This window comes from Sphaeramia orbicularis, chromosome 22, assembly GCF_902148855.1.
Source record: "Sphaeramia orbicularis chromosome 22, fSphaOr1.1, whole genome shotgun sequence".
NCBI classification, from domain to species: Eukaryota; Metazoa; Chordata; class Actinopteri; order Kurtiformes; family Apogonidae; genus Sphaeramia; species Sphaeramia orbicularis.
Genome location: NC_043978.1, coordinates 5,294,802 through 5,438,980, shown reverse-complemented (window position 1 = coordinate 5,438,980; position 144,179 = coordinate 5,294,802). Strand labels below are relative to the sequence as shown.

Sequence of the window (144,179 nt, the reverse complement as noted above, 5' to 3'; positions counted from 1 at the left end):
CATGGCAATACACCATGATGGCAATCTGCTCCCTTTGTACATATGAACAGTTCATTCTAGGGTAAAGTAAACACATCTATAATTTTTGTTAGAACATATTAATGATATTGTTATATTATGTCATGTTATATTTCTACATTCATGTTTTTCATGAATACTAGACCTTTAAAAAAGGAAATTTTCTCATCAAATTAAATACTGAATTTTGTATATTAATTTGTTTAAGTTTAGCACTACTCATTAACTAAGGTCAATGAGCCAGACTTAACCAGCCACTAATTCTCATCTCTTTCTGGCCATATGCTATTAATCAGAAAAGCATACAAACTAAAATGAAAAAAAAAGCATAAAAATCCTGATAAAAACATTAAGAAAAAAGGCTCACGTTGAAGTTTGTTAAAGACTAATAGTTATGTGGTGACAGATTAGATATAAAATATCTAATTTCAGGCCACTGAGACACAGTTTCAACACATATACATATTAAACCATTCATGACATCATGAATGTAGTGTTTGTGCATTTGTTCATGCATGTTGATAGGGTTTCTACACAAGACGCAGAGTCTCCTGTTTTAGAGGCTGGTAAAGGCAAAGATTTTTTTCCATTCCTGCTGTGTTTGAGCTCATTATGAATTTTATACTCCACATTTATTAGGAGGATTTCTGATAAACAACCTTGAAAAACTCACTCTCAACTCATCAGCTTGTTGAACTTTTATATCCACATGTATATCTGTTTGAAGTCTGAATGTAGATTACTGTTCATAATTTTCTATTAGGCTCTAATTCTGAATTCTGTTTCATTTTTTTCAGATGACCCATCCCTGCAATCAATTCACATGTATGTTAATATTACTACAGTTACATAACAGATATTGTCCTTGAAACTCAATCCCAAAGAAAGTGACAGTGGATTCATGGAGTCACTTGAAACTACTCCAGGGGTGAAAAGCTCCACAGAGGGTCAGGACAAAAATGTTGCACAGAAAAAATCAACAGCAGAGGTTGCACAGACGAGGAGGAGTCCATGTGTTGAAGTGAAAGGGTGGCACCAACAACTGCAAGAAGGTCAGAGCAGAGAGGAAATGTCTGACTCAGGGAAACTGTCACAATTAGAAGATCAGCAAATCCTGTCCAAAAGCCATCAAGAATACGAGGTGTCTTCATATCCACCACCGGCCACAAAGCAGCTCCCCGTCGGCAGACAGAAAGTTGTAGGACATGTGGCTTCTGCTCAGTCCCATGGAGGATGTGGACCTATATCTCACAAGAAGTCCCCGAGTTCACCTGGTGAAGCCCAGCAGCAGTGTTCAGGAATGGATCAGCTCTCAGAGACTGTGTGTAAGGAACAGAAAGCACAGAAACCAGGGAAGTATGTTTGTGATTACTGTGGAAGGGCATGTGCCAAACCCAGCGTGCTTAAGAAACATATTCGCTCTCATACCGGGGAACGGCCCTATCCATGTGTCCCCTGCGGATTCTCCTTTAAAACCAAGAGCAATTTATACAAACACAGAAAGTCCCACGCTCACTCAGTCAAAGCTGGAACTGTGCCATTCTCAGAACTTGGTTCTTACAATGCCAATACAGACCAGGGGTCTTTTGAAGGGGAAGGAGAGTTATTCTCTGATGCTGAGCAAAGCACGGACACGGACGAGGACACTCTTAATGACCCGCTGCTGCTGTTGGACTCTCCAGTGGAGGGATCAGATAACACTGCTGTAAAGGTACTAAATCTCATTGCTCAGAAAAAGGGAGCCACGTCGATGTCAGCTCAGGATGGTTCATCCCAGCCTCAAGAAATCAATGCATCTTCTGCTGCTGCCGAGGCTAGCCGTGCAATCCAATCTTGCACAATCAAACAGAGGCTCGCACTTCGGCTGTCTGAAAAAAGAAGTAGCGACTCTGAACATAATTTGTCCCTCCCAAGTCAATCCAGCAAGGGCAGCACAGACTCTGGCTACTTTTCACGCTCAGAAAGTGCAGAGCACCAAACCGGACCCCCAAACACTAACGCAAAGTCATATCAAGAAATCATGTTCGGAAAGTGTTACAGGCCGAGCCCCAAACAGATGACAGCGTTTGTGGCCTGTAGCACCAGTGAATATACAGGCAAACGCTCTGACAAAGGAGTTTCTCGTGTTTTCACCCAAGAAAAAGACATCGTTGAGTCTATCAGAATAAACACAAAGTCATTCAGTAGGGAGGAGGTAAAAGAACCACAGTTAGAGAGCAGCTCGGATGTAGGGCCTCTGATCAGAAGCAACTCAATGCCAACATCCTCGGCCGTCTGTCTGACGATGCCCCAGGCCTTCAGAGGAAGCCACTCTTTTGATGAGAGGACAAGCACCGGGGGCATGAGGAGGCTCAGGCGGCAAGCTGCCTTCGAACTGTCTGCACATGATGGCCACACAGAAACCGACAGCCATGGAAAAATGAGTGAGAGTGGCATTTCACCCTCAGGATTGGAAATGGAAAATTACTCCTCTATGGCATCTAATATAAGTCATCAGAGGCATGCGATGGAGCTGGCAACACGCAAACGTAGGAAAGAGAAAAGGGAGGAGGAGGATTTACCCATTCAGTATGAAGCACATCATGATCAGTGTGAGGAAATGTTTGATGATTCTAAACAGGTCAGCCAAGGAAAAGGACATTCTTCTATTATGCAGATGGACAGGTGTGACATGGACATATCAAGTCCCGAAATGTCTGGTCGAAAAACCTTGGGGAATGTAATATCAGTTATCCAGCATACAAACTCCATAAACAGGCCTCACCCTGAGCAGTACAGTCAGAGACAGGAAAGCATTTCCACTTTTCAAGTTATGGAGTCAAGTGAGTCATATGAGTTGGAAAGGAGTGATAGTAGACTGAGGCAGTCTTTTCAAATGTGCCCCAAACTTGTGCGACAACCCAACATCCAAGTCCCAGAAATTCGGGTCACGGTAGAGCCTGACAGTCCCGAAAAAGCTCCAGAAGTCCAGGTAAAGGAGCCAGAGAAGCATGTGGAAGAGTTTCAATGGCCACAAAGGAGTGAAACTTTAGCACAATTCCCTCCAGAAAAGCTGCCTCCAAAGAAGAAAAGGCTACGCTTAGCTGATATTGAGCACTCCTCTGGGGAATCGAGTTTTGAGTCTGCTTGCACCAGTCTTTCTCGCAGTCCAAGCCAAGACAGCAACTTATCTTATAGCTCCACCTTCTCCTTTGACAGAGAGGAGAGCTTGAAGTCAGTCTCTCCAGCCAGGCAGGATGAATTTGGCAAACCTCTTGAGCTCTTAGCTGTGCCAGGAAGTGGGCACTCCCTCTCTGTGCTCAACCAGCGTCAACAACATGAAATGAGACGCTCCTCCTCAGAGCAGGCGCCTTGTAACTTGCGCAAGGAGTTCCCAGAGGTACGCAGCATATCATTTGACTATGGCAGCCTTTCTCCAACATCCAAAGTTAGACACGTGGACATTAGTGCTGTGAAGGAGAAAAGGAGGGGAAACTTGGTGAGGCAGGAGTCATTGAATATGGACACTGAAGTAACACAAATCTCATCACAAGTATTCCCGCAGTACCTCAGCGCCGCCTCCCCTCCATTCACAGCAGTTGCTGTTCCGCCACAGACTTTGCCAATATTTTCAGCTGGGAATACATTTCCCCAGCTGTCACATCCAAGTCTATTAGTTCCTGTCAGAATCCAGACTCATGTGCCATCTTACGGCAGCATCACATATACTTCAGTATCACAGATTTTTGACAATCAGTATGATAGCATTGGCTCTCCTTCGCCCCCCTCTCACCATACCTCTCGTTTATCTGGAAATCTCGACTCTCATCATGCTTATAACAGACCTTCATCAACACACACTCTCAGTGTCGAAGCCCTTGATTTGTCATCGACTAAGCTAAAGACAGGTATCCCTCTCTCTCTGACCTCTCGAACTATCTCCACCACTAACGCCTCCAGTGGTGGTGCAAACAAAAGGATGCTATCCCCTGCCAGCAGCCTGGACCTCTTCATGGAGGTCAAGCAGCAAAAACGTGTGAAAGAGGAAAGAATGTTTGGGCAGATTGTTGAGGAGCTGAGTGCTGTGGAGCTGGGAAAATGTAATCTGAGTGAAGAGAAGGGGCACAGGTCAGAGATGCAGGGTGCATCCACACCTCATGCTCAGGATGACTCACGGAGGAGTAAATTTATCACACTTCAGCAAGTGACAGAGGCCACCGACCACGGAGTTGAGTCAGCTATGGAAAGCAGCTCCTTGGAAACCAGCTCGCCACTGTACTCTGTGATATCAGTCAGCGAAGTAAAAGAGGCTAGAATAGAGAAACGAGTGCAGATGGATATGGTGGTGCAGCTGGTTTCCAGTCAAGACATCTTGATCTCAGATGCAGAGAATTCAAGACTGTTATCTCAGTTTCCAAGTCTTCGCACAACGACAGGTGTGAGCTGGTGTTATCTCAACTACACCAAGCCGAGCTGCTCTCCCGACAGTGCTCCTTTCTCCTCGGTGTACGCCACCTGGTGTGTGAGTTCCCACAACCCCAACCCTCCTGAACTGAGCACCGGCGCTGCTCTGGCACTGCTTCGGTCCAAACAGAGGGGAGACAAGGTGATTTACAGCGTGGCCGCCATGTGTCAGCCCGGCACTGGGAAACTGGTGTCATCCCTCATTCTGTGGAGGCAGACAATGGAACAAGTGAGAATATTCTCCCTTTTGTTCATAGTCTCTACAGTGTATTCCTGCCTGAAATATTCAAAAATACACTGATCCTTTATTTTAAATCTTAAGCCCTATTTATGACTAGAGCTCTCATAATAACAGCAACAAATATAGCAGAAAAGCTATTTATTGGCGTATAAACAACATTACATTTATTTTTGGCCTTTTTTTCAGGGCAGATTTAACATAAATAACTTAAATGTACGAAGCCACAAACTACAATATACAAAATAAATGATTGTTAATGACAGCTCCCACTAGCAGTGAAGCATATAAAGATGAAGGAGTGAGAGATGTCATCATTAAAAAAGAAAAAGAAATCCAAAACAGTGGGAAATGATGTGGAAACATTGATGAAATATGACATTTGTGTTAGATTGATCCAGCTGTGTTTATAGAACTGATTGGAGTCCATTGCAGTTATGCAAAAATAACTATGTTAGCTCGAATAATTGTGATTATTTAATAACTGTGACATCTATTCATTTGGTTTTGAGAGGCTTTTCAGTTAGGCTTGTAATTATAAACAGTGCATGTTGAAATAAGTCAAGTTTCACTTTGCTTCTTGGTAACCTTTAATGTAATAACTGATGAAATCTGTTTGAAATACACTTTGTTGGAGCTCATTACTCAGAATCTGGCAATCTGCACACTTCAGATCCTTTGGCAGATTGTTCAGTCACCATCAGCAAGAGTCTGGAAAGAGCATTTGCCTGCTGCTTCTTCTGACGTTATGAGCTTTGATTCATGTCTTGTTGTGCATTTACTGTTCTTAAAAAGAGAAGATCAGGTACCACCATTCATTTCAGCTTAATGTTCAGAATGGTGTCATTGCAGCCCTAATTATTAATAGTTATTAGTACTTATTATTAGTGTGGTTTGGTGTGGAGTTCGCATGTCCTCCCTCTGTCCAAACATAAACACTTTCATAGGTTAACTGGTGACTCTAGATTATCCCCATGTTTATATGGAAGATCAATGGTTCGCCATCCCAATGATGACATGCACATAATATTCATTTTTAATTAATCAAATTGCTGTGCATAACTTGATTACAAAGGAGGTTTTTTTCTAAGGGACCGTGTGCTGGAACCTGTAATAAAACCAGCAAATTAGACGCATATTCTGACTGTGTTTTATACTTTACATGTCCAAAGAATCCCTCCAGTCATCCTCTGACACATCCCACATGTCTTATTCAGTAAAAGGCCTATAACAGAATAAACGGTTTATTTCCTGTCAAATTGAGAATATGACAGTAGTCAGTAGAGATATGTGGGAAAGTGTGACATTATTGTGGTTTTCTGAGGGCATTTTGCCATGTAAACAGTGCATTCAGAGGATGCAACTCATTTGCAGGTTTTGCCTGCTGATTGTCCTTGATCTATGTTCTAGTCAGCTGGAGTAAAGATCCTCTCCAGTAGAGATGATGTTCCAAAGTCCACATCTCTGCTCAGACAGAGAAACACACCTATTGTTAAACATAATGAAAGAGGATATTTACAGGCTTATGGTTATGAACAAAAATTGAAAAGCTGATCTTTGCCACGAAGGTGTTCACACAGTGGAAGATCTGCCACCAGTTGATAACTTTGTCACTGTTTTTTGTGCATGTGCATGTAGTCATTGTGATCTTGGATAAGCTCCAGCCCTCCCATGGTGACACAAAGGATTAAGTGGTTATGGAAAATGAATAAATGCTTGAAAATATATACATTATGGTACTAAAATGGAAAAAAAGCAGAAACATGAAAACAAGCTAAAGTGGAGTTAATGGGCTTTTCCCTTAGAACAACAGAATAGGGCCTGTTTGCAAACCCTACTGTGTAGCTCCATGTGTGATACACAGTATCTGTGGCATCATTTTACATTGTCGATACAGAGTCCACTTAAAATGGATGTTAACAAAATGTTTGTTCATCTGATTCAGCTGCAGCGGAAACCGGAGCCCAAAGAGGTAGACATCACCTACGGGAAGAAGGTGAAAGACATGAGCTGCAGAGTGAAAACTGCCAAGGAGGAGTGGAAGGAGAGGGAGACGTCCACCACCCAAGCACTACCAACCCGGATCAAGATCTTTGAGGGAGGGTCAGTCAACACATTCATTCTCAAAATACTGCTCATTTCTACTGCTGCCAAATGCAAGAGCTCTTCGAATATAAATGTACGGCTGTATTTATGTTACAGTTACAAGTCCAATGAAGATTACGTGTACGTCCGAGGCCGAGGTCGGGGGAAATACATTTGTGAGGAGTGTGGTATCCGCTGTAAGAAGCCGAGCATGTTGAAAAAACACATCCGGACCCACACAGATGTGAGACCATACATCTGCAGAGTCTGCAACTTTGCATTTAAAACTAAAGGTGGGTTTGGGCTTATTTATTGAAATAAACTATCATTAGAAAAGAACCAAAACATACATCAGAAACAGTGAGTAAGAATATTAACAGAATAATAAATCTTAACTGTCCAAGTAAAAGTTAAATAGTGATGGAAGATGGAACATTGAACGAGTAGAAATTACACACAATATTTAAGTATTAAAAGGAAATATAATGACAGTATTGAGAAGACGCAACAGCTCGCGTGTATTAGAAGAGAAAAATCTGCCGACCCCTAATGGGAAAAGCCAAACAGTAAAGAAGAAGAAGATTGATAATAATAATGATTGGTATGATATTTTTGGACAGAAATGCAAGAAGTCGATACCTAGGACTTATACTACTATTTAAAGGTACTATTGTGCAAAACATTTGATTTCACTCATTTCTTTAATTTCTAATGCTGAGATCATTTACTGAGCTGGACTCTAGTAAGGGCCTGTTAGTCTGTGGTTCACAACCCTTCTGTCTGAAAAGATGAAAATGCTCATCTTCTTAAGACGTTAAAAACAAATAAAACCCAATACTCAGTTACTACTTAAACAGACCTAATGAACAGAGCTTGGTTGCATCAGTACTGTTGGTACTGTAGTAGTACTCTTAAGTAGAGTATTAGAGTAGTAGTAGTAGAGTGTTAACAAACGAAGCTCAGTAATCAATGAGCTCGGAGGATTAACTGTAAATGTAATATGTATGAAATGTGTCAGACAAACAACAGGTTATTATTGTTCAGAGTTTCTATGGTGTTATAACAGCATGACTTTTTATATGTTACATCCTAATTAATAAACTGAAATATGAACCATTTATAAATCAGAAAGCCATGTGGTGTCATAAGAAAACCAAAGCAAGAAAATATATTATCTAATAAGCAAGTTTTTGTGTAAAGATTGGTCTGTACAAACAACAAAACCAAAATACATTCTGTGGAATCATAAACAAAAAATACTTTGTCAAAGTGGGTTTTAAACGACTCTCAACATGCCGTTTCTTGTGACAGGAAATCTAACCAAACATATGAAGTCAAAGGCACACATGAAGAAATGCCTTGAGCTGGGAGTGTCAGTATCCATGGATGAGACAGAGATACAGGAACATGGTAACTTCATTAGATGATATGTGTATTGATCTTTCAAGTAATGAATTGCAGTGCAATTGCATCAAACTAAATGGATGCGTTTGTTTTTTTCAGTGGACGACGTTCAGCAAGAATCCAAGACAGAGGCTGTTGTCACAACTAAACACCAGTTCTCAGATGCGGACGACTCCGACGGCATGGACGAAGAAGCAGATGAGATTGATGAAGATGACGATGAGGATGATGAGTATGAGGGTGACTCAACTCCGAAGCTGCGTTCCAGGAGTACGAGTCCTCAGCTGTGTGGGGTCACGTCGGTGTCGGTCACGGCCACTGCCACCGTCCACGGCTGCTCTCTGACCTCTCTGCCCGGAGATCCCCGGCCACAGGCTCCGTGCCGGCGGATGGACCCCCGACCGGGCCCCCAAATGGACCAGAGGGACAAATCTATGGATGAGGACTCTCTGACCATGCTTTCTCCAGACCAGTCCAGCTTCCTCTTTGACCCGTACTCATCTTGTCTGCTGTCTCCGGGCTGGGAGTCACCCATCAGGGAGCCTTCGCCTTCACGTCTGCGATACCCATCCCCCCGGAGAGAACTCTCCCCCCGAGGTCGTTCCTCTCCCAGATGGGACACCTCTTCTCTGAGGCCTGGCTCTCCCAGCTTGATGCCTATCCAACACCTCTCCCCGATCTCTGTGGAGCGGTCTATGTCTCCTGGGATGGAGCTGGTGGGGAAGCGGGAGTCGTCAGTTAAAGGCCGGCAGAGGGTGGTGCTGAGGGCGGTGTCTCCACGGAGGGGCTCCCATCAACACAAAGGCAGCGGTGATAAAAGCAGACATCAAGCAAAGATTGACATGGGTCAACAACAAGGAGCCTTTGAAATGGAACTGGTACGTAGCATGATCTACTCTGTGACAATTGCAGCTGTTTTTTATGTTGGTTCTTTAACTAACTGTTAACACGTTTTATGACATTTATGACAAGATATTTAATCTATACTGAACTTCTCATGCACCATAACCTCCCGCTGTATAAAAATTAAACCAAATGTGGGTGTCATGGGGGCATTCTGGTGTGATGCCATTCAGAGCCAAAGTCTTCACAGTAGAAATGTGGTGTGATTCCTGGTTGTGTTTTATTGATTCAGGTCCGCAGTTGGTCATTACAGCTGCCACATGTTTCTATAACATCAGATAAGTTATTAGAGACAGACTGATCAGAAAGATGACAAAAACAAATAAGTATGATTCAAAGACCTAAATCACAGCTATGGGAAGGGTAGTTGGAGGGTCTTTAACGGGGCCCAGAGGGTGGGATATATGACCAATGATGCAGCCAAAGACAAGGGCCTCAAATGTGGACACACGTGGAAGTCTTTTTATACATCCTATGTGACAAAAGGCCTACATATGACTTACATAGCTGATATATATTAACAAACCAACAAATGTTCAGTTCCTTTGTTATCTTTAAAGAGATAAAGAGGGGTGGAGGTGGGCGACCGTCTGTAGTTCTGTAGTGGAACGTTTTCCCAGCAGATATTTGGACTTGTTGCTAACATTACACCTGTGTGTAATTGTGACCACTTGTACACAGGTGTAATTGGTGTAATTACAAATGGCTGTGTGCATTTAGGTGCATCGCTCTCAGGTCTTTGAGCTCTGCAAACTGCTTCAGTGGAATGGCCTCCAGGGGAAGTAAAATGGAGCAGAGCCATCACTAATGTCATCAGTAACACCTGTGCTCTGCCCTGCATTCACAACGCAAAACCTCTGCTGTTGTTGTTATTATTATTTTTATTATTATTTAGGTTGCCGTACATTAGTATCTTGTGGAGTGAAAAAAATCCTTGGCATTTCCACAGAAATTACCCGTTAAAAAACTTTCCTGCTACCCCAATAGTTCCTGTTAGGGGGTGGGACTTTTTAGAATCCCTGGAATTCTTGGGGGTGGGGCTGTGTGCTGAAGAATGCAGATTGGTTGAACACACCTGCAGCGTTCTACACTTACGTTCACCTGCTACAGCCAGTGTGTGGCTGAAAACTGGTTAATTTCATTTGTACAAGTATCACTTTGTATTATCACTTTGTATGGAAAATGGAGCAAAAGAAGAGAAGCTACGAGAAGTGGGCAACACTGACCCCCATTTGACCAATAATTCAGCTCAAACCCAACGTATCCGTCTTAGTGCGTTCCAATCATCAGTCTGTCCATCCAAACACATTAAAGAACGTATTTAGAAAATACGCTCAGAATAAATTCAGTGGGACTTGGAGCAGTTTGTGATTTGAAACAACCAAGCCTCATTTTAATCTTAATTTTCAGGAATTTTGGGGTGTGGTGGAAACACAGATTACCAGGAATTCTTTTACCAGGTGAAGCTCCTGGAATCTGATGGAAAGGGGGCTGTTAAAGTAAAAGTTCTTGTAGTGGAAAAGTGGTTTGTGTTGTTTGGGATAAAATGCAAACAGTATAGACAAAGGAATTAAAGGGAAAACAATGAAAGTTGTCCAAAATGGTGAAAAGCTTCTAGCAGCTCTCATGCAGTGAAACAATATATTAAGTTTCAGGTCTTTTCTGTTTAAATTCTTTAGTCTAAATGTTTCCCATTCATGTAAAAACAGCTGGATGAAAATTGCAGAATGATTAACCTGGATTTTCAGTGTCATCTCTAACTGGTATTTTAACGCAATGTTTGTCAAACCTACACAGCCTCAGATGCTCAAGAGTTTGTTTAATATTAACGCAGGTTTTTTTTAATTGTTTAGTTTGTACAGGTTTAAAAACACAGCTGCCTAATATTTAAGTATTTTTGCATGTTGGACCACCGTGAGTCACCCTGCTGTTGGTTCTGGGCTAAAACTTTCCCTCATTTTGTGTTTTGATGGTGGACGTGAAGGAGAGTCCTGTGTTAACACTTAGGACCAATCGTTCATTTGGAATGAAATCTAATGACTGTGAAGGCCAAAGCATAATTCACATCATTTTCAGACTCATGTTGAAATGTTAAAATGAAAAAATAGAATATAGCAGACTTAAGTTTCAGGTCCAAATGGTTGGTTTGCAGACTAATACATGTTTCTTATTATATACCTTACATCCTGTGACTCCCCATCAGGCTTTTCCTTTAATATGTCATCTCCTACCAGGACTAGATTTAATGTTATTGACTTAATTTACTTTAACCACTGACAGTTTTAGGTTTTTTGTGGTCTTTAACTGGCTGCACCTCTACATTATTCTGTTTGGATAGAGCATAGTCTGTGACAGATGAATTTTCTGATATATTTTCACTTGAGTGCTAGTCCTGGAAACGTGAGTACTGCTGCTAACGCTGCCAATGTGTTTGTCGTAGGATCAGCGGATGGGCGTGGCCTCATCTGTCCCCGCCTCCACCGGTTCCCATCAGCAGAATGTCCTCAGCCACCTCCCTCTGCACTCGCAGCAGCAGGCCCACTCTCTGCTCCCTGTTGTCCCCGTGGGGGGGGTGCAGATGCAACGCTCCCCGCCGTCCTCCTCAGCGCCGAGCCCTCTCAGCGGTGAGGGGTCCGTCCACAGTGTAAAGCCCAGAGGGGGAGGAGACGAGTCGGAAGACAAGAGCCCGGAGGCCGGTGTGGGCGGAGACACCGGACAGGAGGAGAACGTCCAAACCTGCATGAAAGCCATCGCCTCACTAAAGATAACCACAGAGGACCCCCATTAAAGAGTCCCCCCCACCCCCCACCCCCTGCTACAACCTAGTGTCCTCAGCCCTTTAGGCACATAAGCTCGTGTTTATCGCATTAGAGGCAATAGAACAACACCTCCTCTGGTCCTGCACATCCTTTAGATGGCTCCTTTTGGAATCCCAGTGGAGATAGAAGAACCCACCCTGTCTCATGTGCTCTTCTCTTCACAGAATTTTTAACAGTGACTGGACGAGCAGCAAGGTGGAAAATCATTATTGGGTGCAGGTGCAATATGGAAAGATATTAAGCTAATATGCCTTTGTTTGACATAGTAGTTTGCGTACAATTGCACATAAATTATATTTATGAATTCTGTACAAATGTCCTTAACCTATAATCCTTCTTAGATGCATACAAACAGTATATTTTACTGTACGTGTACTTTGAAAATAGACTGTTGTTTAATGTAATCATATCAAGGTGTGATACAGTAGTGCAGTAAATACTAAAGACTATTTATAAGGGGAAAAAGTATGTGTATTATGAAAGTCTGACCAAATTTTAAGTAGAAGCTTCTTGTGCAGTTTGGTGCTTCTGATCAAGCGGCAAGGGTCTGTGCCTTTATTTTGCTTTTCATCATTTTGTTTATCTCACAAGGTTGTTGTTGAATAAGGAAAAGAAAAAAAAAAAAGAACAAAAATCTGTGGAGGTACTCTTTATTCAGACAGTCGCAGTCAGAGGCGGAGGATTTGGATGCAAGGATTTATGCTGTCGGGTTTTGCTGACAGGCAGATGCAGCTTGATTTTTTTTCTTAAAAACGTCTAAAAATTTCTTTAAAGACGTTTCTTATGTTGCGTTTTTTTCTTAATGTTGTGGTTTTTATCTTGGTAAAAATGCATGGGATTTGCTATTGCACAAAAATAGAGGATGTTAACATGTAATTATGAAAACTGTAAGATGTATTTATATATTAGAACGTAAGCACTTATTGATACTGGTAAATATTTGACTACTATTTATATGGTATATCTGTACTTATGCAGCAGTGATGCAGTTATGCAGTGAGCCACGCTGGCATTGCTTTTTGCTTTGTTTAAACAGCTTTTTCCTCTATTATACAAGACGACCATAAGCGTTTTATGACGAGTTTTGACGATGCACTTTCATCCTTTTCATCTATTGATGTTTCTAACTGGCTCAGTCAGTGACGTGGGAAAGTAAAACAGATTTTGTTCTCTTGTAGTTTTGAAACATTCCAGTTCTTTTCTTTTTCTTACTGTGTGAAACACGTTGCACACAAATTCAAGGGGCTATGACGATCAGTCAATAGTGCATATTTTTTTCATGCATTTCAAGTGTAACTGGATGAATCATGATCACTTACTCTAAATATTACTAAAGTAACGATATGAGTTGGTTGACTATTACTGGGCTTCAGCTCAAAATGTAAGTAATCATTCACCAAATGCATTACTTCCTCTTCTTCTCTGTATATATATGTGTATTTTTATGATTTAAACTATTTTTGCAGTGTTGAATTCTGAAAACTTTTTATGTGGATTGTTTATATCTCTCTAAGAGGTAAAATGTGTGCAGTTGATGATGGAGGTTTTAGCGAAGGTGAAAAACAGCACAGTGTCGAATGAAACACAGCGTGTCTCATCTTTTTACAAATGTATTCACATCTTCAAGTGAATCTCAGTTTGAAAATGGAGGTAAAAATCAGAAAACACTTTGTTCACTCATGTTTACATAAAAAAATATTTTAAAGGTGCACTGCTTTAATTTTGTGGGTTTTTTCCCTTTCTAAAGATGTATGTAGCTATGATTTTATGGTTCCTGTAATTTTATTTGTCGTGATATCAGTGCAAGAATGCTCCTAAAATGTGAAGGGAAAGTGAAGCCTTTTTATTTTTTGTTTTTTGCTTTGGCATATGTACTCCGATTGTGTTTGTGTTTTTGTTTTTATTGTGTATTCATATTTACTGAACAGCATTGTGCCTCTCATGTCTATGAAATTCCCTGTAAAACAACACAGAGGACAAATCATTTACCTCTCAGCTAAAATTTTTTTGGGGAAAAACCCCTCAGTAGCCAATCCGTTGTTTAGCGATATTTGCATCAGATCTGGTTTGTCAGGATGGAGTGCCTCTTTTATGCTATGGGGAATTTATTGTTTGGTGCTCTACTTTTTCAAATTAAACTCAAAATTGTTTTAAAAGAATATACTTCTAACCCAAGGATGTGTGTGGCAGCTTATTTTGTATTTTGTTACTACTATTGTTACTGTTCAGACCAGCTCCCATTTCCTTCCCTCCTTGTTGAATCAGGAGCCTTTTCACATGAAATCATTCACACTTTACCTCCAGGGTGAAAAAATCTCACCAGTGACATCCTCTGGTGAAAAATGATTACTGCACTCATAACATGGAACAAGGAAATAAATGAATGCCTCCAAAAATAGTCATCACCTTGTGGATAATATTCGGCTGCAGCAGGTTTAATATAACTGCACTGTCTCCACTGGGTCAGAAAATAGCAGGCAGCACATACGATTTAAGAAAGTCAATATGAAGATGGGATTTTCATAGTGTGACCCCTGATTAATTTTCTTTAGGAGAAAAAATTGCACCACTTTATAATAAATTTAAGTACACTCATGAAGGATTAACTAGTTGTTTAGATTGCTTTGTCTTGTCCCTTTACCTTTCCTTTCAGTTCTGTTTGACCATTTACTGACATTTTCTGCAGTGTGTATAGCATCTGCAAGTGGGAAACTCACTTTAAAACACAGGTGTCAAACGTGCGGCCCGGGGGCCAAATCTGGCCCGCCAAAGGGTCCAGTCTGGCCCCTGGGATGAATGTGTAAAATGCAAAAATTACACTGAAGATATTAATCATTTTAGTTCAGGTTCCGCATTCAGACCAATTTAATCTCAAGTGGGTTGGACCAGTAAAATACTATCATAATAACCCATAAATACTCACAACTCCAAATTTTTCTCTTTGTAAATGTAAAAATTTTCATGTCATTTTACTGTATTTACACTAAAACAAACTAACATTTCACAAAAACACGAATAACCTCAACAAATGTAAACATTTTGAAATGTATAAAGTGTAATTTTAACAATATTCTGCCTGTTATTAAATGTTTTGTGTATTTGTGGATCTGCTGTGATTTGCAAGTCGTAATTTACATGTTTAGATGATAAACTGAGACATAATATTGTTAAAATTGCACTTAGTTTTCTTAAGAAATTTCAGTTTGTTCATGTTATTCATGTTGTTTTAAAGGATAGTTGGTAGATGTAAACATTTTTATCACATAATTTTACTTTTTTTGCTCTAAAACATAGAAAAAAGGTTGGAGTTGACATTATTTATATATTATTGTTAATATTTCACTGGTCCGGCCCACTTCAGATCAAATTTGGCTTAATGTGGCCCCTGAATGAAAATGAGTTTGACACCCGTGCTATAAAAGGACACATATCACCAGTTATTTATGAGTTAATATGTAAGATATCCATCAAGTTCTGGAATCCTCAGTGAGAACACCCACAAAATAGTCTTACTTTTAATCTTTCATTGTGTATTTCAGTATAATGTTGCTAGACATAGCCTTTTACCCTGTTACTACACTATTACCAATATACTTAATGAACGTCTATGTTTAACTCAGAGTTAGAAAACACAATTAACCTGGGTTAACAGAAGACAGCACTGGTAGGAAACTGCTCATGGATGCCACTTTACATCTATGAAATAAAACACTCTTACCTCTTGACATAAGTGTAATAGTGATGTCACGGTTGAAAATGTCCATTTCACACATGCTAACGGCTTTACAGTTTATCCACAGTTTACCAAAGAATTTAGATTATCGCTCCGTAACTGATAATTCTTCTCAACACTTTCAGTTCTTAAAGACAAAATAGAACATTTCCTGAAAAAAATCAATATAAATATCCATATTAATAGTAATAATCCCTCTGTCTGCCACTGACAGACCAACAGCCTTTTCCCAATGTGTTAGGAAAATAATTACACAACTGTGCACAAGTCTAAGGCTACCCGAGGGGTTGTTGCTTTACAAAGTCATAATGAACACACATGTATTTCCCAAAGTAAACACGAACTGTGAATTAAAAGAAAGGTTTGTTTAAAAAAAAAAAAAAGTCATAAATCCAGTTATTCAGTCCTATGTCCTGAACTGTTTGGTGTTGACATTTGTGTGTTGTTAATAATAATAATAATAATAATAATAATAATAATAATAATAATAATAATAATAATAATAATGATAATGATAATGATAATGAGACTTCTAGGTAAATGTGTATGTGATGCTATGTAAACTACAGGTGGTCTGCAGTTTTATACTTTCTTGCTTTTTTTGCCGTCACTGCTCATTTTCCTTATTCAGTGTACGGCTCACTTGACCCGCTCTCTACCTCTGTGTTTTAGTGAAGATGAGGGACTGAGTCAGAACCTTTGAGTTTCAAACAGAACTGTATCCACCTTTAATTTAATCTTCAAATACTAATGGTAATCACTGACAGTTTACTCATATTTCAGAGACCTTTAATGATCATGTCTGATAAAGAGGGGGAGGAAGAGGAGGAAAAGGAGGAAGATGAGGGACAGGAGGAGGATGTGCCCCCCCCACCATGTGGTTGACATGGACAGGGACATGCCCCCCACACACACACACCCACCCCCCCCCACCTGTGCTCCTGCAGTTTATTTTGAGCGGCTCTTATCTCAGCTGTCGTGTCTGTGGTGGCTGTCCCCCGTCCAAAGCCCCTCCACACTCAGAGTCCACTCTTCCTTTTCTCCCTCCTTGGTCCTGGTAAGACACATTCATGCTTGTTTCCCTGATTCTTCACACACATTTTCACTGATAATAAGCCTGATAATAACTAAAGCCTGTGATTTATGCTGGTAATTATACAGACTCTGTCTGCAGTTGGTGTTTGTCTGAGGTGTTTTGTTGGTAAAATTTGTGTTGAATTAACACAAGAGAGAAGATGATAGTGTTTTATAGAAAAGTTCAATAGTTTTGGTTATAATTTGTTCTTCTATTGTCCCACATATTTTAGCTAATCAATAACTCCATGTCCCGCAGTAATTTATTTATAGATGAATTTTCATTTATCGTCTTTAAAAACACTGAGTTTAGACAGGGTCGCTTCTGTAATATTGATGTGTTCTTTCGAGTATTAATAACTGAAAATGCAGCTTTTGTGCACACCACCACTGACACTGACATCAATAAGAGTGGATTAGAAATAAATAAATAACTTGCCCATATTAAGAAGTTCCTAAAAATATCCTGCGGGTCTGGAACAGGTGCCATGTGCTCTGCTTGTGAAGGCTGCACTAATTTTATTCACGTAAACAGGCTCTGGCTATGAGTGTGTCCAACACAAGAAAAGACACTAACAAGCGCTGAGACCCTGTTCCATGTGCCGATCACTGCGATAATGTGGATTTATAAGGAATGACTGGTGTTTACTTAGAAAATATACTGTTCAAGATGGGACAATTCATGTGTCATTGTGCCACAGAGCAGAAAAAAAATCAGCCTGTGGCTGTTATTCAGGGTAACTGTGAATGTGCTTGTCCATCTCCAAACACCGGGTCATGACCCACAGGTGGGTCACAGGAGATTTAGCATAAATATGTATTTCATGGATGCTCTGTCCATGTCCAATGTCCAGCTGTTACAGCTGGACATTGGTATGAGTCAGTATTGATAATGGTGTTGGTTTATAACATGTCCTTTCACTGATGATAGTGGATGTGAAAGGGATGGAGCAGTGATGATGTGGTCAAGGTTGAAAGACTGTTAATTCGTGACTATTTTTATATTCAAGATGAAGATTTTTTGTCAAAAGGTAATAAATAACAACAAAAACAAAATAATGAAACATGAAGTACCGTTGGTATCAACATCGGTCTGAATGTTGTTTTAAATATCAGTATTAGTATCAGTATCATCTCTAATGCATCTATAAACAGACTTCTTATGCTCCATATTATTCTCTGTTCTCATAACCTACATCTTAACCACGTCCACACTATCATGTGTTTAACTTTAATCGAGTATATACCAAGTATTTATATTTCATTGTTTGATCTCCCAAAAACCAAGACTTTTGGAAATGTTCTCATTTAAGTTTTTATTCCCCATCCCCCCAAATCATATATTGAAGAGTTCAGAGATCGATGTGTTGGAATAACCAGAGCTGTTGTGTGTGTTAGTATGATCTAAACCATTATTTCACATTTCTGTCATCTGCTTTATGTACAAACATAAGTTTTATTTCATGGCTTGTGTCCTTTTTACCATTAGTGCAATAATGCCCAGTAACCAAGGAGGTTATCTGAACTACACTCATCTGTCTGTACATCTGTACGTCTATACATCTGTAGTTCTGTATGTCTGTATGTACGTCTGTAGTTTTGTGCGTCTATACTTCTATACATCTGTATGTCTGTATGTCTGTAGTTCTGTATATTTTTAAGTCTGTATGTCTGTAGTTCTGTATATTTTTAAGTCTGTATGTCTGTCCTTCTGTAGGTCTGTATTTCTGTACATCTGATTTCCTGTATTTGTGTATGTTTGTACATATACATGTCTGTACTTCTGGACGTCTGTAGTTCTGTATGTCTGTACTTCTGTACATCTGTAGTTCTGTATGTCTGTACATCTGTATGTCTGTCCTTCTGTACATTTGTATGTCTGTACGTCTGTAGTTCTGCATGTCTGTACTTTTGTACCTCTGTGTGTCCATCCGTCTGTACGTGTGTACATCTGTTCTTCTAATTTTGTTTACTTTTGTACGACTGCACTTCTGCACGTCTGTAGGTTTATATGTCTGTACATCTGTAGGCCTGTACATCTGTATGTCTGTACTTTTGTATGTCTGTACTTTTGTACGTCTGTACGTCTCAAAAAGGTTGAGGTTAGAATAACTTTTGACTCCATTTAACAGTGAACATTCACAGAGAAATTCAGAATATGCTTCTAAATTTATCTGGTTGGGAAAACAAGTTGCAGGTTAATCCCTGAGCCACAGTATCCTTCTTATAAACTCATATTCCCATGAAATTGAACTGTTTTACCGGTTGTTAACATCTGCTGAGCTCACTCTTATATCATTGAGATATGTTCACCTTGAGAGAGAGGAGACGTGAATGAACAGGGTGATCTATTTATGTGAGTTCAGTGGAAATTCTGTTAAACACACAGATTTAAAAAGTGAGTTTTTCTGGATTTGAAAAGAAATGTCTGTGTTGATTTATTATGGTATCAGTTTGGGGTTCATAGTTCATATTCTGTCATTAGGAGTCATGTGATGTGAAAGAGGAGAAATGTGGCCAGAGATGGAGTAAATATGGTGAACTGGTTATGAACAGACAACAGTATTTGATTAAAGATGAATAATTCCAAAGACAGACAAGACTCAGGTCACTGAATAAACAACTATTTTTTATAGTTGTTTTATAGTTGTTTATTCAGTAATAAATAACTATTTAGTGAAAACTTTTGACCATCAGATGACCACTGTGATGATCTTTAACATGTCAACCATAGACACCATGACACTGTCTGAAGAGATCTAACATTAATAAAATGATCAAGAATAGAATGTCTTTATTGTCACTGTACAGGTACAATGAAATTTAAAAAAAAATAAAAAAATAAAAAATTGAGACAGTGACAGTTTGAGGTTCATTTATAACATCTCTACAGTTATGAAACTGAACCATCATCCAAACACACATGACCTTTTATGACCCTTGTCTTTTTTATGGTATCAAAACCAAAGTTAAAAGAAACCGAAACAGATACATCATTAATATCCCATCACATCTTAGTATTCCACTCTGCTGAATATACATTAACAGGATGTTTGGTGATGTCATAAACCTGGTCCCATCGGCTCATAGTGATACACATGATTAAAGCTTAAAGTTAAACTGATGACTTTTTAATTTTCAAATATCTTCCCCAAACTGACAAAGGGAGGAAATCATAGGTCATAGATTGTGGTTTAATAATATTGTAGTATGAGAAGACACTAGAACTACTGGCCTTGAGGTCTACACTCTGGATGGATTTCAGATCAAATATGCTATATATTACATTCCTTATATTACATTATTCTGGGTTCAACCCAATATACAGGATCTAAATGCCATTAGTCAGTATAGTTCAGTCAGTTTTTACATGGATGGATGAAGTAAAACTCTTTTCTTCTCCCGTCAGGACAGAAATTGTCATCCTCTGATAATAATGGAGTCCTGTGAGCAGAGCATCCCTGTACCCGGGGGTCCTGAGGTGTCGCCCACAGAGGGAGGAGGGCACTTGGACCTGACCGAGGACCTAGGCCAGCAGCTGGAGGACATCATTAGCACCTACCAGAGCATAGAGACGAGTCCCGCTGAGACAGAGGACGCAGAGGAGGTCACAGCCGTCAGAGAGGCAGACGCCCGCAAGGACCAGAAACTGGAGAAGAAGATGCTCAAAAACCTAGGTGTTTGGTTTGGTCTTTTTTCATAACGTCTTATTGATTTTAGCTGAGGCAGCTTTGATTCAGCTCCGTCAGCAAAAGTCCAAGTTGTGCTGAATGTGATAGGTGTGTAAGCAGAGCTGTAAAAAAGCCTTTTTTATAACTTTCTTTTCTTGACTTTTTTACAGTAAGGGTGTTTTTGGAATTTTTGCAATCCTGCATCATTCCTATAAAGATATTTATGTGAAACAGTGTGATTGTCTTTTAGTCACATGTTAAACACCACAAATAGATGCTCCCCCTCAGATGAGGCCTTATATTTAACTGTAATAGTCCCAACCCTACATTTAAAACAAAACAACAATTAATGTCTTCCTCTTTCTTTGTAATACCCTGAAGAAGGTGCATGTCAGCACATGTTGGTAAGTTTTTAATTCCAGCCTCAAAGACTTAATCTATAGGCCCTCATGAAATACAGAAAAAATTATTTGACCATCAAAAGTCATCAAAAACAATGGTTATGCAATCAAGTACTAACTCCTGTGTGTATCATGTGACTAAAACAGAAAACATGGAATGCCTAAAAGCACTGTTTTTGTCAGTACAATGCTATAGCTGTTGATGGAAGAACTGAAGTGATTTTGGTTATTATCAAGAAAACACGGAAAATGGAACGATATCAGCTCTGAAACTGAACTCTTATGAGCTATTTTTGTTGTTATCATTATATTTGTCCAGACAAATGTACCTTTAGTTGTACCCAGCATTTCCTATGTTTAAGAGCTTAAAAGTGGCCTTACTGATGTTTGGTGTTTAAAGGGAAGGAGGCCATGCAGCTGATGCAAAGTTTGAACAAACTGTCGAGTCCAGAGGCGAAACTTGAAGCCATCATCAAGAAGCATGCTGAGCTGGTGAGTACTGTCAGTGATGGAAGGAAAACTGCAAATACATGTGGGATGTAAAGCAACACGTCACTCCAAATACTGTATGTAAATTACAGACATGCAGACTTTACTTACTTATTTCCTTTTTATTGAGACTTTACCTGTTTTTCTACAGCTTTAGGTCCTTATCAGATTACAGTACACTTTTTCATCCCCTTCCTGTCCAGTGAAATCTTTTCAGTCAGACATTCCCAAAACTTTTTAGCTGGAGACCCTAAATACAAGTGTGGTGTCCACACTTCCACCATCAAAAGTACTGAATAAATGAACCTCTCTCTCTGATCCCTCATAAGGGCAGAACCACAGCTATGAGACATCTGCAACAGCCCTTATTTGATAACAGATATTTGGTCTTGACTCAACACATAACGTTCATTACTTTAATGTGAGATCAGTTCCTTTTGGGCTTGACCACTACTCCCACTTGGACCCTTTCTGTCACAGTGAGTCAGTGTCCACTGTAAAAACATCCATTATGGCATTTAACTTGCATTTTCAAGCATATGTTTCCTAATGTAAAAGGGTTTTTAATTAGGTAAATTAGTGAATGTGTAGTAGCAGTGCCATATATTGTTATATGTCAGTCAGTATTAAAACAGGTGACATAAGCAGCTGTTGACTTTGATAAGGGTAAAGCTGAATTACTGCAGATGTTGTTCGGGTGCTCCTGGTCTGAAGGGGTTAGTACCTACCCAAAACTGGCCGAATGAAGGACAGCCTGATCTCATTCCAAAGAAGCATCTGTGGGATAAACAAACCAGACCCCAGGTCAACATTTACAGCATTTTAAGGATCTGCTGCAAATGTCCAACCACATACAACAGCTGTTTGATGGTGTTGGCTTCAGCTCTGTTTTGGCAGCAAAAGGAAGATGTTTGTAAATGTAATTTTCTCACAGATGCTCAGTTGGGTCAGGATCCACTTGTATTTTTGGTCTGTAATGCAAACCAAGAACGGCCAACAAGGCCTGCAGTTTTAGAGACACTCAGACCAAGTCAAAGCTGCTCACATCCTGATGACTGCTCATTCATCTTAAAGGACTGAATATTCACTGAGTCTAACCCATCCACCGACTGGTGATATTGTGCATTATTACCACCTCACCTGTAAATGTCACACTCTTACAGCAGAGTGTTTAACGCTGTAAGGCCTGGAACATTAAATCATTGACAGAAAATTCCAGTTCTTTGAAGCTTGAGCCTTTATTGGGCCCTCTGAACAATCAAAAAAAAATTTTTTTTTTCAAGTATCAATTTCCAAGTATGAGTTTCAATTTTGTATCATATTTGATACATCAGGTCTCAATGCTCAAATATTCTTATTTTTGAACAAACAAAAACATAATGTAACACAAACATGTCTAACAAATTGGTAATTCATTTTCAAAATTGTCAAAGTTCTTCCTCCTTCCTCATTAATGACACTCTTGTAGTGTCACTGGAAAGGCCTCTGGTGAATGAATTCCTCCCCCCTGGTGGATTATCTGTGTATTGCATGTATCTAATTGTATACATCAGATTTTTCAAGGAAAAAAAATATCACACTGATCATGTTGAGGGCTTCAAAACTCGTGTATCAAATATGATACGTTTGGTGTTATAGGGTTAAATAAGCTGAACCTTAAACATGCATAGCAGTAAAATGTAAAGTACACATATAATAGTAAAACACTGACAGAGACCATTTTACTGCCCAATGAACAATTTAACTTTCTTCCTTCACTGAAAATGAACAATAATGGTGAGAATATGTGTTCATGGAAGCTGACTTCACCAACTTGGACTGCATTTCTGTGTGTGTTTTTCCAGTTGGAGGAGCATCGAAGCGATCAGAAGCAGCTGAAGGTTCTGCAGAAGAAGTTGCTCCAGGTGATGAAGGAGAAGGACCAGCTGCAGAGCGAACACAGCCGGGCGGTTCTTGCTCGTAGTAAACTGGAGGGGCTGTGCCGAGAGCTGCAGAGGCACAACAAGACCTTAAAGGTATCAGCTGTTCCACACCAACGTACAGGGTTTCATGATGAAACGTGTTACAATGTTATAGACTTCATTTGGTAAACAGTCCACATTTATATCAGCCAAAACCACACCAATGCCACATTCAGGTCTGACTATTCATTTCTTCATAATGTGTATCTTGTTTTCATCTTCTTAAACCTTTAAAGCTATACCTACCGATGTGACATTTCTCACAGCACTTAGTAAAAGTTTGAACATGAACAACCCGCCTCCCTCCAAAGCCCCGCCCACTTCCCCCTGCCTGAGCTCTGATGCTCGCCTTCTCTCACCTTATGCGCGCGGAGGAAACGGAGGTGCAGGTCCGGTCCACCTCGGTGTGTCCGCGGACCCCTCCCTCAGTAATCAGATGCATCATCCACCTGCCGCGGGCCCGCGGCCCCTGTTCCATCAGTAGACCCTGTATTTAAGGGTGTGGTCTGTGCGGTACTGGGTCAGTGTCTTCACTGCACCACGGAGATGAGGTGCGACGGGCGCGCGCACTGTGAACGCGCGGCCTCCGCGAACTTTCCGTGGACATATGAGGTTTCATAGTCCATACATTTATCATCCACATAATCCTACATTGTGTGACACCAAGTACATGTACGTGTATGAGTCCCATGGTCATAAAAGCTGAGCTTTATGCAGACCTGTTCAGTCCAGTACATCCGACTTCTGGACTTTTATCTCCATCCTTCATTCATCAGACTCCCGTTTGTTCCCCTTAGTTGTTGTTTCTGTTAATAAATCCGTTTTTTTTTCCCTTCCACAGTGTGCATTTGAGTTCTATCCATACACATCCTAGACAGTAGACTGTGGTCAGTGACAGGAGCAGCGTGAGTGAAGCGTCAGATTCAGAGGGACACATATTGGATGCGGAGACAGCGATAATGAATCGGATGCTGGACAGCCGTAATGGATGATTGACAGGAGGCTCAGCCAGGTTCGGCCAATTATTTTATTCGGACCGACTAAAATGATTGGTCAGACTTTTATCAGAAATATATGAGAATTAAACATTTTTGAGTTTCAATACCTGGTGGATTTCTTTTACATTTTAGTTTGACACAAGCTTATTAGGAGCATTTTAAGATGACAAAAGAAAAGTGTAAAAATGCCACATCATACGGTATAGCTTTAAGGTTATTACCTCCACCAGGAGGTATTGTGATCACTTTGCTTTGTGTGTTCGTTTGTTTGGGTGTTTGTTTGTTTGTTTGTTAGCAAGTTTATGGGAAAACTATTTCAACCATCTTTACCAAATTGTACCCACAGATAGGCCTAGGCCCTGGGACAAACACATTAAATTTTGGGCCAAGTAGGCCAAAGTTCAAGGTCACAGCAAGGTCACAAAATCTACAATTTTCCTATCTCTCATCACTGAGCAATTTTTGAAAACTCATAAAAAATTCAAAACGACTCCGATTAGCCTCCAATTTGATCCACCCGTAGCTTATAACAGTATCTTGTATCTGGCACAAAATTATCCACATCCACTGTGGAATGTGGACTCTGTGGACATTTACATTTAACATTGAAAATCCCATTTACCACACGTTTTTCATTAGAACTCAACAAATAATGATTGGAATTTAATATAATTTGACACACACATGACTGGTACCAAGATTCAACTTTTTCTGCTGTATGGAACAACCTGGAAACTGTTTAATTTAAAAAGAAATAGTCGATCCACACATGCACACAGTTCAGGGTGTTTGGTGAAGGTTTGCGTTCTCTGAACACTTGTTTTTATTTTGTCACATCTTTTAACTTGTTTTGTTTTGTTGAGTCTTTTATGTGGTTTTAGGCTTATTGCATCTTTTATGTTGTTTTCATCTCGTGATATCTTTTATTTCATTTTCAGCTTGTAAAATAAAAAGTAGGATTTACAAGCTTTACCTATTGATTTAATGTTTAGAAAGTCTGTGTATGTTGCACATGTACAGTAAAAGTACTAAATCACTCAGTCGGAGAGTAAAGATGGGTTTTATGTTTGTTATATCTTTAAAATTGTTTTTGTCTCTAATTTTGGTGTGCTATTTTTGTTGTTTCATCTTTTATGTTATTTTCATCTTGTTACAACTTTTACTTCAGAAGATCTCAGATCTTCTCTGTATTATTGTTGAAATCAATCTCGTTGTCATGAACATGTGGTGAAAGATGCAGAATGATGCAAAATACACATATTAGCTGATTCAAAAAACATTCAAACAAAAGTAACAAGTCTGTTTAGAACATGTAAGGAGTAGAAAGTTGATATTTGTGTAAAAATCTAATAACATGTATATATAATGATAGTAAAGTTGACAGAAAAATAAATACCTGAGTAAAGTACCTTAGTAAGTAAAGTACCTGAAAACGCTACGGAAGCACAGCAAGGAAGTAATTATACTTCTTGCCCCAATTATCTATGCAGTTGAAAGACTGGGATAAAAACAACCAAACAAATATATTGGACTCACACATTATTGTTATGACAACCTATCGTTCATCTTTTCTTCTATTAATTATTGGCTGTGACAGGACGGGATCAGTAGAAACAGTGGCGATTTCTCACAGACTGCAAGGGAAGCCCGGCTTCCCCTAAAATTACGAAAATTAAATGGTTAAATATGTGCGGTTGTGTTGACATTTTATTGACTATAAATGTGTTGGAACACGTTCATCTTAAAGATGAGTTTGTTCAAATCAGCTTTATCACAAATCAACGGACGCGATGTTGTTCACTTCTCCTCCATTCCCGTTGCGCTGTTTTCTCCTCCATCTCTGCTCAGTGCATTTGTCCGTAGACGCCGGGCGTCTCTGGGCTTCAATGGGACTAAGTGGAACAGTTTTTTCATTGCCTCAAAACTGGATGGTAATTGGATAAATGCCACGATGTTGTCCCGCCCCCGGACGCTGGGCGTCTCTGGGGGTGAATGGAGCTGTGGGCGGAGCTCGGCCGGGCTGGACGCCAGAATCCCACATGCTGATTGGAGGATCAGTCGAAAGGCTGAATCCCGTTTGATTGACAGCTATTTTCAGATCTGCTCCTTCACTGACACAGTTCAGTTTAATACCGTCACACATTCTGCTGTGAAATCAAGACAGAAACCACTACAAAATTACTCGTTCATCTCTTGCACTGTAATAAAACACACTCATTGTACTTCCTTGTTTCAATTTAACATAATTTCACTGTTTTCTTGTTTCAGTTACATAATTTAATAATTTCTTGTTCGAGTTTAATATCGTTTTGTAGATAGTTAAATCAAACTGTCGGCTAGGTCGGAGTGAAAGGAGCATCTGTTGTTTAAAAAGGCTGAAGTCTAACACCCACAACACACTGGGCCAAGGCAATCTAAGCAGAAGACACTGGTCCAGTCCCTGGAAAAGACGCCTACTTGGTACGATAAGGTCACTGACCATTTTCTTAAAAAGGAACGGAGGGCCGAATGTATGTTTAAATAACTTGACTTTTTTTTTTTTTTGTTTGTTTTCATGTAAGCCGACAATGAGCTTTCCTTGTCTGAAAGACGAGCAGCCGCCACTGAGTAGAAAACATCAACCTTTGTGTCCAAACCGAACCTCTGGACAGGACGTTCCCACTGTTCATACTGACAAACCCAGTGCTTGTCAAAGCTGAGGGAACGGGACAACAATCAGAGGGAATCAACTGAATTCAACTGATATTAAGGCTGGTTTAGGTTTTAGCTCCACTCACGTCTGTTCAGTTCACATTTATTAGTCATAGGTAAAGTTATCTCAGGTACAATGAAAGTTACTCATTAAAAAGATGATTCTATTGGTGAATATCACACAGAACATAAACAATGACAAAAATGACTTACACCACATAACCAGATGAAAACCCTATAAATGACATAAGAAGACTACTACAGAAGGTGACAGCTTAGCTTAGACTTAATGCTCTTTGATCTTTGGCATAGACATTGATACTTCTGCAGTTACAGACGACACACCTTATACCCTCAGACTATTGTTACTATAGTTGCTTTTATTACTCTGTGAGCTTCAGTTATGTGGCATGTAACTGTTACTGTTATAATTGATTTTTATTGTTTGTTTTTTTCAAATGTACTTTCCCCATTCTATTATTTTTTTTTTATCAACATTACCGTCAGTATTATAACTATCTTCTGGTATTTGTGTTTGCACATGTACACAGCTGCAAATGGATATGTTGGTACATGTGTGATCGTACATGTGTGCGTATATATGTCTACAACAGCATGCATAGGTATGTATGTATGTGTGTATACCTGTATACAAATAACCCCCCCCCTTTTTTTTTTTTTTGTTAATATAATTTACTTTTATTTTTTTATTTTACTCATCTCTCTTTGCCTGTTTGTTCACTGGTCTGTTTAATCTGGTGTATTTGCTTGTGAAACAGAGCTGTTTTGTATATTATGTTTGGAAGAAAACGGTGAAAAATAAAGTGTTAAAAAAAAGAAGATTACAACAGCGTGAAAAATGAAATGACAAAAATGATACAGGAGACAAAAATATAACAGGACAAAGACAATATGACAAAAATGAAATGACAAAATGTTGTAGAAGAGGAAGCAAAGTAAAAATAAACTAATGGCATAACAGATGTAATTATGTGAAAATTATGTAAAAGAGCTAACAAGATAAGAGGCAAAAAGACACGAGTAAAATGCTGTAAAAGATGAAAGAACTCAAAGAAGTAGCAAGACAAAAAATGACAGCACAAAAATAAAGTGAAAACAAAAAAACACGTATAATATCTGATGTTTACTTCTGCTATGTCTGAAATAACATCACCTTCTGCATCATGTTCATGCCTGTGTCTGATACTCAGCTCTTTTCCATGTGATGTAGGAGGAGACTCTGCAGAGGTGCAGAGAGGACGACCTAAAGAGGAAGGAGATCACTACCCATTTTCAGGGCACGCTCAGTGAGATCCAGGCCCAGATCGAAGAGCACAGTAGCCGCAACACCAAGCTGTGTCAGGAGAACAGCGCCCTGGCCGAGAAACTCAAAGGCCTCATTTCACAATATGACCAGCGAGAGGCGGTATGGACCCCCCCACACACACACATACACACACACACACACACACACACACACACACACACACACACGTCTGCAGGGGCAGGTTTCACACAGACACACTTTGACTCATGATCAAACCTCACCCCTTTTCCACCAGATTCAAAGGAACTTTAATTATCAGGAAGTTATTTACCTGGTAAATAAATTCCTGCTATTCTGTGTGTTCTGTGTTTCCACCTCAAAGTTCCTGAAAGTGTATTCAAATGAGGCCTGGTCATTTTGAGTCATCAACTCAAAGTCCCTGCTGAATTTGTTTTGAGCGTATTCGTCATATGTTCGACGAGGTACGGGCTGTTTTAAGTGTATTTGCTGAACACATTCTGTTATGTACTTGGATTAACAGAGACTATTGCACTCACAGGAGCCAAATACACTTGACTTGGCTTGTGCTAAATAATGTATTGGTCAAATGGACGTCGTCATCGTCCACTTCTAGTAGCTTCTCTTCTTTTGCTCTATTTTCCATTTGATCAAAACACAAATGAAGTGAGTCTTGTACGAATGGAATAAACCAGTTTTCAGCCACACACTAGCTGTAGCAGGTGAATGTAAGTGTGGAACGCTGCAAGTGTGTTCAACCAATCAGCATTCTTCAACACAAAGCCCTGCCCCCAAGAATTCCAGGGAATCTGACAAGTCCCACCCCCTACTAAGAACTTTTCCCAGGGAAAGTTTGGGGTCGAAGGAAAGGTTTTTACCAGGTAATTTCAGTGGTAATGCACCAAGGTTTTTCCAAGTTCCTGGTAAAGTATATGTTTGTGGCCTGCATAGGCCTAGTACCCACACAGATCCATCAATATACAAATTTATGGATCTGTTCCATAATGTTTATAGAGAAAATATGGAAAGATCTGATGTTTTACAGACACATTCAATTGCATGTTTCAGTGGGTGGGATACATTACAGAGAAATTCTGAAAATTATTCTCTTCGAACAAATGAGTGCATTCTGCTGTCTGTTCCATTTGCCCGCACAGAAATGGGTAAAAAGGCTTTTAGTTGTTCTGCACCTCATGTATGGAATCAGTTACAGAAAGACTGGAAACTAACTGAGTTGATTTCCTTGAGCACTTTTAAGTCCAAATTGAGAGTTCTTGAGGCCAATTCCATATCTTTCACCTGCTTTTCTTAATCTGCCTGTACATGCAATTTTTATCATCTGTTTTTGTCGAGTGTGTGTGTATGTTGTATGTATTCTTGTAACTATGTGTTGCATTGCTGCTGCCTATCTTGGCCAGGACACCCTTGTAAAAGAGGTTCTTAATCTCAATGGGACATTTCCTGGTAAATAAAGGTTAAATAAAAATTTAAAAAAATTAGGTCTAATGTCCATTAGACCAATTTAAGAGCAAAACTGAGACTGGTCTAATGCAATAGACAAGTGTAAGGTTACGTTCAGACTGCAAGCAAATGTGGCCCAAATTCGATTTTTTGCCCATATGTGACCTGTATCCGATCTGTTAGACAGTTTGAACAGCACAAATCTGATTTTTTCAAATCCGACCCAGGCCACTTTCATATGTGGTCCTAAATCTGATACGTATGTGATATTTTGCAATGCGACTTCAGTCTGAATGGCCAGGTCAGATATTTATCTGACCTTTACGCCGCTGAAATGCAACAAACTTCACAATTCTGCGTCCCAGGAGGAGGAGTGGAGGGAAAAACATATTTACTTCTGTAAACACAGTGTGTGCCTCCGTGATTATATATTCCGTCAGGACTTCTTTTGCTCATGTGGGTCACTTCAGGGTCACATTAAGTTCATACTCAAAACTGATAGAAGACGCATTTAATATATAATATGAATGAGCACACACAAAAAAAGGATCTCACCCAAAAATCGGAATTGTGCATTAAGACCTGCCGTCTGAACATAGCTGAATTCATCTATATCTAACCAGTCCATGAGTCGAACCTCAGACTGTGAGCTCAAACATACCAGAACTGCCTGAACCTCACACCTCTGCCTCTTTTCCAGTTTCAAACTCATGAATCATGCACAATGTTCACCCAAGTCTTACATGTATTACTTATAGTGTTTCAGGTTTATGAAGCCAAAGCACATTGAGCAACAAATGAAACAACTTTGTGTGTGAAAGTGTCTCGTAAATCCTCCTGAATGTCTTTCAGAACCTGGAAAAGGTCTTCAAACACAGAGACCTGAAAGAACAGCTGCTGGAAACCAAACTCCAACAGGCCAACATGATGCTGAAGGAGGCAGAGGAGAGGCACAAGCTGCAGAAGGAACACGTACGCATTCACAGTTCATTTATTTATTTCATTTTCATTTCCAGTTTTAATCCTGCTGATTCTCATCTTCACTGGATGTTTCCACAGCTGCTGAAACAGGCCGCTGAGAGCAAAGTACAAGTGAAGACCATGAAGGAACAAGAGACTGATATGAAGGCCCAGGTAGAGGAACAAGGGCATTATGGGTAAAAAGGGGCATCTTTTCCAACCTCCACAGACAAATGAATAATGATCTCCTCACTATTCCTCTTCAGCTCGATCTGTATTCCAAGAAGTTTGATGAGTTCCAGGGCACTGTATCAAAGAGTAACAGCGTCTACAGCAACTTCAAACAGGACATGGACAAAGTAGGACTGGTTTTACACAATATTCAAAGGCAGTCACATGCCGTCACTTACATTACTTAGTTATCTGCAAGAGAAAGTAACATCGTCAAAGAAAGACAAAAAATCCCATGAGAGTTATGATAAAACTTGACTAAATGGAAAGTCTGACATGTGTATAAACCTACATTGTGGTATTTTTAGTGGTGGCTTTGATTGTGTGAAGGCTAAAGAGATTTTTTTTGCTACAGATGGCAAAGAAGATGAAAAAGCTGGAGAAGGAGTGTCAGTCATGGAAGACTCGCTTTGATGGCTGCAACAAGAGTCTCATTGACATGGTGGCAGATGTAAGACTCATTTTTCTTTAATTATTATGTGAAAATAGGGACACCTTATAGTGACCGTAACCATGTTAGTTGGTGAATTAGGAATTTTTTGTGTTATTTTGCATCACTGTGAAGTTTAAGAAATCACACAAACATAATTGTGAAGTAATTTTTTGTAGTAGATGTTGCCTTTGTGTCCTTTTAAAAATAATCATGTCTTTAAAACACTTTGACATTGTTCGAATTTGACTTCCATATACGAACCAGTTTGTCCATGTGGTCCAGGTCACATGTTTAACCCTCGAACACCCTCAGTGACTCTCCTCTGTATATTATGTTATTACCTCCACCAAGGGCGTTATGGTTTCATTGGGGTTTGTCTGTTTGTTTGTTTGTTTGTTTGTTTGTTTGTTTGTTTGTTTGTTTGTTTGTCTTTTAGCAAGATAACTCAAAAATTTATGGAAGGATTTTGATGAAATTTTCAGGAAATGTTACTCAACAAGATACATAAAAGATAAATGGGAGAAAGAAGGAGGTCTAACAATAACAGACGAAGAATGGCAAAACATCTGCCAATTTCAATGGAAAAGTACAAAGTCTCATTTATGGAAAGAATTCTGTTGGAAAAACGTAACTCGTTTTTTTTTTATTACCCCTTGCCATAAGTCAAACTACACAAATGGGAATTCACAATGCTGGAGGAACTGTAGCTGCCACACTGCACATCATTTCCACGTATTCTGGGAATGCCCAAAAAGTAACCATTATTGGAAAGAAATACATAAAGCCATAGAAATCATTCTTAATATCTATTTACCTTTTGATTTCAAAACAATGTATTTGGGATGCATTTCTCCAGAGGTCAACAACATAAACAGATACCTTTTCAGTATATTACTTGCTGCAGGAAAAAAAGCAATAACTAAACAATGGATGACACAAGAAGAACCGACAATAAATAACTGGATAGACATAACCATGGGAATTTATAGAATGGAAAGAATAACCTTTACTGTAAATCTGAAGATGGATGTTTTTGTGCGACACTGGGAGGGATGGGTGAAATATGTGAAGCCTTTGAGATCTGATTTTGCTGAGATGAATGCATGAATATGAACCCAAAATCATCTGAAGGAAATATGATTTGTGTTTTTGTTTATCTTTATTTTTGCATTGATTCTTTATTTTGAGATCTTGTATGACAGGACCATAATGAGCTGCTGTAAATGTTTTTGTTTTGTTTTGTTTTTTACAACCACTTTCTTGATGTACATAGTTTGTGTTTTTGTTTGTTTTTTTCAATGTATGAATATGAATGTATGAATAAAAAAAAAAAAAGAAATTTTCAGGAAATGTTGATACTGGCAGAAGGAACAAATGATTAAATTTTGGTGGTGATGGGGAGGGGGGTATTGATCTGCCTTGGCGGAGGTCTTTCTAGTTTGTGACATGGTCTTGGTTTTGTTTTTCTCTTACATCATTTTTTTTTTTATCTTGATGTGTTTGTTGTTTGTGATAAACCAAAGCATTGTTTTTTGTGTGTTCATGTTACATCCATTTAGATTGAAATTAGTATTGATGTTTTATTCGAGTGCAATGTTACAAAATAAAAATAATGTACAATCCCCCATAGATGAATTAAAACTAATACTCTGCACATCACCTGGAAGATGATGACCAATGAAAAGGCATCTATGTACTGGGAAACACGAGAACAAAACTCTCTTTACTCAATATTTTTTTTTTCCATCTCTTTTAGAAAGCACTGAAGGAAAAGGAATTTGAGCTTGTCACCATCAAGAACCAGAAGCTTGAGAACCTGTGCAGGGCTTTGCAGGAGGAGAGGAAGGGTCTTTATGACAAGTTACAGAAAGGCGACACCCACCCAGACCAGGAGGAGGCTGAGGTGCAGGAGACCCCCACAGAGGCCCCCACACAGGCCACCTCCACTCCCTCCACTGCTGCTGCAGCTGCTCCCACCCCTGCCGTGGAAACTCCACTGACCAGGGAACTGGCCAAACTGAAGGCTGAGCAGGCCCGTCTCAAAGAGATCGCCTCTTCTTTCACGATCTCTCATGTGATGCCGAAAGACACGGAAACGAGCCAATCACAGGGACTGTCCACCACCGACGCCCAGGAAGCAGAGGAGATCAATGGGAAGACGAACGGTGAGGACATCCTATCAGTACAGGACGGAGTCCAACAACAGAGAGACCTGGAAATGGAGGCTGTCGATTAGGGCCGAAACTACTGTGGAAAATAAACCTGGTTTCTATGTGTTTCATTTGAATAAAATTAACAACCCTGGATGTGTGGTCGGTGTCCGTCCTCTAAACACCTCCATTTAGACAGAATGGGTTAGACAAAACCCAAAACCAAAAACAGATTTACATTCTTTAATACAAGGGGGAAAATGACTTTCTGGGGTTGTAAATATTATCAAATTATTTCTCATAATTTTTAAGCATTAGAATTAGTTTTTTTACAGTGACTTGATCTTATCTATACTTGCCTACATATTTACTCAATTCATTCATCAATTACACTGATATAAGTAAAAAGGTACAGTTTACATAAATTAACTGGATAGAGTTTTTTTTTTAAATATGTGACAAATAAGTTAATGGACAAATAGGGATACTTAAAATCCAGTAAATGTTCCAAATGTTGCACATGCACATGTGCACGTCCCACCTGTTTGACTGTGTCTGTGCAGTTCAACCCCTGGTGTTATGTGCTTAAGTAAAAATGTTTCTGTCTTCTTTTGAAGTGTTGTTATAAAGCGTTTAACTGACAGTCATGTATAATTTAAATTTTTATAGAGTTTAACAGTAATGATGCTAATTACAGACATATAGCTAAAGTTTATAGGATGACCATATTTTGTTTTCCAAAACAGAGGACACTCGGCTCAAGACACTTAAATGATCACAGGCCATGTGAGACCTGTAGTATTCTGTGCAAAGCACCTATAACCCTGAAAAAATATTTCAATGAAGCAGGTTGTTTGGAATTCTTCTATTATTCTAGCTGTAGAATTGTCATGAAAGCTGCTGTGTGTATGTGCTTGTGTCCTTTTCTTCAGGACTACTTCTACTTTCAAGATCTGGACAGATCAGGTTTTGCTTAAGCGTGTGTTTTAGGTGTCACAACAGCATGGAACAACAGGGAAATACAAAACATGGAATTGAATTTTACAGGTTTTTACTGAATAAGGCACTGTGTGGCCCAGTGATGCAGCCTCTGTGCTCCAGGACTGCTTTCAGTGCACAGACTGGCAGACATTCAGAGGAGCAGACACACAGGAGTTAGTGGACCTGGAGGAATATACTTCATCTGTCCTGGGCTTCATCTCAAAGTGTGCTGATGATGTCTCCACAACCAAGACAATAAATGCCTACCTGAACCAGAAGCCCTGGCTGAATGCAGAGGTAAGAACACTGCTGAAGGCTAGGGATGCTGCCTTCAGGGCAGGTGATGCATCAGCACTCAGGGCAGCAAGAAGAGAGCTAGCTGTGGGCAACAGGGGGCTAAAGCCTCCTGTGCACTAAAGATCCAGGGTCACTTCAGTTCCAGCGACCCTCGGAGCATGTGGAAAGGCACTAAGTGCATTACTAACTACAACACCAGGGATGCACATTGCCCAAAGGACCCCTCCCTGCCAGATGCCCTCAACTGATTCTATACCTGCATTGAGGACCCGCCCCCCCCCCCCTCAGTGCCAGACTCACTTCTGATGACACACCCCTCAGTGTGACCCCAGTGAATGTGAGGAAGAGCCTGCAAAGGATTAATCCCCACAAAGCCGCAGGTCCAGATAACATCCCAGGGCAGGTACTGAAGGACTGTGCTCACCCGCTGACTGAGGTGCTAACGGACATCTTTAACACCTCGCTCCAACTAGTATCGGTCCCAACCTGTTTGAAGACTACCTCCATCACCCCCGTACCAAAGAGCGGTCTGAATGACTATCAGCCAGTGACCCTCACTCCAATAGTTATGAAGTGCTTCGAGAAGCTGATCATGGCCCAGATTAAAAACTCCATCGATGTTACCATGGGCCCTCACCGGTACGCCAACAGGAAGAACCGCTCCACTGATGACGCCATGTCATCAGTGGTCCACACAGCCCTTACACACCTGGAGAGCAGAGACTCCCGCGTCCGCCTGCTCTTCCTGGATTTCACCTCTGCCTTCAATACCATAATCCCCCAGACCCTGGTGCAGAAGCTGAACATCCTAGGGCTGAGCCCCTCACTGGGGAACTGGTTCTGAACTTCCTGGCCAACAGACCACAGACTGTAAAGATCCACAACACTGTCTCCTCTTCCATCACCCTCAGCACTGGCTCCCCCCAGGGCTGTGTGCTGAGCCCCCTCCTGTTCACACTACTGACCTTTGATTGCTCTGCAAAGCACCCGACTTGTCATATAGTGAAGTTTGCAGATGACACAGTAGTAGTGGGACGCATCACAGACAATAACAAGTCCGAATACGGAGAGGAAGTGGAACATCTGATGGATTGGTGCAAAGACAACAACCTTTGCATCAATGTGAAGAAGACTAAGGAGATGGTGGTGGACTTCAGGAAGGACAGACACCCTGCTCCTCACCTGCACATCGGAGGAGCAGTTGTGGAAGTGGTTTCCAGTTTCAGGTACCTTGAGGTTCATCTATCCGCGGACCTCACCTGGAGCCACAACACATCCTGTCTGTTCAAGAAGGCACACCAACGCCTCTACTTCCAAAGGAAGCTGTGGTGTGCCGGACTAAGGAGCTCTGTCCCGAGGAGCTTCCACAGATGTGTGGTGGAGAGCATCCTCAGCACCAGCATCACGGTGTGGCACAGCAGCTGCTTGGCTGCAGAGAGGAAGATACTGCAGAGGGTGGTGAAAGCTGCTCTGAGGATTGTGGGGAGCAGCCTTCCTACCACCACAGACATTTGCAGCAGCAGATGCAGAAAGAGGGCTCTCTGCATCATCAAGGACTCCACCCATCCTGCACACCCTCTCTTTGAGTGCTCTTAGACTGTTGAACTCAGATGGTGCTCTTTAGCCCCTGACACCCCACCCACCACCACTATATACCCCTCATCCCTGCACAGTGATCACTTTACACTTTACACTTTTCTACCTCACAATATGAAGTGCACTTAGAGGCCAGTGGCCAATCAGACTTCCTGCTCTTGCATTTTGCACATGCACAAGTGTTTTTATACATACGTAGGTCTTTTATTTATTTTTTATTTTCATTCTTATACAAAAGTCTTTTTCTTGTACATATTGTTTATATGTTGTTGTTTTTTTATTATTGGGCTTAATCTGGGACCTCGAGTACCAAATTTCATGCCATCTCATGTGTAAATGTGTACTGGTATGGTAATAAAAATCCTTGAATCCTAGAATGTACATCAATAAAAGATTTAGGATGTTCAATAAGTATTTGAATTTTGGCCCAGTAGTTTTTTTTTAGGTCTTTTTGCTAGATCAGTCCACCCGTTTGTTAACACCCGATTGAACTCCATAAAGCAGTTCCTCTCCGGCTGTAGACTAAGGCCTCCATTGCACTGCAGACACTTCCAAGGAGTTCTACTCCTGCAGACAGTGCACTGTTGCCTTCCCATGCTGGAAAATAAGTAGTATCAAGAATAAACTATAATAGAATATAAAGTGTATGTATCAATATATTCACAATAGTAGGAATATAGTAATGGTTATGAGGTTATGAGGTAAATAATGGAACAAAACAGCAGCAGAAATGACAATAACAGCAACAATACCACATACTAATTATCATTACTAGTATTACTCATCAGAGTTGATTTGTTGATTTTACTTGGACTTAAAGCCCTGAGACAATATTTACATCTGACCTGGAGTGGATGAAGAATTAAGATGGAAAAATGACGAGCACAAGTGCTTAAGTGGATCATGAGAAGAAATGTATTTAATCATGGAGCCAAATCGGGAACAAAGGTTTGATAATGTGGAAAAAAGTAATTGAATTAAAACTCCAATTTGACACTTAAAGATGAGATCTGTAACAATATTCATCCTTAAAAATAAGTGTAGGAAAAGTGTTTCATTCCACCACTGCTAAAATAAAAAGATAACAGACAAATGGTTGGTGGTGTCGTCAGGGTTCATGTTTGCCCAGTTCACCTCATAAACCACGTGTGGTTGGTCGTGTCTAGGCCCAGGGTGCTTTTAAAGCTGTACTCTGATAAGAAGTGTCACCAGTGCAGATCGACTGTCAAACTCCAAATGGCAGAAGGAGCAGATCCTAGATCAGCCTGTTGGGTAAATGCTCTCAGAACTTTTATTGAAAATGGAAAAGCTCTGCTGGACCTCGCCGACAAGGAGAGCAGAGAAGGTAGGCAGCAGTTTGAGAGACCAGACAAGTACACGTAAAAATAGACATGTCGACATGGTGTTCTGCAGTTGGCAGCCGGTTTATGGCCGTATGGGGGGGTGGGGTGGGGGCAGTAGGCCTGCCAATGATTAGACATAAAGAATGAACTCAAACAGACTGAACTGGATGTACTTTGTCCCTCGCAGGCTCCCTTCAGGACTTCATCAGACAGAAGATCCACATAGAACAGAAAGAGTCGCTGCTGGGTCTGATTGAGGCTGCTGCACATTTATACAGAAGGTCCTGTCGACAACATTCACATGTATTTTCCAGTGTTGGTCAGAAGTCTTAGGGCCACTTTAGCTTTGTGTTGGTGCAGGGTTTCGCTCTCATGGTTTGGGTCCACTCTATTAAAACAGTCAAATCTGGCATAAATGTCTTCTACAGGCAAAGGTCAGTATCAGTCAGTGAGTGTGACATCTGCTCATGACAAAAAACAGCCCAAGATAAGAATAAACCTCAGACTGTCTAAACAAGAGAGTTTACAGCATGTTCAGTACGAAGGGGAGTCAATGCTTGACATTTTGGTCAGATTGTTTTCTGGACTTTTTTGGGTTTTTTTTTTAATCATCTTCTTTTTCATGGAAAGGGTCAGAGTTAGGATCATAACTGAACAAATATAAAGTCCATGTGTATGATTAGACTCTGTTTGACAGAGAGAATCCTCTACAGTTGGTTTTATTCTGTGTTTCTACTGATGTGCATGTACAGTATGTTACTATGTATGTATACCAAGGTTATTATCGTTAACGAAAACTAACGAAATGACAAAACTAGAATTGTAAAAACATTTTCATTAACTGAAATAAATAAAAACAATAATTAAAAGAACAAATGATAACTAACTGAAACTGTATTGTGTCCTTACAAAACTCACTAAAACGTATAAAAATTATGGATGAAATTCCCTTCGCTTTCATCTTTGTCAATGTCAGAGTGATATGAAATCGATTTATTTCCCTCAAGTAATTTTAGCGGCTGGCACCTTATGATATTTAACGGTCCGTCACTTGTGGTTGCCAGTTGTCTTCTGGTCCCCACTCTACCTGGAAACATGGAGACTAAAGTTGGGAGAAAGCAGCAGAGTCCTGTCTGGGATGTATTTGAATACGACGGTGAAGAAGAGAAAAGACACAAAAAAAACTAAAACTAAACTAAAACTAAGCATTTAGAAAATAACGAAAGCTAATAAAAACTGGCAAATCGGCTCTAACAACTAATTAAAACTAACTAAATTAGAGTAAAAAAAAAAAGGTCAAAACTAAATAAAACTAAACGATAATGAAAAATCCAAAACTATTATAACCTTGATATATACCTTACATACCAGTTACATACCAGTTTGTAACCTTGATAAAACAGTCAGTCTAAAGGTAACATTGTGTATTTATAGCTGTAGAGGATCACAGAGTTGTTTCTGTTTGTATCTTCACAGTTTGTCTGTTAAGAGGAAAAAGGAAGCTGAGGACCTGTGGAGACAAAACTCGAAGTAAGAGCAAAGTCACAACACTCTGAATGAATTGCTGTTCTCCTGATCCCTCCATGACATCATCACTGGCATCAGCATCAGCACGATAATGATACAACACTGTCGTCATCACTGCCATTTTCATTTAGTGATGAGGATGGTGATGATGATAATGACTGGTGACATCTGATGATGATGATTTCTCATCTTCGTCACTGTCACTGTCATCATCGCCGTCTACATCATTAATATCATGGTAAAAGTTGTCTCTGCAGCTGTATTTGTCTCCATGGTAACTGTAACAGCTAAAAACACTGTCATGGGTGTTATTCTACAATATGAAATCTGGTGATGATCATAACGGTGATGAGAATAATGATGATGATGAAGATGATTATGTAAAATGATACAATACAAACCTAATAACCGTGTTTCTTTCTTTCTCCAGCTGTGCTGCTTTACAGGATGTGCTGCAGGACTTTAAACTGCTACAAGTGAGTTAACAGATTACAAAACTATGCTCAGTGTTGACGTTTTCATATTTACGGACTGTGGACGATGTAATCCAGGTGCAGTGGGATGCCTTTCTGCAGCGTTTGGATGATGGTTTACAACTTAGTGCAAAAATATTGGATAGAGAACACCAGCCCACATGTATTTCACCTGATATCCCTCTCATCAATGCCCGGACAGGAGAGTATGTCTGGTTCATTTTCATTTAGTTGAGCATATCATGAAGAGAAGCATTGCACCTAACTAGAAAACAACAAACCTACATCATGTGTCACAATCAGTGTTCTTGTGCATTTTGCAGAAGAACTACAATGGGAAAATATCTGGTGAAAGATAAGAAGACGTTGTTGGTGTTGATCCGTCAGTTCTCGTGTTTGCTCTGTCGTCTTCACCTCAAAGACCTACAGAAGAATCAGGTGAGCAAATCCGGTAGTTAAAGGGTTAAAGAGGTAGTTTTAAGTTTTTTATTCACAGACATCGTTGCTATAGTCTAATGATGATGATGATCTGTCATTGTGTGATGATGACGACTTGTTTGTGTTTGTCATTGATGTCATCATCATCACCCTGGTCATTGTCCAGGTCTTCCTCGTCTGATGATGATGATGAATCATTATCACTGTAGTCATCATCACCAATATCATCATCATTGACATCACAGTCCGTGTTCAAATTCGGTGAATGCTCACCAAATATTAGATATTGCATTGTTTCGAGTTTAGATTCAGTTTTATTTTTTTTCTTTGCTGAGAGTCGTCTCCACTGAAGAAAACCAACAGTATTATGGAAATACAGTATAGTCTTGAAACCTGCCAAAAAAAAACCTAAAAAACTAATGGCTCTTATTCAAATTCATTGCAGCAATAAAATACTGTAGCATCCGACTAGATGTCGGAAGGAATAGTTGAGGGTTTATTCCACACTGGTGGCTTTATTGGAAGAGCAGTATTGGTTACTGTTGGCCGAAACCACAGCGACGTACCAAAGAAAAATGAATGGGAAACTAACTGCTGGCTCCGTCTCACTCATCCACACGCTCGCTTTTCCCTCTCTCACCTCTCTTACACACACAGAGGCTCACTGGCTCCGCCCCCATACCTTTCTCATTCACTCTCACCTTTCATAGCCTCATTCAAATTCAATGCATTACAGACAGTCATTAACTGCTGAACCTACAGTATCATTAACAGAACTATTACTGCAGGCCCATTTCAATACATTTAATATTTCATGTTTACAGGGTTTCAAGCTTAAATTTTCCGTTACTCATAAGTTAGTTGTGGAGACATCAGAAGGTTATTTTTGAATTAAATATGAATTATTTTCTGTCAGAGGTTAAACATGACAGATGTGCTGAAGAACATTATACAACCGTTTCAGATAAATAAAACAGGTCCAAATATTTAAAACTAAACTAAAAGTCTGACCAGCAGGAAAAAGCTTTCAGGTTTTAAAAGAGAACACAAACAAAACAGACCATCTTCACCAAACAGTACCGGGGGTATATATGTGGAGTAACTGGCATAAAACTGAGAGTGAAACTTAAGGAAAGGTGAGCGTTTGCGTTCTTCACATAGGCTACACGTACAGACCAATGCCACCTACGCTATCAATACTGGAAGTAAACAGATACGCTGCCATATTGGAAGGCAAGAGTGGAGGCAACAGAGTGACAGACTGTGTGTTTAGCAGCTGCTTTATCAGTGATGAGATATTTTAAATGGGTTATTGGTGACAGTTTATCATTTATGTACGGTAGACTATTTTCAAACTCTGAACCCTGCTGAGAAGCAACGGTATGAGAAACTGGCTGTGAATGATGGGTTTGACCCTTACAAAGACATGTGCTGAGTGGGAGCAGAAACACCTAAAATTTATAACATTTACATTTTTCAGATATACAGTATTACGTACCAAAACAATCATTATTTTAGACGCGTAAACACATCTTTTTTCTTTATTTTCTTTAACTTTTTTTCTTCCTACTGCTACCACTACACAAAGTAGACCTACAGTCACCTGTTGTGGCTCTTCAGTCATGGCTCAGGGCACGGCGTGGACGCAGAGGCCGGCCATCCTGTCGAGCCAGAACACTGGACGCCGGAGCCGTGCCCAGCAACCAGCCCCGTTTGAGCCCCGGGCACAGCACACTGCTTGGGCAGTGTGTCTGGCCCCAGCTGGCCCTCGCGCCCAAACCGTGACCCAAGAACCGCAACATGTACCAAACTTTGGATAACCTGCACCATTGCATCCCTGTTGTTCACCACTTTTAATGGATCTACGTAATATACAGCCGACAGGTGACCATAGGTCTACTACCATACTTGGTTCTCTGTCTCAGGGCGCTGAGTTCCTTATATTTTTCTCCCTGGTTGGTTCAAACAGAGGGGATCCTGTAGAAAGACTTCTTTTCACCATGTCCTGCTCTGTTGGAGCAGCCTATTACTGCACAAAAGTTAACCGTGACTACAGTTATTAAGTACAATTATCTGTCTAACAAGCCTGGCGCTGCTCTTTCTAGCTTGTGGGTTGCCTTTCAGTATGGCTGCGTAAACATTAATCACGTGACCCGAGACGCCATGTGGCATCAGTCTATTAGTTAGGTACACCTCCGCATTATATTGAAGGCCCCAAACTGAAACGGTTCGCACCCTACATTTCAGTAACCTTTTCAGTTCTCGTTTTCTCCTGAGGAACACTCATTACCTCCTGCTGCAGCCCAAACATTAGCGTGTGTGCTGCGGCTACTCTTACGCCTGTGCTGTGTGCGTGTCAACCTAACTTGACATGGCTCTAGCATGATTGGTTCAGTGCGGCACTATTTAATTATGATTGGCTGTTCTTATGTCTGTGAACACATGGACGTATGAATTCTATCAAAATTGTATTGAACATGTCTCATGTTTCTATCAAGGAAAAGTTCTTTTGCGATATATATCGATACTGTTTTCTCACCCAGCCCTAATAGACTAATTATTCACTCTGAGCTACTTTAACTGGCTACTGTGAAATGTTGTTTAGCATGGGACTGCATCCTGTGAGATGTACGATAACATCACAGACAACACTAAATTGGTCATTGACTGATTTTGCAGTTCACTATTTGTGGACTAGTCGTTGCAGCCCTGTACTGCAGTGAATCATGACAACAGTGACTGTGAAAAACTCTGCCATGATGGTGTTTCCTGTTGTGTTCACTACTTGTCCTTCCACATGGGTGAAAAGAGGTCAGAATTAAGTTAGTGACCTACTTCCTGTTTACTATGAGTCACACTGAGGTTCTGGGTTCAGACCTGCAGACTCAAGACTCCCCCTAGTGGTACTTAGTGGTATTACAGCAGAGACAGAACAGGCCTGGCTCATAGTTCAGTTCAAGACCATCCACCTTCAAGTGTATTAAAAAAACTGTGCTTTTAAACTAGAAACAACACAAATAACTAGTTTGTCTGGTTCAGTATACACATGGAGGGATAACGGGAAAACTTGCACTCAAGTTTTTCTTTTTCTTTTGCTTCCAGGAAACTTAGCAATAAAACAAATGAAAATGAACTTACTGCTAAGTCAGTTTTACTCTCAGGAGGATACACAACCAGAAAAGTGTATAATGGCCATAACAACCTCCTTCCTTTGAAATAATTAAAATTGTGCAAACTAGACTTGTGAATGTAACATATTTATATATGACTGTTACAAATGAGCCTCACATCTATGAGTCTAACCTGAACCATACTTATCAACATTGTTCTTATCTCAGTAGCACAAAGTACATATGGCATTTCCTGTGAGTATTATGTGTAATTTGCTGGTTCAGAGATCCCTGGATGCTCACTCAGTGGAGGTGGTGATTATTTCCTTTGGATGTCGGGAGGGAGCCTCACACTGGCTGGAGGAGACAGGTTTTCAGTACGACATGCTGTTGGACTCAGACAGAGAGGTTAGGCATCGACATTAACACAAAGACACAAACAAAACCCACGGCCAAAAGGATCCAGTTCTGCATCACTAATGCTTTAAACCAAATGTTGAAGCCTCTTAGTTTCTCACTGTTCTGAAAATTGTGTCATATACCTGCTATTGTTAAAGCAGAGTATGACTTTCATCACAAATTTTTAAAACCTCAGTGATATCCTAATTATCTCTAATCCATTAGTCTTTCTGTGCTTATGCACCTGAATCACTTCCCTCACGTTGAACAACTTCGAAAATGACTCCATCGTAAATACAGTCCTCTTGTTTACATAACAAACCAAAACGTCGCTTTTCACTGAAATGGCTTTTTCTGATATTTTGTCGTGAAGTGCATTGTGGGAATGGAAATTCCTTGCAGCAGCAATTTTGCTGTCTCCTCATGAGTGCTGAACCCAAATGTCACCTTTACCTCCATCCACCGGCCAGACTCATTCTTTAAAACAACCCTGGTGGACTGTATAATTTTACGTTTTTACGCTTGTTTTCTTGTCGAATCTGTGAGAAACTGCTTTTGCTCGGTCGCCATTCCCACATTGCACTTCTGCAAAAAAATGTCCAGAAAGGTCTGAGTGTTGTTTCGGTTTGTTATGTAAACAAGAGGACTGTGTTTATGATGGAGTCATTTTCGAAGTTGTTCACCATGAGGCAAGTGATTCAGGTGCATAAGCACGGAAAGGATTAGTGATAATTACGAAATCACTGGGGTTTGACAAACCCCCCAAAAAAATTGTTAAAGTCATACACTGCTTTTAATATTGTCAAGATATTCCCGATTAAAAAAATATTTAAACCTTCAACAAGTAAATGTAATTTAACCTGGTTTGAGGTGTTTAGTGAATCCTGGTGGTTGTAGTGTCAGTATTTTTCCTGACTGTGTAAACTGCTGTTGTGGGTCACAGTTATACACTGCCTTTGGCCTGGGAGCATCTGTGCGGAAAGTACTGAACTTCAGTAACATGCTGCTCTACGCTGAATATGTCATGGACCATATGGAGTTTCCACGAGGGCTTCCTTCAATTCAAGACGATATGTTTCAGGTAAAATGATGCACATGGAGTGGGGGGGTGGAGTAAGTAAATAAAGTTCTGACATGTGGACAATGAAGATGAGCACTAGTGTCAAGTCCCCATTCTGTTTAAGTCTGTATCATACACATAACAGAGTTTTTAGAAAAGAATATCCACATTTGTGTTCATTTCAGTTACTCTACAACTGGGTTTGATAATCTGCTTAGTTCAGTGTTTTGTACATTTCTTAGTGAACCTTCCTCAGTTTTTGTGACTTTGGGCTCTCTGTGGGTTTTTTCAGCTGGGAGGTGACTTTGTTCTGGATGAATATGGGACGGTGCTGTTTTCTCACCGCTGTCACAGTCCCATCGACCGACCCACAGTGGACCACATTTTATCAGCACAGTGAACATTCAAGGCCCTCATGCATATCACACATTCATTTAAGGAAAACACAAAGAGGTGACAAAGTTCTGAATACAAGCAGAAATACAACATATACATCTGGAATTGAAAATTGGAAATGTTCCTCTGATACTATTTTACTGCCACTGATCATACTAACTGTTTAGTTGGCGCAAAAAGTGGCAAATTGTGTTTTGCTGTTGTATGCTGTAAAAATATGAGGAAAAAATTAAAAACTACTTGGAAATGACTGTTTCCTGGACTCTGCGTTTATTTGAGGAGCTCTTTCAAAGGGATGCATGTAGACATAAAGATGCAGGAACAGAATTTAACAATACTCACCTTTGGTTTTCCAATGTCATTCATATCAGCTTCTGTCAATCAGACATTTAACCCCTACCTGTCTGAAAACACCGATGTGAAGCCAATTCTCTGTCATTTCTAAAGCCCACAAACAGTGGATTCAGAGAGGTGGCTGAATTGTTGTTTCCTCTCACACCATGGAAAAAACTGAAACAAACTAATACTTTCAGTGTCGGGAAGGTCAGAAAACAAAAAAGTGTTTCTTAAAGTCCAACATAATATCATAAAATGTCTCATATATTCAATTATTAGTAATTGCTCTAACCAATAATCAATCAAAAATAGTTAAAGAAGGAAATAACAAGTAACTGATTTAAAAGTTGAGTGTGTCATCAGCATCCATACAAATCTGATGTTAATGTTGTCATGTTGTAATGTAAGAATTCTGTGTCATAATAAAAACTAATGCATAAACTGTAACTTGGAAATATAGTTACAACGTGAAACATGTTGTTTTACAAGATTTTTTCACACTGGATGTTTGTCTGACTCGGCTCCAAAATGCTTCCATTATTTTCATGAGTAAAAAATGTGAAGCCTTCATCAGTGAAACTAGTATGATTCTAATGTCTGAAAATGAAACCTGAGCAGTTCTGAACACCTGTTATTTAATAAAACTCAGCAGCATCGCAGTAAAGAATCACCCCATTCTGATATATAACATATATAATATACACGTCCAATCCGATGAGGTTAAAGTCTTCACAGACAAACTCAGTTCATACAAATCTTGATCCATTTTCAATTTCTAAACCTTTTCTGTAAAGAAGATGGGATGCTGGGAGGAGTTTCTACTTTTTAAAAGCTGACAAACAATCATTGTTGATGTTTCGCATATTAAAAGGCGTCTTCTGCATTTTTTTCAAAGTCCAGACAAAAACACCCTTAATTGTTCTATTTATGATTATGAAATGCACATCTAATTGAGGGTTGTTGTTGTTCAGGCTTTTGTTCCAATGTAGGTTCCAACAAAAGCTGCCCCACATACGTAGTATGGTCTAAATAGGACTGAATGGGACTGAACAGAGACCTGTGGGTATAAACTGTACAGAAAATCACTGGTATGCATGAGGACAGAGATTCCCTCAAGCGTAAACATCCATGTCACTGTAGGGAAGGAGGGTGTCTGAGGTTTACATGATGACTTCTGCACACATATTTATGATATGTATGGAATGAAGGCGTTAGTGCAGTGCTACTCAAACCTTGTACGGTGGAGTACCCCCTGCAACATACTTTTTCAGCCAAGTACCCCCAACTCTCACTTCAGCATTTTTGATTGATAAAAATTAGACAAAATTTATTCCTGTGCTAAAGGTGTCTGTTTATAATTTCGAAACTTTGTAAACAAACAACATATATTTAACTGTAATATATAAAAAATAACACATTTTTAAAGTAAATTTTGCGTGCAAAATATAAAATGAAAAGTGCCCTCTTTCACTGATAATAAAAATAAATAAATTGATCTCATCTTATAACAGGTTAAGAGGGTCAAGACAAAATTGGACATATTGTCTGAAAATGTGATTTTTCTATAATATGCTTATTAGGTTATTTTTCTGTTGAGAAAACCTAACGTTCTTTTAATGTAAAACTGAAATATTCTTGGTGTGCTATATCGATGGGAATCTTTTCCTGTGAATGACATATGGAGAGGAAACTGTTTGTTTCACATAACAGGGCTCCTCTGACCCGTTAAATGAGGGCAGGGGAGGGTTTGGGGGGGGGGCATGTTGGAGATGAAGGAGACAGTTATATTAAAATACTCAGGACCAGTTGGAAACTATTCCAGAATACTTGAAGGGGTGGCGTCCTCAGACATAAACCACAGGATACAAGAACCTTCCTGATACGGGATTTTCATCTGTGTTTTCTACCAGAAAATCAGCAAGAGCCACCAGGTCAAGAAGAAAAAAAGATTTAATTAGAGAAAAATGCCCGAGGAGGAAAAAAGAGAGAAACTAGCCAAAGTTATCAGACAGTGGAACAACAACAGACTGGACCTGTTTGAAATCAGTCGACCTGATGAGGTGAGGAAACAAAAACACAAACAGAAAACACACTGATCCACAAAAAACACATAGGCAGGCATTTGGTGTGTTCCCATTTAAGTATTGATTTAGTATTTATGTTAGCATTTGCAATGTAACAAAAAGGAGAGTAGGAGTTAAATGTATGTCTATTGTTTGACCACACACTTTGAAAATGTACTAACACGTACATGTGTGATTAATATGTGAAATGAGAATATACAAAGAAAATATTAGTGTGTGACCATGACCGAACTGTTGACATTAACCTACTGTCATATAAAGTGAGCCGTGTTATTACTGTGTATTTATGTAAATGTATATAATTGAGAAATGGATTTGTCAGTCCAGACTCATAGAGCTGTTCAACTATTATTTTTGAAGTGGACATTAGGGTTTGGGTTCTAAAAACTTCCATCATGGTTTATTTATTTGTTTGTTTGTTATCTGACATATTTGAATTAAAAGGAGGAGCTGAGGAAAACCAAGAGGTGAAACTCATCAGACTAATGTTATCTACTGAAACCACAGACAACTACTCATCTACTCATTCATACTCATACCATTTGTAGAGTTTACAAGATGAATAAACACATTAACTGACTCTATGTGGAGTAACTAGCGAGTTAGACCACGTAATCTGATATAAATTAATGCTAAAATGAGCTAATGTAACTAAGTTAATAGGCTACTGATAAATGTCACGAGCGATTCCACACATGGTCTTATTAGTCTAAATTATTTGATAATGATAATGATAATGATGATGATGATGATGATGATGATGATGATGATAATGATAATGATAATGATAATGATGATGATGATGATGATGATAATGATGATGATGATGATGATGATGATGATGCTGATGAAATTCTTTATTCAGTCATCACATAATACAGCCACTGTCAACACTACAAACATTACCAACTGGTTAGTGACTGAAAAGGCACAGGCAAAAGCATAATGCTTATATTAATGCCTGCCCTGCATAACAAATTAAGCTACCCAGCCTTCAATATAGGAAAAATAAAAAATAAAAATGCAAACAACCAAACAAAGAAAGAAAGAAGCAAAAACGTAAAGAAGTGAAACTAAACCAAACAAACAGAAAACATAACCAACCAAATTAATGGTAATTTAACGTAGACTAGAAAATAAATTATTTACTAATTCATTATTAGATTTCTCACAGCTTCAGTAGTTCTGTCTGAAAAAGTATGTTTGATTCAATAAGAATGAATATTTTAAACAACCACACCCACAATCAGGACATGTAACTTCAAGCCTTTATATAATTTAATGTGTTCCATGAAAACTCATCCACCATCCTGTTGTACCAGGCTGGAAACATGTTTATTTCTGCCAGAATGTCAGAGGCAGCTCCAAGTGGACATGTGAGGAACTGCAGGTCTTGACACTAATGTGTTGACCTCACTTCTGTGTGTCGTACATATAGTTTTGGTTTATGTTGTGTTGCTGTTTGGAACCGGATGTAACAGTAGCAGAAGCAGAGGTGTATATTTGCTTTGTGTCTGGCACTATATAACAAAGCCTACACTAAAGCATCTTAAAAACCCAAAAATATATGTTTCATTTCATAAAGTCTGGCAATAACCACGTGTAATAAAATAAAATTTGTTTGCGTAATATTCCGTGCTTTCATTCATGTCTTTTTTCTATTTCTCATGTTGCATTTGTTTTATTTTGCATGTTTGTGTTGTTCTGTTTTGCTTTTTTCCTTTTTTCATCTTTTTTCATCATCTTTTACAGCACTAGGTCTGAAATTAGTTTTATTGGCTAATTAATCACGTGACGAAGGGATGACTGTTAAAAAGAATCAATTTGGTCAATGCTGATATATTCACTGTCATGTTGAATGTTGTTAACTGTCCCTTAAAAGTAAATGAAAACGCAACAAAGAAACTTAGTCAAAGATGTGTAGAGAACATGTTGTTATTGGCCCAACATACAGCTAAAGGGTATAGATATCAAATCCTCATGTGTGGCTCCTTTTCCTTTCAGAATCTTGAGTTTCATGGCGTGATGCGTTTCTACTTTGAGGATCTTACTGGAGGAAATGTTGCTACAAAATGCCTGCGTGTTTGCAGTAACTCTTCAACTCAAGAGGTTTTAGATACTCTCTCTGAGAAATTCAGGCCTGATATGAAAATGCTGACCACTTGTTATTCCCTGTATGAGATCCAAGGCAGGACGGGTAAGTATTCAACCTGGTTTAGACTAGACTGTAAAGTTAGATAAGAAGAAGTGTTTACAAGTCAATAGCCTCACTATAAATCATTTAGAAATCATTTACAAGGGTACATTTTTGCCTTATGATTATATTTTAAGTTAAAACAATCATGTTTTATGCTTAAGTGTCACCATATGTAGTGATAAAGAATACATACATGCGGTAACATAAGCTCAAACCACTTTTCTGTGTTTTATGTGAAAGAACGTAAACTGGATTTAGATGAGAAACCTTTGGTGGTTCAGTTAAACTGGAGTGTGGACGACAGAGAAGGACGGTTTGTGCTAAAGAAAGACCAGGAGAGTTTGGAGGTACCTTTAAAATATCTGAATAAGGCTTTAAATATGTGATTCTGTAGGTTTTTTTGACATCTTTTCTTATTCCTACTTTTTGCTGTGTGTGTTAAACGATAAAGAAAAACTGTCATGAAAAGGACAAAGGAAGCATGATCCAAAACTTCAAGAGGACGCTGTCTAAAAAAGACAAAAAACAGAGGAAGAAAAATGCCACAGGGGATGGGTAAGGCTTTGCTCTTTATCAGTTATGTTGTCATTTCATGGTCTCAGTATGAGCTAATAAATTAGTAAATCAACATCCAGGTCAACTGAAACACCACTGAAGAGCAGCGACATCTGCATGTCTGACCAGGAAATGAAAGATGAGAAGCAGCTCAGGCCGAGTGCTGCTGGTGAGTGATCTGAAAATCAGAAGACAAAGACAACCATGGTGTGATCTGAAAATCATAAAACAAACAGATCCATTACAAACAGAACACATACCTGTGGGTGCTTAAAGCATGTTCTCCATAGCTACAGTACAGAGTTTTGTTTCTTTGTCATCAGGGCTCATCAGGCACGTGCACAGAAATTTTGGGGGGCAGGTGCTCAAGACAAAAAAAAGGGCATAATAATCAAGAGTGACTAACAGAATCTCTATGAAGCTGACAACGCAGTACACACATTTTTAAAAAATGTTTTCTGACAGAGTTGAAGCATAAATATTACATTAGTAATGTACCACAATCTACCTCACCAGACTGTCATGTAGCTCGACTTAAGACCAACCTTCATTTCAATAGTTGCGATTTTAAATGAAACAAAACTAGTGAACTTGCCAGAAGTAAGGGACGTTGTCAAGCTGAAGAAGGAGTCTTATTAAGCCTTGTTGGCTCATGGGACTCCCAAGGCAGTTGACAGGTAGCAAGAGGCCAGGCGTGCCACAGCCCGAGTGGTTGTGGAAGCAAAAACTCAGGTCTGGGAGGACTTCAGGGAGGCGATGGAGGAGGACTATCGGTTGGCTTTGAAGAAACTCTGGTGAACCGTCCAGCACGTCAGGAGGGGAAAGCAGTGCACCACCAACACTGTTTACAGTGGAGGCGGGGAACAGCTGACCTCAACTGGGGATGTTGTCAGGTGGTGGAAGGAATACTTCAAGGGTCTCCTCGATCCCACTGCCACATCTTCTGTAGAGGAAGTAGAGGCTGAGGTCTCAGAGGTGGACTCGTCCATCACCCAAGCTGAAGTCATCAAGGTGGTTGGCAAGCTCCTTGGTGGCAGGGCACCGGGGATGGATGAGATTCACCCTGAGTACCTTAAGTCCATGGATGTGCAGGGACTGTCTTGGTTGGCATGTCTCTGTAACATCGCATGGAAGTCGGGGACAGTACCTCTGGATTAGCAGACTGGGGTGGTGGTCTCCCTTCTTGAAAAGGGGGACCAGAGGGTGTGCTCTGATCACTTTTCTCATCCAGGGCAAAAGGGCAGGTGCTTGAGCACCACTAGGGGTCTGTCTGTGCACGTGCCTGGGGATAATTGACAGGTTTTTGCTCTAGTTGGATGTAATTGTATTGTTTCTCATGTGACTTTTCTCTGTTAAAATGCAGGTGGTGTGTCTGGTCCTGGATTACCAGTTGGTTTAACATTCACTGATAACTGTGAGTAAGAGAATAGAAGAAATCAGTTGAGTTTCTCCAAAACAGAAACAGTTGAGACTGCACTGGACGCTGTACATGAATATTGACTACAATACTACACTGGTTACTACAAAAGTAGAGTCTCTTCTTTTCCTTTGGGCTGTTCCCTTCAGGAGTCACCACAGCAAAACATCTTCCTTCATCTAACCCTATCATCTACATTCCCTTCTGTCACACCAACTACCTTCATGTCCTCTTTCACTACATCCATAAATCTGGTCTTGGGTCTTCCTCTAGACCAGGGGTCACCAACCCTGGTTCTCAAGATCTACTATCCTGCATCTTTTAGATGTTTTCTTCTTCCTCTCCCTCCCTTTGACGGTTGTTATCAGGCTTCTGCAGAGCTTGATCATAGGCTTATCATTTGAATCAGGTGTGTTGGAAGAGGAATACATCTAAAACATACAGGATAGCAGATCTCAAGGACCAGGGTTGGTGACCCCTGCTGTAGACCTACTGCCTGGCAGTTCCAACCTCAGCATCCTTCTACCAATACATTCACTGTCCCTCCTCTGTACATGTCCAAACCATCTAAGTCTGACCTCTCCAACTTTTTCTCCAAAACATCTACCATGTGCTGTTCCTCTGATGTACTCATTCCTGATCCGATCCATCCTGGTCCCTCCCAAAGAGAACCTCCTCATCTTAACCTCTACTTCCTCCAGCCCTGCCTCCTGTCTTTTCCTCTGTGCCACTGTCTCTGACCCATACAACATGGCTGCTCTCACCACTGTTTTCTACACCTTTCCTTTCATTCTTGCTGAAACTCTTTTATCACACAGCACACCTGGCAGTTTTCTCTACCCATTCCAATCTGCTTGCACATGCTTCTTCACCTCTTTTCCATACTCACCATTGCTCTGGACTGTTGACCCTAGGTACCTAAAATCCTCCACCTTCTTTATCTCTGCTCCTTGTAACTTCACTGTTCCACTTTGGTCCCTCACACACATGTATTCTGTCTTGCTGCTACTGATCTTCCAGTGGTGTAGTCCAGGGTATACAGTGGTATACAGCGTATACCCACTCATTTTTCAGTCAGCATTGTGTATACCCACTTCTAAATCCCCCCGATGCGCACTATTCAGTAGCATCTGAGCCAAATTGCTTATTTTTTCTCCTAGAATGGTGAAGCTGTGACCCGCCCTGCTCTGCCTCTAATTGGCTAGTGCTCAGTGCCTTCACTGATTATATTAGTTAACTTTAGGCATGAGGACTGATGAGCCAATCAGAGGCAGAGTAGGGCAGGTCATGCCAAGGAAAATATTGCTAACTAGTGCCGGCCACCTCTGGAACCTGACTGGACATCTCAGGTGGCAGTGCCACCCCAGTTGACTGATAGGTCACTGCACGTCTCATTGAAAAATGCACGATTATTGGAAATGCAAAGAGAAAGGCAGAATAAATGTCTTTCAAGTGAGTGGCACATATCGAGAGAACCTACTTTCATGGAATACATAATTCTGAGGTAAGTTTGAAGGTGGTTTCCAAATGAGTCACTGTTAAACTACTAGTCATATGACTGCACATTTAGAGAAGAGATTTTGTCGCCAATAGTTAAACTGTGTGAGTAGGCTAACATTATGAAAGGCTAACACTATGAAAGGCTGTTACCTTATGTTTGGCTCATGTTGAGTGCATTTACATTCATTTACATTCATGCAGCTGCTTATGTGACCAGTAATACCAACAAACTGCTCCTGATCAAGTCATGATAATTTTACAATAGTGAGCAAATACTACTGACAGATTTTTGGGTAAACTAAATAGAGTAGTCTGACATCCCACTGTTTCTAAAATAGGGTGTTTTTTCTGGAGTACTTAAAAAATGTTTTTAAAAGGCAAAAATTGAGAGTATACCCACTTCTCCAGGGACCACTACACCACTGTGATCTTCATCCCTCTCCTTTCCAGAACAGACCTCCATCTCTCTAGGTTTTCCTCCACCTGTTCCCTGCTCCCATCACAGATCACAATGTCATCTGCAAACATCATAGTCCATGGATAATCCTGTCTAACTTCATCTGTCAGTCTGTCCATCACCACAGCAAATAAGAAAGGGTTCAAAAGCTGACCCCTGATGCACTCCCACCTCCACCTTCAACTCCTATATCACACCCACAGTCCACCTCACCACTGTCTTACAGCTCTGGTACATGTCCTGTACTACTCTAACATACATCTCTGCCACTCCAGACTTCCTCATACAAAATCACAGCTTTTCTTTGGACACCCTGTCATATGCTTTCATATGCAGATCTACAAAAACACAATTTTATCCTTCTGACCTTCTCTGTACGTCTCCATCAGCATCCTCAATTAAAATACTGCATCTGTTGTACTCTTTCTAGGCATGAAGCCATACTGTGACATACAGCAGGTTATGACGTATGTAATGAAATAGTCAAAATAAGTTCCCATGCTAAGTCTTATTTTACTGATGACAGTCTTAGTCCCTTGTATTTTCCATAAAACAGAGGAAACAGTCACACTTTAAGCTTTAATTACCAACAGTCACTTGTTGAGTTTAATTTTGAGCTGTAAAACCTCCCATGTGTTATCACTGTCAGGTCCGGCCCTGTTCATGTGGAGGCCTTAAACAAGACAAGTAAACCCCCCCCCACCATCCAATACATCCATAAACACAAAAAAAATTTCACTCCGAATTATGACTAATTCATGTCAAAAGCTCACCGGCTATACATACCAATGTGTTATATTTTAACACAGCAACAGTAAAACAATAAAGACTAGAATAAATACTGACTGACTTTGGTGCAGGAGGCTGGGGTTTGTATCCTGGTCAGGGTGTTCCCAGTTTCTGATGCACTCACCACCTGTCAGAAAGCCCATAAGGGGCTGGTGCACTGCAGCTGGAGAAGTGGCAGGATGTGGGCACGTCTAAGACGACTTGTCTTAAAAGGGTTAAAATCCCACTAGTTGTGTTGCTCTGGGGCGCTGTTAAGGGGGGGGGGAGTGAACTTGACAAATTCATGGACCCATACAGCAGTGGCATGGGCCTGGAGTTAGAGGAATAGTAAAGCGTCTTCAGTTTCAGTTTCACTTTGCGCACTACCCTCCCCCCAGCTCTGACAACCACGTGCTACTACCCCCACCCCCACCCCAGCTCGACAATCACGGACCGCTAACCCTGCTCCAACGATCATGGATTGCTAACACTCCTGTTCTAACATAACGTATGTATGACTGACAAAAACGCATTTGGCATAGAGCAGTGTTTATTGCATATAAACAGTTATAGTCATTTGGACATGGTGAAACCACTTGCTCCTACAAACTGACTAATCACTTTATCCTGGGTTGCCAGGTTTTCATTACAATCACTGTTTTCACTCAACAAATCAAATGACATGATACATAAGTTTGGAGCCCCCGGTGGCTACGGGGTCCTAAGCAGTGGCGTAGTTCTCTTATAGGGCTCCGATTACTGCTATTGGTTTTAGGTCTATTCACAGGTGTCCACAGGTATTTGCTCTGGACCAAAATCAAATCTTAACTGTGGATTCCCAGACTGCTTCGGTCTGAAATAGCTCCTCCCTTTTTAAAGAATGTGTTTCAGGACTGAGGAAGGAATCGATGGACTTCTACAGAAGCATCTGTCTGCTCTACTGTCTCTAAACATCTACCTGTCGATTGCACATTTTGATCTGTCTTCTATTTTTATGCACATTTTCCATCCTGCCCTTTTCATTATTTCAGGTTGTATTTCAGCAGCTTTCATCTGCCGTCTGCTCTTTTCCATTACAGTGGAGGATGCCTTCCTGTCTGCTGTCATTAACTACACCCACAGCTCCACGGTCCACTTCAGGCTGTCGCCGGCCTACATCCTGTACGCCGCGGGCCGCTTCGTTCTTCATTGCCAAAAAAGGCGTGGCTCCGCATCCCCAGCACAAACCCACAGAGTTACCTTGATCACAAGAAAAATGGTCGCCCTGACAGGAAAAGTCATCCAGGCAAGTCCAGGAAAACTTTAGTTAAAGTGACACTGAAAATGACAGTCACAACAAACCCCTGATGAGTTTCAGCTCTTATCATCATCAACACCATGACAGTATTCTCTGTCTGAGTACACAGGCAGCCCGGGTTCTAACATCCCAGTCACATGTTCCAGATGTTGTGTGGTTGTTGGTGACGGCGCTGTTGTATTTATGGTGCAGAGGCAGCGGGACATCACCGGCGCTCTCACCTTCTGGATGGCCAACTCCTCTGAGCTGCTTAACTTCCTCAAACATGACAAGGACCTCAGCCCACTGACACAGCAAAGCCAGGTGGATTTAGCCCACGTGGTCCACAAATCCTACAGGTACACACAACACAGCACAACACATTATGAAAACACACACTCACACTGCTACATCGGAAGGAAAACTGCATAATAACTTCAAAATGATGCAGCTGAAAATGTAGTAGTGATGTTATATGTTACATTTGATGAATTTTGAATAACTTTTCTTACAAATATTCCAACATGGGCTGTAAAATCAAAGCAGCAGGCTAAATATAGACTAGATATAGGCTAAATATAGAATAGATCCACATTTAGGGGATGTAAGAGGATGCAATTCCAGAAAGTGAATGTAATATTCACAATTATATTTTCATTAGTGTATAATGACACAAAAAATGACAATCATGATTTCATACCTTAGAATGATCCATTTACACAGTATGGCCACACCCTCACCTGGACTGAGCTCAGCAAATAGTTCAGATCCTTCCTTTGGATAATTACTGATATTTACAATGATTACTGATAATTACTGATATTTACTATGATTACTGATAATTACTAATGTTTACTTTGATTACTGATATTTACTGATAACTACTGATGATTACTGATATTTACTGATAATTACTGATGATTACTGATAATTACTGATATTTACTGATGATTACTGGTATTTACTGATGATTAGTGATAGTGACTCATGCAGTACCTTTTCATTCCTTAAACATTCTTCAGTTTAATAGAAGGATAAAGATTGGACTGTGTTTAATGGATAAAGTCAAACTCCACTGGCCTCCTTCATTGTCCAGTTCATTCCTCTGACTTGCAGCTTCTCTTCCTGTTTCGTCATATTGTGCATTTGTGACTTTTTATGATCTCTTTATTGTGGACCGTTAACCTTGGTTAACTGATCACAAATACAGTAACGTGAAGCTGTAATAGACGTAGACTAATAAGTATTTAGAAATCTCTTGCCTACATTTACTAACCAAAGTTTCATTCTTATGTGTGTTTTATTCCACCAAGTTATCTAACACAGTGTCTCCAGAAGGAACTGACAAAGCATCTGCCAATATTTCTGATTGATCCAGACCAACATGGAGCTTTGCCTGCTGGCATAGGTAAAGCTCTGCTTATTCAGTCCCTGTCATGTGCAGTAATGGTCATGTTGTGATTGGCTCCTTATTCATGAATGGTAGATGTGATCAGATGCTTCTCTTCATTAAAAGTGTTTGTACCACACTGCAAATATTCAACAAGTAAAAGTTCTGCATTTAAAAGCATGGGTAAGTAAAAGTGTTAACTATCAAAGGTATAAGTATCAAACACCAGAGTTACTGTACAGTAAAATGGTACCTATCACTGTTGATGATGAAATGAACCTGAGCTTCAGACCAAAGTAGTACAAGAGATAGATAATAGAAATGATCGAGTATGGTATTTATAGTCATGCACAATATTTTAACAGAGTTATTCAGGTGTCATTGCTGTTGCTCAGACTCTAATTAGCTGTTTTTCTGTCTTGCAGAGATGGTTCTGGATACACTGATGAACACCATGTCTGTCGTACGCCGCTGTCGGGTCAACGCTGCCCTCACCATTCAGCTGTTCTCCCAGCTCTTCCATTTCATCAGCGCTTGGCTCTTCAATCGGCTGATGAGGCCGGACACCGACACCCCAGGTCTGTGCTCACATTACTGGGGGGCTGCCATCCGCCAGAGGCTGACGGCCATCGAAGCCTGGGCTGAGAGGCAGGGCCTGGAGCTGGCTGCAGACTGCCACCTGGGTCACATCATCCAGGTAATGGACCAAACTGAACCAGGCCTGAGAATCAGTGAAAACCAACACTGCATTAAATAAAACCACTGTTCTATGATAACATCCACATTACTGCAGTGGTTAGTGCAAAATATGGGAATTACATTTTTACGATCTAGCACCCCTGGATTAATACTTAATTATTCTGCTGTTGATAATGCACCATTATTACATTTTCAGCTTTTAAAAGGTATGTTGTGCATTTTGTAGTAACCACAATAATATAGAGAGGGCCTTCTGCTGTAGCCCCATGGGACCTTATTTTGGGAAAAAAAAAAAAAAATTATGAATGGTAGTCAATAGCGTGAAACAAACCATTTTTGATCCTGTTTTTATTGTATCACCTTTTACACATATGATATTTGAGTCTTTATATAATATTTATTATGATAAAGGTAAGAATGTCACAGATGATGATAAAGATAATAAAGAAAAATCTAGTTTTGGGTTAAACAGTTTGGTGGACTGATAGAAAATATCAATCAATCAATCAAGAGAAAGATCTATCCATCTCTATCTATAACATATTCAAGCTGAATATTATTAAATACAACAGTTTATCACAAAATGTGGATGTTAATATATAAGAAGTGGAAAATTGGTTCAATTATTACACCACAATGGGGTGTTTTTACATAATGCTCTGCTTTTTTCAATCCTTTTGTTCAGTTTAACATCCAGTAAAAACAGGATGTCACTTTCCACAGTCACTAAATAAGTTCTGTATCGGAATCCATAATAATAATAATAATCCATTTCTTAACTGTTTTTGCTTTGCAGGTTTAGTCTCAGTGTTAATTGACAGTGTCAGTACATATTCCAGTGAGTACCAGCTCAAATAGTCTGACTGTTTCCAGGCAACCGCGCTCCTGACCATGAATAAGTACTCAATGCAAAACGTGAAGGACATCCAGAAAACCTGCTTCAAGTTGAACTCCCTGCAGCTGCAGACTCTGTTGACCAACTACCTGTATGCAGCCAATGAGCCTCATATCCCCCCCGTGAGTACCCCCTCCTCATGTTTTTTTCTGCTCATTTGTATCTACTGTATACAGATGCTTCCCATCACAAATCAGACAAATGATGAGATCCTGAAGAAATGGAATGAAACCCCAGTCAGTCAGCTCATGTACAACAGCCTTTATGTGAATGGAGACAGAGTCAAACTATCAGAATATTAGGATACAATAATGACTCTGCAAACAACACTATAAACTACGTATTTCATGTTTTGACAATGCATGAGAGAAGTACATATGTGTGTGTGTGTGTGTGTGTGTGTGTGTGTGTGCCAGGCCAGTTTTCTGATTGAAACAAAATATATGAAGAAAATTTTGCAGACAGGCAAAAAAAAAACAAAAAACACACAATTACCACAATAGACATGAGTTTTAATAAACCAGCCACAATATACAGAACCCATTTACAAAACAGTTAAGACATTTTGTACATTGTATTAAACATCAAATTTGTGATTTATTTATTCACTTGAGCCTATATCTAAAAACACACAGAGGGAATTTTCAGTGTTTTGATCAGATTTTGTTTGTGCGTGTTTTTGCAACACACTCAAATAGTTGGGAAATGGGTAACATCAGGCTAACAATTTGGATATTGAAGTAATACTGTAAGATTCAATAATCATGTGGGTCACTGATAATAAGTGAGAGGATCAGTATTGGACATAAAGCCTTTTGTGAGACACATATTTGGCAAAATGATCTATACGTCTTAAACAGCTTATATCTATGTAAAAAAAAAAAAAGTGAAAAGTGCGTGTCCTGCAGTAGATCACAGTCTGTACCCACATATTTGGGAAAGTGCCATATCCTACTGTAACCAGGAAAGTACAAGTTTCTGCTTTTTTGCATTAAAAATTCTTTTGAGTAAAAACAGCATGACACAACTTTTTTCAGATACATTTGAATCTTTTTTGATGAGTCTCCTTTACAGTGGACAGCTTCTTTATTTATTTATTTTTTAAATAAAGCTGTGAAACTCTTGTCCCTGAAATTGGACAAAAAGTCCAAGCTAAGTCTCAAGAGGTTATGTATGGGTAGTGAATCTATACTCTATAGAGCAAACACTTGGACCAGGACTTTCTTTAAAATGAAGGTCGTGCACAGATATATGTTGTTATTTTTTTAATGGAGGGAAAAAAAGCTATAAGAAAATGTTTGTATTAGTGTGGACTGGACTAGTCATGGATGGGTGATGGCCAAACTTTATCAAAGATGTCTGTTAGTTCCAAAACAATATTTGGCAATACAAAACTGCAGAGAATTTAAGTTTTTCCTTTTCAACTGTTGGTTGACGGACACTTATAGGACACTAGAGGACTGTTGTTGCAAAACTTAATTTGAGTCAGCAACAAGCAAAACCACAACTACGAGTGTGTGTTTTGCATAACTGCTTCCATATCTTATTTTTCATTTGTGTTAATTATTTACCCTTAATTTATCCAGGAAGGTCTGTGACGTCCATCATCCATCAGTTCAGTGAGTCCAGGTCAAAATAAAAACAACTGTTTAACATGGAAACAATTTCACATGGAAAACATGTTCAATACATAAAAGCACCTACTCTACCCTGATAGTGACAATATTCAACTTTTCACTGAGTAAATAAAGTTTTTAGAGTGCTTCTGCTGCTGTTACTATGGCTACTCCTAGTAGCAGTTGCCATGGTAACACTTCCACAGTTACATCTACTAAGATTTCCAGACTGATACTACGAGTCATATCAGTTTTATTTATGTAGGCTATAGTCACACAATACGAGCAAAAATGAAGCAGATCTGAAATGCCTTTCAAATACAGAGTCACTGTCATGTTCCCAGGGTTCTGGTTTGGGTTCAGACCTGGAACCAGAGGATCCTGGAATGTACCCTGCTAATGTAGGCCAGTTGTGACACTTACAAGCATCTTTACCCATTTCACCACATGGAAAAGGAAACAGCATCTGCATATTCACACAGATGGACCAATAAACCATCTGTTTAACTTCCCAGACAGAACATGCAGGTATAAACGTGTCCGTGCATGTATCTGTTGTGTATCTGTGTTAAATGTAGGCATTCTGCAAAATGAATAAAGTCACACATACTGTAGCTGAACGGTCATTTGATGACAGATGCACCAGAATCAAATCAGTCAAAACTTTCAGTTCATCAGTGATGATCTGTGGACTTTTCATACTAGCCTGGCAGGGAAGACACTGGGATCAAGACGTTGGTCCACCCGGGGCAAGGCTCAGCCGTTCATTCTTCTTGTGCAAACCCTGTGAATTCCCTAGATATGGGAATTTGCACTGCATCATTTCTGCTAGTGGGGGACTGCATTCACACTCTCCCCTGATTTCCCTATATTGTCAGTGATGTGCCCATGAGCATGGCACTTAACCCCCAGTTTGCTCCCCCAGCCGCCTGATATGGCCAAACCCAGCGTGGTGTTGCTGGTTCTAGTCAGGGGTTAAATGCATGTTCATATGTAAATTACACACCGACAAAAATAAAGATTCTTAAATCCTTATGAATTATGTAAGTCATAAACACAAAGACAGTCACACACTGACACACACAGAGACACACAGAACCACTAACCCTGTGGCCTGGCATTCACTGTAACAAGTTTTACAATCTGCTCAACATATGAGGCCTTTTCTCCTTCACTCAGACTTTCACTGTAGCATTAAAATACTATTCAAGTAGTACTAAAGCACAGCTCCTTCTTCTGCTTCCAGCGGTCTCCTATCAGCCTCAGGTAAGAGGTCAGAGGTCACATTCAGCTGCAGGGTTGGCATCTGTTTTTGCCTCATGAAATGCAGATTCTTTTTCCATGCTGTGGAATGTCAGTGTAGAATGATGATCACCATTTGCTGAGGTGAGTATTTGCCGGGGTCTCATGAATCTCGCTGCCCTCACTCCAGGATTTGATGGATGCTGTGGTGACAGTGGCGGCGGCTTCAGCAGATCACCTGATTGGAAGTGAGGGGCGGGACATCCATCTGGAGGAGAGCCTGGACCTCCACTTGCCCTTCCTGCTGCCGGATGGAGGATACTCCTGTGACACCGTCAGAGGAATCCCTCCAGGGTTTAGGGAATTTTTGGAGCCACTTTGCCGGAAAGGTAGAGGATCATGACAAATCATACCCCAAATGAGATAAAATTAAAATCATCCTTATATTTTTTTGTATATCCTTCTCTTTCAGGTCTCTGCTCTTTAATCTCTGAGCCAAACTCCAATGGGGATTGGACGATACACTTCACAGATCCCACCCCTTCTACAGAAACCACTTATCTGGTAAATCGTCAACACTGTGTTGTCAAGATTAAATCAATATTTTGTCCAATGATCATGTATATTAGTCATGATTTTCTTCAACAGACTGAACACAAAGAGCCAGAGATCGTGACAATCACATTGAATAAACCTGTGAACAGTGGAATGGGCGTTAGCATTGTGGCCGCAAAGGTGACTGTCCACTCAAAGACGTCTTATTCACTTACTGTCATTTGTAATAAATGCATTTAATAGCTCAATAACTAACATCCCTCAAATTTTGTTACAGGGAGCAGGACAAAATGATCTTGGGATTTATATCAAATCTATTGTTAAGGCAGGACCAGCTGACAGGGTGAGAGCCAGAATCCTTTCTCCACAAGTGTTAAATTTAAAGCTGGAGATAATATTCATAGTCTGTGTTTTATGTGCAGAATGGCAGGTTATCAGCTGGAGACCAGCTGCTCTGTGTGGATGGACAAAGCCTTATTGGACTGAGCCAAGAAAGGTACATCATAACAGATACTTCAATCCAATTTACTTATTTATAGGACAGAAAATCACGTGACAAAAGGTCTCAGACGGAAGGGCCTCACAATCAGTGGCTCTGAAGTCCTGAGACACATGGTTCAGATGAGAAAAACTGAATTTATATATACTGTCTTAACCAAAAGCCATGACTGTTCTGAGGGGTTTCCAAGTTTCATGTAGCCACCGTAGGGGTATTCAGGTGGTTGCAATATCCAACTTCACCACTAGATGTCAATAAATACATACACTGAGCCTTCACAGTCTGTGTTGAAGTTCACAGGCGGCATTCTGCTGCATGAAAAAACAACAGGAACCTCTGGGATGCAACTATATGCTGTAAAAGTCAGGTTATGACAAAGGCACACTTTTGGGCATTTTCTCTTGCAGTCATTTTTAAAACTATGGCTTGTATCTCCATATGTAAATGTTCCACCAAAACAACTTCTCCACAGACATTATTTTACATTATTTTGAGACACGGGGTCTGTCCAAAATCTCATACTATGTTCTACATATGCAATATCTATGCTAATACTAAACATGCTTTGTGTAAATAAACAGTAGAATTTATTTGTGTGGATGCACCACTCAGGGTGTGAAAACATGTCACTTCCTGGCTGGTTACCAAGGTTACAGGTCAGAGGATGGCGATACATAACCTTGGTAACCTGCCAGTCACAACTCTATCTACATGTGTGAAGTACTATGTACTATTACAGCATCTACGGGACTATTTGCTGTACTATCAGCTTTGTAATAGTACAGACTGGCCTGGTGTTTGTGTATGTACTACTACTGTTAACCAGCTGTTGGACTGTTCATGTTCTGTTGTGTGTTGTTGCCACAACTGTGTTGTGTATCCAAAGCTTGTATACAGTAGTATTTACCCAGTAATTGTATTCAGTTCAAATACTATGGTTTCTGACCTGCTATAAAATGTCATGTATTGTTTTATCCTACCAGGAGAATGTAGGTCCCAAAGGAAAATATGATTCATGTAAAGGAATCTAAAATAGTCAAACAGCCCCTGGAGATTTCACCTTTTATAACCTTTTGACAGTGGACGACACTGGGCTGATCTCCACAACCGGAACCACTGAGGAGTGGAGATGTGCGTTAGATGAAACTGTACTCTTTGTCTCTCCTGACCATATTGATGATGTTGATGTAGGGCGGCTGCTGTCCTGATGAGAACGGGCCCCGTTGTGACCTTAAAGGTCGCAAAGTTTGGAGCGAGTTTCCACGGTCTGGGGGCCTTACTGAATGAACTCCCCCCAGGTAAGAGCTCAGTGCAAATGAAGCTGTCTTTTCCTACTTTCCATTCTTCACTACCTACTCCAAACCTCCTCTTCCTTCAGCTGATACAACCCACAGCGTCACAAAGCCAAACAGCACTGGTGGGACTGTCTCCAAAGCTGTGGACCCTGGCTCCTCAGATCAGCTGCAATATAACAGCAAGAGAAAAAAAGGCCCGATAATGGAGAGGAACCGACAGCTCCATCAGTCCAATCCCAATGTGACAAGTGGGTGCACTTCTAATTTGACTACGGATTGCTGCTGGGCGCGTGCAGTAATACTTTAACATGGGTTATGTTGAACGCTTCAGGGCAGGTCACAAGAACAACTCTAGTATTTCTATTTTCTCTGTGTTTCAGCATACTTTTGGCCGCAGGATGGAAATGAACTCTTCGACCCTGTTGTGAGAGCGAACATCACTGCTGTTTCCACTATCAACCTTTGTAGTGACGTGAGGCTTTTCTAGTTTTCTGCATTTTATTTCTTATACATATTTGGAAATAGTTCAGTTTAGATCGCAAGCTGCATACGTCAAGTGGAATAAAAATACTAAATACTGTCTAATATTATTTTTTAATGATTTTACTGTACATTGTTTTTACTGCTCAGACGTTTCACAGGGAATACTTGACACTTCCAGCCCAGAAATTCCAGGACAAAAGCAGATCTGAGTCCTGTCAACAACAGCAAGCATTCAAGGTGTCTTTAAAACCATTAGACAACCAGAGCATCAATAAGAGAACCTATATGGTATGTGTTTATTAATGTACTGCTTATCATATGCACTATTTACCAGTAGAGGATAGAAGTCTTCAGAGCCTTTAGTTTTATAAAAAAAAAAAAAATCATTATAGAACACTGTGAAAATACTCCTCTATAAGCAGCAGTTCTGTATCGGATGGATGGATGGATGGATATTTTTCGGTTAAGGGAGATCAATAACAAAACTGGCATTGGCTATTGGTCAAACTATGTGCTATTGTAAATATTGGTAGAATACTTGTTATCTGTCATCCCCACTCATAACAGTGACAGACCTTTAGCTACTAAAACCATAACTGCTTGGCTAAACACAGAAAGGTTACTGGAAAAAAATACATCAAAGTATAGAGATTGAGTAAAAGTACTAAGTAAATTGCACCACTACTATTCAATCAACAAAAAACCCCAAAATAAAACAAAAAATACAAAACAGTAAAATAATGAGTGTGTGTGGTTTTAAGTGCCAAAATGTGCTTGTTTGTGCCTCCAGCGCCAAGCCCTGTCACAGGAGAACTTGTGTATGGAGAGTGGGCGCCCTCTGCTGGACAAAAGGCAGGACACGTGGCAGCTGCAGCACACAAAGCAAACCATCAGTCACTTCTCATCTTTCCCAATTCGACAGAGTATTTCCACTCATGATATTCTCTCTGACAGCGATTCTCCTACCAGAACACAGCAGGGTTCCAGAACAAGTAGCACCAAACTGTGGAAAAGCCCTTTTACACAACAGCCAACTCCTACACCATCTGTCCAGCCAATACGCATAGACATCCCTTTAACCAGAGCTGTGACCACACAGTCCAATCCTTCACTGACCACCTTTCAGCAAAGCTCCACTGCACTGAAGATGAGCCTAGCCTCCAACCTACATGGACATACAGCTCAAAACCAGGCAGCTCATATTTATGCACGTCCAGTTTCTGCACCTAAGATGGTCCCTCACATCCCATCACAGCCACTCAGGGCACATGGAGGTCCAACTGCGAAAGAACAGCTCAGCATTACTCCAACAAAACATGTCTCCTTCCAAGTGCCTCCCACAGAGCAGAAGACAAGCCCAGTGAGGGTCCAGGAGCTCCAGGAGGTGTCAGACCCCGGTAGGAGGGAGGATCTCGAGCAGCTGGAGAAGCAGAGAAGGCTGGAGGACGTGGAGGTCCTGGGGCAGGAGGTGCAGCAGCTTCAGGCTAAAACCAAGCGCACAGCGGAGGAGAACGAGCGACTTCAGAGGCTTAGCCTGGAGTGGAAGTTTCAGAAGAGGCTGGAGGAGATTCAGCAGAGAGGAGAAGAGGATGAGGAGGAGGTGGATGAAGATCTGGACATGATGATGACCATACAGGAGCTGGATACACGAGCACAGGTAAAACATGGGAACGAGAAAATGTATATATACTGTGTATACATCCAAGAATATAGACAGAGGCCTGTTGTGCATGCTCAGCTCTTTTGAGATCTACCCACATTTTTTTTTATACAACTGTTATATTAACAGTGCAAACCTAGAAAATACTGTGTAGTAAAAACCAAAATGACTTTGTGGTGGGTGTGGGATAGAGATACAAGAGGTTTTGTCTGGACCTGCTACATGGTTTGTTCACCAACTCCATTAACTCACTTTCTAGCAACAAATCTACATTTGAATCATATATTTTTCAAGAAAATACAAGCAATAATTTAGAAAGATAAAAGTTTCCCTGTTCTCCTTTGTTTTTCCCATATTACAGAGCTGGATAAAATAGAAATGCTGCATAAAGTGTAGAACTGAAATAACAATAGCTGATAACTCATTTCTGTCCAGTTGAAGTTTTAACAGTGAGTGAAAATTAAAGAGACCAGATTATGTGGTAGAACAATATCAGAAGTGTAGAAGTGGAACATTTAAAACATTTCTAAGTGATAAAAGTGTTTTATGTCAAAGCATGTATTAATAAAATGATGTAAAACCCTGAATTAAACCATAATAAATAGAGATATGAAATTTTATTGCGCTTTTTATATAATTTTAATCTCCAGGGGAAATGATCAAAAGTACCAATTTATGAAATCAGTTTAGTTATATTTGTTATAAAAATGATATAAGTACTTATCATTGTATGTTTCCTTCTATTTTTAGAACAAGAGAAGCAGTGGTGTCAACAATGATTCTAAAAACCTGCAAAATCAGACACAATCTCATTTCACCCAAAGAGGTGACCAAGCAGATCCAGGTAATCACTCAGAGTTCTAAAATGAATCCACAGGAGACTGTTGATCAGACTTTTATTTTTTACATGTGATGTGTTTGGCAGATCAGAGGCCCAGTGGACTTAGTCCAGACGTTCACAACACAACAGCAAAACAGTAAGAACACACATGTACACACAGAAGTACCACAACCAGGTCATTACAGGAATTAACCCCAGCCCTACAAACAATCACACACTCACATTTCCCTGAGGTAAACACATAACACTAAATTATGTTCATATTTGAGTCCCTTAAGAGCTTTCCCACTAGTTCAAGTATTCCTGTCAATATTTTTCAGTTCCTTCTTTTTTTTTTTTTTTGCAGAGACCAGAGACAGAAACTCCAGAGAACGTCTGCTCCTGAAAAGCTGACGTTCAAAGAGCGTCAGCGTCTGTTTGCCCTGACATCCAGTGCATGAGTGAGGAGGAAAGGCCTCGGACACAGAAACCCACTTAGGCCCAGTTTACACGACAATGCTCTTGGGTGAAAACGACAAAATATTTGATCAGATATGCCTTTCGTTTAGATGGCGACGGAGTTTTTGGGGGTTGAAAGCGCAAAAAAGTGAAACCACCTTCCAGAGTGGAAATCTTAAAAATGCTCAACTCTCGTGTCACTGTCTAAAGGGTTGAAAACGCAAAACTGCGTTTTCTCGTCGTGTAGAGTTTACATTACACGCATGCGCCAGTACAGGAAAACAACATGTCAGATTATTTCCCTGTGACGGATCCTTCAACTTGCCCTAGCCGCTCTAATTTACATCCAAGAGTCGTTTCAGCAATTATCATGAATCTTTATAGAGTAGAGAAAGAGCAGAGAAGGCACATTAACTACCTTCAGCAAATTATTGATGCACCAATACAGAAGAGGAAAAGCAGACAGTTGTGGATGAGACCTGGGAGGACTGTTCACTGGTGGGACAACTTTGTTAATGGAGTAGTTGATGACCGTGCATGGCATAAATAATAATAGAAGAATAATAATAGGAAATTTCACACACTTTTGTGTGTCCGTCTGCATGCAGATTTTCCCTCAAAATGCACGTCTAAACGCGGAATTAAAAGTGAGAACACAACACCACTTTTGCGTTTTTGGTTCAGATCATTACCGTCTAAACATAGCCTTTGGCCACATCCAGACGACAACGCTTGTGGTATTTTTGTTTTGTGGATTCTAAAAGTTTCATGTATCGTTTCAAGAAATATCTGCGTCAAGGTGGGAACAGGAACACTGGGTTAAAACGGTGTAATATATATGCTACACCCATATGTGGCGCTGTACACAAACGCTGACAGAGCCACAGAATACACTAAGATCACAGACGACTGGAGTAAGCATACGCGTGAGGTTACATCCGGGGTTTTCTTCTTCTGGTCACATGGTACTATGGCGTCATCGTTTCCAAAAAAAATGGTGTTTGCCTATCCATACGGCAACACGAGGGTGGTGTGAGCTTTTTGCGCTCTGGGACCCGTTCTCCAAATATACCGTTTCAGGGCACTGACAACGCCAGTGTCATGTGCATGAAACACCAAAACAATATTTAAGTTTTGCAGATTGACATAATTTCGTTGTCGTGTGTAGGGGGCGTTTGGACAGATACAGTAGGATATCAGACATGATAAATATTACATATCAGATAATGTGGTAGGACAGTGACAGGACTCAGTGCTGAGTGAAGACAACGTATATGCACTTACTGAGGACATGTTGGTCTGTTCGTCTTGTTTCTTAAATGTCCTAAGCAGGGATGCAAACGTCAAGGTGACACATACACACCCCCTTTAGGGAACTCTGGGGTCGTGCTCCACCAGAGGAAAATGTATTGTCAGTATGTAGATGAAGGAGGAACTAACCCTAGAATTAATAAATTAACAGATGTGATGTACAGTCGGTAATTTCACTGAAATGCTATTCTTTAAAACACATCTTTATGAATTTGTTTGGACTGAAATTTTACAGACTGAGACATTACTGATACAAATACTACTGATACTGATGCTGAAAAATGTCTTGAGTTTCCAATAATACATCAGAGGAGGGTATATCCTCTATATGGCCCCCTCTCACATTAAAGTTTGACCTGTTTTAACTTTTCCCATCTTTTCTTGATTCTAATATCCCACTGCCTTATATGCTGCTTTGATCATTATGCGCTAAATAATAAGGTCAGTACAGTTGTTGATATTCTGAATATGAGCAGAACGCACAGAATAGTTTTTATCATTTGACAAAAAAAACCCTAGAAAACCTTCCAAGTCCATCAGAGTCTACAACAGCTCAGTCTGATGATTTTCATGATCATTTTATGGTCTTCACCTGTTTAGCCTTCAGTCCAACACTGTCACTGACTGAAGGAGGAGAAATGTTTCATTCTTTCCCAGACCTACAATAACCTTTATATAAGGAACATCCATCCATCCAAAAACCACTTAAACCTCGTAAGGGCACTGGAGTCTGTCCTGGCCACCTATGTATATCCTATTTACATTTACTATTTTGAATTTATCTGCATTTTTTAAAAATTTAATTCCTTATAATGTTCTACTTATGTAATTATATTTGAATACTTCTTTTAATTGTCATTGACTGATTTAATTTATAGCTTGTTTTCATTGTTGTCATGATGTGAATTCTATTAGTTTTACAGCTGGACTCATAGATCTTACAGTGAGTGGAAACAGATCCAGGAGATAAAACAGCTTCTAAAGCAACTTCTAAAAACCACACAAACTGTGAAAGATTTCAACTTTAATACATACAACATTTTGACATCAGTATTGTAATTAAAGTAAAATGACAGTAATGTATCTCTACTCCAACCTGGACCTGAAGCTGCATTTCTTCAGTTCACTGCTAGTTTGCATCCCTGCTTAAGGTTTGACTGTATCACTGACTCAGTTTTGTTTGTTTAATCACTGTTTACATACTTGCTAATGTTTCCTAATTGTTCATATTAAACGTATTCATTCATATTTGAGGCACTTACATTTGTCTTCTGTTATATCCATGTCATTACCATTACTGTGCCTGTTGGGTTGTAAAACCTACTTAGTGCGCTGGTAAAACTGCACCACCGCCTTCTCCTGTTCATGAGTTTCGATGGAGCCTGGGCGTAGTCTGCGGATTTCACTGACGGCTTCGACCCCCGATATCTTCCTGGTCTTGACCAAGTAACAGGCCAGCATGGTCCCGGTCCTCCCATGGCCGTGCATGCAGTGAACTGCAATGCCCTGAATGATGACAACAACAGTTGTGTTTTAACATCCATTTGTAATGTTGCACTAACTAATTCAGTACATGTACTAATTCAGTACGTGAAGAAAATCTGACACTAAGGGAACAACCAATTGTAAAACTAAATTATTAAGTATGGGGAAAAATGAAAAGACCACTGTTTTTTACTATGTATTCCATAGGAAGGATTTTGCCTAAATATTTTATTTGAAAGGTACTGAATTCTAAGTATAAATGCCACAAGCAATGAATACTGATAATTAACTGTTACAAATGACAACATAAACATTTATACTTTTTCTCTTCACTTTATAAAACTATTAGGGTATAAACTTTATAAAAGTCTACTCTTGTAAAGAAGAGCCATTCTGACCATATAAATCTGTTACATTTCTGTTTGTCTTTTCAGTAAATTCATGATGTTAAAAGATGCTCAAAGATAAATTTATTTGAGTTTTAGTGGTTATGAGTTGAGGAAAACAAAGGAAATACAGTAATGGAAGTTTGAAGTTCATCCAGCTGGTTTTACACATGCAAATGGTAGAGAAATGCTAAATAACTGCAGTTTCTCAAATAATTAAAATAAGACAGTTATGAATACAAAACAGAATAATTCTCATCTAATAACAGAATGGTCAAAGTAATAAAACCCAGTGTAATTTTGGCCTCAAATAATACAAAGGAAACAGTACAGTATATTTTAAACAACAAATACAATATTTGGCAAAAAAAAAAAAAAAGCAAAAGAACTGGTAATAGTGAGACCCATAGGTTAGTGCAACACCCTTTAAAATACTGTCAAATACTGGAATTACACTGATTACACATTAGAGAAAAGATTCCCAGGTCATTAAAAACACCGCTGGGATAAGTTAGGTCTGTACAGTCTGAGGAGTTAAAAAAACAGCGGCTGTCACACATGTATGTGCGACGAACAAAATGTGGACTCGTCATTTTTCATATTCCTTCAAGCTTTTGTCAAAATATCCCAAAAACTATGCCTTTAGTCAAATTACAACACAAATGTGTCACATGCAATGTAAGTCCTTCAGAAACACGATGAAACAGATGAAAACTGGTCATAATTTGGTTGTGACTCACATTTTATATTTAGATCATGCATTGTGATTCTACCTCAGATACCTGCATGTGATCACCCAGTCCTGCACAACACTGGTGTTTAACTTGAAAAGAGTTCAGACATTGTTCATACAGCTTCCATATTCAGTTCACTCAATGTTCACTGCTGGTTTTGGCTGCTTTATGATGTTGTTAGTGCAAAAATACAAGCAGCTCATCTTTGTTCGGTGACATCAAGCTGTAGAATGTAATCTTGTCCACTTTATTCCTTCTCCATCTGATTTCCAGTGGATATAAAAAGTCTACACACCCCTGTTCAAATGCCAGGTTTTTGTGATATAAAATAATAAGACCAAGATAAATAATTTCAAAACTTTTTCCACCATTAATGAGACCTATAACCTGTACAAGTCAATTGAAAAACAAACATTTTAAATATTTTAAGGGGAAAAATAAAAAAACTTACAATAACCTGGTTGCACACATATTCACACCCTTAAACTAATACTTTGTTGCAGCCCCTTTGGTTTTTATTACTGCTCTCAGTCTTTTTGGGTAGAAGTCTATCAGTGTGGTACATCTTGATGTAGCCATATTTGCCCACTCTTCTTTGTAAAAATGCTCCATATCTGTCAGACTGTGAGGGCATGTCCTGTGCACAACCCTCTTCAGATCACCCCACAGATGTTCGATTGGACTCAGGTCTGGGCTTTGGTGGACCATTCCAAAACCTTCATCTTCTTCTGGTGAAGCCATTCTTTGTTGATTTGGATGTGGGCTTTGGATCACTTTCGTGCTAAGAGATGAAGTTCCTCTTCATCTTCATCTTTCTAGCAGCAGCCTGAAGGTTTTGGTCCAACACTGACTGGTATTTGGAACTGTTCAGAATTCCCTCCACCTTGTCTAAGTCCCCAGTTCGAGCTGAAGAAAAACAGCCCCAAAGCATGATGCTGCCGCCACCGTGCTTCACTGTAGATCTGGTGTTTTTTTGGTGATGAGCAGTGTTGTGTCTGTGCCAAACATACCTTCTGGAATTATGGCCAAAAAATTCCACCTTGGTTTCATCCAACCAGAACACATTCTCCCACATGTGTTGGGGAGATTTCAAATGTGTTTGGTTGGTGTGTCTTTATATCGGTTTTGGAGGCATGTCCAGTTCTTTGTCATGTCACTGTTGTGCCATATTTTCTTCACTTGATGATGACTGTCTTCACTGTGTTCCATGGTTTATTTCATGCCTTTTCCTGACTGATACCTTTGAACAATGAGATCCCACTGATGCTTTGGAAGCTCTCTGCGGACCATGGCTTGTACTGTAAGATGTGACTACAAAAATGTCAGGAAAAGCCTACTAGAACAGTCCAGTTTATTTGGGGTTAATCAGAGGGTCTTTAAATGATGGCAGCTGTATGCTGACTACCATTTAACACGAGTTTGAATGTGACTGGTTAATTCTGAACACAGCCACATCCCCGGTTATAAGACCATGTGCACACTTGTGCAACTACATTATCTCAGTTGTTTATTTTCACTTCCCCTCCCTAAAAGATTTCAATTTAGTTGTAGAGGTTATAGGTTACATTAATGGTGCAAAAGGCTTTGAAATGATTTATCTTGGTCTAATTTTTTTTACATCACAAAAACCTAGCATTTTAGCAAGGGTGTGCAGAATTTTTAGATCCACTGTATGTAGGACTCATATTCCAGTAAACTAGTTCAGTATCCAGTTAGGTGGATTTGTAGCCAGAAGACAAATCTAGATGGGATCTTGCAGAGTCTGGAAACTATTTTGAAGTCTAAGCCTTCTTTTCAGTTTTTGATGGATGTGAGTTCTTACCTCACCCTTCGCGTTTGCCTCCTCCACCAGGGACAGGAATCGGTCAATCTGACTTGGTGAGGGGGGGGTAAAGTCAGCGATCTTGATGTGATGCAGGTTTAGGTCTGGGCATGTGTCATAGTAAGGTGGTTTCCTCTCACACAGGCAGACCAGGTGTTTTATGCCGTTGTCCAGCAGATACTGGTATTCATACGTCATCCTGGGCATCGCCAGCCCGGCCACTTTACCTGGATCCACCCACGAGAAATTATGAGGAGCCATGGATGTCATGATACTCAACAACTGAGGGAGAGAATCAGGAAATGGGTCAGATTTGATTATGTGACAACATACAAGTGACTGACAGTGTCTCAACATTTACCCATTTAACTGATCTGATGTAGTTTTACCATCATTTCACCCTCAGGTCAATAAAAGACGTAGGTGGATCAGGTCACAACAAACCAAATGTTGGACGAAGTCTATATTAATCAAAGACAATATGGGACATGTTTTCAACGCTAAAACGTAAACCTACATTTAACGTCTTACAATGTAAATAATAATAAGATATTAGACTAATATAAGTATAAAATAAGCACACACGATAAAAACATCATTTCACTTTGAAAATTAAGAAAATAAGATTAACAAAAACTGAACAAATGAATTGAAAAATAATGAACAAAATAAGCAGCAACTTAAAACTTGAACAAAGTAAGCAAAATCCGGAGCAAAATGAACAAAATCTGAAGAAAACAATTTTTTAAAATGGCAAAATGAATTCCTAATGACAAGCTTTAGGACCAGTGTCTCATACCTATTCACTATTCACCCGGTGTCCCTTTTCCCCACTCCCCTCTAGGGGAGGGGCTACTTGTTTAAGTTGTAGCCGCCTGGGGCCCAAAGACAACAGGATCCGAGGTGACTCATCTGTGCCCTGTCCTGACCTGTGACCCCAGACCTCCTTACCCTTACCTGTCTCATCTGACTACACGGACCCCCTAATGTGCCCACACCCTACTGCATGTTTACAGACTGGAACTACATCCACAAATGGATGTCCATCAGTCCTGGTGCATCTACAGCCTGTCCGTCCATGGGAGTGGATCTCTCCTTCACTGTGGTTCTCCCTAAGGTTTCTCTTTTCCCACTGGGCTTTTGGAGTTTTTCCTTGCCGAGAAGGAGGGTCTAAGGACGGGGGATGACCAGGACATTAATCCATTTCCTTCATCTACTGTTTATTTGACTGTTGTTTGTTTTCATATCCAACTAATTCTGTAAAGCCCTGTGAGGCAACCTTGTTGTGATATAGGGCTCTACAGATAAAAATTTAATTGAATACCTTCAGTTCACTTTATTTTACTTACCCAAAAATTCACTTTTTGTGTACATTTTCTAAACATTAATTTACTTATCTGTTTAAATCTATAGATTCTACTCAAAATCTCCATGTGGGCACTGTCTGAACATGTTCGACAAAGAGAAAAAGACAAGGGCCAAAAATCATGCAAAGAGTTTTCTACACACTACACTACACTACATTTTATTTATTTGTTTATGTTTGTTTGTTTATATTTTTTAAAAAATATGTCTCATACTCAGATTTGTTGCAGTAAAATGGCCGATGCATCTCAAAAACCTAGAATATAATTATTAAATATTATTACTTTTCAGCTATTTTAGGAAGCGAAAATTCCATATTTTCTAGACTTACTACATGTGTACTAAAACGTTTCTTGCTTTCTTGTTTCTTGCTAACATTCTTGATAATAGTTTTGATGGTTCCTGAATACATTTCAAAAAAAGTGCATCTCATAGTATTAGAATATTTCAAGGGTTACTAAATGACCATTTATTGCAGGGTTAGTTCATAGATAAATACCTTTCTGCAGTCAACTCAGTGATGATTTGGGAAGGTCAACAAATTCATCTGACATTGAGATATTACTACAGACCATGCTTCCATCTGCTGACAAGCTAAATGAAGATCCTGATCTTCTTTTCTAAAAGGGTCTGACACCTGTCCACAGCACAAAACCACTGGGAATGGGTCTGTTGATGCCCGTGACCTATAGGATACTATACTGAATATTGATAACTTTGTTTCATCGATCCAAAATACATTACAGCTAAAATTTACTTAGGGGGTCAAATGAGTGGCCATTTTTGTCAAAAAAAAAAAAAGTTCTAAGAAATGCATAGAACTGTGTTGAATTAATGCTAATACATTTGTGCACAGACTATTATTATTATTATTATTATTATTATTATTATTATTATTATTTGACAGGGAAGCTCTATTTTCAGAAATATTGGATTTGGAATAGCACGTGTATGTGAAAACTTTTGCTGGTGGACGGACGTGACATTACCCATGGTCAGTACCAGTACTTTATTAGTAGTAAACTTATAGACTTACTATTGCTATTTATCCTCTTATTCATAAATGTTAGTATTGTGGATCTAAAACAATAATAGCTTATCAAATACACGAAATGTGGCAGTGGACGGATGTGACATGGTTGTTACGGATCTCATCATACTGATGCTCGGCAGCCATGTCACCATTTCCACAAATGACCCCTGTGCAAAAACTAGTATCATAATTATTTATTGAATGGTTTATCATCATACTAAAGAGTAAATAACAATATAGAATTGTTATTTCTTTATAAAAATACTTATTATTACAAAACTGTTGATTTAAAAAGTGACGTGTGACATTCTTAATGTATGTATTGGTGTAACATAAGCAGGATGGATCAGCACCATACTCCATATTGCAACCTGTAAAAATAAAACATGTGATATGGAGTATATAATCTTGTGAGAAAAATTGGGGAATCTAAAATAGAATATTTGTTTTTCAGGTAAATTCAGTTAAAATATAGCTTGGCCATTTGTGACATGAAAATATAGCATTAATTGTGATGAAATTGGACATTTTTCACCTGAAAACATAGTTCATATGACCATCAACATGTTGCAACAGAACTGAAATCCTGTAAATTTGAATAACTTGCATTTACCAACACAAAATTCCTTTGGGGATCCACTACGTGGAACCAGCTCGACTCGCCTCAGCTCGACTCGGTATTCCTGGAGACCGTTTCCATTACAAGATACTACTGACTAGAGATGGGACTTTTGGCTCTTTGAAGGGAGCCGTTCAATCAGGAGCTGTTCACTGAAAAGAACTGTTCAAGACTGGCTCTTTTATGTTTTTTGCATTATTTTGAAACACCAATGTTTTAATGACTAAATAGGCTACATGTGATGACTGACATTGGATTTTAAAGGTGTTTAATTGTAAATATTATCTTACCGTAAAAAAGAATAGTTAGTTAAAATGTGTGGGCTAAATACATGACATGAGAGGTGACATTAGGCAAATGCTGGAATTGGACCAAAAACATCACGGTACATTATGTGGACTAGTCTGTAGCCTAAAAATGAAGAAGAAAATAAAACATTTTCTTATGAAATAACATTTTATTCTCCTCAAAACAAGAAAAATAAATGTGTGTAAACATACGGAAAAAATTGCACAAAACACAACAGTGATTAATCACTGCAATTACAGTACTTAAATACCTAAAAAAAACTGTAGCGCAAATAAAATACTTAAAGTAACATTGCAAAATACCTGATATCTCTAATGTAAATATCAAAATGATTCCACATCAGGAGTTCTCTCACTTCTACTCTGTATATAAAGCCAATGCCTCCTTAAAAAAAAAAAAAAAAAAAAAAATTAACGGCTCTTTACAAAGACTCGGTTCCCATCGTTCATTTCAAAGAGCCGTTCAAAATATTCGATTCGTTCGTGAACGTCACATCACTACTACTGACTTTACAGTACCTGGTCGTCATAGCGATGGAAAGCGTTACTTCCGTGTCGTCTGTTCAGAGTTGCCGATAAACTCGTTCGTTGCGTGTTGTCTCGCCTGAATTTTTACGTCGGCCACCAAAGACTGAATCTCTTCGACCAACCATGGTGTAGTTTGGGGCTGTTATCATGTGGATTAATGTACCGCTATATTTACTGTCCACTTCCGCATCTGTTTTTTGTAAAACGGCGGGTCACAGAGACAACTGTCTGACCAATCAGTAGTCTGCAGTGTTATACGTCACGTTTTAGTATCTGGTCCCCAGTCCTGGAACCTCGGCGGAGGTGATACCAAAAAAGTAGTACCGGGTACCAGATTCCAGGTCCTTTATCGTAATAGAAACGCAAAAAGGCCGAGTCGAGCCGATATCACGCAGTGGAAACGGGGCATACTTATGCACAAAGACATAAATAAGACCTCTAAGCTAATTTTAGCCGATTAAAGTTTCACAGTTTTAACTAAATTATGGAAAATAAACTAATCTGATAATTCTATTTTTAGATGCTGTATATAGTGACCTTGTTGTTAAGAATTCCTTATCTACTGCAGGGCTGATGCTGATCCATTTTAATGTGGATGAACTGAAACCTGTTTGTTAGAGCTGGTCTGTCTTAACTCTGTCCATCTTCAGATTACCTGACGTTTGTCTTAACCCATCTTTAAGTGATCCGAGGTGATTTGACATATACAACCCTACTATCATCACGTATATGAAGAGCAGTGAAAAACTGCAAACAGAAAAAAGAAAGGCGAATCTTAACGCTGCTCTCCGTATGCATTAATATTTTAGTATACCAAAATATTGTCCAAGTCAGGTCAACAGGGGAAAATGCAAAGGAGTGTCAGGGCTAATATCCTGCCTGACAAGGGATTAGTTTGACAAGACAATTTTTCAACCTCATCTGCAACAGGTCTGGTGTGGAAAACACTTCATAGGCCTGTAAAACCTTTCCATCTAGAATGATCAGACCATAGTTATAAAACATGTTAACAAACAGAGCCTCAGTATCTGTCTTTACTGTTCCTTCGACTAATGGAAACTGTAGGTTTTCAGTATATTCACTATCAGGCTGAAAAACGCGTCAACTGCTGCACAACAAACTCTTGACACTTACATTTCTTCTGCTTGTGGAGTAGATCTCTGCAATTTCCCAGTTTGGGATCAATGAAGTATATCTACCAATAGATGGTCTGCTACTTGTTAAGCTAATGCTACGTAGCTAAAGCTAACTGTTAAGCTAGCAGAGCCGTGTCCACATGGGCATGTCAGCCAACTAAACTACTGCACCGCCTAACACAACTAGTGTGTTACACAACCATGTAGGTGTGTCTGGTCCGACTTTAGGTGTAGCCCTGAACTAAAAGGACCGCTCATTCATCATCATTCTGGCTAACAGCTGTCATTTTCAGTCAGCTTGAAAACGCAGCTAGGAAGTTAAACGTGGTACATTAGCATAAAAGCGAGTCGAAGTTAACGTTATCGGAGAAAAGACGTTTTCACAAGTATCTGTCATAGTTCTAAGTTAACATATGAAACAGTAGTATTTTTAAAACAGAACTACATGACCTATATACTAAGTAATAAATCAATAATAAAGTATTCTTAATCAACTACTCACTTTATTAACTGTAACTTGTCAGGATGGCCGAGCGGTCTAAGGCGCTGCGTTCAGGTCGCAGTCTCCCCTGGAGGCGTGGGTTCGAATCCCACTTCTGACAGTACTTTTTTTGTTTTTCCCTTTCCCCATGATATGCAGAACCTCAATGGAGTTACACTACATACATTTATCCAGCAGCAAGGCACTGCTATCACATCCCCCACATTGTCATTTTACATATTGCATTTCACAAAACACACACATTCCCCTGTGTCTGGAGAATCTGCTTTAAAACCTGAATCATCTCTTATAACACATTTTACTTTTAGTAGAAATCATGGTCATTCCACAGTTTCACTAACACATGCATGTTTAAATGAATTGGACAGCCTACCTGTGTAAACAGAAACACTGTTAATGTGTGTTCGTCGACATTCTGTAAAGATATTAGAGTCAAAGTGTTATTGTTGTTAAACTGTAGGAAGCATCACAACCCACTACAGCCATATTAATCATTGTTTAACTGTGTAGAAGTTTGGAATTATCAGCTACAACGTCACATTTTAACTGAGAAACAACAATCCCATATAATAGAAATCATAGTTAATATAAGTCAGTTGCTCTTGGGCAGACCATGTACATTGTTACCTCCGAGGTTGTTTCTTAAGTGGAGTCTGCAAATGTCTATTTACACACCATCACCACACCCATGATATTCACTATGTGGGATCGACAAGGCAGAGACTAAACTCTGACATGTTCATACGACTCGCATCTTTTCTCAGATTCATGCAACTGGTGGTTTTGTGACTCTCCCTGTTACAACAATACCCGTGTCCCTAAGATGAGTTCACAAGTGAATAATATGCTGGCGTTTCATTATGGATATTAATGTATAGAAACAACAGTTATCATTCAAGTACAATAACTAATATGTGAATGACTCTGAGTCTTATTTAAGCCCTTGTTATTTTAGACCGTAGAATAGACTTCTTCTTCTTCTTCGAGCCAATCTCCCTGGCATCGAGACCACTGTGGCTCGCCATTGCCTTCGTTGGGCAGGACACGTCAGAAGAATGCCGACAACCCGACTCCCCCGCCAGATCCTATTTTCACAACTTGAAACTGACACAAGACCCAGGGGTGCTCCCAAACGTCGATTTTGCGACCAACTGAGGGCCACGCTCCTTCGCTGCGGCATCGACCATGCCAACTGGGAGACCCTTGCTGAGGACCGAACTGTGTGGACGCGTACCATCACTCAGGGAACAGCCCGCATGGAGATTTCAATTCAGTTCAATTCAATTTTATTTGTATAGCCAATATCACAACAAGGTTATCTCAAAGGGCTTTACAGAGTCAGTAGCAATGACGTTCTGAAGCAGAGGCCAAGAGACAGCAACGTAAAGAGCAGCTCCTCCTTCCTCGATCACCACTCACCCTGCCCTGCACAAAGTGTCCCCGGCTCTTCCGCTCTGCTCTGGGCCTGAGCAGCCATATCAAACATCGTCACCCCCCGAAAAGCTGAGGTTGATTCTGACATGGACCCAATGCTCGAACACGACCTACTGCCGATGATGATGATTTTAGACCATAGAATACAGGAACAAATTATACAATGTCAAATGTTATTTTGAGTTTTCTTTCCTCTTGTACATCGTGTAATTGCTAGCAATTAACCGAACGAGCTAAAGTAAAATCAGATTAACTAACGTGTTCGTTGCGGTAAAGTTCACAACGTAAATCAATACACTTTATGAGCGATACGGTCAAATTATTTATTACGTTATGTTATATCACACCTTAGGAAATGTTTACGTACTTTGAAGTGTCAATGCCAATGCAGTAGCCTGAGGTAATCTGTGGCGATAGTGCTGCTCCGCCCTGATTGGTCAAATGTTGGAAATGTTGGAAGTGGGGGGATGGGCCATGGTGATTGGCTGAGAATGTTGGAGGGGTGCAACGCGATTGGCCCTCGCGTCCAACATTCTCCAACATTTCCCCTGCCGTTCCTTCAGCAGCTGCCTACAGGTTGCAGTCTCCCCTGAAGGCGTGAGTTCGAATCCCATTTCTGACAATCCTTTTTTTTTTTTTTTTTTTTTTTTAATGATATGCAGAGCCTCAACTCAGATACACTACATAGGACACCGGGTGTGGACCCCAGGCCTCAGCAACAAGGTACTGCTATCATATCCCCCACACTGTCATTTTACATTTTGCTTTTCACTTTCATTTAAACAATATTCAAATCCTAATTGTGTGGTTTTGTGTGTACTCTGTACAAAACACACACATCCCCCTGTGTTTGGAGAATCTACTTTACAGCCTGAATCATCTCTTATAACACAACATTTTATTTTTAATAGAAATCATGGTCATTCTGCAGTTTCACTAATACATGCATATTTAAATGAATTGGACAGCCTACCTGTGTGAAGAACATAGATAGCTAACAGAAACACTGTTAATATGTGTGTGTTTGTTTACATTCTGTAAAGATATTAAAGTCTCTCAGGAAAGTCTTCGACGTACTGTCCACAAGCTGGCTTTCCTGTGACCATCAAAAAGGCCTATTTTACAAGTTTGAAAGATGCACTTTGCAAATACTACTCAAATCAAATCCATACACATTCTGGTAATTCCAGGAAGCTTTTCAGTACAATAAGCTATACACAGCCATCCTCCTCCGTTAAAGTCACAGAGGAGTGATGTAACTGCTTTATTGACTTTTTTTAGATCCAAAGTCAACAGTCTTGGCTCATCCATGTCTGGCTCAAACTTGCAGCCTCCTACTGTCTTCACTGCCCCTCTAGGCAGTGTGTCTACCTTCCATTGCTTCACAGAGGTTTAGCAAAATCACTTTGAAAAAAAATATTAAAGGTATGAAATCATCCACCTGCACTCTGGACCCCATCCAAACTGCGCTGCTCAAACCACTCATACCTACTGTCATTTCAGTTATTACCCAGTGTGTGAACCTCTCAGTTCACAATGGTCATGTTCCACCCTCCCTCAAGGTTGCTGCCAGATGCCCCAGTCTCAAGAAGTCCACACAGGACCCAGGAGTGCTTGCTAATTACAGGCTTATTTCCACCTGCACTTTCTTGTCAAAGGTCTTGGAGAAGGTAACTACTAGCCAGCTCTAGAACCACCTCAAGGAAACCGGTATGAGAAGTTCCAGTCAGGCTTTCACTCTGCCCACAGCACAGAGACAGCGTTGCTCAGGGTGATGAATGACCTACTCATGGAGGCTGATGTGGGATCACCATCTTTGCTGCTTCTCCTCGACCTGTCAGCGGCTTCTGATACAGTGGATCACACCACCCTCCTGGATCGTCTCCACTCCACCATTGGACTGTCAGGTACGGCCTTACAGTGGTTTCAGTCCTACCTATCTGGCAGAACAGAGTATGTCCAAATGGGGCCATGTAAGTCTAGGCCCCTCCCAGTCACATGTGGGGCTCCACAGGGGTCGGTCCTCGGCCCCATATTATTAAAAACATACCTGCTCTCCCTCAGTAGCGTCATCAGCAAACATGGGATGTCCAACCACTGTTATGCTAATGACACACAACTTTATGTTCCCACTGCCCCAAATCCATCTGCAACCCTGGGATGTGTCATGACTTGGTCTTGAGGGGATAAAGGCATGGATGAAGTCTAATTTCCTTCAACTAAACAGCACCAAAACTGAGGCAATATCTGTTGCCACACCTCACCAGATCCACTTTTCATCCATATCCCAGCTCATCTTTGACAGTCAAGTCATAAACCTCTCCTCTGCCTCAGTCACAAACTTAGGAGTCTGGTTTGACCCTCAGCTAACCTTCTCTGAACACATCAAGCACCTGTGTAAAACTTCATTCCATCACATCCGAAATATTGCCAAACTCCGTCCTCACCTAACCGTTCCTGATGCAGAAAAACTTGTCCATGCCATTATCTCCTCAAGGCTGGACTATTGCAATGGACTCTTTGATAGGATTCCTGCAAAAGAGTTGCAAAGGCTGCAATATATCCAGAACTGTGCCACTAGAATCCTAATGTGAACCAGAAAGTACGACCACATGACACCCATTCTGTATTCACTGCACCGGCTTCCTGTTTCTGTTGTTAATGGATCAGTTATAAAATCCTGGTCCTCACACACAAATGCACCACTGGACACATCCCATCATACCTACAGGAACTCATCTTACAGCAAACCTCCACCCTCAGGTGATCCAGCAGCTTCCTCCATCATGTTCCCACCACCAAGCTCCGACCCATGGGGGAAAGTGTTAGGACAGATAGTACGAGTACTGGACCCAGATGCAAGACCCTCAGACAGGAATACAGTTAAAAGGGATTTATTAGAAATAGTCAGAGTAACAGGTTCACACAGGATAGTAAAGAATATGTCTTCAGCTGGACTGAGTTGGGGAATCGTCTCGGCTTCGGATCTTAAGTGAACCACGTTACAGCCCAGGTCGGGAGCACACGAGGGGAACCCGACTAGGAGAGAGCAAAGGAGAATCAGAGGGCAGACCAGGTCATACACGGGCAGACAATCAGACAGGCAAATGTACATAGGGTAAGGCAGGCTCACGTACCGATAGTCCAGGCAGGGGTCAAAACCAGGATAAGGCACCGAGGCGGAAGAACAGACAGGGGTCAGGTGTATACTCGGGTGTGATGGACAAACCAGGTCGAAGGCAGACGAGCAGGCAGACGAGGAACAGGCAGGGTCGGTGGGCAAAACAGGTCACAACAGGCAGGCAGGATCAAAAAACGCTGGTAAGTTATCACACCAAAGGGAGAAAACGAACTGGCAACAAACAGGGGAGAACACAGGGTTTAAATACACAAGAGGGCGGGAAGACAATTGGACACAGGTGGAGACAATCAGGGAGGAGTCAGGTAATCAGGGAAAAGGTGAAGACAAAGAGGAAGTAAAGACACCAGACAAGACACATGAGGGAAACTTAACAAAATAAAACAGGAAATGACACACAAGACAGACAAAACAAGTAAAAGTCCGGGGACTGATATGACAGAAAGAGCCTTCTGTTCTGCTGCAACTCAGCTTTGGAACAGCCTCCCAATGGAGCTGAGAGAAATGCAGAGCCTGGACCCTTTTAAAGCTAGACTGAAAACCTTACCTATTTAAAAAGGTTTATAATTGTTGATGTTTTGATGTTTTTGGAATCTGTCCTCTACTGTTTTACTCTGAGATTCACTGAATGAAAAGTGCATTATAAATAAAATTATTTATTATTGTTATTATTATTGTTGTTATTCTTCTTCTTCTTCTTCTTATTATTATTATTATTATTATTATTATTATTGCTGTTAAATGGTAGTAAGCATCACAACCCACAACAGTCCTATCAGTCATTTTTAAAAAAATATTTATTTTATATTCGCAGCTAAAACATACGTCACATTTTAACTGAGAAACAACAATTCCATGTAAAAGAAATCATAGTTGTTATAAGTCAGTTACTCTTGAACCGAGCATGTACATTCTTACCTCCGAGTTTGTTTCTTAAGTGGAGTCTGCAAATGTCTGTTTACACACCATCACCACACCCATGACTCTGGGTCTTATTTAAGCCCTTGTTATTTTAGACCGTAGAATACATGAACAAGTCATACAATGTTAAATGTTATTCTGAGTTTTCTTTCCTCTTGTACATTAAATGACAGTTTCATATCATTATGCATTATCCACACAGTTGCAGAGAAACTGCCAGCAGAGGGAGCAACCTCTGCCACAATGAAAAGTGAAGTATGTATTGTGTAAGGAGATTATTTAACATTTTACAAGGCTATCCACCGATTAAAGACAGATAACGAGGCAGATAATACTTAATCTGTTTTGAGATTAAATGTTTATTTAAAAAAAAAAAAAACAACTTTATGTTTAGATCAGTCTGAAAAGCATTTGCATTTCTATTTTGAAAATGTGGAATGGGTTTGCAGGGTCATCTTTTAAAGATTATAAAACACTTGTTTTGCAGATGAAACCATCTTTTGATGGAGAAGCTTTGGCACATTGATGAAGTAAATGTTCATTTGTGTTATTTCAGATTATTAAAAAAAAGCACCTTTTAAGTTTAAAAGTGTATGTTCATTTCTAAAGTCTTGTATTATTGATTTATTCATTACTTACTTTACTTTCTTTACTTACTTACTTGTAGATGTCTTAAACCTTCTAATAAAAAAATAACAGTAATAATAATAATAATGATAATGATAGTAATAATAACAACAAAATTACTACTACTACTACTAATAATAACTATATATATATATATATATATATATATATATATATATGCTCCCAGATGATGGCTGTTTAAAATAATTTCCAAATCTGTTAAGAAGATGTGTGTTTGTCACACTTATGAACGACACAAACACCAGTTTTCAGAAGTCACAGCACAGCACAGTTTATTCGCTAGTCATTTTATACAAATTGTAGAAAGAGGGTTTGTATCTGAAGGAAACAAACTGGATCACATTTTCCAGATAGCTGTTCATAGACAGAGACTGGTTTTCAGAAAGGTATTTGCAAAGAGAATCACAGAAGTTGAATGTTTCAAACATCCCGTTAAAAAAGCTGTAGCTAACCTGTTGGTCTAAAAAAAAAACTGAACAGAGCTTCTTCAGTAATCACATACAGTTATAGAAAGATATTTAGGTGAAAGGTACAGTTAAAATCAACAGGAAATAAAACAACTTAAAAAACATTCCAATAATCAGGTGGAGTCTAATGGAAGGCATATTTGTCTTTGCTGTCCTATGACCCACCCTTTTAACCATTTAACAGAAGTCCCAAAAGAACCACAAAATATTTCAAATCTCATTTTTAGCAATTTTTTTGTTTGTTTTTGTTTCACACACATCACAACCTGCAGACTGGCATCATTGACTGGTTGTCCATCACGTCTGGGTTATCATCAAACTCCTCCTCATCTCTTTTTATGTCTAAAAGCACAGACCCCTTCAACATGCTGCACACACCCCTCCAAACACAATGCCAACCCCTTTTCAATGTGTACACGAGGTTTTATAGTGGACACTTTTAATGGTGCCGTTGGACACAGAGGGCAGTAATCGCATCCCCCTCCTACTAGAAGATTTCTATGTATGTTTGAACATCATCGTTCAAAGTCGGCGCCCTGAGCAGACGCTGAGGGGCCGTGCAGCATTTACAGGATGGCACAGAAGAACTTCTTCTCCCTGAATGGGTTCTCTGATGCTGGGACCGGCGATAACAGGGGGTCCTCTTTGGCGTGGGCATCGCAGTAGGACATTAGGTCTGCTGCTGCTTTTGATACCTGCAAAGGAAAAATGAGTTTATTACTCAGTAAAGCTTCATCTATTATATTACCCATGCTCTGATGGGAGACCGCCCCCCTTTGGTCATCCACCACACAAAATAGTTCCACTATAATGTGACTACATACACAGCTGATCCAAAACAGACCCACAGTCTAAAATGTCATTGGACAACATTTAGTTTGTTTGCATATTTGCCAAGCTTATGTAATCCATCCATCCATTTTCTGAACCGCTTTATCCTCGAGAGGGTCACGGGGGTGCTGGAGCCTATTCCAGCTGCCTATGGGCGAAGGCAAGGTCCACTCTGGAGATGTCGCCAGTTCATCACAGGGTCGATTCTAATGTGGGCTCTATTTAGATGGTCTCAGTACTAACTTGGTCTTGCTTTAGGTGATCTCAGTTTAGATGGTCTTGGTCTTGGCTTCATCTTGGTCTGGGCCCTGACTTGGTCTCGGTTTAGATGGTCTTGGCTCTAACTTGGTCTCAGTTTAGATGGTCTTGGTTTTAACTTGGTCTCAGTTTAGGTGGTCTCAGTTCTAACTTGGTCTTGGTTTAGATGATCTCAGTGTAGATGGTCTTGGTCTTGGCTTCATCTTGGTTTAGATGGTCTGGGCAATGACTTGGTCTATGTTTAGTTGGTTCCGGTTTAGATGGTCTGAGTCAACTCTGGACGTGTCACCAGTTCATCCCAGGGTGATTCAGACTGAACAGTTAAACCAATAAGGTGCATGTCTGAGGGCGGTGGGTGGAGAGGGGGGATAACCCACGTAGACATAGGAGGCCAAAGATAAATTAAATTATTAATTATTTAACTATATTCAAACACTGAACCTTTGAAAGACATCTGATCCAACATTCTAAAACCAAGGTGACCCTGAAGCCCAGTGGAACCTTCCTCCTCATTTGTGTGCTCACCTTTATCCTGTCGATGTTGGCCTCCATCTTCAGCTGCTCCACCAGCTTCCTGGCCTGTGCGATGCTCGCTGTGTTATTGCTGGCCATGGCCGTGGTTGGTCAGGTCTGTGTGTGTTGTGCCTCTGTGATGAAAACACATAACATCCCAAACACTTGAGTACCAATGAAGAAGACAAGCACCATCATACAGAAGGAGTGGTGTGAACAGTTACGCTGTGTATTATTACATGGCTGTGAACACATAAACCACACACAGGCGTATTATTTATGGTGTCAGTTGCTAGGCAGCCCATGACAGTTGGGGGAGGGGTGGACAGCGCTTTGTCCAACACTATATTTAAAACACATAAACTGATGTCACATCACCATATACAGAAATAAATACTCCTATTCAGGAGAGACTGTTTTTTAGACTTAATTCCACAAACTTATCGTCTAGTCTACGGGTCCACAGCATGTCCAATGGACTCACATGAACTATGAGCATCAATATAGTGATGGAGAGATGGTCTTTGATGCAACATGTGATGCAACAGCTCAGGGTTCCAAATGAAGACAGTCAGCCTGATCTACATATATATTAAAATATAGAGAATCTATATTGAAGGTTCACAGCTCCTTAACTCTTTCTGGATCTGAAGTGGAAAAAAACAAAAACCATGAAAAAAAACAGATGTGTTAAGACTGGAAGTATGAGGTCTGAACCCAAATGCACGACCCGCAGACAAAAATACAACATAATTGTGTTTATTAAACACAGACAGGAAATACAGTTCACACAAAAGGGTTATGGGTGAGTCCTCAGTGAAACTGCTTCGTGGATTCATCACGACGTCCGAACCCAAATGAGAAAGCCCACAGCCCGGGTCGGGAGCACATGAGGGGAACCTGACGTTAATCCAGGCAAAAAGGTCGAACACGGGAATGGATACTGAGGCAGAAGCACAGACAGGGGTCAGGCAAAAACTCTGGTGTCGAGGAAACAATCCGGGTCAGAAACAGACAGGCAGGCAGACAAACAGGATCCGAAGAAACGCTGGTAAGTAGACACACAAGGCGAACACGAACTGGCAACCAACACACAGAAACACAGGGCTTATATACACAAGAGGGAGGGAAGACAATGAGACACAGGTGGAACAAATCAGGGCGGGGACAGGTAATCAGCAACAGGTGAAACAATCAGGGAAGGGAAGCAAATACACCAGACATGACACAAGAGGAGAACTTAACAAAATAAAACAGGAAATGACAGACAAAACAGGCAGAAGTCCGGGGACTGATATGACAAGATGTGATTAATGCTGCGTTCCAGGCAACCCATAACTCGTGTTTTTCCAACCTTCTATCGGTGATAAGGCACTGGAATGTCAGTCAAACCCGTGACTTCCCACCCGTGAACTTGTACTAGATTGATGTACTCCTAGTTCCGAGTTCTGACGTCATGTAGCAATGGCAGCCCCCATGATGCGGTGTTTATGCAAATTGTTTATTAAAACAAGGTATTGCTCTGACATTATTTATCTGCAAATGTTCTGCATAAGCAGCAGCTGTTCTAGCGTTAGCCAGTTTTCAGTCCATTGAATGCAAGAATAAATTAATACCAAATACATATAGATCAGTGTCATGATGACGTAGGATGTATGCTGCTCGCGCACCTTGGAGGCAGAAAGCACGCCGAGTTCATAGCAAACTGACTGCCAGTGTAAATAATGCCGTCGTCTTACTGTGCCGTGGGTTGTCAGAACAGAAAGAACACACAGAGGGATTTAAACTTCTACAGAAGCCTGCTGGTAAACATCTCTTCCAGAAAAATTGGCAAAAGTTATGGTTGCAGGCATTAAGACAGGAGAACTGGTCTGAGGAGGAAATTCAGAATGCTGGTCTGTGCAGTGCACACTTCAGATCTGTAAGTACTGGAGATGTACCATACAGAGGTTGCGTTAACCGAAAATATTCCGTCATTGACAGATTTTTTTTTAAAAGACGGAAAATTCTGAAGGCCGTCCATCATTTTGGCAGATTAAAATACTGAGGCTAATCGTTGTTTTGCTGACTTTAGCCAAAATTAGATGCTACTTTGCTAGCGCAAAATGTGCAGACAGCCGAGTCTCCTTAGTTTTTTAAAAGCCCAGTAAATGTGATGGCACTGATAAACATGGTGAAAAAAGAGGGACTGATGCAGTGAAAGATGACGGACAAGTAAGTTATACGCCAGTTCTGATGGCATTTGGTGTGCTATATGTACGCATTTTCTACCTTTCATGTGTTATTTGATGGCATGTCAATTTGTGCCCAGATCTCTGGTTCACATAACCTGAACCCGAACCCTCAGTGCATGGTATCTGACACTGCGAGAACAAACACAAGGAAAGCTTAGAATGTCTACAGATAACACACCAATTAAAAGTGGCGTAAATAATTATGTGAGTCGTGATATCACGTTGGTTTATCAGCCAGCAGCAACTACAGTTGCTACATCATTGAGATATTTTTGAACATTAAATACTACTAAATATATGTCATTATCATTAAAAAATAAAAATTTGAAATGACGGATAATAATATGACGGAATTTTTACGACCCTGTCTGTCAAAATGACAGACAATAAAAATGTCTAGCGCAACCTCTGCTCCCCACCCGTCTTTGCAAGTCTGCTTTTCTACAATGGGACAGTCTTCTCGATGCGGTCAAGTTAAATTTTGCGACCGTGAAAGAGAAGATGGGATCGGCTTTTGGACAGAGACAGTTAACGGACCATTTTAGAGCTAACATATCGGCTCGTTCACGAGGTGTAGACGGCTGATGTGAGCTGGCTGATAGCTGCTACTCCTGTTTTTGCCTCCAAGTTGCACGCGCATCGCTGTTGTTAGTAAACATTGAAACTCATCTATACAAATATACAAATATCATAACATAAAAGGTAGAACAGCTTCTCTTGCCTCTCTGTTTCCCTCAAATAAACAAAGAGCAAACAACTTTGGCGATAGAAATGATTGTAAATGAGCATAACGTATGGTCCACCATGCTGGTTTGATTACATCTAACACCCACAATTCCTTGCGCTCAGGCAGTTTGGCATGACTTGCCTGGAATGTTACAAAGTTGTGAGTCGTGGTTTGAAGTTGTGACTTACAGGCTCCAAAAATGGCCTGGAATGCAGCGTCAGCTTGGGACTGGTCCTTATGATTACAATATGTTTTCCTATATTGTACAATATTTACATCTGTTTTGATATGCTGCCCATTTAGTGTTCTGATAAGGCCAGATATTTGGAGAAAGACGGATTCAGTAGCTAAAATGTAAAATACTGTTAAGACAATGGAGCATTTCCATACTGTGTGTAATGACAGATGTAATGAAAACTAAGAATAAAAACAAAGGAAAACAAGAACAAACAAGTGGTGCCAGGCACAACAAACCCCGCCCCTCACACGTATTGTAGCTTATTTTGGAGCTGATGTCATCATATGCTGATGTCAACATAGATATAGACAGCATAGACAAACTTTGGCCATTATAAGTAAATGGAGGGGGGGTGTGTGAAAAAATTTATAAAAAATTTGGACTTTGACCTACCCTACTAAAAATGTAATCACATCTATCCTGGGTCACCGGCAATCTATACACCCAATTTGGTATGAATTTAACCAGTAGTTTTGCTGCTAAAGTGTTGACAGACAAACAAACAAACAATCAAAAAGAAACAAATCGAACCAAAAACAATACCCCCTGCCTCCCCTCCAGGGGGCGGGGTAATTATAACATTCACTATTTGTATGTGCAAGTACAGATTTAGCCTGTTGTCGCTTTGGAGCCAGAAGTGACCATATTTGGATAAAAGGGTGGAGTTACAGGAGCATCAGAGGAAATAACTCTGAGCTGTATGTCAGGAAAAAAAAAGTTTTATTTAATAAAAGAAGTTCAGAAAGTCAGACTCAGCAGCTGAGCTGTCAATCAATGCCAACACAGCAGGTGTCAGAGGCCGTTGGCAGTAAAATAGTACTGATGGAGCAATAAGGAAGAACCCTGACACATAAAGAGGATCCTGATAAAATCAAAGAGACCAAAATAAGTCCTGGAGAAAACTGTGGACTCAGTATTTTTAGGAGGAAGTTCAGTTTAACACATCTTCTTGCACCTAACAAATCTTAACTACAAATGTCTTCTTTGGTTTTGTGGGTCTTGTGGGAAAACTTGGGAAAACAACGTTCTCTGGGTCATTAAAAAAGACCTGCCTAGGGTAAAATGGGAAAGGAAAAAGAACAATATTTTGCTCAATTCCAATTTTCCATTTTCCACAGCACCTGAAGTCAGTTAAACAGCATTCCCATTTTTGTTTTTTCAATTTTAAGAAGAACAACAGGATACAAGCAATCCATGTTCATTTGTTATTCCATTTCAAAATAAAATCAGAAAAACTAAATTTCTGGCTGTTTTTTTTCTCCTTTTTTAAACAAAATCAGAAAAACCTTAAACTTAGAATTAAACACTGAAAAAAACAGCTTTTAATGTTTTGTTTGGTGTTGTTTCTCCAGCACGTATTCCAATGGATGTTAAGTATCTTGTCATAAACTAGATTAGTTCTAGTGCTGAATTCAAAAACACCATTTGTGTAGTAAGAGGCTTACAGGTGTAGCTTCATATTGCTGTGCATCCCTGATAAATCAAAGAAATCACTGCCATTTCAAGTTCAGCATCAAAAACATGATTTCGATGACTAAGGTTGTGGTGCGAGCAGAACCTCCTTACTGTCATTAAAGAGCACCGTGTTGCTCCCTGGTGATAGAAACAACCTGGTCTCACAGAATTCCATGTAATGACCATGGACCCCTACCTCAAAATCTGTGATGGTATTGCCAAAATTCTGTGATGGGCCCACAGAAGTGATCCCGACGCAGTCATATTTGGATCAGGGGATTTGTGCATGGATCACAGCTGATGCTTATCATGTACTTACATTGGTATCACTTCTTTGGGCCCATCACAGAACTTTCAGCAATTCTGTGATACCACCACAGATGTTGACGTAGGGCTCCGTGGTCTTTACATAAAATTCTGTGAGACCAGGTTGGGTACCAATTTAAAAGCAAACTTTCAGTCTCTGCCTCCCTCTCCTAGAGCCGATCCTAATCTTCTGGTGACTAGCCTATTACCTTATAGTTACTGTGTTACAACGTTACATAGGCCTTTAATAGTATTCACACAATACATATTAGCCTTTGTACCTTTGTAATAACACATATGCTACTCAAGTTTCATGAGTGATAGGTCAGATAACTTTGGTTTTGAGTGGGCCGGTCAGGTACAAATTCCCAGACCACATTTTTCCCCCAGTCCACCCCTGGACCCCATGCAGCTTTCAAAACTTGAACTCTGCCATTTTGTCTTCCTTCTCAGTGCTGTGTGGACAGTGATGGAGTGTGGAGTGGCAGTGCTTCAGGAACTCCAAAATGCTCTCCTTTTTGGCGTCGTCTATGACTTGAACCTGAGCTATCCATTGCACCTGAAGTACACTTGAGTTCACACAAAAGATTCTGATGGAAGTTGATCCAAAGCACCTGTCAGACAAAATCCAAGTCCTCAAAAAACAAACTGCTGGAATAAATACAAGAACTCTTGATCAGTCTGCGTTCAGTTGCCTCCAGCGTGACCTACAGGCGTCCTGCGTTGATTTGTTTTTTGTGTGATTTAAAACTCATGGTGTTTAAGGTTAAGACAAATGCTCAGCAGATATGCTCCTGCTGTGGTTGAAACTAATATGTCCAAAATGACAATAAACAATTTCACTGATTCCTTTTGTTTATCCTCCAGAGTGTATTAAAAACAGGGGCCTTAACTACTACAGTGTTTTGCAGGTTGCATTTGAAACTTCAGTAGAATTACATTTTTATGCTTGTTAAACTGATAAATGTTGGTGTTTACAACACATTTTTTATTTTTGTTTCTCAATACTGAAGTTGAACTCAACAAAATAGTTGAATTCTGATTTTTTTCTATTTATTATTAGGAATTTTAAATTAGAAAAACTAAGCTCAGTTAGTTAAAATGAACTTAACGGCATAAAGTTACTTTTCCTTAATATCTTTGCATGCTTTTAAGTGCTGGAATTAATTTATTATACTCAACTGTATCACATTTGTGTAATGTAGGCTAAATGCATAAAAATTAAGTAACCTTTACAAGTTGAAGTTACTTAATGTCCCCTTTTACAGTATACTTTACTCTATTAAGTAAATTGTACAAAAAGTTGTTCATTATTATTTACTTTACGAAGTTTCGCAGAACTACTTGACAAAACATTGTGAAGTAATAAATACAACAAATTTTTTTAGAGTGTAATATCCATTCTTCTTTCAGACCTGTCTGTGTAGGTTCTCATTTGTCCAGGTCATCATTGTTCTTGGTAGTTCTTCTGGGTTCAACTGGACTGGTTTAGCTCTTTTACAAACGTTTCGTCCCTCATCCAAGAGACTTTTTCAGTTCTAATAACTGGTGGGGGAAACTGGACTTATAAACCTGCAGGGGGAGTGGTCTGTGTGGGTGTTACTCCCAACTTACATGTTCTTTCAGAACTGTAGCTTATACATGTACCTATTTGGCTGATCAATACTAAATTATATTCCTCATATGTATGCCTGTTCTGGACATGGTTTAGAACATGTCATGTTTTGGTAAATGCACTTATGACTCTCAATTACTACTAATTGGTTTTATTTACAGTTTGCTCGTGCTATCATGGAACCAGACTGGATGGAACCATATAGGACTGGAAAGTTTCAGAACACAAACAATTGACTTTATATACGTGTGTGTAGTGAAGAAAAAAGTGCCTATTCCATTGGTTCATTACTAGATCTGGATTCAGTTCCATTTACATATTCATCTGATCTATTCTTAATCCAGAAATAGTCAGAACAACAGAAAACAAGCACAAGCCCATTTTAAAGAATGGAATCAAGTTGATATTTAGAGAAACAAATATAAACCTCTTTGCAGCTTTTTTTTAAATTTCTCTTTTGCAGATCATGCTTTTCTGTAAGTAATTTGGCAGTTTGTTTTCTTCTTCTTTGTAATGTTTTTAAGCACATGAATTGTTTACTGCAAGTTAGGGTTAAGGTTAGGGTTAAGGTTAGGGTTAAAGTTAGGGTTAGAGTTAGAGTTAGGGTTAGGGTTAAGGTTAAGGTTAGGGTTAGGGTGAGGTCTCAGGTCTGGGATGTCTGGTTCATGTTTGCATGTTAGGCTTCAGCGCCTCCTCGCTCTGGTCTGGACTCACCTTGATTACTCACTCCTCCACACTCGCTCCTGCAGTTTAATCAGCACTTTGTGTCTACAAAGAGAGGAAGAAGAAGAGAAGTGAGAATTGTATGCTTTCATCCATCCACAGCAGATAAATGGCAGTCCATCTTCTGATCACTCCTCTGGTCTTCACTCAGGTGGAAAATAATGAATGAATGCAGAAAGACGCAAAGAGGGAGAACGGTAGGCACAGATGAATGTATGGTTTCTCTGTGACTCTGGCTCTTATAGTCTGTCTTTGCCCTTGCTTCTCTGCTCAAGCAGATTCATTCTTAATGCATCTGTGACTCTGCAGTTCAGTTTTCTGCTGCTTCTGATAAACGGGCCAATTACTCTGCGTGAGCAGATCTGCAGAGGAAAGGGATTCCAGCCGTTGTAAATCATGGCAACTTTACAGTGATGCGTCCATTAAGAAAACCTCAAAACTACTGCTGAGTCTCCCAACTCCAGAGCAGGCACTGTGACTGCGGTGCACCGTCACTACTCCTGGTTCTCTGGAGCATTCATCTGTATTGTCATTCATCTGCACTGTTACACTGTGATGAACACAATGTACAATTGGCTTTATTAGAGCAGTCATTCCAAAGACATCAGCTGGAGTAAACGGCTCGATTGTCTGCACATGACCAGAGTTTTGACACAATCAGACCTTGGGAAATGAAAATCTAACTTTCACCTCATGACACTTCCCTTATAAGGAACACAAGGTATTAATAAATAGAGGTGAAACATTAGTTTAGGGTTTATTTTATTCTCAGATGAGTCATTAATGATGTCATTCTACTGAGTTACAGCTTCTCTAATGTGGCCATTTCTTGCTTAATTTTTTCATCATTCATCATAGGATGAATAAAAAAAGGCAATTTATACACATTACACTGATGTGAAGGCAACAAAAACCAGCTGTTTATGTGTGTGTGTATATATGTGTATGTGTGTGTGTGTGTATATATGTGTATAATAATGGATTGGATTTTATATAGCGCTTTTCTAGACACCCAAAGCGCTTTACATTATTAATCCATTATTCATTCGCTCTCACATTCTCCCTCTGGTGGTGGTAAACTACATTTGTAGCCACAGCTGTCCTGGGGCAGACTGACAGAAGCGTGGCTGCCAATTTGCACCTACGACCCCTCCAAACACCACCAAACATTCATACACCAGTGTGAGTGGCACTGGAGGCAAGGAGGGTGAAGTGTCTTTCCCAAGGACAAAACGGACTAACTAGGATAGAGTGGGATTCGAACCGCCAACCCTTTGGTAATTAGACGACCCGCTCTACCACCTGAGCCATGGCCGCCCCAAATATATATATATTCATTCATTCATTCATTTTCTGAACCCACTTTATCCCCACTAGGGTCACAGGGGTCACTTGGAGCCTATCCCAGCTACTTACGGGTGAAGGTGGGGTTCACCCTGGACATTTCGCCAGTTCATCACAGGGCTGAACATATAGAGACAAACAATCACTCTCACATTCACACCTATGGGCAATTTAGTTTAGCCAATTAACCTATCAGTGCATGTCGTTGGATGGTGGGAGGAAGCCGGAGTACCTGGAGAGAACCCACGCAGACACGGGGAGAACATGCAAACTCCACACAGAAAGGTCCCACCCCCCGTCAACTGGTGTTGGAATTGAACCCAGGGCCTTCTTGCTGTGAGGCACGAGTACTAACCACTGCACCACCGTGTCACCCATATATATATATATATATATATATATATATATATATATATATATATATATATATATATATATATATATATATATACATACACATATATTTATTTATTTATTTATTTATTTATTTATTTATACAGGGGTTGGACAAAATAATGGAAACACCTAACATTGTGGCATCATAGAAGGTGTTTCCATTATTTTGTCCAATCCCTGTATATATATATATATATATATATATATATATATATATATATATATATGTAAAGAATAGTTAAAGGTGGAGTAAGTGATATTAATTCCATTCAGTCACTGCCTGCTAGTCCATTGATTCTGTGATTTTATAGAAAAACAATGAGTTAATCATCAAAATGATCAATACTACAAAATAATAATTACTTACAGCTCAAGGAACTATAGCAGAATTTGTGTGCGTAAAAAGACCATTTTCTTTGAGGAACAATGTGATAGAATGTTTTTCAACTAGATTATACATTTCATGTTGAGCTACTTTAAGCAAATAGAACTGATAATAATGAAATATAGGCAAAAAAGCAGCTAAAAATATATATTGTGGTATTTAATAAAAAAAAAACTAAAACACGTGATCAAAGGTGGAGTAGTTAATTTTAATCCCACTGTGCTTTTTTTTGTCAAATTCAACAAATGTCTCACTGTGTGCTAGTTTTCGTTTCTAAGTGTGACCTGGAAAATAATCTAGTATTAAAACAGCAACGGGACACAGGTAGATGGAGCAAAGAAATTACACTGAAATAAATAAACACTGATATATTGTGCTTTTACAACTGGATAAAGCAGCCAAACAGCTTCATTTCTGCCACATAAACCTAATTCTTATTAAAACCTCAGTTGTCTTTTTCTGTAGTTACTTTGCTTCTGTCAAACAACACATGTAAACTACAGAAGTCAGTGAAGTGTTGACACATCAACAGAGCTACTCTGAAACTGGACTGAAACATGATGGAAAAAATCCTCCCTGTTTCTACAGTCTTTGGCTACAGACAGGACTGCATTTGTTTAAGATGAAAAATTCAACAGTTCTCAGTAATAACTCCATGTGTAATACCATGAACCCTAAACACATTTTGTTCCATGTAGAATTTGACTGATCCATCTTGGCATCTGACAGTTCCACGCATTTGGTGGCTTCAAAAAGGTCTAAATTAGAGCCAGCCCCAGATGCATAACCTTCCATCAGTAATATTTGACAGGTTACTCACGCAATCCTACGTCGATTCATCTACGTCTGAACATAAGAGTGAAAGGAATCCAGGAGTCCTGACATGGAAAACACTCTGCCTCCAGTTATTGACATTCGTTTGCCTAACGAAAGATGAGCTCATGTGCACAAACATTATGCATCATGTGACCTGTAACTTGTGATCGCGTCATGAGTGTTTTTTATTTGTTCAGGACATAAGACATCCGGCTCATCACTGCATCCACACTCACATTCATCTGTGGAACACTGACAGTCATCTGTTGTGTACATTGTAGCTGAGATGCAAATGCAGAACTATACTGCAGGGTTTACTCAAAACAAGCAATAAAGTAATTAACGTTTTCATAATTGAGTGCATTTTTGTCATTGCAGCTCTAATATATGTCACTGTTTTCATGCTGATTGAGAACTGACGTCTTTGAATAAGGAAAGAAGGGCATTGCTGCTTCATTTGACTTCCGTGTGAACTGCTTGTGTCATTGTATTAATGTTGCAGAGCAGCAGCAGAGAAAGAGTGATAAAGCAGAAACCGCAAGCTTTTACTTTTTTATACTATATATAATTTTTTTATATTATATATAATGCTTTGCTGTTATTGTTCTCTACTATGAGGCCAGTGAAGCATCTTTAACAGAGTCCACCTTTTCTTTATTCCAAAAGAACTACAGATAAAGTACCAATGGTGAAAGTACAAAATTGGGCCTTTGAAAGACTTTATAACAGCTGTCATTCCATCTTTAAAAAAAGAATATTGTCATCTTATCCTTGTGTACCAGTACCATCTGATTAGTTTTGTAATATCTTTACATGTTTTCATTATATTTCATCCATTGTTTTAATTTTTGCTTTATCTTTAATGTACTTTTTATCTTGTATAATCTTTTTCATTCAGTTTTTCAAAGTTAATCTGAAAATTGTACAATGGTGCAAAATAAAAACAACAGATTCCTCTCAAATGTATTATAATTAAAGTAATGAGCCTATTTTGAAAATGTAAGGAGTATAAAGAACAGATATTAGTGTTGAAATATTTCATATCTTGTTCAAGTGCAGCTGGTTATGTATTTTCTGGTGACAATAATGAAGGACACAAATCCAAATGTGTTGTTCTAGCTCATAGATGTGCACAAATATTGGACAAAGGAACCATGTGTGACATGCCAAAAATAGTGCGACCATTTTTGTATAGTATTTAATTTAGGCAGCTGGAAAATAGTTCCTTTGTTTACAGGAGTTAATAATGCTCTGAAAAATTAGTTGACAGCTATGTCATTTTATATTTCATGTATATTATGGAAAAAACATGATAAATGTAAGCAGCATCCAGGTGGAACCTTTGTCACGGGAGCGGTTGCACTCCAGGTAGTTTCAGGTGGGAACTTCCGCCCACGTACCAGACTCAATCTGGATGAAGAACTGAATGCTCCGTGTCTTGATTGCTGCTCAACTTTATCTCTATTTCACAGGTTAGTAGTCGGTAAAAATAACCAGTCGTGGTTGTTTAAAGCCTTACTGCATGTGGACAGAAGTTATGAAAGTGTTTCAGTGTTGATTTAAGTACTTTTGTGAACTTTAAAAACTTCAAAGTAGCGCCGCTCTCTTAGTGGCGGGAACACGCCGCATCGCGGGTGTATGGGTTGTTTTTCCCTCTGTCAGGTCTCGCAGGCATGTCACTAATGTTTATGTACTCCGTACTGATTATTATTTCGGCTCTCACACATGTAATACATCCTACAGCAGAACTTGTAATGGGTTAAGTGTGTTATAGATAATAAAATGGTAAGTTTAGCTCATTTTTGAGGAGTGTTAGTGTGAAATATGAAGTCAAAAGGAGTAAATTTATTTTCTTTAAGATTTAGGTATAGTAAATGGTTCTATATTAAAAGGGTTTTGTATTTCTCTGTCAGTGAACAATTTATGTTAAGTGTGTATGTCCAGAATCATCGCAGATAAGATGTTGCTGCTCTAAATACAGTCGAGTACTACTGTGATTTGCACTATATCATTATAGTAGCTCAGATTCATTTATATAAAATGTAATACCATGTATAGTATAGTGAAAATGTGATGTTATTAATGTGAATGTGTTCTGTGAAAAGAAAATGGACTGAAAGGACTTATGGACATTTATTGCACTTATTTCACAGTTATTAAGAACTGAGACAGAGATACTAAAAGTCATATTTTGAATTGCATATTTTATTTTGATGTTTGAATACAGACTCAATCTGGATGAAGAACTGAATGCTCCGTGTCTTGATTGCTGCTCAACTATATCTCTATTTCACAGATTTGTATTTTGTTATTGTGGTACCATACCTGGGACCCGTAACACATGACATCGTCCATTGGTACTGAACTTCAGTTTTTGGCCTGTAGGTTACAGTTTGGTCATTGCATCATTTTGGAGCTGGAAGTGACCATATTTAGATAAAATGGGTGGAGCCTGAGGGGTCAGAAGTGAGCTAATGCTATTGTTCTGCTACTGACTCAGCAGAACTGTAAACTCCAACTCATTTAACAGTCCAGTTAGTGGAACTATTAACCACAACTACAGTTAAGTTGTCTGCCAAGAAAAAAAACTGTCCAACGTGGACGATATCAAACTTCTTTTCAATCTGAGATCCAACTAACAGAGGAAATTTTTAAAGGTGGACCCAGAGACCGCAAATAAAATGGAAGAGACTGGAATGAATCCTGGAAAAAAAATTATTGACTTCGTATTTTCAGAGAGAAGTGCAGTGTAAGTCTATGGGAGCCAATATTCTAACTTTGGCCCAATCCCAATTCACCCCTTGGCTCTCCCCCTTACCCCTGCCCCTTGGCCCTTGCACCTGACACTACCCCTTGAAACAGAGCTGCAAGGGGTAGGGGTTGAAACATTCTCCTATGAAATGGGACTACCCTTCGCGACCTGTTAAATCATCATCAGTCATCAACGCCGCTATAAACAGAAGTAAAAACTTTGTTTCCAAAAGTATTCCCCATGCTGTCAGCAGCTGTAACCGTCTCAGTTCCATGGGCTTTGGGAATCTTTTTGTGGCTATCAACTATAAATCGCAGAAATGCGATCTATAACACATTGAAATGGCATTTAACGGTTGACCAAATGATTAAGTTGTTTACGAAGAAAAAACATACATTTGTGTGTTTCTTTCATCACACTGCTGCACTTCTTTTGCTTATTTTACTTCCATCTTGCCGATGATTCGGCCAGAATTATGGGAAATTTCTCCTACCCCTCCGTTTTTAGTGTGGTAAGGCCGTTCCCCTCCATCTAATTGAGAATCGGGACAACACTACCCTTTCATGTGTACGCACAAAACGGAGGGGTAGGGGTAAGGGGGAGGGGCCAAGGGGTGAATTGGGATTCAGCCTTTGACATACTTCCACATTGGCTTCATCTTTGAACCAAGATTCTTGCCTTTTGGTGAATCTTAAATAAAGGTGTGCAGTATTATTATTATTATTGATTGAGTCATCTCTGATCCAGAACTCAACTATTCTGATTCTGCATTCACTGATGTGACTGTTGCACTTCTCTCCATCCCTCTGCCCCCCCCCCAGTGATGGACAGGTGTTCAGTGCTGGGACTCTACAGGACCCCCCCAACACCCCCACCCTCGATATACTCCATCCTGCTGCAAACACCGGCAGATCAATCTGAAACTGCCTTTGCAGTTCTTCCGCTGCCATTTAGATGTGTTTGAAGCCCTTCCTGTGGGTTTTCTGTGGGGTGGGTGGTGGTGTATGTGTGTCTGTGTGTGTGTGTGTGGGTGTGTGTGTGTGTGTGTGTGTGTGTATTGGGGGGGGGGGGGTTCACGACCAGGCAGTTCTTGTTACAGATGTGATTATAGCTGCTGCTCATCTCTGAGCATCGTTGACTTAAAGGGTGATTAAGCACCGTGGGACACATCCTGGTGACTAAAATAGTGAATTGTAAAAAGTGCACCGACCCCCATCCCCATTGCTTCGCTTTTCCCTCTCCCCAGGTGCGCACACCTGATTATATTGGCCTTTTTTAACACCATCTAAAGAGAAGTCACTACCAGGCAGGGAGTGTTCTGTCCTCGTTGATGCCCAGGGTGTGAAATCAGAGCGTGGTAATTAATAATGTGTCCCTGGCTAAGCCATCTGGACCCTGGAGAGCCAGTGATTAACCTACAAGGGAGTCTGCAGGGAGGATGGGACCCCCCCCCCCCATAACAAAATGGGCCAAAGGATTCAGAGCTGCACAGTATGAACAAGCAAATAACTAACCCTAAAGTAGTTAGATTAATTTACCTAGACACAAGGCAACTTTCCTGCTGGTTTCTCGCATGCTTTTAGCAGCAGTAGAAGAGATTACAAGACATATTTAGGACCTTTACTAAAGTAAAATGATTGATGCACACTGTAAACTACTGGAAAAGTTATGCAGTCAAACTCTTATTGAAGTGTCACTGATCATAGTGCAGTAATGCCAGTGTTTTACTAGAATAAGGATGTTTTGGATTCATTTTACCTCTGCATTCATGAGGTTGAGCTCATCTGAACCGTTTCTACGAGTGCTTTTCTAGAAAAGAGAGTGCAGACCTCCGCCAAGGCAGATCAGTGCCCCCCCCCCCCCCCCCGATCACCACCTAAATTTAATCATTTGTTCCTTGTGCCAGTATCAACATTTCCTGAAATTTTCATCCAAATCTGGGGCACTGATCTGCCCTGGCGGAGGTATGCGCTCTCCGAGTGCTTCTAGTTTCAATATGTGTATTCCACCGAATCCAAGATGTTTTGTTAGGAGTTTATTTAGAATAAGGAGAAGAAATGAACAGGGTTAAATGATTTTTCCTTCTTTTCTGAAGTTCAGGCCATTCTAAGCAACATCTAAACCAAATGAATGCAAACTCAATGTAGAAGGCATTAAAACGAACTAAATGACATTTTAGTGGTTGGACCACAGGATGGCCATACATGAAGGCGTGGACACGCACACTCTGGACAAGCCCTGTGGAACTACATCCACTGTCTCTACGGGATACAATATGATGATTATGATGATGATGCTTCTAAACAAACCTCAACCTTGGCTTGAACCTGACTCTAACCCCTTTTAAAACTGACCCTGTTTGGGTAAATAGAGTCAAGGGCTACCCTTAACCCCAACCCTCCCCGGCAGGGCATGGCTCTAATATTTTTGGTGTTTTGTTTACAAATATGGATCCAATACCGGTGATCAAAACTGACAAACACCTTGAGAACCTCCTCCTCCCATCCCACCTGTGTGCCTAGTTCTCTTAAACACTTAGTGAAATATGACTGTGAAAGTCAATGAAAATATTGTAATTTTTAGCCAATTCACATCAAACTTTCTTGAGAGAGTATTTCCACAATTACACAACTGCCAAAACCTCAGTAAGTGCAGCAAATAAGGTCCTCAGGAAAAACCCTGAACAATCCAAAGAGTACCAAACTACAGCTGTCAGACACATGTAGTTCAGTAAAAATATAAAAATAACTGCCTATGTGCCTCTGTGGAGTAAAGTATAACACTGCAGAAAATGGAAAAAACTTAAGTTCAAGTACCTCAAAAGAGTAGTCAAGTAAAAGTACCTAGCTCCCATTATAGACTGCTGTGTGAGATCAACATCTCACCAACAGCAACAGGTGTTTGGAAAACTATTGTACATGATAGTTCAGTATGCCAGTAATTGACAGTGACGTTACTTTAAGACAAAGGTCCCTGTTGAAACACTTTACTTTTGGATTATCCAGAGAAACAAAGACATGAAACAGCCACAGACACACCAAAAACCAAATTACTGAACGCTGAGAGGTGAAATAGAAAAAGGGATATCTTGTAACGTGAATTGTTTATTCTTTATTTATCTTTTAATCAAAATTATATTTGTCTCAAGGTGATTCAAATAGGCAATAATTCTGATTGTATCATATCATATTTCATCTAATAGTATCACTCATCATCCAATCACCTGGTATCACTTCACACTTTTATATGGCAGGTATAGTATCACAGTTCATCATATTGTCTTGCATCTCAGCTCATTTTATTGGATCATATTTTATTGTGTAGTGTTGTGTTGTATCTTGTTGAATCTCATTTCATTTTATATCATCATATCATATTGTATTTTTATGCGTTGTTTTGTATCAAGTCATATTGTATTTTAATGTATCTTATTTCATCCACTCTCAACGTATTCTAATGTAATCAAAGGGTATATCACACCTGCAAAGTCCTTTGGTCCGCTTATTTGATTTGGATCGAATGTGGACTTAATTTTTTTCGTTTGGGTTGAATCGCATTCTCATTGCACTTTTTGCTAGTGGACCACCCATGTGACGAACTACGCTGGCACTGGAGAGGAAAGTTGGGGGCAGGGTGAATCAGAGATAGCGGGTGTTGATGAAAACAAACATGACACAAATTTACGAAAATAATGTTAACTGTCAAGAACAGCTCATTCTGAGCCAGTTTGGTAATATGGGTATCTGACCAAATGTCAATGAGACATTCAATCTCCTCATTGCTCCACATCTGTCCACAGCTCATCACTGCTACCATTAGCTCTGGCTACCCATGCGGCTCTGCCACTCCCAGCCGTTACAGTGGTTCGTTAAGCACAAAAAAGCACATGGTTCCTTAGTGTGTTTCGGCTCAAGGCCCGAAGTGAACCGGCCCAGAGTCTGTTTGGAAATGGACCAAGACCCCCGGTTGTTTGATTTGAATCAGAGTTTGCGTGTTTGTATTCACACCTAAAAAAAAAAGCCCAGAGTTTTTGGGGAAATGAACTCTGGTCCGTTTTAAACGGACCAAACGAAGTTGGTCTGAATACACCCTAAGTCAACAGACCAATCAGGTCTAACTGTATTATATCATGTCCTATTGTATCGTATTGTGTCATACTTTATTTTATCATTCTATGGTTTTCCTATAAAAACATTCAATAATGTTGTTAAACATTGTTAAATCAACATCTTCTTGACATCATTACAAATTTTTTATTTTTAAAAAATATTCACAGTTTATCTGCTTAGCACTAGTGGTTTCCTTTAAGCCCACTTTAAGTCTTTCAAAAAGTTTCATACAAGAGTATGAGTGGCTTAAAAGCTTTTGTAATGGCAGCCTTTTTAATAAGTCCAGCTGTTGTATTCATGATATTTTGATCACAGAGAAACTTTTGCAGAAATGTCATTCTACTCAGTCAAAGTAAAAAATTACATCAAATGTTAATTTAATCAAATGCAAATTGAAAAATGCCAGTTTCATGGGATGGGGGACTAATGTTTATTTGACCACATAAATCTACAGTTTTGTTCAATCTTGTACAGAAAGTGAAGTCGTCACTGTCCTCACAGTGCGACTGAACCAGACTCAGTGTCATTGGACAATGGTGAACACTCTGCGATGTCACCACGACACACCGAGCTAAACAAAGATTTACACTGTGGTAAACTGAGAGGAGAGAGGACACACACACACTGAGAAATAAATATGGACAAAAGCTGGAAATCAGAAAGAAGGTTTACCAGGAAGAGATAAAGAGAGGTGATGGCAAGATCTTCCAGAATGGCTTTTAGAGCGACCGCAGTAACGGGGAGTAATATAAAACTGACCTCCGGAGTTATTAATGAACACAATCAAGAGGATATTGACTAGTGGATGTAATACAGCACGGATGCCTGCCCTTGAATTGGAGAAAGGTCAGCCTTCCCTCTGCACACAAACTCAAAGACAAAGAGCGGGACAGACGGCTGAGCCGAGCTGTCAGGGCCGGGATTGTCTGGGGAGATGATGCTGAGACTGACAGCTGAGCCTCCGCCTCCATCACTGAATCTGCCATCATTTAGCAGCTGTCAGTCCCAAAATTAGACTGATCTGAAAAGCCCTGTCAACCTGTGACCACCTGAAAGGACCACATACTGAGTTCACTTATCAGTGTAAAGATCCTATCATATTACTGTTGTGTTGGCTACTGTTCTTAAATTCTCACTGTTATCCTAGAAAACGTTATACAACAACTTAAAGGTTATGTTTAGTTACATCTAACGGGTAAGTTACAGATTGCAATGAGCTGAAAGCCCTTTCATCATCACATAACCTGCCCCTTGTTCCAGTCTACGTGTCGTTCTGGCCTTTTTAGTTCAGGATATATTAACTCAGGTTCACACTAGTAGGGGACAGTTACAGCCCTTATAAAATAAAACCCCAGTAACACTGGTAATCTGTTGGTTAAACGTGGACCCAGGGCCGTCTTAACACATGGGCCTGATGGACACTTGCTTGTGGGCCCCATGAGCATAGGGGCCCCATGCTAATCTGTGTATGTTAACCCTTTAATGCACTTTGTATCATATATGATACTTACTGATCAAAGGCCTATAGTCACTTCACTAATTGCGAATTTAAGCTCTTTTTTGCTTTTTTCCTTTTTTTTTTTTTTTTTAGAGAGATTTGTTTTATTCTGTACTAGAATTTCTCTATCATTTTATGTAGATTTCATTATTTTGTACTACAATATTTCAATCACTTTATAAAGATTTTATTTGTACTTAATTTTTTAAATCATTTTATGGATTTTTAAAATTTTGTACTGGAATTAGTACAGAAAAATTATTTCCGACAATTTGAAATCTGTATTCCCGAAGGTTGAAATTACACTCAAAGTGTTCATGTGCATGATGGTGACCAACTGTACAGGAAAACATTCTTTTTCAAGACTGAAACTTATTAAAAAAAAAAAAAAAATCATCTTCATAGCACAATGGGTCAGCATGGTTTGAACTGGCTTTCATGGAAAATGACATCCTGAGAACTACTGACTTCAAGCCAGGAATAATTCCTGTGAGTAGTTGCTGTGTCCCCAGCACACTGCTTTGCCCGGGGGCCCATAATGCTGTTAAGACGGCCCTGCGTGGACCTTGTGTTTGGATGAAGTGGTTCCTCCTGACTTGCTCATGGTTCTGTGGCACTACCATCAGGGATTATAAAATATAGCATTAGCATCATCCAGAGATGCTCACAAGTCTTTGAGCTCAAGTCCAAGTCAAGTCTCAAGTCTATAATGGGGTTAATGAGTGCTGCATGTTAGTTGTTCTGCCTTGAACACAGTGTAGCTATATCTCAGGAATACAAAGCTGTACTGTATTATCATCTCTCTGTCATCAAATAGCAACATTGACACAGTATGAAAAAGACCACATCAAAAGGTTTTCTTTTAAAAAGAAAAAAAATAATACTTGTATTACTCCTAGCAGTAACATTAACTAATATTTCTCACTCTTCACTTTACTGATTGGCTGGATAGCATCTCATTTTCTGTTAAATATTTTTCAGTGTTTAAATTTGGATGAAAACTTCTGAACTGAACTGAGCCCAACCATGGTTTCTACAGTAGTGGTCTCCAGACTCCTGGGATGGCTGTGCACCTGAACTTCTCTGCCTGCTCTGTCCCTCTGCACTGGCACCTTTTTTTTTTTTTTTTGCTTTGTTGCATCCTGTGAACCTGTACATAAACAGGATGTGAAATAGGTTTGGTTACGAATTCTTGAACTAAGATTGGGATGATACAGAATACTTTTATATTCATGTGCAGCATCTGGAACCACAGGGTTCTGAGAGAAAAACTGGTTCTAAGATAATATTGCAGGCTTAAAATTAATTAAGACTAACCTTATTGAGGATAATGGGAATATATGACTAAAAGAATGCAAACAATACCAACAACGGATTACGACAATATTATTACTGTCTCCAACTCTCACATCAGAGCCTCTCAATCCCAGTATAACATTAACCTATAAACCTAACGTTGGGTGGTCAGCAAAAACCTGTGGCCCGCCTCTAATGTTAGCCACCATTCATAATGGACGTGGTTTTCTGGCTTTGACGTTAGCCTGTAGATGACGGCTGTGAGACACGGATGATTAGCGACATTATAACCACTCATCTTTTCAAACACCACAAAAATAATGCCAGCAGTGTATTAATGTTAGTCAGCTGACTGGTACTATCTGCGACATGAGTGAGCTAACATTAAATATGTTTGCTAACTGTAAGTGACTGACCTATCGGTGCGTTTATAAGGTGCCTTAGAAGTTTAAGGTCATTGATCCTGCATCCTTTATTTTCATTACACAGACTTTGCACATAGCAGTTTGTTTGCTTTGAGTCTGTGTGAAGTTGTCACATCCAAAAGATACAACAAATGGTACACCGGATCCCGTAGACTAGCTCACAGTACTGCATTAGATTGTTTATTTTCAGGTGTGTGGGAGTACAGGGTGGAGAAGCAAAATTTACAATGAACATTTAGTTGTTTTTTCTCAGCAGGCACTACGTCAATTGTTTTGAAACCAAACATATACTGATGTCATAATCATACCTAATGCTATTATCCATACCTTTTCAGAAACTTTTGCCCATATGAGTAATCAGGAAAGCAAACGTCAAAGAGTGTGTGATTTGCTGAATGCACTCGTCACACCAAAGGAGATTTCAAAAATAGCTGGAGTGTCCATAAAGACTGTTTATAATGTAAAGAAGAGAATGACTATGAGCAAAACTATTACGAGAAAGTCTGGAAGATACTATTAAAGAAGAATGGGAGAAGTTGTCACCTGAATATTTGAGGAACACTTGCGCAAGTTTCAGGAAGCGTGTGAAGGCAGTTATTGAGAAAGAAGGAGGACACATAGAATAAAAACATTTTCTATTATGTCAATTTTCTTGTGGCAAATAAATTCTCATGACTTTCAATAAAATAATTGGTCATACACTGTCTTTCAATCCCTGCCTCAAAATACTGTAAATTTTGCTTCCCCACCCTGTACACAGCACATGGGTAATGATGCATGTGCTTTAAGAATGAAGTGAGATTCAGCCCAGCAGACCTGTGAGGCTTTGATACTGTACAACAGAAAAATATTGCTCATGAGTCCCGAACCTCGCATTCGAGTCGAGCCTGAAGTCTTTTGAGGTTGAGTTGAGTCTCAAGTCACTGTGTGTGACTTAAGTGCGACTCTAGTCCAAGTCGCAAGTCCAAGTCCCCATCTCTGCCATCATTTGAATCAAGGTGATACCATGATCATGATATTTAATCCATCAGATCACAGGTTGGTTATACGAAAATCATCTATACATCAGTACGTATGTGTCATCATGTTGCCCTGTGGGTGCCAAATCTGTAAATGATGGACTAAGTTTTCAGCTAAACTCTAGTAAGAAAATCCAGATTAACCTGATATTTTACATCTAATCAACTATATTCTTGCCTGAAAGGTCTTAGCATAACATTTTACTTCAAATCACACTCATAACACACAACTCACTGTTGTGAGTTTCATCTTCCTCCATTACTCCTTCATTTGTAGCTGCTGAAAATGAGGCCACAATAGCTTATGCTGTTACCATGACAACCAGCAGCACTGATACACCTGAAGCGGAAATGCAAGGTGCTGGAAGTCAAACTGAGCCAAACCATGCAAAGTCAAGGCAATCAGAGATTATACGTCAGCAAAAAAGTGGCGATGTAGCAACACTGGAGTCTTTTGAGATTATGATCACATTTTCCAGCTGAAGAAGTTTACCCTGTCTGAACTTTTTGGGAGGCAGATACCCTCTCTATGTTTAAGAGTAGGCTTAAAACGTTCCTTTTTGATGAATCTTATAGTTAGGGCAGCTCAGGCTGCTCTTAGTTCTGCTACTATAGGCTTAGACTGCTGGGAGACTCATCAGGATACACTAAGCTCTTCTCTTCTCTACCCCTCCTCCTCTCTGACCTCCCCTCTGCTCCTCCTCTTCTCTGACCTCCACCTCTTCCCCTCTATTCACACCTCAGCAAATACATGTTACTGACTTGACTTCTTCCCCGGAGTCTCTGTGCTTTATCATTTCACAGCTTTTCCCTGGATCGTCTCTGGACCTGCTGCTGTGGTCCTCCTTCTCTTCTTCCTCCATTATCATTATTCATTCAGCCATAGTTTTGATATTGTTTATTATATAGTTACATAGATGGTAGAGGTTTCTATTATTTGTACTAACAGTTGCAGTGGTAGTATATCCACACTTAACACTTGTATTTGTACTAATAGTAATAGTTATGGAGATTTGTTCTAACTATTGGTACTTTTACTAGTACCAGCTGTTCTAGTTTTTAACAGTTCTCCTTCAGTTTGCTGTGCATCCATGTGCCTCCCCCCCAGCCTCTCTCTTTCTCCTCATTTAACCCTCTCTCTCTTTAGCCCAAACTGGGTAAGGCAGACAACTAGCCTCCAGGAGTCAGGGTCTGCTCAAGGTTTCCACCTGTTAAAATAAGGTTTTTCCTCGCTACTGTGTTTGCTCCTGGAAGATTCTGTTGGTGTCTGTAAATTGGCTTACGAGTCTGATTTAGACCAGCTCTATATATAAAGTGTCATGAGATAGCTTTTGTTAAGATTTGGCGCTATATAAATAAAATTGATTGATTGATTGATTGATTGAACTGTCATTGGCTGAGTCTGACTGGGTCTGTGACACTAGAACTTCAGTGTTGGATGGATCGGAGTTTGTCCAGTGGGCAGTATCAGGATGTTCTTTATCCCCACACAAAGCCTTCAGACTCAACAGGGACAGGAGAAAGGGAAGGTCTGGACTTTACTCTCTACTCTAGCTCTGTTTTTACTTGAATTTCACAAGCTATGTTTTCCAAATTGCACTTTAAGTCACCACTGTGATCAGATATGTTGTGTATTTAGTCACTGTTGAGCTGAGCTTACAAAGAGCCAGTGCTGTGTCCAGTTTATAAGGCTGTATTCACAGCTGGGAAGTCCTTTGGTCTTCTTATTTGATTCGGATTGAAAGCAGACTTTTTTTTTTTTGTTTAGGTTGGATCGCATTCTCGTAAAACTTTTTGCTAGTGGACCAAAAATTTGTAAACAGAAGCACACAACGAACTGCGCTGGCATTGGACAGGAAAGTCGGGGCAGGGTGAATCAGAGACGGTGGGTGTTGATGAAAACAAACATGGAGGTCCTATGTGCAGTTATTATTTTCAGAATATGTATCCTATTTTTACAGACACAAACTTACGAAAATATTGTAAACTGTCACAAACAGCTCATTCGGACCCAGTTTTGTAATATGGCCATCTGACCAAATGTCAATGACACATTCAATCTCATTGCTCCATGTCTGTCCATGGCTCATGGCTGCTACTATTAGCTCTGACTACCCATGTGACTCAGCTACTTCCAGCAGCTACAGTGGCTCGTCAAGCACAAGGAGGCTTATGGTTCCTTGGTTTGTTTTGGCTCAAGGCCGGTTATGTTCACACCAGAAGTGAACCGGCCCAGAGTCCATTTGGAAATGGACCAAGAGTTCGCATGTTTGTATTCACACCTAAAACAAGCAGTTCAGACTTTTTTGGGGAAGCGAACTCTGGTCTGTTTTAAACAGACCAAACAAAGTAGGTCTGAATACACCCTAAAACTCTTGCAAAATTTAGACTTTAGCTATAGTAGTAATCTATACACCATAATGACATTGTCAGAGGGTTTACTTCCAATACAGTACTAATACTAATGTTAATGGGAGATGATGACAGATAAAAAAAAAAAAAAAGATTAAAAACCTTGATTAAATCAGGTCAAGTCATTAAAAATGAACTTTCACTCTCTCTCCATCATCTTCCTGGTGATGCCTCGAAGCCGCACCACACTGCCACCGCCTCCCATCATCCTTCGATTAGCCTGGACATCTGTGCCACCCCCCACCCCCTACCCAAGAATGCCTGGCCCATCCTGCCATCTTAGAGACTGTGGTTTCTTCATAGGAAGAATATATATATATATAAATATGTATATGTATAGTGTATGTGTGTGTGTGTGTGTGTGCTTGTGCGTGTGTGTGTGGCTGTGTGTCTGTGTGTATGTATGTGCATGTGTGTGTGGGGGGTTAATCTTGGCTCCAGAACAGGGGGAGGGGGAAAGCAGTGGCCCAGGAAATGATGCCTCTCCCGGGAGTGGAGGAGGCGGCAGGGTGGAGGCTTATTGCTCCAGGGCGGGTAAATGTGCTCTATTATGTCTATTAAATGAAACCATCAAGGCCTGGTGAGTTTGTCCTTTGTTCACTTAAAGCAGTGACCGAGTGGTTGACTTTACTTTACTTTACTGTAGCTCAGCGTTTAAAGACTTGTCTTTAAAATCTTTGATATGTGTATTATATAACAGAGCTGGAGTTAGTGGGGTAGAAACAATGCATGGCTGCTTTTATAGGAATGTTATATTTACATGTAGACTCTTTACTGACATAGAAGTATCAGTACTACCCTCTCAAAACCACAGAACAACAGGGCTGAACACTCACTACTGCTGTATTATCTTATAGTATATATATATATATATATATATATATATACATATATATATATATATATACATATATATATATATATATATATATAGGGTGGGGAAGCAAAATTTACAATGAACATTTAGTTGTTTTTTCTCAGCAGGCACTACGTCAATTGTTTTGAAACCAAACATATATTGATGTCATAATCATACCTAACACTATTATCCATACCTTTTCAGAAACTTTTGCCCATATAAGTAATCAGGAAAGCAAACGTCAAAGAGTGTGTGATTTGCTGAATGCACTCGTCACACCAAAGGAGATTTCAAAAATAGCTGGAGTGTCCATAAAGACTGTTTATAATGGAAAGAAGAGAATGACTATGAGCAAAATTATTACGAGAAAGTCTGGAAGATACTATTAAAGAAGAATGGGAGAAGTTGTCACCCGAATATTTGAGGAACACTTGCGCAAGTTTCAGGAAGCGTGTGAAGGCAGTTATTGAGAAAGAAGGAGGACACATAGAATAAAAACATTTTCTATTATGTCCATTTTCTTATGGCAAATAAATTCTCATGACTTTCAATAAACTATTTGGTCATACACTGTCTTTCAATCCCTGCCTCAAAATATTGTAAATTTTGCTTCCCCACCCTGTATATATGACAGTCTTCATAATACTGTTCTCCACAGGATCATGATGATGGGGGGGCAGATCAGCAACTATTTACAGTTATCATCTCAAAATATTTTAAAGCTTTGACAAATTAGGCTTGAAATAGTAAAAATGCATATGTGATATCAACGTTATATATATTAGGGATTCAACGGTACTCGGGAAAACCGTGTACCATTTGGCCCACCCTGTATGGGACAATCCGACCTTATGGACTACGGGTTTTCGGTTCTCTCTCTCTGGAGATGCATGAGAGCATGCAGTGTGATCCCCTTAGTGAGAGATAGTACAGAGACAAGAGTGACTGCCTGCAAACCCGCACCCACCCGTATCTGCGTACATTAGACCCGCAACCAGGCCCGTAATTAAACACATTGCCTACACAGTAACTCACTTTTAAGGGCTTTATTTTCGGCTAAAACGCACACCATCAATAAATCTCTAATATGTGCTGTTCAATGAAGAGTGTGGCCACAGTGGGGAAGTTCACTTCAAAACAAAACAAACCAGTCGTTACCTGCCCGCATTTCATTTAATTCTACCCATGCCTATACCCGCAAAAATTATTCTTTTTTTAATCTGACCATCGGTGCAGGACTCTGACACACATACAATACCGTCACACACTATTTCAAGACAATGCCTACTGGGGCCTTTTTATTCCGCCATTTTCTTTTACATCCCTATGCAGAACAGGAATCTATTTATTTTAAAAAAGCTCCCTTTAGGCCTTATGTGTGTATGTGCCTGTTTTATACAACTGTACACAAGAAGTCATAGAATAAGAAAGGGTTATATTGTTCAGTATAAAAACTGCTATTTAATTCAGTACAGTGATATAATTCATTCCTACTGTGAAATTCAGGTCTTGCTGATAAGCAAAATAAAAATACAATGTTGGGAAAAAAAAAAAGGTTCTCTTTAAAACATGTACTGAAACCAAACTGAAACCATGGCCCAATAACCGGGGTATGGACCCAACTGTGGACTACGTGTACCATTGCACCCCTTATAAATAAATAAATAAATAAATACATACATACATACATACATACATACATAAATAAATGATCCAAAATCATTAGGAGCTGTATTTCACTTAAAGGTGTAATATGTAACATGTCTTGGTTAAATTATCCAAAAAAGGCAGCTTTGTCTTCCATACTTTACATGTAAATGTCATCAGTAATGCTCAAATTCAGAGTTATCCTGTGAACTTTTACTCAACATTTGTTTTCGCTGTGTCCATGGCATCATACACTCACATATGTGAAGCTGTTTCTTAGAATGAACTGGAATATCATGAATATAAACCAGTGTCATTTCAGTAAAACTTTACTGCATTATTTTATCTCTTAGCATGATGTCTGACCAGTTCACATCAACTACTTCATATTTGCCGCTGTCTTTAGGTACTGAATACATTAATGCAGTTGAGTAACAAGTATAATATGGCTCTCCTTATGAATTATAATACTGTGAACATGTAAGGTAAGAAACACGCAGTGGAAATATGGAATATATAGGAATAAGTGAATCTCCAGTAACCCCACATGGTAAGGTTTAGTATTTGAGGAAATGTACTCTGTTGTTTTTCGACAAACATGCAGAAAACCATGTTTCATTGTGAGACCAGGCTGGAAAATTAACGCCAGGCATCGGCCAAATATTACTGCTTAGTTTTGGCTGTTTTACATTCACTCAGTCACTTTGGCAGGAAACCAGCCATCATGCAGCGCTTCTCTACACTACAGATATATTCATGTGTTCAGTTTTGTGCATATGTTTGAAGGCAGAGGAATCAGCTGGATGCTTGCATTCACCTCGAATGAGGAGGAATAAACATACTTTTCCTCTGGAATCAATCAACATTTAGATCTGACCATCTGAAATCTAACTCATCTAAAAGTCAGGACAAGTAATGAACATGACATTAACCCATAGAGACTCAAACAGCCACTGGCCACCAAAAGCATCTACTGATGTAAAGGTTTAATACCTGTTGATCCACTAACTTTATCAATACATGTAAATAATTGGTGTGAAATGCAGTTTGTCAAGTTTTCATGGTCATCAGATATGACCCATCTGAATGTTCAGAGGCTTCGTAGTTACCATGGAAACATGTCATCTTCTACAACATTGATTCACCAGTAAAACTCATGGAGTTGGATCAATGACAGTGGATGGGGTGGATGTTCAGTTGATGGTATATTTTACTGAAAAAAGTTACTTATTTTTCAGTTTTCTCTATTTTGATATAATAACCTTTGAAATTACTCAGAGTTTATATGGAATACATTATACATCATACATTATCTTTGAATTAAATATAGGAAAATACATTATTTTCACAGAAAAATGTCAAATATGGAGAATAATATTATAATGCAATGGCTACTGCCACAGTATTGTAGCACGAAATATCGGTTTGTCTATTGCCACAGAGCCAATCAAATGTTAGCATTTTTGTACTGTGACAGTAAGCAGTAACGACATTTTGTTTCCACAGACCCAATTGTTATAAAACACCACTTTTTGGAAATGATGATGTCATAGTACCAAGTGACCAGAAGAAGAAAACCCCGGACATAACAACCAGTAACAACAACAACAATGGCGGATTACAGAGCTGTTTGTGCTGCAGGCACCGCTAAGCTTACTAGCACCAGTACAACAAAACCTGCCATCGTCTTCTTCTTCTTGTTGTGTTTATGTTTGTACTCAGTGCAATGAAGAAGAACCTCATGCACATGCTCACTGCATTCCTCTTTCATTTTGTGATTTCTGTCTGTGTTTGTGTACATTGCCACATATGAGGTGTGGCATACGTGTTACACCATTTTAACCTTGGTTTCCCATTTCCACCTGGACGTAGGTGTTTCTTGAAACGATCCGTGTATAGACGTCAAACTTTTAGAATCTGCAAAAGGTGGCCTATAGCATACGGTGAGTGTGGTTCTTTGTATTGATGTGGTAGTGGACCATGATGGTCATAGAACAAGTGAAAGGAATGCCACCCAATTATGGAGGGACGATTCACACTTTAACTTTAACAACTACTACTACTACTACTACTACTACTACAACCAGGGGGCGATTTGTCAAAAAAATGGGGGGGGGGTGTTTGTTTTTTTCATAATGAAAAAAACAAGCAATCAACAGGCCTAATTTTTTTTTTAAATTAACGGTAGGCTCTATTACATGTCGAACAGTTAAACTTTCATCTTTAATGCAAACTAAAAATACATGAAACATGTCATTTTCTGCAATGGTCACACCTGCGATGTGAGAGATAGTGTAATTAAGTTTCAGCACCATGGATAGGGGCCGATCAGACCAATACGATAGATTACAGAGGATTTATGGTGAATAGAAAACTCAGACTGTAAAACGTAACAAACCTAATCAACTGAGATGCACATCATGTCAAAATAATTAAGCTAATTAGGCTAAGTCAGCAGTTCGCTCTGATGTCGGACATCATGTGGCCTTTTCATCTTTCCTGTTTTTTTGCATCATTTGCAGTGTTTCGCCCTTCTTTTATCCACATCTCTGTGAACTTCTGAGCAGGGAACGCACGCACGTCTGGCCCATTAACAGCGATGAAGGGAAGACTGCTCAGTGTGGACACGTTCATTCTGTTGCGCTCATCATCAGTGAGGATGTGATTCATATGCACTAAATCCACGTTCACACTCTGCTGTTGACATGGGGAGCATGGAGACGGCAGAAAACACTTTGTGGGGATTGTCTCCCTGGACTCCGTGGCATTTATGTTCTTGAAACTATTTCAGAAGCAAAGGGATGTCTGATACCTCCAGCAGGAAGAGTTTTTTGAATGGTGACAAGTTTGTCATCCCCAAACACCATGCGCTTGTCTTTATCTGATGGCCAGCTGGAGGGGTTTAGCACAGCACAAGCAGCAATTATTATGCACTGTATTAATGTGCATGGGGATGTTCACGAATTCCGAGACTGCCAACAGTTCAGTTCAGGTGAAAGTTAGTGCCAGCAATGTAGGCTATCCATGTAGCCTATCTACTCCCCCCATCCCCCCAACAAATCGCACCCTGACTACAACTACTACTGGTACTACTACAACTACTACCACTACTGCTGCTACTACAACTACTACAACTGCTCCTACTACCACAACTACTGCTGCTGCTGCTACTACTTATACTACTACTATGACTACTAGTGGTACTATTACAACTACTACTACTACAATGGCTACTATCTACGACTACTGCTACTACTACTGCTACTACTACCACCACTGTTACTACTACTACTAGTCCTGCTACTACTACTATTACTAGTACTGCTACTACTATTACTAGTACTACTACTACTACTACTACTACTACTACTACTAAAATAATAACAACAATAACAACAACAACAACAACAATAATAATAATAATAATAATAATAATAATTATTATTATTATTATTATTATTATTATTATTATTATTATTATTTGCATTTATAAAGCACTTTGTATTCAACAGAATCTCAAAGTGCTACAGAGAAAAATAAAGTCCAACAATAAAAGAAATAAAATACTATATTCAAATAAAATACTACATTTAAAACATCAGCATCATAAGACAAAGCATCATGGTGGGCCAAGTCTGTCTAAACAGAAATGTCTTCAGTCCCTTTTTGAATGAGTTTAGTGACTGAGGAGCTCTGAGGTGGTCGGGGAAGGAGTTCCAGATATGGGGGGCGGCAGAGGAGAAGGCCCGATCTCCCATGGTCCACAGTTTGGTTTTGGGGGGGAGAAGGAGGATGGTACTGTGGGGCCGGAGGCTTTGGGCAGATGTGTGAGGGGTGAGGAGGTCCTTGAGGTAGTCGGGGGCATTTCCGTGGATGCACATGAAGGTAATGAAGGCTGTCTTACAGTGGATTCTGAAGGAGACTGGGAACCAGTGGAGGTTATGGAGAACTGGAGTCATGTGTTCCTGTTAATGCCTTCGTGTAAGGATTTTGGCAGCGCTGTTTTGAATGGACTGAAGTTTTTGGAGCTATTTCCGGGGGATCCCATAGAGAAAGCCACTGCAGTAGTGAAGCCTCGAGACGACAAAGGCATGGATGACTACTACCACTACTGCCACTACTATGACTACTACTACTACCACTACTGCCACCACTACTGCCACTACTATGACTACTACTACTACCACTACTGCCACTACTATGACTACTACTGCTACCACTACTGCCACTACTATGACTACTACTACTACCACTACTGCCACTACTATGACTACTACTACTACCACTACTGCCACCACTACTGCCACTACTATGACTACTACTGCTACCACTACTGCCACTACTATGACTACTACTGCTACCACTACTGCCACTACTATGACTACTACTACTACCACTACTGCCACTACTATGACTACTACTGCTACCACTACTGCCACTACTATGACTACTACTACTACCACTACTGCCACCACTACTGCCACTACTATGACTACTACTACTACCACTACTGCCACTACTATGACTACTACTGCTACCACTACTGCCACTACTATGACTACTACTGCTACCACTACTGCCACCACTACTGCCACTACTATGACTACTACTACTACCACTACTGCCACCACTACTGCCACTACTATGACTACTACTGCTACCACTACTGCCACCACTACTGCCACTACTATGACTACTACTGCTACCACTACTGCCACCACTATGACTACTACTGCTACCACTACTGCCACTACTATGACTACTACTGCTACCACTACTGCCACCACTACTGCCACTACTATGACTACTACTGCTACCACTACTGCCACTACTATGACTACTACTGCTACCACTACTGCCACCACTACTGCCACTACTATGACTACTACTGCTACCACTACTGCCACTACTATGACTACTACTGCTACCACTACTGCCACTACTATGACTACTACTGCTACCACTACTGCCACCACTACTGCCACTACTATGACTACTACTGCTACCACTACTGCCACCACTACTGCCACTACTATGACTACTACTGCTACCACTACTGCCACTACTACGACTACTACTGCTACCACTACTGCCACTACTATGACTACTACTGCTGCCACTACTGCCACCACTACTGCCACTACTATGACTACTACTGCTACCACTACTACCACTACTACTGCTGCCACTACTGCCACTACTACCACTACTACTGCTACCACTACTACCACTACTACCACTACTACTGCTGCCACTACTGCCACTACTACAACTACTACTGCTACCACTACTACCACTACTACTGCTGCCACTACTGCCACTACTACGACTACTACTGCTACCACTACTGCCACTACTACCACTACTACTGCTGCCACTACTATCACTACTATGACTATTACTGCTACCACTACTACCACTACTACCGCTACCACTACTGCCACTACTACGACTACTACTGCTACCACTACTGCCACTACTACTGCTACCACTACTGCCACTACTACGACTACTACTGCTACCACTACTGCCACTACTACGACTACTACTACTACCACTACTGCCACTACTACAACTACTACTGCTACCACTACTGCCACTACTACGACTACTACTACTACCACTACTGCCACTACTACTACTACCACTACTACCACCACTATGACTACTACTACTACCACTACTACCACTAGTATGACTACTACTGCTACCACTACTATGACTACTACTGCTACCACTGCTGCCACTACTATGACTACTACTACTACCACAACTATGACTACTACTGCTACCACTACTACCACTCCTATTACTACTACTACTACCACTACTACCACTACTATGACTACTACTGCTACCACTACTGCCACTACTACGACTACTACTGCTACCACTACTGCCACTACTACTGCTACCACTACTGCCACTACTACGACTACTACTGCTACCACTACTGCCACTACTACGACTACTACTACTACCACTACTGCCACTACTACAACTACTACTGCTACCACTACTGCCACTACTACGACTACTACTACTACCACTACTGCCACTACTACTACTACCACTACTACCACCACTATGACTACTACTACTACCACTACTACCACTAGTATGACTACTACTGCTACCACTACTATGACTACTACTGCTACCACTGCTGCCACTACTATGACTACTACTACTACCACAACTATGACTACTACTGCTACCACTACTACCACTCCTATTACTACTACTACTACCACTACTACCACTACTATGACTACTACTGCTACCACTACTGCCACTACTATGATTACTACTGCTACAACTACTACCAGTACTATGACTACTACTACTGCTACCACTACTACCACAACTATGACTACTACTACTACCACTAAAATTACTACTACTACTACTACTACTACGACTACTACTACTAGCTGTTGAACTGCCATTTTGACACAAGGAGCATCTTGACCTTGGAGAGCCAGTTGTGACCATATTAGGACAAAAGGGGTGGAGCTAGGGGAGCATGTATATGTAGGGGAGTATGTATCTTATCATGTAATTTATTCTAATGAAGCCTCAGGAAATAGTCAACACACTCAGTTAAAAGAATGTGACACCATCAGAAACCAATGAAATGGAATGTTGATATTGAATGAAATTATATATTTTTCTGGATTTTAACATATTTACAGAATGTCAGTACACAAGTCTGCAAAATATAGAATGTAAGTCCAGATAGAGATATGAAGCTTTAGAATTAGACTCAGCTCAACTCCTCCTTTAGAGACTTGAGTCTTGTTTAATCTTGTTCCTTGACTTGAAACAGGATCTGAGTCTCATCTTGACCTCGAGTCCCTGATAAGTTTAAATGGATGCGTTGAGGCAGAACATGGCTGAATACACTGAAAAACTAAAATCAACACTGTTGGAAGCAAACAAGAGCAGCAAAGGTCAAAGTTCATCCCTCTGTGTGTTACCTTTCCCTGTGACTCTGAAACACAAGTCAGTCTGTTTTCAAAAAAACTGTTGTAAAGGCTGAGACGACTTCAGTCAGACAAGGGGCTTCTGGGAAGTGTTTGTCAAACACTGAGTGTGATAATGGGAGTGGAGAAGTCACAGAGGTCCACAGGGTGTGGACTCATTAGGTTTTTACTGACTCTAACCCACTCATCCCTCTGTTCTGCTGGTTTTTGTTTGTGGTGAGTTTCTGCTTTAGTCTTAACGTGTGTGTGAATCAGTCTGTGGCCTCGGAGGATGGTATCGTACACAACGAAGCTGGACCTAAGCTCTTGCGTAATTCTGACTGTAACGGGCCCTTGAAACGTTGAACGCGCAAAAACACGGACATGATTGGACAAAGCGGACATGACGACGCTGTCATGTGACTAACAGGAGCAGAGTGTGGAAACAGCATGTCTACGGGCACTTTATTCATATACACACCTCTATATTTGTCTATGAGCAACATTAACAACCTCCTCCTCCTGCTGCTCCTCCTTCTCCTTCCCCTTCCCCCTACCCCCTCTTCTTCCTCCCCTTCCCCCTCCTCCTCCTACACCTCCTCCTCCTACCCCCTCTCCTTCCTCCTCCTTCTCCTCCTTTCTCCTCCTCCTCCTCCTCTCTCTACCATCTGCCTGATACAACATGAATCGAGTGTTTGTGTCCTCTACATGTGGGATTCCTCTGGTTTTCTGCTGCTGCTGCTTCTGTCTTAATGCTTCCTCCTCTCCACCACTACATACCCATCCTTCTCTCTTGCTCTCTGTCTCTTTTCTTTTTTCCCTCCCTCCGATCGTGCAAATTTCTCTCACAGACGCCCTTAATTCCTCTGGCTTCACATAATAAGATCTGCCCAATCCTGTGTTGGAGGGAGGAAGGAGGAGTTGAGGGAACAAAACAGAGGAAGAAAATCTATTCTTTTCTTAACCTTAAAGGATGGTGTGTGTGTGTGTGTGTGTGTGTGTGTGTGTGTGTGTGTGTGTGTGTGTGTGTGTGTGTGTGTGTGTGTGTGTGGGAGGGGGGTCAAATAGAGGAATCGTTCATTTTTTCTTTTTTTTGTTGAGATTTTAAAAGGAGGGGATTCCATGATGCAAACCCGGCAGAAGCATCAATCTCACCCCTCAAGCGCTGACAAAATGACAGCGTGGATGGTGAACCCCCCCCCTTCCCCAGGAACACACCCTACTCTGACTGTAATAAACCCAAATGCACGGAAACAAAGACACAAATCAGCAGATGCATGCCTTAAAAAAGCAGAAATCCCCTACCTTGTATGTGTTGTGGTCTGATAATACATCCAGTCCAGTGGAGTTGAATCCACGCGCTCTGATCTGTCACAAACACACACACACACACACACACACACATACACACACACACTCCGCCTGTCAGCCGACACACACACACAATAACACACTCCTCTGTGTGTGTGTCTGTGTGTGTGTACACTCCCCTTCTCTCTCTTCCAGCTGAGATCCTACTCCTCCTCCTCACTGCTCTGAGTCTCCGCCCCTCAGCCGAACCAAAACCACCCTCCTCCTCCTCCTTTTCCTCCTCCTCCTCCTCCTCCTCCTCCTTTTCCTCCTCCTCCTCCTTTTCCTCCTCCTCCTCCACAGTACTCTGAGTCTCCACCCCTCAATCAAACCAAACCACCCTCCATCTCCTCCTCTTTCTCCTCCTCTTCCTTTTCCTCCTCCTGCTCCTCCTCCTCTTCTTACCTCCTCCTCCTCCTTCCTACTCCTCTGCCTCCTCCTCCTATTACCCCTGCTCCTCATCCTCATATTAGCCCTCCTCCTCTTCCTCCTCCTCCTATTCCTCCTCCTCACTAGTCTGAGTCTCTACCTTCCTCTTCCTTTTCCTTCTCCTCCTCCTGCTCCTCTTCCCTCTTCTTCTTCTCCTCCTCTTCCTTCTCCTCCTCTCATTACCCCTCCTTCCTCCTCCCCCTCCTCCTGCCATTACACCTCCTTATCCTTCTCCCCCTCCCCTCCCACTACCTCCTCTCCTTCTCCTTCTCTTCTTCCTGCCATTACCCCCCCTTCAACCTTCTCCTCCTCCCGCTCCTTCTCCTCCCATTAGCCTTCCTCCTCTTCCTCCTCCTCCTCCTCCTCCTCTGAGTCTCAGCCCCTCAGCCGAACCAACCACCCCCAGTCTCCCAGTGGTCCACAGGAAAACCCTTTGGCCTGTTTCTAAACACCAACAGTAAACACATACATATCAGGACACATGACAGGACACTCAGCACACATTTTACATTTTCTTAAGATACATTTTTTAGTCATATTAGATTGACTTTGACCTCATTATTTACTCCAAGCAGTGCATTAGATTCAGTAATAATGCTGAATACTATTTGTGCCCCAGTTGTTCATGTGGTAGAGACACACAGGCTGACAGATTTGATTCCAAAATTCATTCAGCCAATTACTGCATATCTTCCTTCACTCAACTATCCAATAAAGCCAAAAAAGGCCAAAGTCATAAAAAAAAAAAAGTTGAACACTCTCAATAATGCTGCCACAAACTGACTCAAGTATTCTGATAGGTGTAAGAGTCAATGGCTCTAGTGATCTAGCACTGACTAGCTCAATAGTCCTGGTCTAGTCTAGTCACTGGAAGGATTTCTACACTGTAAAAATAAAACCCATTAAAAAAAAAAAAAAAAAAAAAAAAAAAATGGTAAATGACTGGCAGCTATGACTGCCAAACAAAAACCATAAAATTAAGATAAAATATCCTAATTCAAATTAAGTGCAAACACATTATATTTACAGAAAATTTCAGTAAGAGTTTTGCAGAAAACTACCTTTATTTTACAGATTTTTCCTAAATTATTACGATCAAATGCCATCAATAAAGTAACAATTCTAAGAGTTCTCTAGAAAAATACCATTATTTTACAAATGTTTCCTAAATTATTATGATCAAATACCTTCAATAAAGTGACAATTCTAAGAGTTCTCTAGAAAAATATCATTATTTTACAAACATTTCCAAAGTTATTACAATCAAATGCCTACAATAAAGTGACAATGCCAAAAGTTCTGCAGAAAAATACCACTGTTTTACAGATTGTTCCTAAATTATTACGATCAAATGCCTTCATTCATTCATCCATTATCTGAACCCCTGTTATCCTCACTAGGGTCACTGGGCTTAATGGAGCCTATCCCAGCTACTTATGGGTGAAGGCAGGGTTCACCCTGGACATGTTTCTCCCCCTACTCCCCCCTTCTCCCCCTCTCCCCCAGTCTCTATCTCTATCGCTCTCTCTTTCTCTCTTTCTTTACCCTCTCTCTTTAACCCCAACTGGTCAAGGCAGACCACCATCCTCCAGGAGTCTGGGTCTGCTCGAGGTTTCTGCTGTTAAAGGGAAGTTTTTCCTCGCCACTGTCACCAGTCAGAAGTGTTTGCTCCTGAAGGATTCTGTTGGGTTTTTGTAAATTGGCTTAGAGTCTGGTTTTTGACCAACTCTATATATAAAGTGTCATGAGATAACTTTTTTGTTGCGATCTGGTGCTATATAAATAAAATTTGATTGATTGAGTGATTTAATTGGTTTTCCCCTGTAAGTCGCCTTGGAAAAAAGCGTCTGCCAAATGCATAAACATAAACATAAACATGTCGCCACTTCATCACAGGGCTGACATAAAGAGACAAACAATCAGTCTATCCATTCACACCTATGGGTAATTTAGATTAACCAGTTAACCTATCAGTGCATGTCTTTGGATGGTGGGAAGAAGCCGGAGTATTCGGAGAGAACCCATGCAGACACGGGGAGAACATGCAAACTCCACACAGAAAGGTCCCACCCCGAGTGCTATCCACTGCACTGTGTCTCCCAAATGCCTTCAATAAACCCTAAATACCACATTTAAAAAATGGTCAAATGACCGGCAGCAACGGCTGCCAAATAAACACTTTAACATACATATTAAACTGGAAACATACTTAGGGAAATACAGAACAGATACATCTAAAGATTTTCGACTTGCAGCATCACAAAAGTAAAGGTAATGCTCCTTCTCAGCAACTTCCCGACTCCAGTGATCGGTTCATCCCAACCTCACATTCCCTCTCCAGAAAAAACAAATGTATCAGACATCACCAGATTTCTCGCCAGATGTGAGTTGGTCACTGGAGGTCTTACAAGGTAAAATGACAAACCACCCCTGTGTGGCCAACCCCCGGTGGGGGTGTGGCAGCTGGCGTCCCTGGCCCCCTGGGGCCTGTGCTCGGCTGCTGTGGGGCCTCTGGCTGGGGCCTCCCTTGACCATCTTCAAGGCGGGCGCACTATCGCCTCTCAGGGGGGCGGGCTGGATCCCCCTCTCTGTGGTGTCTGCTGGTTGGCTGGGCCTTGGGGCCCTCTTTGTTGGCCCCTGGTCCTTGGAGGGAGTGCAGTTATGGAGGCATGCCTGTGTTCTTCACCTCATTCTCTTTGCCTTGTTCACTCTGTCACGGCAGATTAATGTGAACAACTGCTGTTGTGTGGATTTGTTACTGGTAATATTTGGGCGGACGTGGTAATAATAATAATAATAATAATAATAATAATAATAATAATGAATTAGATTTATATAGTGCTTTTCTATGAACGCATACTCAAAGCGCATACAGAGGATCCATTATTCATTCGCTCTCACATTCTCCCTCTGGTGGTGGTAAACTACATATGTAGCCACAGCTGCCCTGGGGCAGACTGATGGAGGCGTGTGTGGTGTGTGATATTCTGTTCATGCTCTCTTTTCTTATATTCATCATTTAATAGGTCTTATGTATTTTATTTTATTTTTATTTTAGCTTTGTTTGTTTTCTCTTTCTCTCTCTTCTGCCCAGTTTACTTAGTTCTGGTTGTGGTTATTGTTACTATTATAACTATCACCATGGTTGTTACTGTTTGTATTGTTGATACTTTCTTGTGAGGGTCTTCGCCATCTTCTTCTTTCTTGCTCTCTCCCCTTCACACACATCCACCCATGTCAGGTCCGGCATCGAAATGTGGTTCAACAAAACTCACAATAAACACAGGAGAATATCAAAGGGAGCTTCATGTACTTTATGAAGTTACCCTTAGGAAAGCAAATTCATTCAGCACCAAAAAGCGCCCAGTCAACCATTCTGCTGTTAGGATGCTGAACAAGACAAGTTAAAAAAAAAAAAAAAAAAAAGGTACAACAATAAACCAGGTGAATACTGTGCATGGAAAACCTCATTTGAAAATGCTATACATAACCTTCATCTAACAGCAAGCAAAAAGTTAGACTTGGTGGGGAAGTGGTTAGGTGACAAGTAATCCAAACATGCAAAACGTATTCATGCTGTGCACATAAACAACCCTTCTCTTGAGCTGAGGAAGGTATGGGAGAGGTTGCAAGAGTGCTACGGTTCTTTGGAGGCCCTTCAAAAGGCTCTTTTTGACAGGTTGGAACATTTTCCCAAAATGACAGAGATCATCCTGTGTTGCATGACTTTGGTGACCTTCTGATGGAAATTGAATCTGCAATGAGTGAAGGCTACATACCAGGACTACTTTACCTCAACACTGCACAAGGAGTCCATCCCTTGGTGGATAAGCTACCATACAACCTACAGGAGAAATGGGTCATAGTTCAAACAAAGTACAAGCAAGAACATCGCGTGTCATTTCCTCCATTCTTCATTTTTGCTGTCGAGGATCAAGCCAGAATGTGAAATGACCCTAGCTTCTTGTCTTCAGCCCTAGCTCCTGCAACCAGTAAAGCTGAGAAATATCAGAGTAAGCAGGATAGAGCTAGAATACCTATCTCTGTCAACAGAGCAGAAATTGTTCAGTGTGAACAAAAGCAAACCACTGTGAGGGCAAATGAAGACCCCAACAAAAAGCCTCATGCTCAGAAAATGCAGAACATTCAGAGATAAATGTGTTGACGAGTGCAAGACATACCTGAGACGGAATCAGATATGCTACCAATGTTGTGCTTCTTCCAATCATATAGCCAAGAACTGCAAGGTGGAAATCAGCTGTTAAAGTGGCAGCAACAGTCTGATCACTGCAGTTCATGGGGCACCTGTAGCATGGACCATTCAAGTTGACACTAGACCTGCCACAGAGCATGGCAGGCAGCAGGAGTCACCTTCATCTGTTGTCTTATCCAAGTGTACACAGGTGTGGGAAAATGAGACAGGAGGACACTCCTGTGCTAAGATTTGCCTTGTAAAAGTCTATCCTGAAGGATACTACGACAAGGGAATCAAAGCTTATGCTATCATAGATGACCCAAGCAATAAATCCTAAGCCAGATCTTCTTTTTTGGCACCTTTGACATTGTCAAAGCCTTGAAACCATACACCCTCAAGACCTGTGCAGGTGTGATGGAGGCAGCAGGAAGAGGAGCAAGCAATTTCATTGTGGAGTCAGTCAACCATCAATCAAGTCTATTTTTACCCACACTTATTGAGTGTGACTTCATTCCAGGTAATTAGGATGAAAGTCCTACTCCTCAAGCTGCTCACCATCATTTATACCTTAAAGACATTGCAGCAGAGATCCCTGCACTTGACCCCAAATCTGAGATCTTACTCCTCCTAGGGAGAGATGCCATTCAGGCCCACAAGGTGCTTGACCAGCGTAACAGGCCCCTGAATGCTCCATTTGCCCAAAGATTGACCCTGGGATGGGTTATCATTGGGGACACATGTCTCAACAGGGCACACAAACCTGACAGTGTCAGTGCCTTTAAGATAAACATCTTGGACAAAGGCTGACAAGCAACTTCTTACCTTGTAAAAACACCATTCAGGTCAAAGAGAGATTTTGATGTTGTGAGCATCACATGTCCCCAGTGGTAGGACAAGGAAAGAGGTGGCTTCAGGATGACACTATGGGAGAAACAGTCTTCCAGTGCATAAGTGCAGATGAACAAGTATCAATAGACAAACAGGCCTTCCTCCAGATCACAGACAAGGAAGTATATCAAGTAATACCAACAGCTGGGTGGCCCCACTGCCTTTTTGTTTCTCAAGACCTCATCTCTCCAACAACAAGCAGCAAGCCATCCAGCATCTTGCCTTGGTTCATACCACACTGAAAAAGCGACCTGATGTGGCTCGACACTTTGTGGATTTCATGCAGAACATGTTTGATAACAGACATGCTGAACCAGCACCACCTCTAAAAGAACAGGAGGAATGCTGGTACCTACCTTTCTTTGGAATCTATCACCCTCATAAAGGAATCAGATAAGAGTGGTCCTTGACTCCTCAGCACGGCACTAAGGTATGTTCCTGAAAGATGTCCATCTTACTGGCCCCAGTCTCAACAACAGCTTGTTGGGCATGCTCATGTGTTTTCGCAACAAACAAGTGGCTGTCATTACTGATGTGAAGCAGATGTTTCATTGTTTCTCAGTGCGTAACAATCACAGGAACCTCTTGAGCTTCCTATGGCATCGAAACAACAACCTTGAGGAACCCATAGTGGAGTATCACATGACAGTTCTTGTGTTTGGGAACAGCCCATTACCTGTTGTTGTGATCTATGGCGTCAGGAGGGCATCTCAAGAACAAGGAGATGGGGACCACACTACCAGACAGTTTGTTTGTTGCAACTTCAACATGGATGAAGGACTTGCCTAATTTCCATCTGACAGGAATACTGTAGCTGTCCTCCAAAGGGCCCAAAAAACACTGGCAGCCTCCAACCTGAAGTTACACAAAATTGCTACTAACAGCGTCAGTGTGATGAAGTTGGTTCCCAAGGAGGACTTGGCAAAAGGGCTGAGGGACCATGATCTTGGAACAGATTTCCCTTCAATACAACGAAGTCTGGGGATAAGTTGGGATATTGCTACAGATGAGTTCACCTTCCAAGTGTCAGCCACAGAGAAGTCTTACACCTGCAGAGGGGTGTTATCGACCATAAACATCTGTACGACCCCCTGGGGTTAACGGGTCCAGTTAGCATTCAAGGCAGGGCTTTACTTTGACAGCTCATGACAAACACCTGTGAGTGAGATGACCCACTCCCTGAAAAGAACATCAAGGTGTGGTGTGAATGGAGAAAATCCCTACAGCAGGGGTGTCCAATCGTGGTCCTCAAGAGTTACTATCCTGCATGTTCTAGAAGTATCCCTCTTTCAACACACCTGATTCAAATGATAAGTCTATCATGAAGCTGAAGGTGTGCTGGAAGGGGGAAACATATAAAACACGCAGGATAGTAGCTCTCGAGGACCAGGATTGGACACCCCTGCCCTGCAGGATCTAGAACAGGTCAGGATCAAGAGAATGTACACCTCTATCACACTTTCCAATTCTACAAGCAGAGAGCTTTGCATTGTCAGCAATCCCTCCACACAAGCGATCAGCACTGTAGCTTACCTCAAAGTTACAAATGTACAGACCAAGAGTCAAGTGGGATTTGTGTTTGGCAAGGCCACAGTTGAAACTCAGACTTGCTTACTACGACCACTACTGAGCTGTGCTTGAAGCTGTTGTCCTGTGAGTCGCCTATCACTCAAGCTGTTGACTCTCAGAAACTTGTCTTCTGATTCTGTTGTGGCTTTGGGTCTGCCAGACCTCTTCCTGTCAGCATTTCCCCCAGTTTCTGAGTGCCTTTGGATGGTGAAGGAAACTGGACCTACTGACACCTTGACTTTCTTGGCAATTTCTCTGTAGGAAAGACCTACATTTTTAAGTGTTATGATGGTCTGTCTCTCTTCTATCGTTAATTGCCTTTTCCACACCATTTTTATAGTAACACACTACTTCTGCAGTACAATACTGTTCAAATAATGCTCACAATGGTATGGTACCAAAGTGTGTTCCAACACTACTTTTATGCAGACAGAGGGGGTTGGAAGGAATTAAGAAACGTTGGGACACCTGGAGGAATTGGTAGCACCAACTTTCGAGGCTTGATCAACCTCCATTGCTGCAGAACTGCTTTAAGTTGTTAACCCATTTCTTGTTCGCCTTTTTGTATAATTCTGAAATGTACATTATTTTTCAGTTTTGTTTAACCTTACCTTTTTTTTTTTTTTTTTTAATCTCTGGCAGTACACCACTTACCTTTGTACCATTTCAAGTTGTTCATTGGACTTGAACTGCTTGAATTTCAATACAAAACTGGAAAAATTGGGGTGTTCTAAAACTTTTGACCGGTAGTATATATTTATATCTACCAAGGACTCCTGTCACCTTCTGAACACCAAAAAGACAGTATGTGTGTACTTCACAAAATGCCAACTCGGACTAATTAGATCAGGTACATTCCTGAATGGAGCAAAGCTGGATGTAGTACCAGAATTTAAATACCTTGGGGTAACTTTGGACCCTACCCTATCTTTAAAAGATCACATAAATAAGGTGGGACAAATTTCACATTCAAAATTTCTGATATATCCAATAATAACCTACCTATGAGTGCTGCCAAAACATTCTTTTTTGCTATGATTATTTCCCATATTGATTACTGTTTAACTAGTTGGTCACTGGCTTGTACTACCAATCTTAAAACCATAAAAGATCTTTATAAAAATGCATTAAAAATACTTGACAGAAAACCGTTAACCCATCACCATTGTCATATCCTAAAAAAACACAAGTTACTAACCTTCCAAAACATGATTAATCTAAAATCAGCCTGTCTGATATACAAGGTACTACATTATTTAGCTCCCTCTTTGTTGGAGGAATTTATCAAATACAACATTAAACCACATGGGACCACCAGCAGAGGCGACCTGGTAATACCCCATAGGCGTACTACATCTGGTCAGACTGTTCTATCAGTTCAAGGTGGAAACTTCTGGAATAGCCTACCGTCATCTCTGAGAGAATGTCCCACATACAACTCATTTAAAGCTCAAATGAAAAAACAGCTCTGCTCAAATCAGAACTGCACCCTCACATAACACAAAGACTTGGATCGAGCTTAACTGTATGTTTGAACTAATGGTATGACCTCATTAGTGTGATTGGTGTTATGCGTATAGTTTGATGGTGAAAGATATGGGAAATAGTGTATACAGTGTACCATACTTTCCGGACTATTGGCCACACCTGACTATAAGCTGTACCCACTCCATCCCCAACATCTCACCATCGATTCATTGATGCCTGTCATGCCTGCAGCCAGACGTTAGTCTGGTTTTGTCTGTCTTTTATGTTTTGTTTGTCACTTCCTGTTTTATTTTGTTAAGTTTCCCCTCATGTGTCTTGTCTGTCGTCTTTACTTCCTGTTCCCTGATTGTTCTGACCTCTTACCTGATTACCTGTCTCCGCCCTGATTTGCTCCACCTGTGTCTCGTTGTCTTCCCTCCCTTTTGTGTATTTAAACCCTGTGTCTTCCCTATGTCAGTTGCCAGTTTGTAACTCCTGTAGTTCTTACCAGCGTTTTGACCTCGTTTGTTCGTTTGCCTGCCTGTTTTTGACCTGTTTTTGGGATTCCTCGGTTTCTCGTCTTCTGCCTGCTCCCTGTCTGGTTTTTGTCTGCCTCTTCTGATACCTGGTTTTGACCTTCTCGCCCTGACTACCGGTACGTGAGTTTTGCCTTTTCCTTATGTCCTGTTGCTCGATTGATAGCCTGCCTGTGCATGACCTGTTTCCGTCCCTGACCTCCCTTTGCTTTTCCCTAGTCGGGAAAGAAACCCCTAACACCGCTCGGGGAGACGGGCTGTCGCCCTCGATCCGGAGGACGAATCAGAGGAGGATATCATCCACCATTATCCTCAAGATTCTGTCACTAATAATATTATTTCACCTGTGTGTGATTAATAAATCTTTTGAATCATATTCTTGGTGTTTGAGTTCTGCATTTGGATTCTGTGTTTGTACTAACGCCATTACAATGCCAAGCTTTCACGCAGCAGCTCTATTTCCTTCTTCGACAGCCAGATGAATTGTTAGCCCGAAAAACATAAATTAGCCGCACCATTTTTGAGCCGTGGTTTCACAGCATGTGGAAAAAAGTAGCAGTTTATAGAGCAGAAATTACGGTAAGTAATATATGCACGGTTGAAATATCTGGCTACTGTACAGAATTTTGTAGTTGTGCTTTTACTGTTTCCCTGCTCTTTTTTCTGTTTTTTGTTTGTTTGTTTTTTTGTTCATTGTGGAACATCTCCCGTAGGACAATTGATGGAAACTAGCCTTTGGCTAAAACTGGAGTGTTTACATTCACGTAGAAACATGTATGTTTATCAATGCTCACTGTCCTGTTCAAAAAAATAAATAAATGTGTATATTCATCTATGTCTATTTACATCTACATGTATGTCAGTGTTTTTCAACCTTGGGGTCGGGACCCCATGTGGGGTCGCCTGAAATTCAAATGGGGCCGCCTGAAATTTCTAGTAACTGATAAAAATAAAACAAAATAAAACAAAATAAAAAACTTATTAATAAAAAATATATGGTGAGTTGAGAGAGACAATCACAAGACATGACAAACTGTGAAGCTGAAACTGAAGCACTGTGGTTCTGTTTATCTGTCAAATGTTCATTGTGGTCAGTTTCAGATGCTGCAGCTCTTTCATAATTCATAGTTGGAGTTCTTGTTTGTTAAGTATTAATTGTCAGCCTTGTAAATCACAGCTGGACTGACTGTACATATCCTGACCAAGGAAAATGAACTTTGTGCAGTAATCTACACCTGGCTTTTCTGCCTCCGTCCATAATAATATGCATTATAGAGACTAAATGTCCTCTAAAATTACCATTCATTTGCAACATAGTATAACAAACTATTACATGATCAAAACAAATAAATTTTAGCAAAAAAGTGTCTCCATTTTGAATGTCTGGGGTCGCCACAAATGTGTGATGTTAAAATGGGGTCACAAGCTAAAAACGGTTGGGAACCACTGATGTATGTACACCTATGCGTGTATACATCTATGTGTGTATATATTTACGTGTATGTATGTCTACGTGTATGTACATGTGTGTGAATGTATATCTATGTGTATGTACATCTATGTTTGGGGAGGCAGTGGCGGTTGGAATCTTGCTCTGTCGTAGTCATGTGCCGTTGGGCAGGGCACTTCACCCATCTTGCCTCCAGTGTCACTCATTCTGGTGTATGAATGTGTATGACTGTTTGGTGGTGGTCAGGGGGGCCATTTGGCATGGATTGGCTGCCACGCTTCCGTCAGCCTGCCCCAGGACAGCTGTGGATACAGATGTACTTTACCATCAGTGTGTGAATGGATGAATAATGGATCAGTAATGGAAAGACCTTTGAGCACCTTGAAAAGCACTATAGAAATCAAATCCATTATTATTATTATTATTGTTATTATTATTAGACATGGCTTTGGCAGCCCCCCAACCCCCGTAGCTACAGAGGAGATAAATGGAGAGATTGTTTGATTCGTAATCTGATTACTGTGCAATCTGATTACTGTATTTTCTTCTGGGCTCTGGGGATAATCTGTGCAGCTGTTTTGGTTAATAGGCTGCTTTATTAAGGGCTGTTAATCCACCTCAGAGAGGACGAAGGCACATGTGATGCATTCAGGGCTAATGTGACTACAGTCCATGTACATAGGGCTGCACTTCATACAGGAAGTGGAATAAATGTCAGCTCCTCTGGAAACTGGGAGAACAGTCTTGGATCCAGTTGTTCATGTACAGTTTCCTCCCATCATCCTTCAGCTGACAGTAGAGGGCTTAATATTTAAGATGTATATTTCATTAAATAGAGAACTTAGGTTTGGATCACACTGAAGTAACATGAACTACAAACTTAATTCAACGTGACAAACATAAATGTAATAATATAAAAAAAAAGAAATAATAAAATAAATAAATAAATGACATAAATAACACAAATAAGTAAACATACAAATAAATGCTATACAATAAAGGATCAGAATCATGTCTTTAATTATATAGAATTGACCAAAATAAAGGGTTTCACTGAAAACAAGAGCACGTTATATTAACAACAGCACATACAGAAATGAAAGGTGAAGACGTGGCAGGAAGAAGATGTGATGATGAACCTTAATTCACATTTGTCTTATTTATTTGTCAAATAATAATGACAATGATATAATAATATCCATCGGGGTGTGTTGAGATTAACCCCCCATGTTGATGTGCAGCTCATCTTCTTGTTTGTGTCATGTCATGGATCATATTAATGATCTACTTGAACCTTGATACAAATGTGCATTCTGGATAATCAATAATCAGTGCACCTCACTGAAAAAGAGGAACAGGCTGAGATCATTCTTTAAGGTGTAAAACAACGTCAGTTTTGACTTTAAACGCGTCTATGTGACTTTGTAAAAGCGATGGGTGTGGTTGATACGCACACATTAGACAGATCTGCATCCAGGTCTGAATCTAAGACTATGGAAACATCTTATAAGATAACCACAAGACTTGGAGTGCATGTGGTCAGGGTTAGGGTGACTCTTTACAGTAACTTAGCCTGAGCTTCATCCATGCTCTTCTCCAGTTCCATCCTCTAAAACAACTAGAAGCACTCGGAGAGCGCAGACCTCCGCCAAGGCTGATCAGTGGGCCCCCCCACCCCCGATCACCCCCAAAAGTTAATCATTTCTTCCTTATCCCATTTCCAACAAACCCTGAAAATTTCATCAAAATCTGTCCATAACTTTTTGAGTTATGTTGCACACTAACGGACAGACAAACAGACAAACAAACCCTGGCAAAAACAGAACCTCCTTGGCGGAGGTAAAGATTGGCCATGTCAGTGCTTCATAAGAGCAGTTCACAAAAAAACAAGTGACACCATGGACATTTCATCCACAGTTAATGAGTCTTACATTAGATAAAGCTCAGTTTTACTTTTATGTTTATGCATCACATTCAGTTTATTAGCTTGTTACCTCCGCCAAGGAGGTTATGTTTTTGCCAGGGTTTGTTTGTTTGTTTGTTTGTCTGTCCGTTAGTGTGCAACATAACTCAAAAAGTTATGGACAGATTTTGATGAAATTTTCAGGGTGTGTTGGAAATGGGATAAGGAAGAAATGATTAAATTTTGGTGGTGATCGGGGGTGGGGGGGCGCACGGGGGGGCGCAGACCAGAAAATTTCATCAAAATCTGTCCATAACTTTTTGAGTTATGTTGCACACTAACGGACAGACAAACAGACAGACAGACAGACAAACAAACCCTGGCAAAAACATAACCTCCTTGGCGTGGGGGGGCCCACGGGGGGGGGGCCACTGATCAGCCTTGGCGGAGGTCTGCGCTCTCCGAGTGCTTCTAGTTAGTGTTAAACTCTACAATACAGATGCCATTTTAATGCAATTAAACAGATTAGGTTAATATTTTTTGCATTTATTTTGATAATGCCTTGCTTTAGTACTTTTTAAATCAAAAAAAGATTACAAAAAAAAAGAAAAAGAAAAACAACCTCTCAGCTCCCTCGGTGTTTGATGCTTTTCTGCATCATATTTGGGATTAAAATTAATTAGATCATGGATTTAAGCTTTTTCTGTTGGAAATAATAAGGGTATTTTTTTTTCCATCTTCCTGTGATACAATAATCAATAGTGACGGATGCTCCTGATAATCCTTTGAAAGCGATGTTGACTTGTCTCTGTGTGTGTGTGTGTGTGTGTGTGTGTGTGTGTGTGTGTGTGTGTGTGTGTGTGTGTGTGTGTGTGTGTGTGTATGTGTGTGTGTGGTGTCATGGCTAGATCCAGGGGGGAGGGGCCTGGCTGGATTTCTGATTTGTGACCATCTGGCTCCTCCACAGCTGCTGACCTGAGCCAAGCCCCCCCCCCCCACACCCACACACACACGCACACACACACACACACACCACCACCACCACCCGCCTGTCCTGCCCCAATGCCCCATCGGATTTACAAAGAGGTCACTGGAAACACACTGTCACCTAATACTCTGAAACAATCAGCTCAAATGATCACACACACACATACGCACACACATACACACATACACACACACACACACACACACACACACACCCTTGAAGATGAGGACAGAGGATGGGTGGAGGTGGAGGGGAGGAGGACAATGGAAACAAGGAGGAGAACAATTAAAAAATAAATGGATTTAAACATTACATTGACACACACTCACAACCTCTGTTTCACACAAGACGTGCAAACACAGAATAAAAACAGCTCCAGTCGAGCTACACCTCATTCACAACAAAGCAGAAGGAACAGGAGGGAGAAGGGGGTGGTGACGGAGAAAAAGAATGGATTTCCCCTCCATGTTGCTATGGCAACAGCAGTGGATGGTGGATGACTGATTTCCTGTACAGCTGTGGAGCTGCAAGGGAAAAGACAGAGACGGAGATAGAAGCGTCAGTGTTTTCTCTCTTTAACTTGACGTCGGTCTGTGCTGACGACGGATTTGGTTTCAGATTTTCTGAGTCTACAACGCACAAATGCAGCACATCAAATATCAACTCATCATGCATTAAAACATGCTCAAAATTCAGGAATGATGGGCTGTAATGTTGTTTGGTAATTTGACTTTGGTAAATTGCCACATTATTTCAACATGATTTAATGAAGAAATGTTGCAAATTTTAATCATGTCCCAAGACGTCAAACTTTACTGGACTATATCTATAGAGCTAGTGTGATAGTTATGGATTCACAGTCTGACAGTTCTCTTTACCTGATTTTGCTGATGGTGGAGAGAAGTTCTAGGAGCATGTGGTACTTAAACCTGGGTTTTGTAAGTGCATGACTAACTAATGTGTAGTAGTTAAGGTTACGGTTAGAGAAAAATAGTGTTTATTATATGTTCACACATTTAAATTCACACAAATACTTTGACACTCACAGTATTTTGAGTATTCCTCATCTCCTGTACTTCATTAACTCACCCATTTTAGTTCCGATCAGCTGAAGTGGAACAGTCCACCTTTTATATGTCTAGGGGTGTCCAGAAGGTACCATCCCTGGGGGGTGGCATGTCAGGAATATTTGTATATGTTATATATTGTTGTGTATCATTAGTATAGGGATGTTTTGCAGCTGTGTTTCATTTTTTATTTAAAATTTCCCTTGGCATTTGATTCTGGACTGTTTTTATCTTCATGTTCCAAACTAAACCTCACTGTGAACTCAGGTCCTTAATATTTCCAAATGGGGCTGATGCACACTCTCATGTCATCTTGACGGTTTTACAAAAGCTGTTGAGGTTAGAACTGTTACACTTACATGTCACATTTGTTTGTTTGTTTGTTGTTTATTTCAAATATCAGCATTTAAAACCAAAAACAACAAAGAAAACATAAATAAAACACATTCGAAAAGGAGTGTGGTGAATTGCAGCTTAACTCCCGCCCCATTGCCACATCTTCCTCTAGTGACCGCGTAGTCCCATGTCAGCTCCACAAAATCACTTAAAAAATCATACATATATCAAAATAAATTCTGACCAAGCCTGCACTACACACAATAAATCTTATACATATCAGAATAAACTCTGTCCATTTCATCGCAGCATTCTTAAAGCTCTCCATTACTCCTATATTATATATTACATTGTATATCATAATACATTTTCCATAATCATATAATTTACTATATATTATATACATAGTGTGATAGTGCGCTATATATTAATACACTATACAATGATATAGCAACATTATAAAAAACTAACAATACAGATAATAATACATTATCTATAATCATATAATACACATTATATACATTGTTTAATAATATACACTATATATTAACACATTCTACAGTGTTATACCAACATTATAAATTAATTATGTATATATTGCATATCATATACATTATAAGACTTATACTTTACTTATACTCCTGTAATATAATATACATTATATTAAAATACATTATATATTAATATGTTCTACAATGTTATTACATTTTCAAATAATTATGAATATATTGTATAATAATAATAATAATAATACACGTTATAATACATTACTTATAATCATAATATAACACATTTTAATTAATTCTTTCATCATATTTCCTGAACATATTGTTTTTGGTTGTTTTTTTTGTTTTTGTTTTTTTTAATGTATTATTTGATTTAGGTGTTTTGTTTTTGTCATTCAGATTGTTCTATAAGTTGATTCCTTTCACAGAGATACAACTTGTATCTCTGTGAAAGACCGACCATCCAGGTCGGTCTTTCATCGGTCTGGACCGACTTATAAACGTTCTAACAGACATTAACACTACATTAAATACATTTATCAACAAGTGACTTTTGTGTCCTTGTCTCTTTGTTGTTGGGCTGAATGGCCTCCTGGGCAGGAGTAGCATAGATGGGTCCAGGGTCTAGTTTGTCTGGGGAGATGTGCCGCTCTGGCAGTAGGATGGCGTGCTAGTGTTAATTGTTCATCTGTGTATCTCACAGATCACACATCACTCTGAGGAATGACCTTTTCCACATTATTAACAGTTCCCCTGTATCACCTCTAAGTGTCATCAACGGTTCAAAAGCACTAGAAATGTGTACGCCAGCCATGAAGTTGGCGTGGAGCACTGCACATTTCCATGGTCATTTCACTCTTTATACATCTAAATGTGTGCGTGGAAGTGGGTGTACGCCACGTTTTTGGGCGTATGCACCCTTCGTACGAGTACATGAGGCCCCAGGTCTGGATGGACTCAGATTTATGAGGACAAGACCAAACTGATGAAGACGAGGAGTCAGACCTTCAGAGACACACTCAGCGACCCAGAGACACACCTAAATGAGCTAGACTGAGTTTCAGTTTAAAGTGAGTGTTTCTTCTTTTATCTGTTTTCTTTTAGAGTGAGTCTTTTCTCCTTGAAGAATTTTATTTGGAGTGAGAATTTTTTTCTCTTTTCTTCTTGTTTCAAGTTTTTTAAGTGTATTTCTTTTTTTTTTCCACTATATTATTTAAATCCTTTTATCTTTTGTATTTCTGAGTTATTTTTCCTGTAAACTCTTATATTTATCTCTTTTTATACTTTTTGAACATTTTTTGTTAGGACACATCGTTGGTAGTGGACCCTGGACTCATCTTTTGTTTGGGCCCTTATCACTAGACACCCTCATCCCGCCCCCCCAAGGCTGGTCACGTCCCAAAGAAAATGGAAGTTTGGGACATTTGTATTGGGAGCATTTGGTGTCTAAACTCAGTCAGAGCTTAGTTTGAGTTGAATGATTATTGATGCTGTTTTAAGTTAGTTTTATCCTAATAGGTTGGTGTTTATGGATTTTAGGGATAAGAAAAGAAATGTGTAACTACTGGTTGTGTCTTAAATGTTCTCATCCCATTTATTCCATTTATTTTATATCTGCTTTTAATTAGTTTGTACCAGATCATAGATTGTACTTATATCTTTGAACAGAACTTTGCCTGTGTTGTTTTGAATGTGCTACAAAAATAAATTTGATCTTTGAACACTATTTCTCAGTAAGCATTGGAGTGTTGGGCTTTGAGTAGTGAAAAAAGTATGAAAGAGCACAATTAATATACAATTTCTCATATCTTGGACCAAAAATGGGGTGTGAAATTGAGAAAAACAGAATAGAAAACTTTCCCCAGTGCATTACAGGGGAACATAATCTAGGAGTTAGGGTGAGGATTAGGATTGAAAGCCCAGTGTTGCAGGTGTGACTCTGCTTACACATTTGTGTGTCACAGGGTTCTAAATCTGGAAATAACTGTCACAAAACCAGGTGTGATTTGTAATTTATGTCTAATTATTTTCCATTAAACTCAAGCATCTATAAAGCCAAGTGGCCTCTGTGTGTGTGTGTGTGTGTGGGGGGGGGGGGGGGGGGGGGGTGATTCACATAAAATCTGTACAGAGCTGACCGCTGCACTTTGTCATATTAATGTATTTTTGGTCAGGGACAGTAGCGAAAATGGCAAGTTGGTAGGACTGATATTTTGGCAGATAATAGTAATTTTGGAATATAATAGCCCACAGGTGTCATACATGTGGCCTGGGGGCCAAATCCGGCCCACCAAAGGGTCCAATCCGGCCCCCGGGATGAATTTGTGAAATGCAAAAATTACACTGAAGACATTAACAATCAATGGTGTAAAAATCATTTTAATTCAGGTTCCACATAGAAACACATACAGTCCAATTAGATTCCAAGTGGGTCAGACCAGTAAAATATTATCATAATAATCTATAAATAATGACAACCCCAAATTTTCTCTTTGTTTTTAGGTGTAAAAAAGTAAAATTAGATGAAAATGTTTACATTACCAAACTATACTTTAAAAAAACAAAACATGAATTACCTGAACAAATATGAACAAACAGAAATGTCTTAAGAAAAGTAAAGGCAATTTTACCAATATTCTGCCTGTTACTAAATGTTTTGTGCAATTGTAACGCACATGTGTAAATGATAAACTGATAAACCGAGGCAGAATATTGTTAAAATTGCACTTGTTTTTCTTAAGACAATTCAAGTTGTTCATGTTATTCAGATTTTTAAGGAAACTGTGTTGATGTAAACCTGATCAGAATACAGTTTTACTTTTTTCACTGTTATTTTACTGGTCCGGCCCACTGGAGATCAAATTGGGCTGAATGTGGCCCTTAAAAGAAAATGAGTTTGACGCCCCTATAACAGCTCTAATGCTTTGGCGGTGACTGCTGGACAAATGCGGTACAGCATGCACGAATGCACAGCAGAAGCAGCAGAGTAATGACCACATCTGGATCCCCACGGGTCAACGCACTCGTTCCCTATATCAGCACATATTTCTGCTGATACTAATCAGTGTAAATTCATGTTAAGATGAACATGAATAATGGGACGTGGAAACGTTAAATCCAGTTCATCACTCACCTGGACTGTTGGCTTTGTCTGGATAGATCAGTCTAATATTGTGTCCTTTATTCATAATATTTTCATTAGTCCTTCTTCATCTGTGTTGTCACATGTTCATATCAAACTACAAATGTTAAACAGAAGTAAACAGGTTCCAGGTTGTTTTAACACTGATTGGTGTTTTGTATTGACTAATGTGGACAACAGGTTTAGCTTAAACCAGTGTTTTTCAACCTTGGGGTTGAGACCCCACATGGAATTCAAATGGGGTCGCCTGAAATTTCTAGTAATTGATAAAAATAATAAAGAAAAAACTTAACAATAAAAAATATATGGTGAGTTGACAGAGACAATCCCAATACATAAAACATGACAAACTCTGAAGCTGAAACTGAAGCACTGTGGTTCTGTTTATCTGTCAAATGTTCATTGTGGTCAGTTTCAGATGCTGCAGCTCTTTCATAATTCATAGCTGGAGTTATTGTTTGTTCAGTATTAACTGTCAGCCTTGTAAATCCAAGCTGGACTGACTGTACATATCCTGACCAAGGAAAATAAAATTCTCACTTTGTGCAGTAATCTACACCTGGCTTTTCTGCCTCTGTCCATAATAATATATACTATATAGCCTGAACGTCGTCTAAAATGAATGTCTATTTGCAACATAGTATAGCAAACTATTACATGATCAAAAACAATTAATTTTAGTGAAAAAAACATCTCCGTTCTGAATGTCAGGTCGCCAGAAATTTGTGATGTTAAAATGGGGTCACGAGCCAAAAACGGTTGGAAACCACAGGCTTAACCCTTTCATGCACACTGGTCACTAGAGTGGACAGTTACTCTACAGCTTTTCTCTTGTATATTCATGGGTTTTGTTGTTTTAGTTCCATATCAGCCGACACAGTGGACACTCATGCATCATCCCGTACACTGTAACTCATACCATTTGTGTAACTTTGCTGTTCTAGATAAACCTGATCTACAGTAACATGTTTGAGTGTTGAAGGGGTGGGATTAAATAAATTATATTTCCTCCCACTCCTTTTCAAATGTGCAAATGAAGTCATGTAGATGTACAAGTTTTGTTTTTTTGTGTTCTTTCATGACCTCTTACTACCTGTTTTATTTCTAAACACTAAGTAAGATTACTTTGTCTTGTTGCATATTCGAAATAAATTAAACTAAAAAAAACCCCAAACTAACAAAAAAAATCAATTGCTTCTTATTGTTACTAAACTGCAATTAACTTGTTTTTTTTTTTAAACAAAAAAATTGTTGTTTTTTTTTGCACATTATCTCCATGAAGTGAGTAATGACTAGTATTAGAGTTTGTTAAAATGTGAGAAAACAGCAGATTAGCAGCATTAAAAATGTTTGTATTTCATAGTTTTCACACAATATATCAGTAAATCCTTGTTTCTTTTCTTCAAAAATTAAACGCATGGTGTCAAGCTGACCTTTTTGGAACCCCATGAAAAATAGGCTCATAAGAAAATTTTCAATCGCACTGTTTTTTTCATGCCTAAAGAGGAATAAAAACATTAAGGAAATAAATGTTGATTAAGGTTTTCATGATTCGTGCATGAAAGGGTTAAACTGAACAAATCCCATCATGCATTGTCCCAAAGTTCATGAAGCGACATATAATATGGTTCCTCGTGGTGTGTTTGAGGACCTCATGTAAACAGTTATGGTGGGTGTGAGGAAACAGCGGGAGTCACGGTTGTTCTAAAAACCATGCTGCCACCTTCAGGCTCACTTCGTATTTAAACGGACATTGATGTGATGTGTCCACTAGAGGGCGCTACATACTCACATACTGTATGTTTGACTGCTCTGTGGTTTAACTGTTCACACCAGATATTAACTAGTAAGTTATCGCCTACTTGAACTTTACTCCAGTACATCTCAGTCCTGTACATTTTACTGTCCGGTGAAAACCATGTATCTGTGTTGAACTTGACGTCTGTGACAATTTGAAGGATGAAGTGTTTCCTCTATGGGTGAGTTCAAAGTTTTTTCCTTCTTAAACTAAATATACTCTTTAAAATCAGCCTGGATTCACTCTAACAGACATCATCACAAAGTTCAGAAGAGTTTCATGGAAAGTATGGCTTTTCATGAAACAGCTCATGAAAAAAGGACTTTTAGACTTTTACTACAAACATTTGATGATCTTATTGAATATGCATTTTGTCGTAGATCTGCCTTTCCTGAACTAAACAGACTGTGTCATGGAATTGTTTTTATTAGTTGCCACTTATGAGAATGAAATACATAACAACAGTATGATGTGTTAATTACTTTTTCTGATTAAAACAGAAGAATTTTTTTTTTCTGGATACGTTTCTAAAGGCTGAGGAGAAGCTGTGGTCATAAACATGGAGCGAGATGAAAAAGAAAAGACACAGCAAGACAAAAACTGATGGAAGAATGATGAAAAAAAAAAGTGTAGTAATAATAATAATAATAATAATAATAATAATAATAATAATAATTTTAAAAACACAAGATGAGTATCTAATTCCTGTAAAAAGGCATGTAAACTGACAAGGTAAAAAAAAAAAAAAAAAAAAAAATGACATAAAAGACAGAAGATGAAATGAAGTAAAAAATAAAAATAAAAAAAATACCTTGTGACCAGACAACCAGACTTTGTTTTGATGAATGATCTGGTGATTTGGAGTCATTTTGACTAGAGTTTTGGAGTCCTAAGGTGAAAAGGTTTGGCTCCAGTTTGGTAGATTTAACTACCAACAGTACATACAGAACTTGGAATGAATTCATCATGTACAATGGTCAGGGTTCGTACACATTTTTCAAGGTCAAATTCAAGCACTTTTCAAACACTTAAGGGTAATTTTCAATTTTTTCCAGCACAGCACCTCATTGCTGGGGTCAAATATATACACTATATTACCAAAAGTATTTGCTCACCTGCCTTGACTCACATATGAATTTCAGTGCCATCCCATTCCTAGTCGATGGGGTTCAATATGACGTGGGTCCACCCTTTGCAGTTATAACAGCTTCAGCTCTTCTGGGAAGGCTGTCCACAAGGTTTAGGAGTGTGTTCATGGGAATTTTTGACCATTCTTCCAGAAGCGCATTTGTGAGGTCACACACTGATGTTGGACAGAAGGCCTGGCTCTCAGTCTCCGCTCTAATTCATCCCAAAGGTGTTCTATGGGGTTGAGGTCAGGACTCTGTGCAGGCCAGTCCAGTTCATCCACACCAGACTCTGTCATCCATGTCTTTATGGACCTTGCTTTGTGCACTGGTGCACAGTCATGTTGGAAGAGGAAGGGGCCGGCTCCAAACTGTTCCCACAAAGTTGGGAGCATGGAATTGTCCAAAATGTCTTGGTCTGCTGAAGCATTCCCAGTTCCTTTCACTGGAACTAAGGGGCCAAGCCCAGCTCCTGAAAAACAACCCCACACCATAATCCCCCCTCCACCAAACTTTACACTTGGCACAATGCGGTCCGACAAGTATTGTTCTCCTGGCGACCACCAAACCCAGACCCGTCCATCAGATTGCCAGATGGAGAAGCGCGATTGGTCACTCCAGAGAAGGCGCCTCCACTGCTCTAGAGTCCAGTGGCGGCGTGCTTTACACCACTGCATCCGCCGCTTTGCATTGCACTTGGTGATGTATGGCTTGGATGCAGCTGCTCGGCCATGGAAACCCATTCCATGAAGCTCTCTGTGCACTGTTCTGGAGCTAATCTGAAGGCCACATGAAGTTTGGAGGTCTGTAGCGACTGACTCTGCAGAAAGTTGGCGACCTCTTTGCACTATGCGCCTCAGCATCCGCTGACCCCACTCCGTCAGTTTACGTGGCCTACCACTTCATGGCTGAGTTGCTGTCGTTCCCAAACACTTCTACTTTCTTATAATACAGCTGACAATTGACTGTGGAATATTTAGGAGCGGGGAAATTTCACGACTGGATTTGTTGCACAGGTGGCGTCCTGTCACAGGTCCACACTGGAATTCACTGAGCTCCTGAGAGCGACCCATTCTGTCACAAATGTTTGTAAAAGCAGTCTGCATGCCTAGGTGCTTGATTTTATACACCTGTGGCCATGGAAGTGATTGGAACACCTGATTCTGATTATTTGGATGGGTGAGCCAATACTTTTGGCAATATAGTGTATCTACAGGAATTCATAAACTCATGATTATGTTTTTCACTTTTTATCACAATGATGTACATTGTATTGTGCTATAAACATCTAAAGTTATGTTTCATAATAGCAAACAGCTTAGTAAACAAAGGAGAACACAAAGTTTTATCCAAAGAAAGGGAAGCCACTTGTAGTTCTTCAGGCACACTGGCACCAAGACAAAGATTTAGATAAAAATGCACCCACTATTTTTTTTTTTTTTTTTTTTATGTAAAGTTTAATTTTTCAAAATGTATCAGCTCTCTGTAAATAGCTT

General features: G+C 40.0%; 5 protein-coding genes and 2 non-coding genes across 10 annotated transcripts in view; 5 read left to right on the top strand and 2 right to left on the bottom strand.

Annotated features, from left to right (window-relative positions):
* The window catches only part of hivep2b (HIVEP zinc finger 2b), a 17,467-nt gene extending 3,382 nt beyond the window's left edge, over positions 1 to 14,085 (top strand). The window contains exons 2-7 of one of the 2 annotated variants that reach the window (XM_030126875.1): positions 816 to 4,690; positions 6,645 to 6,802; positions 6,902 to 7,077; positions 8,096 to 8,194; positions 8,288 to 9,066; positions 11,532 to 11,879. In XM_030126875.1, coding sequence (XP_029982735.1) covers positions 920 to 4,690; positions 6,645 to 6,802; positions 6,902 to 7,077; positions 8,096 to 8,194; positions 8,288 to 9,066; positions 11,532 to 11,879 — 5,331 coding nt within the window. In that variant the 5' untranslated portion in view covers positions 816 to 919. Of the gene's footprint in view, positions 1 to 815; positions 4,691 to 6,644; positions 6,803 to 6,901; positions 7,078 to 8,095; positions 8,195 to 8,287; positions 9,067 to 11,531 lie in introns of those variants that run through there. The other variant, XM_030126877.1, reaches the window with a different exon arrangement.
* A 2,543-nt stretch (positions 14,086 to 16,628) lies between these two features.
* Positions 16,629 to 33,596, top strand: txlnbb (taxilin beta b). The gene is made up of 10 exons (XM_030126878.1): positions 16,629 to 16,700; positions 20,127 to 20,394; positions 21,190 to 21,281; positions 23,123 to 23,293; positions 28,160 to 28,354; positions 30,527 to 30,646; positions 30,734 to 30,808; positions 30,901 to 30,993; positions 31,221 to 31,316; positions 33,055 to 33,596. The coding sequence occupies exons 2-10, from the start codon at positions 20,154 to 20,156 to the stop codon at positions 33,532 to 33,534; spliced, it is 1,563 nt and encodes a 520-aa protein (XP_029982738.1). The 5' UTR covers positions 16,629 to 16,700; positions 20,127 to 20,153; the 3' UTR covers positions 33,535 to 33,596.
* Positions 33,597 to 47,192: 13,596 nt separating this feature from the next.
* afdnb (afadin, adherens junction formation factor b) lies at positions 47,193 to 67,304 on the top strand. Its single transcript, XM_030126656.1, has 24 exons — positions 47,193 to 47,464; positions 49,493 to 49,685; positions 49,926 to 50,032; positions 50,137 to 50,240; positions 50,321 to 50,409; positions 51,604 to 51,654; positions 55,462 to 55,667; positions 55,872 to 56,017; positions 56,972 to 57,066; positions 57,474 to 57,745; positions 58,621 to 58,764; positions 61,691 to 61,889; positions 61,973 to 62,064; positions 62,149 to 62,235; positions 62,333 to 62,398; positions 62,478 to 62,551; positions 63,746 to 63,852; positions 63,933 to 64,097; positions 64,230 to 64,321; positions 64,480 to 64,620; positions 65,123 to 65,989; positions 66,743 to 66,836; positions 66,918 to 66,969; positions 67,180 to 67,304. The coding sequence occupies exons 1-24, from the start codon at positions 47,369 to 47,371 to the stop codon at positions 67,271 to 67,273; spliced, it is 3,633 nt and encodes a 1,210-aa protein (XP_029982516.1). The 5' UTR covers positions 47,193 to 47,368; the 3' UTR covers positions 67,274 to 67,304.
* On the top strand, positions 60,957 to 61,118 carry LOC115414431 (U1 spliceosomal RNA). The gene has a single exon (XR_003934638.1). It is a non-coding gene; the product is annotated as a U1 spliceosomal RNA (small nuclear RNA).
* On the bottom strand, positions 66,875 to 78,455 carry dusp23b (dual specificity phosphatase 23b). Of its 2 annotated transcripts, XR_003934498.1 has the most exons (4): positions 77,997 to 78,455; positions 73,010 to 73,291; positions 68,563 to 70,088; positions 66,875 to 68,519 (listed from the first exon to the last, which is right to left on the bottom strand). XR_003934498.1 is itself a non-coding variant. In XM_030126657.1 (3 exons), the coding sequence occupies exons 2-3, from the start codon at positions 73,277 to 73,279 to the stop codon at positions 69,903 to 69,905; spliced, it is 456 nt and encodes a 151-aa protein (XP_029982517.1). In that variant the 5' UTR covers positions 73,280 to 73,291; positions 77,997 to 78,455; the 3' UTR covers positions 66,875 to 69,902. The 2 variants fall into 2 exon arrangements, 1 of the variants encoding a protein (XP_029982517.1); XM_030126657.1 differs by having other exon boundaries at positions 66,875 to 70,088.
* Positions 78,456 to 78,517: 62 nt separating this feature from the next.
* trnal-cag (transfer RNA leucine (anticodon CAG)) lies at positions 78,518 to 78,600 on the top strand. Its single transcript has one exon. It is a non-coding gene; the product is annotated as a tRNA-Leu (tRNA).
* Positions 78,601 to 84,887: 6,287 nt separating this feature from the next.
* Positions 84,888 to 121,466, bottom strand: gng2 (guanine nucleotide binding protein (G protein), gamma 2). 2 transcript variants are annotated; one of them, XM_030126658.1, is made up of 4 exons: positions 121,238 to 121,466; positions 94,001 to 94,054; positions 86,724 to 86,845; positions 84,888 to 85,804 (listed from the first exon to the last, which is right to left on the bottom strand). In XM_030126658.1, exons 3-4 carry the CDS (start codon positions 86,808 to 86,810, stop codon positions 85,676 to 85,678), a joined length of 216 nt encoding a protein of 71 aa, XP_029982518.1. In that variant the 5' UTR covers positions 86,811 to 86,845; positions 94,001 to 94,054; positions 121,238 to 121,466; the 3' UTR covers positions 84,888 to 85,675. The 2 variants fall into 2 exon arrangements, with proteins under 2 accessions (XP_029982518.1, XP_029982519.1); XM_030126659.1 differs by lacking the exon at positions 121,238 to 121,466 and adding an exon at positions 96,955 to 97,062.
* Positions 121,467 to 144,179: the final 22,713 nt, after the last annotated feature.

What these genes read in the sequence shown, in the direction of transcription:
- dusp23b (XM_030126657.1), bottom strand. Translation starts at nt 73,279, where the DNA reads ATGACATCCATGGCTCCTCATAATTTCTCGTGGGTGGATCCAGGTAAA. An exon ending in AGGCAAACGCGAAGGGTGAG is followed by an intron (nt 70,089 to 73,009) that starts GTAAGAACTCAC and finishes GTCATCATTCAG; the next exon opens with GGCATTGCAGTTCACTGCAT.
- gng2 (XM_030126658.1), bottom strand. Translation starts at nt 86,810, where the DNA reads ATGGCCAGCAATAACACAGCGAGCATCGCACAGGCCAGGAAGCTGGTG. An exon ending in CCAACATCGACAGGATAAAG is followed by an intron (nt 85,805 to 86,723) that starts GTGAGCACACAA and finishes TTTCCTTTGCAG; the next exon opens with GTATCAAAAGCAGCAGCAGA.
- txlnbb (XM_030126878.1), top strand. Translation starts at nt 20,154, where the DNA reads ATGGAGTCCTGTGAGCAGAGCATCCCTGTACCCGGGGGTCCTGAGGTG. An exon ending in GGCACAACAAGACCTTAAAG is followed by an intron (nt 23,294 to 28,159) that starts GTATCAGCTGTT and finishes CATGTGATGTAG; the next exon opens with GAGGAGACTCTGCAGAGGTG. An exon ending in ACAAGCTGCAGAAGGAACAC is followed by an intron (nt 30,647 to 30,733) that starts GTACGCATTCAC and finishes ATGTTTCCACAG; the next exon opens with CTGCTGAAACAGGCCGCTGA.
- afdnb (XM_030126656.1), top strand. Translation starts at nt 47,369, where the DNA reads ATGCCCGAGGAGGAAAAAAGAGAGAAACTAGCCAAAGTTATCAGACAG. An exon ending in AGCTTTGCCTGCTGGCATAG is followed by an intron (nt 57,067 to 57,473) that starts GTAAAGCTCTGC and finishes TCTGTCTTGCAG; the next exon opens with AGATGGTTCTGGATACACTG. An exon ending in AGCTGGATACACGAGCACAG is followed by an intron (nt 65,990 to 66,742) that starts GTAAAACATGGG and finishes TTCTATTTTTAG; the next exon opens with AACAAGAGAAGCAGTGGTGT.